Source organism: Lygodium microphyllum, chromosome 14 (assembly GCF_053477565.2).
Source record: "Lygodium microphyllum isolate KBCC chromosome 14, Lygodium_microphyllum_v1.1.10, whole genome shotgun sequence".
Classification (NCBI taxonomy): domain Eukaryota; kingdom Viridiplantae; phylum Streptophyta; class Polypodiopsida; order Schizaeales; family Lygodiaceae; genus Lygodium; species Lygodium microphyllum.
In genome coordinates this window covers 123,388,302-123,532,480 of record NC_141148.1, presented here as the reverse complement: position 1 = coordinate 123,532,480, position 144,179 = coordinate 123,388,302, and positions in this window count along the sequence as shown.

Here is a 144,179-nt window from a genome sequence, read left to right as displayed (position 1 = left end):
AGGTCATGCAGAATGGATGCAGGATGCAAGGAAAATGGAAAAACTAGGATTTGTGGAGACTGATGATGATATTGCACATCCTATTGTGCAGATTGGAAAAATTCCTTTGTCTATGCAGGATGGGAAAAAGAAATACCTGTCGGATGTATTTCATGTCCCGAATATCACCAAGAACCTGGTTTTGATTGGTCAAATGGTTGAGCAAGGCTTGCAGGTCAGATTTAATTCTCATGGATGCTTTGTTGAGGATATGAAAAATGAAGGTTGCTTGATAGCAAAAGGAAAGAAGAAGGGAAGAATGTTTACGTTGGATGCAGACATGCCTGAATTGAGTACAACAATGTTTGCACATGGGACCGGTGTAGTTGTAGATATTGATATCTGGCATAAACACATTGGTCATGTTAATGTACATCGACTTAAATCAATGCAAGCCCAAAATATTATTGCAGGATTGCCTAAATTCAAGGTTGCAGAAATGCATAAGGTATGTGAAGCCTGTCAGTTTGAAAAATAGGCAAGGAAACCATTTCCTAGACATGTTCAAGAGAGTAAGAAGCCATCGGAATTAATCCAGTCTGATGTGTGGACTACTAAAGTTGCATCTCTTGGAGGCTATCATTATTTTGTCACTTTTATTGATGACTATAGCAGAAAAGTTTGGGTGTATTTTATGAAAAAGAAAAGTGAAGTTTTTGGGCATTTTAAAACTCTTAAAGCTATGGTTGAAAAAGAAATAGGCCTGCAAATAAAATTCCTAAGGTCAGATGGAGGGGGAGAGTACCTCTCAAAAGAGTTTGCAAGGTTCTTGCAGGAGCATGACATAAAGCAACAATATTCATGTAGTCATACCCCACAACAAAATGGAATTGCAGAAAGAAAAAACATGCATATTGGAGAGGTATATCATGCCATGCTCAATGAAAAAGACCTGCCAGATTTTTACTGGGTTGAGGCAGTTGCTACAGCAGTCTACATAATGAACATGACTCCCACTACAGCAATACATGGCATGACTCCAGAGGAGAGGTATACTAGTAGGAAACCAGATATTTGTCATTTGAATTTTTTTGGTTGCATTGCCTATGTTCATGTGCCAGATGAGTTGAGATCCAAGTTGGATCCAAAAGCTGAGAAGTGCATCTTTATTGATTATTCTCTGCAGCGAAAAGGGTATAGATGCTGTAACCCTTCTACTCGTATATCTTCGAAACATATCATCCTATCCTTCCAAACCACCAACTTTAGTCTTTTCACCTCTTCAATGTCTTGACATTCCTTACACTCATGGTCTGGACTATCGCACCATATGCAATGACGAACATGATCATTTCTAGAAGAATTCATAGGAGTAGAAGAGGATGGGGCAAAAATTGGAGCTGGATTAAGTGGTTGTTGTTCTCTTCTCGTCATCTTAATTTGAAGATTATTCAAGTTCTTTGAAATTTCTTCCACCATGTCTTCAATAGTCTATTTGATAGATGGTCTAATAATCGCAGCAAGAATAGGCATAGGCATAGGCATAGACAGAGGATTTTAAGTAGGACAAGGAGTGGATGGAGCATTAGGAGAAGTAGGAGATGTTGAGGTAGGAGAAGACATTGCTAGAGGTGTTTGTATATCGTTTTGCAAGCAAGCCTTCCATCTTTGCCTCTTCGTCAATGTGGAATCTGCATCAATAGCATCCTCCCAATTAGTCTTCAATCCCATAGGCTATGTACGGTCTTCAAGAAGCTCTCTCAACTCATCTTGAAGTTTAGGATCAATTGCGCCTGTAAGAATAACTCCACTTTCTCCAAGTTTAGCTATTTTCTCAAGTGCATCCAACTAGTTGTAATGTTCTTCCAATTCATGCAATAACTCGGAAGCAATAAGTCCTTTGTTGGACTGATAGACCCACTCTTTGAACATCTTCCAAGTAGCAATACCATAATCCTCTAGAAAATATTCATCTTTGAGCACCTTCTTGAAGACATTCCAGCTTGAAACTTGCACAAATAAATCAGTGACTCTTACTTGCAAAGTAGGCGTGACAAGCCGTAAGAAATAATTACTCATGTTGGTAGGAACTCCAAAGAAGTGCATTTGTCTTTCAAATGTTTTAAGATAAGTTGAAACATTCCAACCATCAAGTAATTTGCATTCACTTACCACATCCTCAATTTCTTTCATTGCACCATGCATATGCTCTTGCCCTTGATGTAGCATTCATTGTTGATCCAATTGTTGTTGATGTAGTTGCTGCTATTGTTGCATAGATAACTACATCTACTGATTTTGCATCATAATAGCCAAAGAAAGAGTTTGCAATCATTCTTCATCTCATCAGTTGAAAAGCAAGAAGAACTTGATGATGAAGTGGATGAAGTATTCAAAGAGTCTCCCATCTCGACAATCAGAGCAACACTTTCACGTCGAGTTCACTAGATGTCGCACGAAATTTGTGCAGGGGATTCTTGAGGTCCCTCACCACAGGGACTCTTTGCGAGATGGAAGCAAAGGATGAAGAAGAACACTCAACGTATGACAAATTCATGGAGCAAAAATAATGCTTGGGTTTCTTCTTCGATCGATTACAAATATTGGCATTAAAATAAGTGGGAATTCAAGGCATTCAATCTTCACAATACATCATAACACATATTCTCAAACAAAGAATTCCTAAGCTCATAAAGGATAGATTAGAAGAAGTATAAAGAATCACTTTACAAGAGATCTTTAAAGTTGTCACATGAGAGCATATTATGCCATGGATGTGCATGAAAAGAGAAGCATATTATGTCATGAATGTGCAACCAACCATGCAATGCTCCAACACAAAAAATTATGAATTAATTGAAGAAATTGTGCCTAACCTAACTACATGTGCTCGTGCACCATGCAAATGCAAACACAAAAGATACACACAATGAAAAATAAACTCATGATGAAGGTCACTAAAGAGTTCAAAATCCTACCAAAAAAAATCCACCCTCAAGTTCACAATGGTAGATGCATAATGTCATGACAACGAGGTAGTTGCAAGGGACCATCAGCACTCCACTACGGCCAATCGCTTGCAGCCAAAGCTCCTCCATCTTTTCTACCTCCTTCAAGTCCATTCATGCTCCTACACTGTCTCTCTTTCTTGTGATGTGGTCCCATAATAAGTTGCCCACATTCTTGAAGATATGCATGGGATCCAACAAGTGGTTGATTTCTAAATGGGTCCAATAAGGCAACTCATAGAAAACTGAGAACCATTGCATTCCATTTGGATGTGATTCCGTGTGGACCATCATCATGGAAAGTGAAAAGCATGAAACGATTCTTATGATGCATAAACTCTATGAAATTATTGTTGTCAACTGCATAAATTAGCAAGAAAAAGGTTGCTTACTTAGTATGAATTTTGTTCGCAAAGAAAAGAGAAGATTAGTTGAGATTAACCTAACCTATGCTTGACCTCAAAACGATAAGTTAGGGTTAAAAAAATCAGTTTACGCACAGTCAACGAATCATGTGGAAGTAATCTCCAAACTATCTTCTAGAGTTAACCAAATTGACATAAACCTAAAACACCTAAGTCGCGGAGTACTTGTTTGGAATAAGTTAAATTCCAAGAAACGCCTATACCTTAAATACTTGCCCACATTCACTGAATGTAGGGACAGTGAAAATGTAATTGGAAAGTGAGCTAGGGTTTGTCCCTAAGAATCTTACAAGATGAAACTTGGAAACCCTAGGTCTAACGACGTCAGCCTAGTAACCTGAAACAGATTGTTTCGTAACTCCATTGTCTCATAGTTCGATGTGACACTCATGCAGCAAGTGTGGAGTCATATGTGTTGAGATATCGAGCTCCACTCATGATATGCCAGGGTGACCGTTATGCATTTATGTCACCGACTTGTTAGCTGTAGATGCGGTTGGTACACCGCCCATGAATAATAGCTAGATGACAGCTATCCTTATCTACTCTAGTTCGTGGCTCAGTTAGTATGCCACCTTAGTTAGTTGAGTTTGGTTTGAGACCCATATATAGGGTTCTTCTATTTCTCTGTACTAGATTTTTTTTGGCTTACACAACTAAGAAGAGCTGTTGGATGTATTTCATGTCCCCGAATATCACCAAGAACCTAGTTTCTGTTGATCAAATGGTTGAGTAGGGCTTGCAGGTCAGATTTAATTCTCATGGATGCTTTGCTGAGGATATGAAAAATAAAGGTCACTTGATAGCAAAAGGAAAGAAGAAGGGCAGAATGTTTACGTTGGATGCAGACATGCCTGAATTGAGTGCAACAATGTTTGCATATGGGACTAATGTAGTTACGGATATTGATATCTGGTATAAACGCATTGGTCATGTTAATGTACAACGACTTAAATCAATGCAAGCCAAAAATATTGTTGCAGGATTGCCTAAATTCAAGGTTGCAGAAATGCATAAGGTATGCGAAGCCTGTCAATTTGGAAAACAGGCAAGGAAACCATTTCTTAGACATGTTCAGGAGAGTAAGAAGCCATTGGAATTAATCCACTCTGATGTGTGGACTACTAAAGCTGCATCTATTGGAGGCTGTCATTATTTTGTCACTTTTATTGATAACTATAGCAGAAAAGTTTGGGTGTATTTTATGAAAAGAAAAGTGAAGTGTTTGGGCATTTCAAAACTCTTAAAGCTATGGTTGAAAAAGAAATAGGCTTGCAAATAAAATGCCTAAGGTCAGACGGAGGGGGAGAGTACCTCTCAAATGAGTGTGCAAGGTTCCTACACGAGCATGGCATAAAGCAGCAATATTCATGCAGTCATATCCCACAACAAAATGGAATTGCAGAAAGGAAAAACAGGTATTTTGGAGAGGTATCTCGTGCCATGCTCAACGAAAAAGACTTGCCAGATTTTTATAGGGCAGAAGCAGTTGCTACAGCAGTCTACATAATAAACAGGACTCCCACTGCAGCAATACATGGGATGACTCCAGAGGAGAGGTATACTGGTAGGAAACTAGATATTTCTCATTTGAAAATTTTTGGTTGCATTGCCTATGTTCATGTGCCATATGAGTTGAGATCCAAGTTGGATCCAAAAGCTCAGAAGTGCATCTTTATTGATTATTCTCTGCAGTGAAAAGGGTATAGATGCTATAACCCTTCTACTCGTAAGTTTACAGTGAGCAGAGATGTTGTTTTTTATGAGATGAGTAGCTAGTATAAACCAGTAAATGCACACAAAATGGTAATGCTGCACAGAATTCACGACAGCAGTCACAAAATATTAGTGGACCTAGAGTGTCCTCTAGCAGTGATTCACATTCTTCGCCATGGATAGGCTGATTGAGATCAGGAGAATCTCCTCAAAACAATGCAGATAGTGCTATGCAGGTTTCACAAAAAGGAAAAGAGAAGATAGATCAGCCCATGTTTGATGTGAATGTAGGTCACTCTTATGTGGATGGTGAATCCAGTGGCTCAGAACAGAGCATTGATGATGAGTTGGATATTCCTTCTATTGTTACATCTGGAGTAAGGAAGATGAGGGATGTTTTGAGAGCACCTAGGAGTGAATCTACTTTGCGCAAGTCTATCAGAGCTAGGTATCCTATGGATAGGCTGAAATATGATGGATTTACAGCCATTCACTATGCCTATATGTTCAAAGTGATACAAGAACCAAAACCCACTTCTTTTGAGCAAGCCATGGAAAAAGAAAAATGGGAGAAAGCCATGGATGAAGAAATGGATGCCTTGGAAGCAAATGCTACATGGGAATTGGTACCTTTGCCTAAAGATAAGAATGCAATTGGTTGTAAGTGGGTTTATAAGGTGAAACACAATGCAGATGGTTCTGTGAATAGATATAAGGCAAGATTAGTAGTCAAGGGATATGCACAAGCATATGGCATTGATTATGAAGAAACATTCAGTCTGGTTGCAAGGATGGCAACCATAAGAGCAATCATTGCTATGGTTGCATCAAAGGGATGGTCTTCACATCAGATGGATGTAAAGAATGCCTTCTTGCATGGTGATTTGCAAGAAGAGGTCTATATGGAGCAGCCACCAGGTTATGTGCATGCTGTTCATCTTGATTTTGTTTGCAGGTTGAAGAAAGCCTTGTATGGCTTGAAGCACGCACCTAGAGCATGGTCTGACAAGATAGGACACTATCTTGTCACTATTGGATTTCATATTTCCAAGGTAGATTTCTCACTTTATGTGAGAAAAACAGAGAAAGGTATTATGCTACTTGTCATTTATGTTGATGATTTGATTATGACAGGTGATAGTGATGAAGATATCCTTCATGTGAAAATGCTATTGAAGCAGAAGTTTGAGATGAAGGATTTGGGAGAGCTACGTTATTTCTTGGGCATTGAGGTGATTAGATCGCAAAGTGGGATACGGCTCTTGCAGAGGCAGTGTGGATTGGACATGCTGTCCAAATATGGGATGACATGCTGTAAGCCTATTTCAGTTCCTTTGGAGCAGAATGTGAAGCTGAGCGTAGATGCAGATGAGCTTCTGGAAGACCCTACTATGTACACATGCATAGTAGAAAGTTTGATTTATATGACTATTACCAGGCCAAATTTGAGCTATGCTATTGGATTGGTAAGTTAGTTTATGCAGGCTCCAAGGAAACCGCATTTGGATGCGGCTAGACGCATACTCAGGTATGTGAAGTCCACATTGCAATATGGACTATTTTATGAGACTGGGGTTCAGATATAGTTGCATGGATACACCGATGCTGATTGGGCTGGTAGTATTTCTGATAGATGATCTACCAGTGGATATGTGTTCTCTTTTGGGAGTGGTGCAGTCACTTGGAGTAGCAAGAAACAGCCTACAGTTGCCTTGTCGAGCACAGATGCTGAGTACAGGGGTGCAGCAATGGCTCCATGTGAGGTAGCTTGGTTGCATAAGCTACTTTATGATATGCATCAACCTACAGATGGGCCAGTTGTCATTTATTGTGACAACATGAGCAGTATACACCTGGAAAATAACCCAATCTATCATGCTAGAACAAAGCACATTGAGGTGCATTATCATTATGTGCGAGAGAGAGTTTTACTAGGTCTTATTGATCTAGTTTATGTCGGCACAGAGAATCAGGTAGCTAACATATTCACGAAGGCATTGGGCGCAGAGAAGCTGTGCAAGTTCAGAGACTTGCTTAGTGTGCAGGAATTGAGATTGAGCTCGAGGGGGAGTGTTGACATATCGAGCTCCACTAGTGATATGCCAGGGTGACTGTTGTGCATTTATGTCACCAACTTGTTAGCTGCAGATGTGGTTGGTACACCACCCATGAATAATAGCTAGATGACAGCTATCCTTATCTACTCTAGTTCGTGGCTCAATTAGTATGCCACCTTAGTTAGTTGAGTTTGGTTTTAGACCCATATATAGGGTTCTTCTATTTCTCTATACTAGAGTTTTTTTGGCTTACACAACTAAGAAGAGGAAAACTGTTTTCAGCCTCCACCTGTGTGTGTATTCCCCCATTGTGCAAGTAAGAAAGCTACAAGTGAGACTCCTTCCTTCTCTTCCACAATCGTGACAATATGATCTTGTGATTGGATCACAAGAGAATGGCCAAATTCTTGCAATGAGGTTGGCGGATCCTTACGCAAGTTATCTTGCAAGAGGATGAATACTTTAGTATCCTTCTTGAGTAAGGAAGATTAATTGGAAACTAAAGACCAGCCAATAAATTGAAGTAACCAATGAACGTAAGGTTTGACCAAGTTGGGTTAATAGGGTACGCCCTGACCAAGGATATAGGGGATCTTGCTAAGTGCAAGTCATCCCGGATCGAGTGCTGGTTGCATTCGAAAGGAAGGATTCATTCCTTAGCAGTTTGCCAACAAAAATGATCAATGGAAATGTTTGTGCTTGCTACAAATTTTAGAGCACTGTTTGGCTTTGTTTGATCAATGAATTAAAAGATAAATGGATATCTATACTTCAAGTTGAAGTCCTGAAGGGAGAGGCAGCTTCAGTTACCCCCGACTGCGTACCTGACCCTAACCAAGGGGGTAGTTAACCGCGCCGGGCAAGTGGACCAAACCCCCCGTGAGAGGTCTCTCTGTTGAGCACTTCTTCGAGCAGAAGGACGCTTGGGTGCTAGAGGGGCCTCTAGCCGTAAATCCCTCGCATTCCGAGCCTTGCACAAGAGGCTAATATGACCCGGGATTTTATCTACCCTATAGGGCCTTTTCCTTGGGCTTTGTAAGTCTTTCCCTCCCAAAATAACTAAGACCTTAAAGGTCTTATTACCCCCTCCTCGTGGTTAAACCCTTAACTGTTCCTTGCCTTTCCAAAATACCCTTGGGACTTCGTTTTTTTTTTCCCTACTCGAAAAAGAGAAGAAGAGTATTGACGCGTAAGGGAGCGATGGTGGAATTCCGAAAAAGAGTGTAAAGCTACTTCCACGTTCGAAGGACTACAATTGCGATGCCTCCTAAGAAAGTCCAAGGAGTAGCTGCGGGAGGGTCATCTCCCGTGAGGTAACTTGTACCAGGCAAACTGCTAAGGAAGAATTCTTTTTGGGAGGAAAGAAAACCTCAGTCAAATTTAGAGTCATGAATTTAGGTATCCATGAGTGTCTACTCGGGATGGATTGGCTTAAGCCTAATGACGCCCACATCCACTGTGGAAAGGGTCAAGTTTCCTTTCGAAACTCTGAAAGGGAGTTTGTTACAACTCAAGGTGAGGCAGGAGTGCCAAGAATCCAGTTCGCCAAAGTATCGCGGATCATAAAAGGAGTCAAAAAAGGATTACCCATTTACCTGATCAAACTCAACAAGTTAGATCAAAAGCAAGAGTCTCATGAAGGACCTTCTTGGCTAAAGGAATACGCTGACGTATTCCCTGAGGAATTGATTGAACTTCCACCTCCAAGAGAAGTTGATCATGAAATAAGGCTAGTGCCTGGAGCTGCGCCAATTGCAAAGAGACCTTATAGAATGTCCATACCGGAAGCTATTGAGTTGAAGGAACAACTCAAGCAACTGTTAGATCAGGGTTACATCCGGCCTAGCAACTCACCATGGGGAGCTCCAGTACTATTCCAGAAAAAGAAAGATGGGACACTTCGACTATGTATTGATTACCGAGGGTTGAATCAATCAACAGTCAAGAACAAGTATCCTATTCCTAGAATAGATGAGCTTCTGGATCGCCTTCAAGGTGCAAAGATCTTCTCCAAAATTGATCTCAGGTCAGGTTACTACCAAATAAGGATCAAGGAAGAAGACATTCCAAAAACGGCCTTCAATACAAGATATGGGCACTTCGAGTTCTTGGTTATGTCATTCGGGCTTACAAATGCACCTGCCACCTTCAATAGATTAATGCAGGATATTTTTAGACCATATCTTGATGATTTCGTGCTTGTCTTCTTCGATGACACTTTAGTCTATTCTAAACAGGAAGAAGATCATGAACCTCAACTACGGATTGTCCTTGAGACAATGAGGTCTCATAAGCTGTATGTAAAAATGAAGAAGTGTGCATTCTTCAAGCGTCAGATTGAATATCTAGGATTACGGTGCAAGGAGCGACGGTGGAGTTCTAAGGAGAAGTTGTAAAGCTGCTTCCACGTTCGACGGACCACACTTGCGATGCCTCCTAAGAAAGTCCAAGGCGTAGCCGCGGGAGGGTCATCTCCCGGTATCCATGTGGATATCTCACCTCAAAGCCAGGTTGTCTTCTTGATGTTAATTCGGGTTTTAGTCAATCATGCAAAGAAAAATTATTAAGGAAATATATATATTTGTTCAAATTAATTCTAACGAAGGAGTTAGCTTATGAATGACAATGTATTCAAATTAGCTTTCCTCAAATTGCATCAAGTATTATAAAATAATAGGCAATACTATCCATTTACTATAGTATTATAGTCCTAAAATGAAGAAATTATATCTTGCTCTATTAGTCTTATTCTTTTCGCAACGGATCATGGCAAAATGGCTAAATTCATGAAAAGTTTCTTTCGATGCTCAAATTACTAGAGAGTTATCTTTGCTAGTTGCAAGGCAACTGTTGTTAATTGGCATGAGTTTATCTTTAAAGAAAACGGAAGTTAAATGTTAGAAATTAACAAGTATAAAAATTAGACATACGAAATCATTTGGAAAAAAAATGTAATGGGGAATTGCTGGATGATACTTTATTAACACTTTTCCCCTGCAAATTGAGGACTTGGAACAAATAAAGTGTGTATTCACCAATTCCTTAGCTAGGTATTTGTCCCAAGGAGTATCGTCACTCTTTGTATCATCATGACATTATGCTATATGCCAAATTAAACTGTATTGATTGAGAAAGTAATCAAAGATAGTAAAACCGTGACAAGACGAGTAAGATTACCTTCCTAATGCTGACCAAACCAATCTTTCCAAAAGATAACCGGACCAATCTAAACATAGAAACATTTATACCCTAAAACACTGGACTACTTACCTTACCGCAAGGACAATAAACTCATAAAGATAAGAAATTAGGGTCGTCCCTAAGGTTCTCAAATGAAGAAACCCTAGGCCTGACATACGTCAAATTAAGGAGTCTAAACAGATTATTCCATCGTCTAACTTGCGCAACATATATGAAATCATTTTGTGATTGATTCACAAAAAGAAAAGGGAAAAACCCTTTTCAAAGACGGCAGATCCTTACGCAAGTTATCTTGCAAAAAGACGTAGTTTTTGGATATCCTTCAAAATAAGAAAAGTTGTAAAATAGGAACTAGCATATCTAAGGTACCTTAGGGTAAACCAAACTAGGTATACCCTACATTCGAATGTAAGGGATCTTGCCAAGTTACAAGACATCTTAAGAACGACTGCTGATACACTCAAAAAGGAAAGAACACTTCTTTAGCAGTTTGCCATACAACTGGGTTGGTTAATGGAAATGTTTGTGCTTGCTAGAGATTTTAGAGCTCTGTTTGATTTATGAATTACAAATTAAATAAGTATCTATACTTCAGGTTAAAAGGCTGAAGGGAGAGGCAGCTTCAGTTACCCCCGACTGCCTGCCTGACCCTAACCAAGGGGGTTGTTTGACCGTGCTGGGAACGTGGACCGAACCCGCCGCAAGAGGTCTCTCCGTTGAGTTCTACTTGGAGCAGGAGGACGCTTGGGTGCCGGGGGGGGCTCTGGCCGTAAATCCCTCACCTTCCGGGTCATGCACAAGGGGCTAACGCGACTCGGGATTGAATCCCGAAGCCCGTATACTAGTTGAGGGGCGGAAGCTTGGAATAGTGATCCCTGGAGATTACTTGTTAGCCTCTGGGCAGATTATGGATAAGCCTACGGGCGGAACTTCTTGTAATTCAAAGATAAAATGATGAGATGTTGAAAGAACTTGCTTGATATTGTTTTTTTATATGTCACGTGATATGATTACGTGAAGGAACCAGTGCTTAAACAAGATTAATTAAAGAAGCTGATTGTTATATGTCAAATTAATGTGTTAGATAATTACATAACTAAAACAAACCGAGGAAAGTGCGGAGGATGGGCTATGGGCCTGTCCTACGGTTGGGTGGTCCCGGTTAGCCGGGAACTTTTCTCAAAAAAAAATCTCGAGGAGCAGCGGAATGATCATCATCATCAAAAAGAATAACGAGAACGATGACCTAGAGTTACGTCTTACCCGATTTACGTTGTTTTAGGGGAACGGAATGGGACTATGCCTTATGGCAGAGAGGTTGAGCTTTGCATCCCTCTCGTTTCCCATTCTCCTTGAACCAAGTGCAGAGTGAATCTGCTTCGGACCTGGCGTTTCTGCGTAAAGCAGTTCGCTCGGGTCTGACGCTAGTTGCTGTTTAGCTAGTGACACATTAGGAAAACCCTAAATCCGGTCGATCCTAAGTGGGAACGGCTAGGATACTTCCGCTACGTGGCAGACGTGGGAAGAACTAGATCGCAAAACCCGTAACATTCCATGGGAATGTCGGTTGGAGCTTTCTAAACATCCTTTCCGATGGACTGCTAAGACGTGTCCTGGATGATACTAGAGGACACGTTACAGTTGGTATCAGAGCCGACCAACAACGGAATTGTTTTTATGGAATCTCAATAAAATGAAGTAAAGAAATTGTTGCTGTCCAAACATTTCCTCATCTTCAATACTGTCTTGCAGAACTATGAAGCGTGGAACAAGTTTTTGGTGTTCCGGGTCATGTTTATGACTGCAATGCATTCTCCGCATTATAGACAAAGAGTTGGGATGATGAACATCCTGAAGCATATTTATAATCCATCACCTTTATATATAGAACGAAGATGGACTGGGTCTTCAGGAATCTACTACATAGCTGCCCACCAGTTCGCTTATCTACAGACCAACCTAAAGAGGATCAAGTGGTTGGAAGACTTGAAAGTCGTGAAGCTGTTCATTTTTGTGGAAGCTCACGTAAATTTGACTTTACATATTCAAGGTCGGAGGGTTGAAATGAACTCATATGTATATGAGGAAGTAACCCGTGTAATCCCAGCCGACAGGATTAAGGTGTTGGGCCGCCATGAGAAGTATGGATTCCAACGAAAAGGATATCCTGAACTTCCAATGAATTATCGATTCCTAAAGATCCATGACCCAAAACCCTACTATTACACAGTTCCTGTAGACAAATGCAATACAACGTTGTTCTCCTCAAACTGAATGTAATGATTGAATTATCATCACACGAGACGTTGTATAAGGAGACGCCCATGTAAATATAAATAAGGACTTCTTTTATCAATATGTAGCTATGCATTAGAGTGGTTAAAAAGTAGCTTCATGATTTACGAGATAGCTGAACTAAAGATAAGCTAACGTCAATTATCATATAATAACGTTAAGAAAAACTTTTATCCAGGCACAACCCCAGGTTCAGGTTCCAAATTTGCCCCCTACATCAAGTAGTGCCGTGATCCAGGAGAAGAAGTTCCTCCTCAAGCAGATAAAGCCACCCGAGTTTGACGGGAGGGGCAGATTCGTCCAGTCTGATGCTGAAATTTAGATTGAATCTATGGAGGACTACTTTGAAGCAGCTGGTACTACACCTACCAATCAGGCCATGCTCGCCAAGTTAAAACTCACCGGCGAAGCTAGATTATGGTGGAAACAATGGTGCAGGGATCAAAGGACTTCAGAGGGGTCCGTTACCTGGGAGAAGTTAAAGAAAGCCATGCAGGGGAGATATTTGCCACCTGCATATCGTACACAGAAAATGAATGAGTTCTATGAGCTAAAACAGCTAGGACTCACCCTTGACGCATACTACTCTAAATTTGTCTCACTCTTAAAGTATGCGCCACAAATGGACATGACGCAGCAGGTGTCCAAATTTTGCGCAGGCTTAAATCCACCCGTAAATACCCGTCTCGAATCTATGCGTCCGTCAGATCTTCAGGATGCACTCATTCGAGCGGTGCCTATAATTCAGGAAGTGCAAGTTAGACCAAGGGGTAACAAAAATTGGTCCTATAGCGACCCGAACAGAGGAACATTCAGACCCCAAGTGAAGAGAGTTCAAGGTCACAATCAGGGACAAAAGGAAGAAAGCAAGGACAAATAACGTCAACAACTTTGTTCCTACTCAAAGTAATGGCCGAAACCTCCGATGTTTCCACTGCAACGAACTCGGTCACTTCAAAAGGCAATGTCCCAAGCTCAGCGAGGGACATCGTCAAGATGCAGGCCGCGGTCAAGGAGCCGCCACCCGTGGAAGAGGAAGAACTGCCTGCATTACCAATAGGCAAAGATGCGAAGCAGAAGAAGAGGAAGATCGGACTATGGAAGCAGAATTTGAAAGAGCGACAGTCCATGCCGCTTTACACAAGAAGGGGCCGAATCGCCAGTTCTCAGTGATTCAAACACCGTCGGCCTATCAAGGTAAAGGTTTCAAAACCTTGATTGATTGTGGCAATACACATTCCTTTATCTCACCAGCATGTGCAAAAAGATTAGGAATAGCCACAGTAGAAGCACCTACCCTACTTGTGGAATTGGCAAACAGTCGTGAGGTAACTTGTACCAGGCAAACTGCTAAGGAAGAATTCTTTTTGGGAGGAAAGAAAACCTCGGTCAAATTTAGAGTCATGAATTTAGGTATCCATGAGTGTCTACTCGGGATGGATTGGCTTAAGCCTAATGACGCCCACATCCACTGTGGAAAGGGTCAAGTTTCCTTTCGAAACTCTGAAAGGGAGTTTGTTACAACTCAAGGTGAGGCAGGAGTGCCAAGAATCCAGTTAGCCAAAGTATCGCGGATCATAAAAGGAGTCAGAAAAGGATTACCCATTTACCTGATCAAACTCAACAAGTTAGATCAAAAGCAAGAGTCTCATGAAGGACCTTCTTGGCTAAAGGAATACGCTGACGTATTCCCTGAGGAATTGATTGAACTTCCGCCTCCAAGAGAAGTTGATCATGAAATAAGGCTAGTGCCTGGAGCTGCGCCAATTGCAAAGAGACCTTATAGAATGTCCATACCGGAAGCTATTGAGTTGAAGGAACAACTCAAGCAACTGTTAGATCAGGGTTACATCCGGCCTAGCAGCTCACCATGGGGAGCTCCAGTACTATTCCAGAAAAAGAAAGATGGGACACTTCGACTATGTATTGATTACCGAGGGTTGAATCAATCAACAGTCAAGAACAAGTATCCTATTCCTAGAATAGATGAGCTTCTGGATCGCCTTCAAGGTGCAAAGATCTTCTCCAAAATTGATCTCAGGTCAGGTTACTACCAAATAAGGATCAAGGAAGAAGACATTCCAAAAACGGCCTTCAATACAAGATATGGGCACTTCGAGTTCTTGGTTATGTCATTCGGGCTTACAAATGCACCTGCCACCTTCAATAGATTAATGCAGGATATTTTTAGACCATATCTTGATGATTTCGTGCTTGTCTTCTTCGATGACACTTTAGTCTATTCTAAACAGGAAGAAGATCATGAACCTCAACTACCGATTGTCCTTGAGACAATGAGGTCTCATAAGCTGTATGCAAAAATGAAGAAGTGTGCATTCTTCAAGCGTCAGATTGAATATCTAGGATTCATAGCATCATCAGAGGGAATATCAGTAGACCCAGCCAAAGTCAGGGATGTGCTTGAATGGCCAATACCAGTATCCGTCAAAGAAATACGTAGCTTTTTTGGCTTGACAGGATGGTATAGGGTCTTTATCAAGAACTATACTTTGACTGCAGCACCTCTTACAGACTTACTAAAGAAGCAGACTTCTATTACATGGTCAACTCCCGAACAAAATAGTTTCGACAAATTGAAGCAAAGTTTGGTATTAGCACCTATCCTAAAACTTCGAGACCTCAATAAGGAGTTCGAGGTAGTAACTGATGCCAGCATTCTTGCCTTGGGGTGTGTACTTATGCAGGAAGGTCATCCAGTAGCATACTCTTCAAGGAAATTGAAGAGTCATGAAAAGAATTATGCCACGCATGATCTGGAATTATTAGCTGTCATCCATGCTCTAAAGCTTTGGAGACACTACCTGTTGGGTAACAAGTTTACTCTGGTAACCGATCATAAGAGTCTCAAATGGATTTTTACCCAGAACGAGCTCAACATGAGGCAACGTTGGTGGACTGAAGTATTGGAGGAGTATGACTTTGAAATCAAGTACCGACCAGGGAAAGAGAATGTAGTTGCCAATGCACTCAGTCGCAAGGCATTCCTAAATTCCCTAATCTTGCAGAATCCATCAACGGCCAGATCTCTGGCTACAAAGGTATCTATGCCAAGCAACCCTATACTGGAACTAGCTAGAGAGGAAGCAAGCCATGATTTGGCCTACCAAACAATGATAAAAGAAATATCTACCAAGGAGCAGAATCTGAAGTTACAAGCCAAGTATCAGGAGTTTTTCATTGATAATGGACTCGTCTACTATAGAACAAGGCTGTGTATACCAACAAGCCAGTCACTTAAGCAGAAGATATTATGGGAAGCTCATAATTCCCCTTTCGCAGGACATCCTGGCTATGCAAAAACTCTTAATACAGTTAGGAAGAGCTACCACTGGGAGAGGCTCAAAGGTGATGTTCTCAAGTATGTCACTGAATGTTTGTCTTGTCAACATATCAAGGCCGAACATGTCATGATGCCAGGGAAACTGCAACCGCTTGACATTCCTCAAATGAAATGGGAATTCATCAGTATGGATTTTGTTGTGGGCCTACCCCAAGTCCAAGGAGGATACAATTCCATTATGGTTGTGGTTGACATGCTTACCAAGGTTGCACACCTGATTCCAGTAAAGACAAACTATAAAGCCTCCGACATTGCAAGATTGTTTATCAAGGAGATATTCAAGCTACATGGGTTACCTAAAAGAATCATTAGTGATCGAGATTCTCTCTTCACATCCCACTTCTGGAGAGCTATCTTTGAAGCTATTGGGACTCAACTCTGTTTTAGCACCGCCTACCATCCCCAAACGGATGGACAAACAGAGCGAGTGAATCAAATCATTGAGGATATGCTTAGGGCATACTGCTGTCGAGAGCCGAAGAGGTGGATTCAATACTTGCCATTAGTTGAATTTGCCTACAATGCTTCTTACCAGCAGAGCATTCAAATGACCCCTTTCCAGGCATTATATGGTCACGATTGTCAAAGTCCCCTAAACTTTTTTGATCCAACCCTAAGAGTTGAAGCTTCAAGACAAATGTTGGAGGACATGGATGATCAAATAAGGTCAATAAGACAAGACATACAAGCAGCCAAGGATAGACAAAAGGCATATGCAGATTTGAAACGTCAAGAAAGAGTCTTCCAAGAAGGAGACATGGTCTTCATTCGAGTACGCCCTAAAAAGAGTTCTCTATCCCTAGGAGAATGCAAGAAGCTAAGTCCAAGGTATTGTGGGCCATATAAAATCCTCAAATGCCTAGGACCCAATGCTTATAAATTGCAACTCCCTGAGAACCTAAAGGTTCATAATGTATTCCATATCAGTCTATTAAAAAAATATATACCCAATCCTAATCATGTACTTAATGACCAACAAATTGTAATGCCTAGCCAAGGAGTCCTTGAACTAAAGCCAGAAAGGATCTTAGATGTTAGGGAAAGACAGTTAAGATCTACAACCTTGAAAGAATGCCTTGTCCAGTGGAAAGATTATCCCCAAGAGGATGCCACTTGGGTAGATGAAGGCACTCTCAACCATCAATATCCCCAGTTTATCTCGAGATGAGGACATCTCGATTCCTCCAAGGGGGAGACAATGTAAAAGTCCACATGAAAAAATTTGATTGGGCTTTTGAAAATTTTTTATTTTATTTCCCCCCCTTATCCCTCCAGCCGACTGACGAGCTGGAGGGGGGAGGGGAATAGAAGGAGTTACGAAGCTCCTTGGTGGAGCTTGTGGAGGGAGGGAGGGCATGCGTGTTGACACGCAGAAGGAGAAGATCCCCCTCCCTCCACTATTTAAACGAGGGGAGGGGAGGGGCCGCAGGACAGAGAGAAGGCTGGGGAAGAGACCGTGAGGAGAATCGACGCCTTGCCGAAGTTCGTATCGCTGTGAAGAGAGAGGGGACGGGACGCTGTTGATTGGCCGCCAGGGCAGCAGATACGAGCCGCCTCCAAATCCCCCCGTCAGGTCGGACGACCATAACCACCCCCCCCAAAGCTTCTGGAAGCTTGGAAGCTTCCAAAGGGGGGGGGCCCTCTTTAAACCCCCTTCCTATACCCTACTACCCCCTTTGTTTTTTTTTTTTCCCGGGGTTAAAATCCCTTAAGCCCCTTTCATTTTCCCCTCCCCCGTGCTAAAACCCTTTTCCCTGGATTTCAAAAATTTTCACCCCCTCCTTGTACGTTATGAAGCCCTTTTAACCCCCATATCTAAAACCCTTTTCCATGGGTATTAGAACCCCCTCCGCCGGGATTTAAAAATCCCTTAAATCCCCTTTCACCCTCGTACTAAAGCCCTTTTCTTTCACTTGGAGTCACTTTCCCCCCACGAGCACAAAGGCCTTAAGGGTCTTATTACTTCTTTACCTGTGTATAATCCCTAAAAGACCTATCCCCTTGGCTTTGGAATCACCCTTCCTGTGGCCTCTTAAAACCACTTCTCCCGTGATTACCCCTTAAGCCTTTACCTTGGCATCAAAAACCTTTCACCCTCCCCCATGTGTAAGCCCCCATAAGCCCTTTTTCTCCAAGTTTGACCTAAGGGTCCTTAGACCCTTACTTATAATCTTTACGGCTATTATTTTTCCTTAAAGGTCTCCTACACCTTGTGTCTTCTCCACACCTTGTTATTTCCGTTCGTGCGAGCTTACAAAGACCATTAAGCCTTCCCCATGGCTTCAATGGGTCTTAGTTGTAAAAGTTTCTAAAAATACCCTTTTCAATTCCCGAATTCAAGGAGGGAAACCTTCCAAAAACTACTTTGACGAACGGTGCAAGGAGCGACGGTGGAGTTCTAAGGAGAAGTTGTAAAGCTGCTTCCACGTTCGACGGACCACACTTGCGATGCCTCCTAAGAAAGTCCAAGGCGTAGCCGTGGGAGGGTCATCTCCCGGTATCCATGTGGATATCTCACCTCAAAGCCAGGTTGTCTTCTTGATGTTAATTCGGGTTTTAGTCAATCATGCAAAGAAAAATTATTAAGGAAATATATATATTTGTTCAAATTAATTCTAACGAAGGAGTTAACTTATGAATGACAATGTATTCAAATTAGCTTTCCTCAAATTGCATCAAGCATTATAAAATAATAGGCAATACTATCCATTTACTATAGTATTATAGTCCTAAAATGAAGAAATTATATCTTGCTCCATTAGTCTTATTCTTTTCGCAACGGATCATGGCAAAATGGCTAAATTCATGAAAAGTTTCTTTCGATGCTCAAATTACTAGAGAGTTATCTTTGCCCCCCACACTAGCCATATGTGGCCATCACCGCGAGACTGCCCACCCACCCTCCCTTGTTAGTAAGAATACAAAGGAAATCATAATAATACAAAGCAATGACCACGTAATGAAATATTAAGAGCTAGATATATTACCAAGTGTAGGAAATAACAAGCATCTCTCCAGATAAGTTGATTCATAAGTTAATAGCTAATCCAGATAATCCTCATCATCATCTCTGAGATTGACTGTCAATAGAATCTCATCTTTATTGCTCGATTTCCATCTCCTCTTCTTATGTGATGGTCCTTGTGCTCCATGGGGAACACTTGCTGTTGTACTAGAGGAGACTTGTAATGAACGGGGATCAAGGGAACATGGAATGGGAACATATCAATCATACTAATGGTATATAAGGTGTAAGAGAGTATCAAAGAAATTATCAAGAGGCATCAAAGAAATTATCAAGAAACTCTCTTTTCACCTTCTCAAGCTTCCATGGCTTCTTCTTCTTCTTCTTCTTCCTCTTCTTCTTCCTTTTTTCCTCTTTCTCTCTCTTCTTCTTGCATTTCTCTCTCCTCTCCCTCTTTTCCTGCAATCCTTCTCTCTCTCCTTCCCCTTAGTTAGGACAATTAGGTCTCTTTCATTACAAGTGGTATCAGAGCTTTGTCCTTGATCCTTCTCTTTTCCCATAGACTTAGGACTCTCATAGTTTCCCACAGTTAGAAAACTCCAGTTACATCTCTCTCAGAGGTACACAAGAGTACTCAAGCAGGCTATTAGCCCTCTTGAAGACTATGGTAGCCTTTCTTGGAGCTTTCCCAAGAACCATGGAAACATCTGGAGGCGGGCAGACAAATTTGACAGGTCATCACTAATTTTCATGCAAGTTTCTTGAGGGTTTTGGGCAAAAAGGAGGGTGGCACAGTTAGAGAAGGCCAAAAGCTCAGTTACTTTTCAAGAAGACCTTCTCTCTCCTCCTTTCACAAGCTGCCTACAAGCACCCATGGAGGAAACCAGCCCCAAATCTTGCTTCTCCCCCTTCATCTTCTGAAGCTCAAGAGCCACTAATCAAGCAGGGCTGAGCTAGGTGGTCATCCCCAACCTTCCAAGAGCAGCCCCGAAATTTGCGGCACAAAAAAGGGGCTGCTTCCTGGCCTGCTGGACAGCTCCCTAGTCCTCCTCTCCTACCTGGATCTCACTCTTGGCTCTTGGCAAGTCTCTTTGGCCACATTGAAGGCTTCCTCCTCATCTCTTGGACTCCCCTTTCCACTTCAAGAGACCCTGATCTAGTGCAGTCCATGGCAGCCATGGAACCTTGGCATCAAGCTCAAAAATCTTGAAGATTTTGGTCTTTTCTTCGTCCCCGGGATTCCCTCTTCAAGACTAGCTCAAGATTTCAGCCATCAAGAAGCACGGGAAGAAGATTAGAAGCAAGATTTGAAGACATGCACTTGTGGGCAGCCATGGCTATGCGAGTAGAGCTTCAATTTCAACAAGAGCTCTTCATGGGAAGGTCCTGAGCCATCCTTCCCCAAGCTTGACTTCACCCTTTCTTGACGGAGCACAACCATTTTGGAGCTATGGAGCATGGGGGATCAATTGGAGCTCTCATGAAGGACTGAAGTGGCATTAGTGGCTACCTTCTTCTCCAAAAGACTCAAGGTAACCGATTCTTGTCTCTCATTCTCTCCGTTTAAGCCTCTTGTTGAATCCTATCCACTTGTTTGAGAGAATGTATGAGTCCAAAGAGATAATAGGAGTCCCAGAAATTGTATGCATGCTGAATATTAATCCCAGTCATTTCCCTTTGATCTTATGGCATTGAAATGGATTTTACTCATGCTGAAGCTTCATTGACATTATATTTTTTCTTACCCATAACCCGTTTGGCTTCTTGTGAATTGGATGAGCCAATAATTGATTTTTTAAAATCCATTGTATAAGGGTGAGTAGGCAGTGAGTCACTACCGGTAAGCTCTCTATCCCTATTCCCCATTCCAATTCCATGCACTTCATGAAAAGCCCAAAAATTTTGATTCTTGAAATGCATCTCATGCTGGGTGTTTAATTAATAAATGTCTGCCATGTATATTCTGGGTGAGGAAAAGCCCGATGCCAGGAGAGGTGGCACAACAAAAGAGGGGTGACCCCCCCTTGCCATCAAAGACCCTGAAGGGGTGCACAACCCGGCTCGGCGGGAACTTTGCCCACCTCTTGGTGATCCAAAGCCCAATAATTATTGCAAGTGTGTAGGTAAATTTGATGGAATAGCCCGAGCCCTGATCGTTTGAGTCTACAGCCCTCTACATGCAATGGAAATGTCATGTATCACTTGGAAATATATGGTGGATGCAATGCAAGAAGGGCAGGGTATGCAGTTATGGAAATGGTCTCAGCAATGAACTACGGATGCAAAAGATGTATGGCTATATGTGGCATTGGGAGCCACCATTGAGGCCCTGGATGTTTGGGATAAGACCCTCACCATTGGGATAAGGTATGCTCCTTGAGGGATTCTTTGCAAGGTATTGCAGACAGTTAATCCTACACAATCAGCCTGCAAAAGTTGATTACAACAAAGCCTTATGGTGTGAATGAGCATGAGATTTATATCTTGTTTTGAAGAGGGCATCCTCTCCTTTGATCTGAACTAAAAACCTCCCCATTACGCCTTATGAATCGGGAGATACACTCAGTTTGTGCTCAGAGGTACTATTGTGTGGGATAGGCAGCAGTCCTACACAATCAGCCCACAAAAGTTGATTACAGCAAAGCCTTCTTGTGTTACTGAGTGCAGGCTCTATAGCTTCTTTCGAAGAAGGCATCCTCCCCTTCGATCTGAACTAAAAATCTCCCTATTCCGCCCTACGGTTTGGGAGATACACTCACTTTTGTGCCCAGAGGTACTATGGAATAGACAGCAGTCTTACACAGTCAGCCCACAAAAAGTGATCACAGCAAAGCCCTGATCATTTACTGTGAGAGATATTTTTACATAGCCTGGTAGAGGCATCGAGGGCTTTCATTTGAATAAAAAATTTTGGTGATTGGAGCTTTCTAGCTCAAGATATCATCATTTTTGTAACAAGGGGTCTGGTGAGCTGCACTTGGGATGGTAGGCCACAAGGGTAAAGCAAAGGCCCAGGAGGACTTTCAGCATGAAATAAGGGACTCCCATGCCTCAATGAGCGATCCTAGCTCAGCCCAAGAGGATTGTGAAGACATGTTTGAAGAGGGTGTCCCCGAGATAGACCGCTTATCTCTGCTCAACCAAACCTTATGCCAACATGAGACCCATCATGCTGAATGACATTGAGAGATGGAGCAATGCCACAGGGAGATGGAAACCCGCCAAGATCTGCCATTCTGAGATGATGGCCAAGATGGACTTACTCATAGAGTGCATGGGTGCCCTCATCCCCGCCATTGCCCCCCCTCGGATCGACTCAAGGAGTATGTCCCTCCCCGTGAGGCTAACCGCCCTCCCCCCTTGGAGACCGGGCATAGCCCACAAGGTCTCGGTGGTACCCATGGCATTCCCCATAGCACTTACGAGATGGGTGAGCCTTGCACTCGACATGATGAGCCTCTCGTTTCCTCCCCCATTATGAATCCTTCAAGCCCATCCTTGGCACCCCAACTCCCCCGTAACAAAAGCTATTTTCACACTCAAGGGAGTGGCTCCAATGCAAATCTTGGGCAGCATGGAATGCACAGAGTACATGGGCAGCATGCACATGGCAATGGGTAGCATGCATATGGCAATGGGCAGCATGCATATGGTAATGGGCAGCATGGACATTTTGGACAGCAAGGTCCTAATGGCCAATTTGGTCCTCATGTAAGGCAAGGGCAACATGGCTCCCATGGAAATTTTGGACAGCCGGGGATTGGATAGCAAGGCATGTATGGGCAGTATGTAGTACATGGCATTCATGGGCAGCAAGGCCCAAATGATCTGCGTGATAAGATTGTGTTTACTAAATTCAATGGGCAATCCTCATCCCCAGGTGAACTAGAGGAATGGACCTCTAAATTGGAAGCCTATTTTCTCATCTATCCCCATACTGATAAGGCAAAGATTATTTTTTCCTCCCTTCATTTAGAAGGTTTTGCCCACACATGGTGGAGATTCGTTCAAAGAGAAAATCAGTAGTTTCGTGATTGGGAAGAGTTGAAGATGCCTATGATCCAAGTTTTTGTCTCCCTGGTGGAAAAAGAATGATTGGCTAGGCAATGGTATCAGTTTGATCAGCGAAATCTCACCGTGAGGGAATACATCAACCAATTTATGAACCTATCCATGTATGTTGAGGCAGTCAAATGATGAGGCCAAATTGCATAAATACATTTATGGGCTAGATGCACATCTCTCAGCTGATGTAATGGCTCAAAAGCCAACCACCCTGTTTGCAGCTATAGAATTGGCTGAACGTTATGGTTGGAAATACCGTCGCAATGAGGCTATGCAGCCCATTGTAGGACAACAAAGATACCCTATCAGGAAACCCCCATATGCTAATAATTATCGCAGCAACAATGCAGGGAATGGTAGCCCCAAAATCCCTACTTACCCCACTTTTAATGCTAAAAGGAAATATGGCAGTTTTTGGACAGCACCACCCTCCAAAAGTGGCCCAAAGTACGCTGAAAATAAGACAAGGAATGGCTTCAGTCCTAACGGTCAAAAATTCATTCCTCTTGAAGTTGTCAAGGATAGAAAAGCCAAAGTCTCGTGCTTTAAATGCGAGGATAAGTACAGGACTGATCATGCATCCAAATGCCCCTTTAAGAATGCCATTGTCAAGTTTAACAGCATGTATGTGCTAGAAGATAGTGACAAGTTAGAAGAGGACTTGCATGACAACACTCCCATGATGACACTTGCTGAAAACAAATGAATATGAAGAGGATCTTGATATCGATGAGTTTTATGATTCACCGGACAGGTTCCCTTTTGACCCTGGTGGCTACCCCATTGATGACATGCTTGGGAATGACCCTTGGCACCCCTCATTCACCACTATATCAGCTTGCTCGATCTTCATGGATGCATGGACTCTAGGAGCCCGAACACCCTACGAGTACATGGTAACATTGATGGCAACAGTGTATACATCCTCATAGATAGTGGCAGCACGCACAGTTTTGTGAGTAAATCGACTCTTGGCCATTTGACATGTGATGCCAGGAGGCATATTCCATGGTGGATTCCGTGAGGTTTTGCGATGGATTCCATAAAATTTTATTACCGAGGCTCATACACAAAGTGGATTCTTTATGCGAAAAGTGAATGGGGACGCCTATCCTTTTCGGGTGTTTTGTTAATTTAATGTATAAGTGGGTGATTCCATAGCGTGTGATTTCGCAAAACACATATTTAAATTAATAAACGTTTGGATTAGTGATCCCTGTGGATTGCTGGATGTTGAGAGAGAGAGAGAGTACGAGAGAGATACACAAGACATGCTCCCAAAGAATGATTTATATTGATGTAGAGTTAGTATATATAGGTGAGACCCAAGTCAAGTGAGAGATGATATATATAGTTGTAACATCCCTACTCAAACAAAGGTCTCTAGCTGCGAGTGAAAAAAAAACCCTTGGGGAGAACAAGGGAAAAAACCCGAGCCCCTACACATACCTACGATACAAAAATGATTTACTATAAAGTTTTCTTGAATACAATGATACATGCCTCAATAAGTGAGACAAGAACTTGGAACAATACCAAGTGCATGTCTTAATGAACTAAAGCGATCTTCACTAAGAGCTTTTGTGAAGATGTTTGCAACCATTTGATCATTGGGACAATGCTCCACCATAATGGAACCTTTCTTGACTTCATGTCGAACATAATGATAATGAATAGCAATATGCTTTGATTTACTATGTTGTATATAGTCTTTGGTAAGACTAATAGCACTTTGGTTATCGCATCAAAGTGGTGTACTAGATGATGAAGGATGTCCCAAATCTGCAAGTTGTGGAAGCCAAACTAGCTCGCGAGCTGCCAATGATACAGCAACATATTCGGCCTCAGTTGTAGAAATTGCAACACATCGTTGTTTCTTGCTCGACCAAGAAACTAAACATCCATTTACAAAGAAACAATTCCCACTTGTAGATCGCATGGATAAGTGTGAACTTTCCCAATCAACATCTGTATATCCAATAAGGTCAAGAGAAGTTGAAGAAGATAAAGAAGAATCCTCTCGATGACGATAAATAAGACCAAATTCCTTAATACCCTTGAGGTACTTAAGAATACGTTTTGTTGCACTCCAATGAATAGTGGAAGGGGAAGAAAGATACTGTCCCAAAAAATTAGCTACAAATAAAATATCTAGTCTTGTGTTTAAACCAATAAGTTGAAGACAACCGACAAGATTAGCAAAAGGTTGATGAATGGCTGATTCTTCATTGTGTGTTGTAGATGTATCCTTGGTAGAGCTCGAAAGAATGGGAGTGTTGCCAGAATGCGCATTTGTCAACCCAAACTTCTTAACAATATCATTAATAAGCTTTGTCTGGCGAAGAAGAAGAATGCCTTGTTGTCGGTGTCGTTGAACTTGAATACCCAAACAAGAATGTATCTCACCAAGATCCACCATTTCAAATGCAGTCGATAAAAGCTTCTTCATAGCATCTAAGAAAGCAATATTATTTGACACAAGAATAGTATCATCAACATATAGAGCAAGAATAATAAAACATTTGTCCTTTCTTTTGATGTAAATATTTGGGTCAGCAAAACATGCAACAAAACCTTTAGATGTGAGGAACTTATCAATCTTAATATACCAAGCACGAGAGGCTTGCTTCAATCCATATAATGCACGATGAAGCTGGCATACAAGATGCTTATTTCCTGCAATCATAAAACCTTCAGGTTGCTCCATATAGATTTCTTCTTCAAGATCTCCATTGAGAAAAGCCGTTTTAACATCCATTTGGTGAATTTCTGGATCAAATAGTGTTGCAAAAGCCAAAATCATACGAATAGTTGTGGAGTGCACAACGGGAGAAAATGTTTCTTGATAATCTACTCCTGCAATCTTTGAGTAACCTTTTGCAACAAGTCGTGCTTTGAACTTATCAAACGAGCCATCAGCTTTGGTCTTGGTTTTATCAACCCATTTACATTTGATAGGAACACGATTTGGGGGGAGTTCAGTAAGAATCCATGTACCTTTGGAGATTAAAGAATCGTACTCAGCTTGCATAGCTTCTTGCCATTGATCCCTTTGAGACGAATTGTTAGCTTCCATATACGATATTGGATCAGACATAGCATCATCAAAGACATCATATTCAATAGAATAGAATCCATGCTCTATCTCAATAGAAAGATCGACATAGATCTCCAAATTTTCATCAATCTTCTTTGGAGGTGAAGGAGGTTTATGATCATCAGAATTAGTAGACTCACAAAGCAAGTAAGGAAATGCACTAAGCAAAGACTGTGTATCATCTGAAACATCTGACGACCATGTGCCACCCATAGTCTTCTCATCAAATATAGCATCACGACTAATTATAACCTTTTGAGTAGAAGGATCATAAAATTTGTAACCTTTGGAATGATCTGAATAACCAATAAAAATAATCTTCAAACCTGGAGGATCCAACTTATGTCGAGTGTCCTTGGGCACATGAATATAAGCAATGCAGCCAAATGTACGAAAGTAAGAGACTAAAGGTGTCTTCCCTGTCTAGATTGCTATAGGAATTTTACCAACAGGTGCAGTAATTGGAAGATGATTTTGAATAAAAACGGCTGTTAGAAGTGCTTCAGTCCAAAACTTTCGAGACAAACCAGAGTGTATAAGCATGCAACGCATAGCATTAAGAATAGTGCAATTTTTGCGCTCAGCAACACCATTTTGTTGAGGAGAATAAGGAACTGTAAACTCATGATGAATACCTTGATCCTTACAGAAGTCATCAAATAGATTGGATACATATTCACCGCCATTGTCACTGCGAAGCGTCTTTATAGAGAATCCAGTTTGAAGCTCAACACTTATCTTGTATTGTTTAAATATAGATAAAGCCTCAGACTTATGTCAAAGAAGATAGACATGTGTGTACCGTGAGAAAACATCAATGAAAGTTATAAAATATCGATATTGAGACTTTGAGGCCGGAAAAGGACCTCAAATATCGATATGAACCAAATCCAAGAGAGCACAGGAATGTGATGAAGTAGAAGTGTGGAAAGGCAAACAATGGTGTTTTCCAAGTGCACAGTACTCACATATTCCCATACGTGGATGAGATTTAAGATCCATACCTTGCACAAGACCATGACGATGAAGATCAAGAATTTTTGCAAAATCGGAGTGTGCAAATCGTTGATGGCATAATTTGCAATCTGCATCTCCAGGAGCAGTAACAACATTTGCAACTGTATCGTTCAATGATAGCTCAAATAGATTACCATGTCGAGGAGCCACTGCTATAGTATGTTCGTCTTTCTCTATACGACATTGATTATGATCAAAGCCAACAAACAAAGGAAGATCAACTAGAGGAGCAACAGAAAGAAGATTTCTTTGCAAATCTGGAACATGAAGAACTCCTCTTAATATTCTAGTGGATGAAACAGTCCCCAGATATAAATCACCCACTCCTTTGACTTGACAAGTTGTATCATCCGCAAGGTAAAAAAACTTCTTGACAGTAAGAGAATGATAATTGTGAAGCCACTTCGATTGGTATGTCATGTTTCAAGTGGCACCTGAATCAACGATGAATAGAGAACCATCATGAACATGAAGTACATTTTCTGGAGGGATATCATGATGGACGAAATTGAGCTCCTGATGAGTATGATCATCATCAGTTGTAGTTTGTTGAACAATATAAGCTCGAGAACGTTCTTCATCATATCTGCATTTATAACAATGACGAGATGGATGATGTGTATGTACACAATAATCACGAGGAAAACTTTTGGACGAGCGAGGTTGCTTTGTAGTAACTCCATGCTCCTCATCATATTGACGTGCCCAGCCAATCAGAAGCCACATGATCTTTCTTATCGCAATAAGAACAATGTTTGTTAGGATAAGCAAGACGAGAAGATTTACTACCTTGATTAGGGCGTCCATCCTGCTGAAACGTGAAGTGGGACGCTTGCGAGCAACAAAAGCAGCATCAAAATCCTTTTGTTCGCGAGTGACCAAAACAGCATCCGATTTTTTCAAATGATGCTCATGACGTTGAGAATATTCAATAAGAGATATATATGCTTTGTCAAAGTGGATATCATCCTTGTTAGACAAAATAGTGATGATATTGTCATGTAAAGGATCTTTGATGGTATGAAGAAGTTGAGTAACAATCTGATTTTTAGCAATAAGAGCACCGGCAGCACCAAGCTGATTGATAATGTCTTTAAAAGCCTCGATATGAGAGTTGTTGACATATCGAGCTCCACTCGTGATACGCCAGGGTGACCGTTGTGTATTTATGTCACCGACTTGTCAGTTGCAGATGCGGTTGGTACACCGCCCCTGAATAATAGCTACATGATAGCTATCCTTATCTACTGTAGTTCGTGGCTCAGTTAGTATGCCACCTTAGTTAGTTGAGTTTGGTTTGAGACCCATATCTAGGGTTCTTCTATTTCTTTGTACTTGAGTTCTTTTGGCTTACACAACTAAGAAGAGGAAAATTGTTTTCAGCCTCCACCCTTGTGTGTATTCCCCCATTGTGCAAGCAAGAAAGCTTCAAGTGAGACTCCTTCCTTCTCTCCCACAATCTTGACATGGTATCAGAGCCTTGTTCGTGGTAAGGAGCTCAAGAAAGCAAGCCAAGCTCGCGGTGGTCTGGTAAGAGGAGCAGTGTTGCTTTCATTTTTTGTTTTGGGAGAAGATCTCTGCAGGTAGCACAGTCGGAAATTGCAGGAGTGCATTGTCTCAGGTTGAGACGCCCTTCGCGGTGAAGCAAGAGGGCAGTATATGCGACCCTGTTTTTTTTATTTGAGGCCATTTCGGGGCCTATTTTGAAGGCAGAAGTTTTCTGCACGCACTCAAGAAAAGTCCCTGTTTTATGCTGTGCGACCACTATTCTACAGGTCGGTGAAAAGTTACCACAGAGATTGCATCATATGCTTGTGTGCAGAGACATTGGGAGTTACAGAATCATCCCTGTTGCTTGTTGATGCAAAATCGTCACTAGGAAGTGACTGTGTGGTCAAATACCACTTTCGCCAGTTTTGCAGATTTGCCGTTGTGAGGGTGAAGCTGTGTTTTTTGCAGTGACAGAATTCTTTGCAGTATTCTGTAATGGCATCTGATTCTCTCTCACAGATTGTCACTGAAAAGCTTGACAAGAACAACTTCCAAGCATGGAAGTTTAGAATGACGAATTTCCTTATGGGAAAAGGATATTGGGAATTTGTTGCAGGAAATGAAGAAGAACCAGCTCTTCCTGATGTTCCCAATCAACAACAAATGCAGGCATTCAAAACATGGCATGAGAGAGCCAGGAAAGTTATGTATTGGCTATCTATCAGTATTTCAGACTCTATGATTGTGCATATTCAGGATGCAAGTACGCCAAAGGAGGCATGGGATACTTTGTCAAAAATGTATAGCACAAATACGCAAGCTAGGAAAATGCAGCTCAAGCAAGAGTTGCATAATGTGCAAAGAGAAAGTATGAGCATCAACGACTACCACATGAAGGTGAAGAAGATTGCAGATGCACTTGCTTCCATTGGGTCGCCAGTGGAAGATGATGATTTAGTTTCCGTGACCTTGAATGGTCTAGGAAAGGATTCTGCACAGTTTCGGACATCCATTTCAGTTCGTGAAAGATTTCCTGATTTTGAGGAGTTGATTGCTCTTCTAATTTCTGAGGAACAGAGAAATGGTGGTGCATCTTCTTCAGGAGGAACTTCAAAAGAAGCTGTCTTCTACTCAAATGCTGGAAGAGGTAGAGGCAGAGGTAGAGGAGGCCGATTTGGAGGCCGTGGTAGAAATCAGAATATGCAGCAAACTCAAGAAAACCAGTCCTATGGAGGAGGACATGGTAACTCTAGAGGCAGGGGGAGCCAAAGAGGTCGTGGTGGATGGCAAAGAGGTCAAAATGCAAACAGTAATGTTGAATGCTACTACTGTGGTAAAATGGGTCATATGGCTAAAGACTGCTATAAAAAGCAGAATGACATCATGAATGGAAAACTGCAACAAGGGAATTATGCATCTTCTAGCAGACAGGGTGATGACAGAAATGAGCATTTGTTCATGGTGCAGCACATGAACAATTCTGTGACAAGTGTAGAAGAAAGCAATGATGTATGGTATGTTGACTCAGGTGCATCAAACCACATGACAGGTCATGCAGAATGGATGGAGGATGCAAGGAAAATGGAAAAACCAGGATTTGTGGAGACTGGTGATGATACTGCACATCCTATTGTGCAGATTGGAAAAATTCCCTTGTCTATGCAGGATGGGAAAAAGAAATACCTGTCCGATGTATTTCATGTCCCGAATATCACCAAGAATCTAGATTATGTCGGTCAAATGGTTGAGCAGGGCTTGCAGGTCAGATTTAATCCTCATGGATGCTTTGTTGAGGATATGAAAAATAAAGGTCGCTTGATAGCAAAAGGAAAGAAGAAGGGCAGAATGTTTACATTGGATGCAGACATGTCTGAATTGAGTGCAGCAATGTTTGCACATGGGACCGGTGTAGTTGCAGATATTGATATCTGGCATAAACGCATTGGTCATGTTAATGTACAGCGACTTAAATCAATGCAGGCCCAAAATATTGTTGTAGGATTGCCCAAATTCAAGGTTGGAGAAATGCATAAGGTATGTGAAGCTTGTCAGTTTGGAAAACAGGCAAGGAAACCATTTCCTAGACATGTTCAAGAGAGTGAGAAGCCATTGGAATTAATCCACTCTGATGTGTGGACTACTAAAGCTGCATCTCTTGGAGGCTGTCATTATTTTGTCACTTTTATTGATGACTATAGCAGAAAAGTTTGGGTGTATTTTATGAAAAAGAAAAGTGAAGTTTTTGGGCATTTCAAAACCCTTAAAGCTATGGCTGAAAAAGAAATAGGTCTGCAAATAAAATGCCTAAGGTCAGATGGAGGGGGAGAGTACCTCTCAAACGAGTTTGCAAAGTTCTTGCAGGAGCATGGCATAAAGCAGCAATATTCATGCAGTTATACCCCACAACAAAATGGAATTGCAGAAAGGAAAAACAGCCATATTGGAGAGGTATCTCGTGCCATGCTCAATGAAAAAGACTTGCCAGATTTTTATTGGGCTGAAGCAGTTGCTACAGCAGTCTACATAATGAACAGGACTCCCACTGCAGCAATACATGGAATGACTCCAGAGGAGAGGTATACTGGTAGGAAACCAGATATTTCTCATTTGAAAATTTTTGGTTGCATTGCCTATGTACATGTGCCAGATGAGCTGAGATCCAAGTTGGATCCAAAAGCTGAGAAGTGCATCTTTATTGGTTACTCTCTGCAGCAAAAAGGGTATAGATGCTATAACCCTTCTACTCGTAAGTTTACAGTGAGCAGAGATGTTGTTTCTGATGAGATGAGTAGCGGTATAAACCAGTAAATGTGATTGATGATGTAGATGCACAAAATGGTAATGCTGCACAGAATTCACAGCAGCACTCACAAAATATTAGTGGACTTGGAGCGTCCTCTAGCAGTGGTTCACATTCTTCGCCATGGACAGGCAGATTGAGATCAGGAGAATCTTCTCAAAGTAATGCAGATAGTGGTATGCAGGTATCACGAAAAGGAAAAGAGAAGGTTGATCAGCCCATGTTTGATGTGAATGCAGGTCACTCTTATGTGGATGGTGAATCCAGTGGCTCAGAACAGAGCATTGATGATGAGTTGGGTATTCCTTCTATTGTTACACCTGGAGTAAGGAAGACCAGGGATGTTTTGAGAGCACCTGGGAGTGAACCCACTTTGCGCAGGTCTACCAGAGTTAGGTATCCTGTGGATAGGCTGAAATATGATGGATTTACAGCCATTCACTATGCATATATGGTCAAGGTGATACAGGAACCAGAACCCACTTCTTTTGAGCAAGCTATGGGAAAAGAAAAATGGGAGAAAGCCATGGATGAAGAAATGGATGCCTTGGAAGCAAATGCTACATGGGAATTGGTACCTTTGCCTAAAGGTAAAAATGCAATTGGCTGTAAGTGGGTTTATAAGGTGAAGCACAATGCAGATGGTTCTGTGAACAGATACAAGGCAAGATTAGTAGTCAAGGGGTATGCACAAACATATGGCATTGACTATGAAGAAACATTCAGTCCGGTTGCAAGGATGGCAACCGTAAGAGCAGTCATTGCTATGGCTGCATCAAAGGGATGGTCTTTACATCAGATGGATGTAAAGAATGCCTTCTTACATGGTGATTTGCAAGAAGAGGTCTATATGGAGCAGCCACCAGGTTATGTGCATGCTGTTCATCCTGAGTTTGTTTGCAGGTTGAAGAAAGCCTTGTATGGCTTGAAGCAAGCACCTAGAGCATGGTCTGACAAGATAGGACAGTATATTGTCACTATTGGCTTTCAGATTTCCAAGGCAGATTTCTCACTTTATGTGAGAAAAACAGAGAAAGGTATTATGCTACTTGTCATTTATGTTGATGATTTGATTATGACAGGTGACAGTGATGAAGATATCCTTCATGTGAAAATGCTATTGAAGCAGAAGTTTGAGATGAAGGATTTGGGAAAGCTGCGTTATTTCTTGGGCATTGAGGTGATTAGATCACCAAGTGGGATACAGCTCTTGCAGAGGCAGTATGGATTGGACATGCTGTCCAAATATGGGATGACAGGCTGTAAGCCTATTTCAGTTCCTTTGGAGCAGAATGTGAAGCTGAGCGCAGATGCAGGTGAGCTTCTAGAAGACCCTACTATGTACAGACGCATAGTAGGAAGCTTTATTTATATGACTATTACCAGGCCAGATTTGAGCTATGCTGTTGGATTGGTAAGTCAGTTTATGCAGGCTCCAAGGAAACCACATTTGGATGCGGCTAGATGCATACTCAGGTATGTGAAGTCCACATTGCAGTATGGACTATTTTATGAGACTGGGGTTCAGATACAGTTGCATGGATACACTGATGCTGATTGGGCTGGTAGTATTTCTGATAGACGATCTACCAGTGGATATGTGTTCTCTTTTGGGAGTGCTGCAGTCACTTGGAGCAGCAAGAAACAGCCTACAGTTGCCTTGTCGAGCACAGAGGCTGAGTACAGGGGTGCAGCAATGGCTGCATGTGAGGTAGCTTGGTTGCATAAGCTACTTTATGATATGCATCAGTCTACAGATGGGCCATTTGTCATTTATTGTGACAACATGAGTAGTATACACTTGGCAAATAACCTAGTCTATCATGCTAGAACAAAGCACATTGAGGTGCATTATCACTATGTGCGAGAGAGGGTTTTACTAGGTCTTATTGATCTAGTTTATGTCAGCACAGAGGATCAGGTAGCTGACATATTCACGAAGGCATTGGGCGCAGAGAAGCTGCGCAAGTTCAGAGACCTGCTTGGTGTGCAGGAATTGGGATTGAGCTCGAGGGGGAGTGTTGACATATCGAGCTCCACTCGTGATACGCCAGGGTGACCGTTGTGTATTTATGTCACCGACTTGTCAGTTGCAGATGCGGTTGGTACACCGCCCCTGAATAATAGCTACATGATAGCTATCCTTATCTACTCTAGTTCGTGGCTCAGTTAGTATGCCACCTTAGTTAGTTGAGTTTGGTTTGAGACCCATATCTAGGGTTCTTCTATTTCTTTGTACTTGAGTTCTTTTGGCTTACACAACTAAGAAGAGGAAAACTGTTTTCAGCCTCCACCCTTGTGTGTATTTCCCCATTGTGCAAGCAAGAAAGCTTCAAGTGAGACTCCTTCTGTTTTCAGCCTCCACCCTTGTGTGTATTCCCCCATTGTGCAAGCAAGAAAGCTTCAAGTGAGACTCCTTCCTTCTCTCCCACAATCTTGACAAGAGTGCATAGAAGTACCAACCTTATATTGAAGATTCTTCAAACAAGTTTGAAGATATAAAATTTCGGTGACCGATTTCTTCTCAAACGTTGAGATAAGATACTCCCAAACAGCATGAGAGGTTTCCAGATGAAAGACATCCAACATAAGTGAGTCAGGAAGTGCAGACAATATATAACGACGAGCTGCTTTGTCACGAAGAATCCAATCAGTATGATCAATTTTCCATTGTTCAAATAATGGACCATCAGTAATCACAAAATTGTTATTCATCATATCAATAGATTGAACTGGGCAAGACAGATCGCCCAAATCAATATCAAATAATTTGTCACCTTCAAGAATTAGCATCATCTTTGCTTTCCACCCAGGAAAGCCTTGTCCTTGGAAGAAGGGAACCGAATGTTGGCCAGACGGATATCCGTTAACAATTACGCAATTGGCCATGCCTATATGTCGAGAGAAAACAAATAAGATGAGATTGCAGAATCTGCAAACCATGATCAAGACGAGTGTAGTTGAGACGCATGACAATCAAAATAGGGAGATGCACGTAAGAACGACAAAAAGTATTGAGTGACTAAAAAGAAAGCCCGAAATAGAGAGACGTAACATGCAAGATGAGATGATGCATATAAGAAAAGTACTATTTCGGTCGAGCAAAGAACGTGAACGATAATAAAACATCGCTAAAAATAGCAAGATGTTTGCTTGTCATAATCAACGTCATTAACAAAGACGAACTGTAATTGGGGATTAATGAATTGTAATAAGAATTACAATTTTAAATAAAGAATCATAGATTCGAGCAGAATTGTTGTCTTGAATCCTGAACTGTCATAACTTTTGATCCAGAACTTCAATTAACAAGCAGTTTTGACAGGGTTGTTTTTAAAGACAAAATTAACTAATACTTCTAATTTGAACAAGTTCATGTATCAAATCATCACTTGTGCAAAGAATTCAATCAAGTATAAATAATGAAACAACTTATCTTCCTTGTTGTTGCTACGCATCCATAGCTCTGATACCATGTTGAGAGAGAGAGAGAGTACGAGAGAGATACACAAGACATGCTCCCAAAGAATGATTCATATTGATGTAGAGTTAGTATATATAGGTGAGACCTAAGTCACGTGAGAGATGATATATATAGTTGTAACAGTGGATAGCCTTCGGGCGGATTGTGGATAAGCCTACGGGCTGGACTCTTTGTATTTCAAAGATAAATATGATAACCTGTTAATAAGGAACTTGTCGGATATTGTTTTTCTATGTCAAGTGATAAAATTACGTGAAGGAACCAGTGCCTAACGGGTTAATTAAAGAAGCTGGTTGTTACATGTCCAACTAATGTATTAGGTAATTAAATAACTAAAACAACCCAAGGAAAGTACAAAGAATGGGCCATAGATCTATCCTACGGATGGGTGGTCCCAGTTGGCCGGGAACTTTTCTCAAATCACGATGGACAGCTGGAAGATCGTCAAAGAATACGATCAAGAAGAGCGTTGACCTAGAGTTATATTTGAACCCAATTTACGATGTTTTAGGGGAACGGAATGGGACTATGCCTTATGGCAGAGAGGTTGAGCTTTGCATCCCTCTCATTTTCCATTCTCCTTGAACCAAGTGTAGCGTGAATCAGCTTCGGACCTAGCGTTTCTGCGTAAAGTAGTTCGCTTGGGTCTAACGCTAGTTGCTGCTAGGAAATGACCAATCAAGAAAATCCTAATTTAGGTCGATCCTAAGTGTGAACGGCCGAAATACTTCTGCCACGTGGCAGATGCAAAAAGCCCTAGATCGCAAACCCCATAACATTCCATGGGAGTGCCAGGCAGAGCTTTCTAGACATCCTTTCTGATGGACTGCTAAGACGTGTCTTGGAAATACAAGTGGACACGTTACAGTTGGTATCAGAGCCAACCAACAACGGAATTGTTTTATAAAATCTTAATAAGTTGAAGTAAAACAAATGTTGCTGTCCAAACATTTCCTTACCTTCAATGTTGTCTTACAGAATTACAAAACGTGGAACAAGTTCTTGGTATTTCGAGTCATGTTTATGACTACAACGCATTCTATGCATTATAGACCAAGGGTTGAGATGATGAACATCCTGGAGCAAATCTATAATCCATCACCATTATACATGGGACGAAGATGGACGGGTGCCTCAGGAATCTACTATATAGCCGCCCACCGGTTTGCTTACCTACAAACAACCTAAAGAGGATCAAGTGGTTGGAAGACTTGAAAGTCGTGAAGCTGTTCATTTTTGTGGAAGCTCATGTAAACTCAACTTTACATATTCAAGGTCGGAGGGTTGAGATGAACTCATATGTATATGAGGAAGTAACCCGTGTAATCCCCGCCGACAGGATTAAAGTGTTAGGCCGCCAAGAGAAGAATGGATTCCAATGGAAAGGATATCCTGAACTTCCAATGATTTACTGATTCCTGAAGATCCATGACCCGAAACCATACTACTATACAGTTCCTGTAGATAAATGTAATACAACGTTGTTCTCCCCAAACTAAATGTAACAGTTGGCTTATCATCGCAAGAAATGTTGTATTCCGCAAGGGCTATGCCCATATAAATATGAATAAGACTTCCTTTTATCAATGTCTGATTGTGCATGAGAATTGATAAAAAGTTAAGTAGCTACATTGCTTACATGATAGCAGAATTGAAGATGTAATATAAATCAATAACGATTATTGTATAATAACGTTAAGAAACCTTTATCCAGGCACAACCCCAAGTACAGGTTCCTAGTTCGCCTCCTACATCAAGTACTGCTATAATCCAGGAGAAGAAGTTTCTTCTCAAGCAGATCAAGCCACCCGAGTTTGACGGGAGAGGCAGGTCCGTTCAAGCTGATGCTAAAATTTGGATTGAATCCATGGAGAATTACATCGAAGCAGCCGGAACTGCACCCGCCAATCAGGCTATGCTCTCTAAGCTAAAGCTCACCAGTGAAGCCAGGCTTTGGTGGAAGCAATGGTGCAGGGATCAAGGGATCGTGGAGGGATCAGTTACCTGGGAGAAGCTGAAGAAAGCCGTGTAGGGAAGATACTTGCCACTTGCATATTGCACGCAGAAAATGAATGAGTTCTACGAGCTAAAATAGCTGGGGCTGACGCTTGACGCATACTACGCTAAATTCGTTTCACTTTTAAAGTATGCACCACAGATGGACATGACACAGCAGGTGTCCAAATTTTGTGCGGGTTTAAATCCACTAGTAAATACTCGTCTCGAATCTATGCGTCCATCAGATCTTTAGGATGCAGTCATTCGAGTTGCGCCTATAATTCAGGAGGTGCAGGTTAGACCAAGGGGTAACAAAACTTGGTCTTATAATGACCCGAACAGAGGAGCATTTAGACCTCAAATGAAGAGAGTTTAAGGTCATAATCAGGGACAAAGAAAGAAAGCAAGGACTAACAATGTCAACAACTTTGTTCCTACTCAAAGCAATGGCCAAAACCTCCATTGTTTCCACTGCAACGAACCCAGTCACTTCAAGAGGCAATGTCCCAAGCTTGGTGGAGGACATCGCCAAGCGCCTTTCCAAGGAACGGGCCATGGTCAAGGTGCCGCTACCCGAGACAGAGGAAGAACTGCCTGCGTTTCCAATAGGCAAATGTGCAAAGAAGAAGAAGAGGAAGATCCGACCATGGAAGCAGAGTTCGAAAGGGTGACAGTCCATGCCGCTCTACACAAGAAAGGCCCGAATCGCCAGTTCTCGGTGATTCAGACACCATGGGACTATCAAGGTAAAAGTTTCAAGACCTTGATTGATTGTGGCAGCACGCATTCCTTTATCTCACAAGCATGTGCAAAAAGATTAGGCATAGCCATAGTAGAAGCACCTACCCTGCTTGTGGAATTGGCAAATGGTCGTGAGGTTACTTGTACCACGCAAACTGCTAAGGTGGAATTCTTTCTGGGAGGAAAGAAGACTTCAGTCAAATTCAGAGTCATGAATTTAGGTATTCATGAGTGTCTACTCGGAATGGATTGGCTTAAGCCTAATGACGCTCACATTCATTATAGAAAGGGTTAAGTTTTCTTTCGAAACTCTGAAAAGGAATTAGTCACAACTCAAGGTGAGGCTGGAGTGCCAAGAATCCAATTGGCCAAAGTATCTCGGATCATAAAAGGAGTCAGAAAAGGATTACCTATCTACTTAATTAAGCTCAACAAGTTAGATCAAAAGCAAGAGTCTAGTGAAGGACCTCCTTGGCTAAAGGAATACGCGGACGTATTCCCTGAAGAGTTGACAGAGCTCCTACCTCAAAGAGAAGTGGATCATGAGATTAGGTTAGTACTAGGAGCTGCGCCAATTGCAAAGAGACCTTATAGAATGTCCATACCAGAAGCAATTGAGCTAAAGGAACAACTCAAGTAACTACTAGATCAAGGCTACATCTGTCCTAGCAGTTCACTGTGGGGAGCTCCAGTACTATTCCAGAAAAAGAAAGATGAGACACTTAGACTATGTATTGATTACCGAGGATTGAATCAATCAACGGTCAAGAACAAGTACCCTATTCCTAGAATAGATGAGCTTCTTGATCGTCTTCAGGGTGCAAAGATCTTCTCCAAGATTGATCTCAAGTCAAGTTACTATCAGATAAGGATCAAAGAAGAAGATATCCCAAAGACAGCTTTCAATACAAGATATGGGCACTTTGAGTTCCTAGTTATGTCATTCGGACTTACGAATGCACCTGCCACCTTCAACAGGTTAATGCAGGATATCTTTAGGCCATATCTTGATGATTTCGTGCTTGTCTTCTTCGATGACACTTTAATCTATTCTAAACATGAAGAAGATCATGAACCCCAACTTCAGATTGTCCTTGAGACAATGAGGTCGCATAAGCTATATGCTAAGATGAAGAACTGTGCATTCTTCAAACGTCAGATTGAATATCTGGGATTCATAGTATCAGCAGAAGGAATCTCAGTGGACCCAGCCAAGGTCAGAGATGTGCTAGAATGGCCAATACCAACATCTGTCAAAGAAATATGCAGCTTTCTTGGATTGACAGGATGGTATAGGGTCTTCATAAAAAACTATGCTTTGATTGCAGCACCTTTGACGGACTTATTAGAGAAGAAAACTTCCATTGCATGGTCAACTCCCGAACAAAATAGCTTCGACAGATTAAAGCAATTTTTGTATCAGCACCTATCTTAAGACTTCCCGACCTCAATAAGGAATTCGAGGTAGTAACTGATGCTAGCATACTTGCCTTGGGATGTGTACTTATGCAGGAAGGTCATCCAGTAGTATACTCTTCAAGGAAACTAAAAAGTCATGAAAAGAATTATGCTACGCATGATCTGGAATTGCTAGCTGTCATCCATGCTCTAAAGCTTTGGAGACACTACCTGTTGGGTAACAAATTTACACTAGTAACTGACCATAAGAGTCTCAAATGGATCTTTACCCAGAATGAGCTCAACATGAGGCAACGTCGGTGGATTGAAGTGTTGGAGGAATATGACTTTGAAATCAAGTACCGACTAGTAAAAGATAATGTAGTTTCCGATGCACTCAGTCGCAAGGCATTCCTTAATTCTCTACTCTTGCAGAATCCATCAATAGCCAGATCTCTAGCTACAAAAGTATCTATGCCAAACAATCCAATACTTGAGTTAGCTAGAGAGGATGCATGCCATGATCCAGCCTACCAAACAATGCTAAGGGAGATCTCTATTAAGGAACAAAATCAAAATCTGCAGGCTAAGTATCATGAATTTTCTATCAATAGTGGACTTATCTACTATAGAACAAGGCTGTGTATACCAGCAAGCCAGTCACTTAAGCTGAAGATATTGTGGGAAGCTCATGATTCCCCTTTCAGAGGACATCCTGGCTATGCCAAAACTCTCAATGCAATTAGGAAGAGCTACCATTGGGAGAGGCTCAAAGGTGACGTTCTCAAATATGTCACCGAGTGTTTGTCTTGTCAATGTATCAAAGCCGAACATGTCAAGATGACAGGGAAACTACAACCGCTAGACATTCCCCAAATGAAATGGGAATTTATTAGTATGGATTTTGTTGTAGGCCTACCCCAAGTCCAGTGAGGATACAACTCAATCATGGTTGTGGTTGACATGCTTACTAAGGTTGCACACCTTATTTGAGTAAAGACAAACTATAAAGCCTCAGACATTGTAAGATTGTTTATCAAGGAGATATTCAAGCTACATGGTTTATCCAGAAGAATCATTACCCCTTTCCAAGCATTGTATGGTCATGACTGTTGAAGTCCCCTAAACTTTTCAGATCCAACCTTAAGGTTTGAAGCTTCAAGGCAGATTTTGGAAGAGATGGATGATCAAATAAAGTCAATAAGACAGGACATCCAAGCGGCCAAGGATAGACAGAAGGCATACGTGGATTTGAAGCGTCAAGATAGAGTCTTCGAAGAAGGAGACATGGTCTTCATTCGTGTATGCCCTAAAAAGAGTTCCCTATCCTTAGGACATTGCAAGAAGCTAAGTCCAAGGTATTGTGGACCGTACAAGATCCTCAAGTGCCTAGGACCTAATGCCTAGAAACTGCAACTCCCTGTGAGAGTGGAATTTTGATGCCGAGAAGTGCTTAAAAATAGCTAAAATTAAAAATATCAAGGGAAAAATATTCAACGTCGAAGGCGGCAGCTCCAGCTAGGACGATTTTAAGCACCAAGTGAAATACGATTCTTAAAAGGCGCTCGAGCGACACTTGTGGATTTTTTATAATTTTGTAGATTGTCATGCGGGTTATCAGGAGTTTCCAATCAATGCGAGATGTAAAGCCGAACGCCCAAGATTTTTCAGAGCTTGATTTGAAGCCCGAACAGCGAAATGGCCACAAAATGGTCAAGATATGAAAATGTGGACATTGGAGAAGACTAAAAGGGGTGCCCTTTGGGACATTTTAACCCCCCCCTCAAATTTTTGATCAAGAAGTATGAAAAAACGTGGAGAGAGAATGGAGGAAGAGGGCGCCATCTTCACGCCATTTTTTTGCGTCTCCATGGATAGAGATGGAGATGACAGGCTGTGAGTACCCCATACAACTGATCTTGGGGCTAATCTTCTCCTTCTTGGCCGATCTTATCACGTATCTTCACCTGTACAATGGTGGCCTTAATGAAGACAGCCAATTCTAGTCTTCCTCTCTCCTCTCTCTCATGATTGGGGGGTTGCATACAACCCATGGAACAGATCTTGGGCCTTGATTCCCCCCTGTGGGCCGAGCATATCGCCGTCCTTCGCTCATCCAATGGTGGCCTGAATGAAGAGAGCCAATTCTAGTCTTTCTCTCACCTTCCTCTCTCTCCCTTAAGGGGCTGTTCTTGTGTGGAAGAAGACAATGAAGAATGGTGGAGGAAAGCTTATCCGGATGAGACCGGATTGCTTCCGGATGGATGAAGACATGAAGAATGCTGTTCTTAAAGATGCTGAGCATTAAATGCATGCTAGAAATCAGTCCCGTAATCAAGACCAAGAAACCGAGACCTAAAAATAAGCGGTAATGCTATTTTTATGAAGAAAAATGATCTTTTTATGCTATTTGCTTTATGAAGCTTTGTTCATATGGAATGAAAGTTCATTATGATATTTTTTGCCATGATTTTCAACTGTTTGCAACCTGAAAATAAAAAAATATAAGGCTAAATGGCCGGAATTTGAGTTAAAATGCATGAAAATACGCGTTTTAAGGGTAAAATTGGGTTTTTTGCTATATAAATGAGAAATATGATATGTCACACGAACTAAATTTGAGTTTTTGCTGTCAAGAATCCTAAGGGCCACAGCCCACAATCAATCTTAATTTTTAGTCATTTTTTATTGAAGAAAATAGAGAAAAAATACCAAAAATTGTAAAAAAATGGGAGAAAATTACGAAACGATAAAAAGAAAATTTCAGAAAATTACATAAGTGTTTGTGCAATGTATAATGAAGGTAGAACACGAGGTTGGCCTCGGTTTACCCTCATTTCTATGTTTTTTTCCGTCTTTATTGCTTTCTCTATAAAGAAATACACATAAAATGACTCTTTCACCTATCAACGAATGCAAAACATTAAACGGTAGGGTGAGAGGGGAGGTTGAGCTTCAAAATATAAATTAAAATCTAATTTATGTATTGCATCATGCCTTTAGGACGTTGTTTTAAAATAAAGGAAAAGGCAGCATGAGCGTAAGGCTCGGTGTCTCTCCTCGTTTCAATACATAAACGTTAGCATGGAAATCATGGAAAGAATTGGTTTCACACGATGCACAATGCTGATTTTCTTCTGCTTGTGCACTAAACGATTCACATTATGCACTTTGCACGGTTCATGGTATCAAAGGAAAGTCTCATGGACTGCATAGTAATTGGTTTCTTAGGAATTTGACCCGCGATTGAGAGTATGAGGTTATCCCTTGCTGTAGGATAGAGGGTCGGTTTCCTAAGGGACTGTTAAGTGAGGACACATGGTATATCTCCTGGAAATACGAGAAATATGAAAGAGAGGAGTTTGTGTTTGTATGTGTTATATGTCTAGCAGTGCATCAAAGAGCCAATCCTTGCGATGTAGGAGAGTTGTAGTGGGGCCGGTGGAGTGCCTCCATATGCGTATGTGATCATGGCATTGTCAATGTGTATGGGTTCTCCCTTTGAGGAGTTTAAGGGAAACGTTGGACTATAAACTATAAACGCATGAATTAAGCTTTAGGGCAATTTGTCCTTCAGCATTAGATTGACGCTCTTGGTTCGCGAGGCCGTGAGGGTGTTTGTGTGTCATGAGCATGAGGTCTGGGCTAGTGCCATAGCCAGTGCCGGCCCATTTTAGGTCCCATCAGTGGTGCGTTTGCCGAGAGCTACGTATAAGTGGCGGTTTTCGAATCTAGGTTTCTAAGGGACCCTAAATTACCCATAAAATGGGGTTTGTTCAAGGATGGAAAAACTTGGCTTTCCCTATATAAAACTTACTAATGGACTTAGTTAGTTATGTAGAGCATAAGTCCTCTGCAGAAGATAATTTATGTGATGAAAAGAGTAGCCCATTAGTGGTTATCCCATCCTCTAATACGATGGCATGGGCCAAGGTTCGCCTTGGTGTGGTCTCTACCCAAGAGAAATCATGTTTAACCATCCATCAACCTAGAGGGTATGAAACAAGCATGTTGGAAACTAGGGTAGTTATGGCATTAACAAGTCATCATGCTAAAGCCATGATGCCATGGGAAAGTGCTAATATACAATGGAATATGCTTGTGGTTGAAACATCCCGTGTAATGGGCCACCATGACGACATAGTAGGCATCACAAGGATGTTAGAAGCCCTAGCTGTCAAGGGAAAACCGTTGCTTAAAAGGCACGGTTCCCAAGTCTTAAGAAGTGGTAATGATAAATCTGCTTTAGATAAGGACCAAAAGCTCTTATATAAACCTGTTATGGGCTTTCCTTTTAAAGGGAAAGGTACGAAAGATCCTCTAAGAGGGGATCAAAATGACATGTTGAAACTTATAGGACTCCCTAGACCACTCAGTGAGTTGGCAGAAAGGGATGTCAGTGAGGATATTAACCTCCCTACACCGAAAAGGGTAGGGATGGAAGAGGTTAAAGATCCTAAGAGGCTGGACCTAGATCATGATGAATATGAAGATTTTAATGACCCAGTGTTGATCCCAAAAGGGAGGACTAACTGTCCTCCTCTTTATAGGGATCTCCCAATGTTTTATGGGTTGCCAAATGAGGATCCAATTATTCATTTAAGAGAATATGGCCTAACTTGCATTGCAAGTGGGTTCGACGATATATATCGGATGCTCGTATTTCCAAGTATCCTAAAGGGAGAGGCAAGGAAATGGTATTGGAGCCTCCCAAGAGGGTCGATCAAATCATTTGAGGAGTCTTGTGATAGATTTCTAGATGAGTATAAAAAGCAACTCCCTATGATTCAGGTCTTAGGGCAGCTTATACAGTTTAGACAAGAGTCTTATCTTTCTTTTAAAGAGTATGCTAGAGCCTTTGATAGTACTCTTAGGCTTTGGCCAAGAAGAGCTAGTGCATTACTAGATGTGCTATGTGATCTCTTTCTGAATGGCTTAGAGATTAATACGCAAATCCAAGTGGGACTGCGAAATCCTAAGTCGTTAAGGGAAGCAAAAATGCATGCCATTGATTATGAGGGTCATATTCCTCTTGCCCTCACCCTCTCTTTCTATCTCTCTTTCCCTATTAGATTTAATGATTTTTCTCTCTTTTTCTCTCTCCTCTCTCTCTCTCTCATTTTTTCTTCTCTCTCCTCTCCCTCTCTCATTTACCTTTCTCTCTTTCTCTCCCTCTATCATTTCCTGTCCCTTCTTCACCTTGACCCTCTCTTTTTCTCTTTCTCTATTATTTTTAATAATTTTTTCTCTTTTTCTCTCTCCTCTCCCTCTCTCATTTTTTATCTCTTCCTCTCCCTCTTTCATTTCCTCTCCCTCACCCTCACCCTCACCCATACCCTCTCTTGCTCTATTTGCCTATTATGTTTAACATCTTATCTCTTTTTCTCGCTCCTCTCATTCTCTCTTTTTTTCTCTCTCCTCTCCCTATCTCATTTCCTTTTGCTCTCTTCCTCTCCTTCTCTCATTTCTTCTCCCTCCCTCTCCCTCTCTCATTTCCCTATTATGTTTTCGTCTCTCCCCCCTCTCCCTCTCCCTCTCTCATTGCCTCTCCCTCTCCCTCTCTCATTTTCTCTCTCTTCCTCCCCCTCCCTCTCTCAATTCCTCTCCCCCTCCCTCTCCCTCTCTTTAATTTCCCTCTCTTTTTCCCTCTCCCTCTCCCTCATTTCTTCTCCCTTTCTCATTACATACAAATTATACAAAAAATAAATAAATAAGAGAGAGAATACATTCTCCCTCGCTCATTCCCTCTCTCATTCCCTCTCTTTCTCATTTCCTCCCCCTCCCTCTCCCATTTCCTCCCTCTCCCTCTCTTTAATTTCACTCTCTTTCTCCCTCTTCCTTGTTGAGATATCGAGCTCCACTCATGATACGCCAGGGTGACCGTTGTGCATTTATGTCACCGACGTGTCACTTGCAGATGCGGTTGTTACACCGCCCATGAATAATAGCTACATGATAGCTATCCTTATCTATTCTAGTTTGTGGCTCAGTTAGTATGCCACCTTAGTTAGTTGAGTTTGGTTTGAGACCCATATATAGGGTTCTTCTATTTCTTTGTACTTGAGTTCTTTTGGCTTACACAACTAAGAAGAGGAAAAACTGTTTTCAGCCTCCACCCTTGTGTGTATTCCCCCATTGTGCAAGCAAGAAAGCTACAAGTGTGACTCGTTCCTTCTCTCCCACAATCTTGACATGGTATCAGAGCCTTGTTCGTGGTAAGGAGCTCAAGAAAGCAAGCCAAGCTCGCGGTGTTCTGGTAAGAGGAGCAGTGTTGCTTTCATTTTCTATTTTGGGAGCAGATCTCTGCAGGTAGCACAACCGGAAAGTGCAGTAGAACAGTGGTCGCACTCAGGAAAATGCCCTGTTTTATGCTGTGCGACCACTGTTCTACAGGTCGGTGAAAAGTTATTGTAGAAATTGCAGCGTATGCTTGTGCGCAGAGACATTGGGAGTTTCAGAATCATCCTTGGTTCCTGTTTATGCAAAATCGTCACTAGGAAGTGACTGTGTGGTCAAATACCACTTTCGCCAGTTTTGCAGATTTGCCCTTGTGAGGGTGAAGCTGAGTTTTTGTAGTGACAGAATTTTTCGCAGTGTTCTATAATGGCGTCTGATTCTCTTTCACAGATTGTAACTAAAAAGCTTGACAAGAACAACTTCCAGGCATGGAAGTTTAGAATGAAGAATTTCCTTATGGGAAAAGGATATTGGGAATTTGTTGCAGGAAATGAAGAAGATCCAGTTCTTCCTGATGTTCCCAATCAACAGCAAATGCATGCATTCAAAGCATGGCATGAGAGAGCCAGGAAAGTTATGTATTGGCTGTCTATCAGCATTTCAGACTCTATGATTGTGCATATTCAGGATGCAAGTACGTCAAAGGAGGCATGGGATACTCTATCAAAAATGTATAGTACAAATACTCAAGCCAGGAAAATGCAGCTCAAGCAAGAGTTGCATAATGTGCAAAGAGAAAATATGAGCATCAATGACTACCACATGAAGGTGAAGAAGATTGCAGATGCACTTGCTTCCATTGGGTCGCCAGTGGAAGATGATGATTTAGTTTCTGGACCTTGAATGGTCTAGGAAAGGATTATGCGCAGTTTTGGACATCCATTTCCGTCCGTGAAAGATTTCCTGATTTTGAGGAGTTGATTGCTCTTCTAATTTCTGAGGAGCAGAGAAATGGTGGTGCATCTTCTTCAGGAGGAACTTCAAAAGAAGCTGTCTTCTACTCAAATGCTGGAAGAGGTAGAGGCAGAGGTAGAGGAGGCCGATCTGGAGGCCGTGGTAGAAATCAGAATATGCAGCAAACTCAAGAAAACCAGTCCTATGGAGGAGGACGTGGTAACTCTAGAGGCAGGGGGAGTCAAAGAGGTCGTGGTGGATGGCAAAGAGGTCAAAATGCAAACAGTAATGTTGAATGCTACTACTGTGGTAAAATGGGTCATATGGCTAAAGACTGCTATAAAAAGCAGAATGACATCATGAATGGAAAACTACAACAAGGGAATTATGCATCTTCTAGTAGACAGGGTGATGACAGAAATGAGCATTTGTTCATGGTGCAGCACATGAACAATTCTGTGACAAGTGTAGAAGAAAGAAATGATGTATGGTATGTTGACTCAGGTGCATCAAACCACATGACAGGTCATGCAGAATGGATGGAGGATGCAAGGAAAATGGAAAAACCAGGATTTGTGGATACTGGTGATGATACTGCACATCCGATTATGCAGATTGGAAAAATTCCTTTGTCTATGCAGGATGGGAAAAAGAAATACCTGTCCGATGTATTTCATGTCCCGAATATCACCAAGAATCTGGTTTTTGTTGGTCAAATGGTTGAACAGGGCTTGCAGGTCAGATTTAATCCTCATGGATGCTTTGTTGAGGATATGAAAAATAAAGGTCGCTTGATAGCAAAAGGAAAGAAGAAGGGCAGAATGTTTACATTGGATGCAGACATGTCTGAATTGAGTGCAGCAATGTTTGCACATGGGACCGGTGTAGTTGCAGATATTGATATCTGGCATAAACGCATTGGTCATGTTAATGTACACCGACTTAAATCAATGCAGGCCCAAAATATTGTTGCAGGATTGCCCAAATTCAAGGTTGCAGAAGGTATGTGAAGCCTATCAGTTTGGAAAACAGGCAAGGAAACCATTTCCTAGACATGTTCAAGAGAGTAAGAAGCCATTGGAATTAATCCACTCTGATGTGTGGACTACTAAAGCTGCATCTCTTGGAGGCTGTCATTATTTTGTCACTTTTATTGATGACTATAGCAGAAAAGTTTGGGTGTATTTTATGAAAAAGAAAAGTGAAGTTTTTGGGCATTTCAAAACTCTTAAAGCTATGGTTGAAAAAGAAACAGGCCTGCAAATAAAATGCCTAAGGTCAGATGGAGGGGGAGAGTACCTCTCAAATGAGTTTGCAAGGTTCTTGCAGGAGCATGGCATAAAGCAACAATATTCATACAGTCATACCCCACAGCAAAATGGAATTGCAGAAAGAAAAAACAGACATATTGGAGAGGTGTCTCGTGCCATGCTCAATGAAAAAGACCTGCCAGATTTTTATTGGGCTGAAGCGGTTGCTACAGCAGTCTACATAATGAACAGGACTCCCACTGCAGCAATACATGGGATGACTCCAGAGGAGAGGTATACTGGTAGGAAACCAGATATTTCTCATTTGAAAATTTTTGGTTGCATTGCCTATGTACATGTGCTAGATGAGTTGAGATCCAAGTTGGATCCAAAAGCTGAGAAGTGCATCTTTATTGGTTACTCTCTGCAGCAAAAAGGGTATAGATGCTATAACCCTTCTACTCGTAAGTTTACAGTGAGCAGAGATGTTGTTTTTGATGAGATGAGTAGCTGGTATAAACCAGTAAATGTGATTGATAATGTAGATGCACATAATGGTAATGTTGCACAGAATTCTCAGCAGCAGTCACAAGATATTAGTGGACCTGGAGCATCCTCTAGCAGTGGTTCACATTCTTCGCCATGGACAGGCAGATTGAGATCAGGAGAATCTTTTGAAGGCAGCGCAAATAGTGGTATGCAGGTATCACGAAAAGGAAAACAGAAGGTAGATCAGCCCATGTTTGATGTGAATGCAGGTCACTCTTATGTGGATGGTGAATCCAGTGGCTCAGAACAGAGCATTGATGATGAGTTGGGTATTCCTTCTATTGTTACACCTGGAGTAAGGAAGACCAGGGATGTTTTGAGAGCACCAGGGAGTGAACCTACTTTGCGCAGGTCTACGAGAGCTAGGTATCCTGTGGATAGGCTGAAATATGATGGATTTACAGCCATTCACTATGCATATATGGTCAAGGTGATACAGGAACCAGAACTCACTTCTTTTGAGCAAGCCATGGGAAAAGAAAAATGGGAGAAAGCCATGGATGAAGAAATGGATGCCTTGGAAGCAAATGCTACATGGGAATTGGTACCTTTGCCTAAAGCTAAGAATGCAATTGGCTGTAAGTGGGTTTATAAGGTGAAGCACAATGCAGATGGTTCTGTGAACAGATACAAGGCAAGATTAGTAGTCAAGGGGTATGCACAAACATATGGCATTGACTATGAAGAAACATTCAGTCCGGTTGCAAGGATGGCAACCGTAAGAGCAGTCATTGCTATGGCTACATCAAAGGGATGGTCTTTACATCAGATGGATGTAAAGAATGCCTTCTTGCATGGTGATTTGCAAGAAGAGATCTATATGGAGCAGCCACCAGGTTATGTGCATGCTGTTCATCCTAAGTTTGTTTGCAGGTTGAAGAAAGCCTTGTATGGCTTGAAGCAAGCACCTAGAGCATGGTCTGACAAAATAGGGCAGTATCTTGTCACTATTGGCTTTCAGATTTCCAAGGCAGATTTCTCACTTTATGTGAGAAAAACAGAGAAAGGTATTATGCTGCTTGTCATTTATGTTGATGATTTGATTATGACAGGTGACAGTGATGAAGATATCCTTCATGTGAAAATGCTATTGAAGCAAAAGTTTGAGATGAAGGATTTGGGAGAGCTGCATTATTTCTTGGGCATTGAGGTGATTAGATCACCAAGTGGGATACAACTCTTACAGAGGCAGTATGGATTGGACATGCTGTCCAAATATGGGATGACAGGCTGTAAGCCTATTTCAATTCCTTTGGAGCAGAATGTGAAGCTGAGCGCAGATGCAGGTGAGCTTTTGGAAGACCCTACTATGTACAGACGCATAGTAGGAAGCTTGATTTATATGACTATTACCAGGCCAGATTTGAGCTATGCTGTTGGATTGGTAAGTCAGTTTATGCAGGCTCCAAGGAAACCGCATTTGGATGCGGCTAGACGCATACTCAGGTATGTGAAGTCCACATTGCAGTATGGACTATTTTATGAGACTGGGGTTCAGATACAGTTGCATGGATACACTGATGCTGATTGGGCTGGTAGTATTTCTGATAGACGATCTACCAGTGGATATGTGATCTCTTTTGGGAGTGCTGCAGTCACTTGGAGCAGCAAGAAACAGCCTACAGTTGCCTTGTCGAGCACAGAGGCTGAGTACAGGGGTGCAGCAATGGCTGCATGTGAGGTAGCTTGGTTGCATAAGCTACTTTATGATATGCATCAGTCTACAGATGGGCCAGTTGTCATTTATTGTGACAACATGAGTAGTATAAACTTGGCAAATAACCCAGTCTATCATGCTAGAATAAAGCACATTGAGGTGCATTATCACTATGTGCGAGAGAGGATTTTACTAGGTCTTATTGATCTAGTTTATGTCAGCACAGAGGATCAGGTAGCTGACATATTCACGAAGGCATTGGACGCAGAGAAGCTGCGCAAGAGACCTGCTTGGTGTGCAGGAATTGGGATTGAGATCGAGGGGGAGTGTTGAGATATCGAGCTCCACTCGTGATACGCCAGGGTGACCGTTGTGCATTTATGTCACCGACGTGTCAGTTGCAGATGCGGTTGGTACACCGCCCATGAATAATAGCTACATGATAGCTATCCTTATCTATTCTAGTTCGTGGCTCAGTTAGTATGCCACCTTAGTTAGTTGAGTTTGGTTTGAGACCCATATATAGGGTTCTTCTATTTCTTTGTACTTGAGTTCTTTTGGCTTACACAACTAAGAAGAGGAAAAACTGTTTTCAGCCTCCACCCTTGTGTGTATTCCCCCATTGTGCAAGCAAGAAAGCTACAAGTGTGACTCCTTCCTTCTCTCCCACAATCTTGACATTCCTCTCCCTCATTTCTTCTCCCTCTCACATTATATACAAATTATACAAAAATTAAATAAATAAGAGAGAGAATACACTCTCCCTCTCCCTCGTTCTCTCATTTTATCTCCCTCCCTCTTCCATTTCCTCACTCTCACTCTCCCTTCCCCTCTCCCTCCCTCCCCCATTTCCTCCCTCTCCTTCTCTTTCTCTCTCGTTTCCTCTCCCTCTCTCAATATATATACACAAATTATAAAAGCAAAAGGGAGAGGGAGAGAGAGAATGCACTCTCCCTCCCTCTCCCTCTCTCATTTCCTCCCCATCCCTCTCCCTCTCCCTCTCCCTCTCTTTCTCTTTCTCTCCCTCTCTCGTTTCCTCCCCCCTCCCTCTCCCCTCTTTCTCTTTCTCTTTCTCTTTCTCTCCCTCTCTCTCATTCTCTCATTTCATCCCCCTCTCTCTTTCATTTCCTCCCTCTTCCTCCCTCTCCCTCTCCCTCCCTCCCCCTCCCTCTCCCTCTCCCTCTCTTTCTCTCTCATTTCCTCTCCCTCTCTCAATATATATACACAAATTATAAAAGCAAAAGGGAGAGGGAGAGAGAGAATGCACTCTCCCTCCCTCTTCCTCTCTCATTTCCTCCCTCTCCCTGTCCCTGTCCCTCCCTTTCTCTTTGTCTTTGTCTTTCTCTCCCTCTCTCTTTCTCTTTCTCTCTCTCCCTCTCCCTCTCCCTCTCCCTCTCTTTCTCTCTCATTTCCTCTCCTAAACAAGCAAAAGAGAAAGAGAATTAAACCCTAAACAAGCAAAAGGAGAGAATGGACTCACCGATGAGATATGGTGAGGGTTTGGCGGCTCCTCTTCGCGATGAAGGCTCCTCCTCTCCTTCACAAACAATGGTGGTGGCGACGGCTGCGGCGGTGGTGGCAAGCCTTCTTCCTCTCCCTCTCTCACGACGGGCGCTCTCTCTCTCGCTCTTCCTCTCAAAACGATCGACAAAAATGCGCGAAATGAATCCGCACTCGGTTTCGGCCTGTTTTTTTTCCCTGTGGGGCGTCGCTATTTGTATCGCTATCTGCGTCGCATTTTTGCGATGCAGATAGTGACGCAAATAGCAATGCCGCTACTTGCCGTCACTATAGGTTTAAATCCTTGTAGTGTATGCATAGGGGCGAGGGACTAGCTACCCTACGTCGGAGTGTTCCCCATCCCATGGTATTCCAAAAGACCTCGCCACTTTTTTTCCTTTGTGTGTGATTTGATATGTAGAGAGTAGGAGGGGATAGCAAAAAACATGCCTAGAAAACCATCCATTCACCTCCAAGTTCAATCTCTCTTTCGCTTTACCGGACCTGGAAATACATGCCTGCCATGTGTTCCCAAAGCATCGAACACACCCAAGGTGCACCTTTAGCAAAACCTCTGCTACTACTACTGCTACTACTACTACTACAGCCACCATCCCACCTTTCATATATTTCTCAATAGTCTCAAAACACGAGAGTACAGCAGATACGACATCAATTTCTCTCTTCATCTTCCTTTCTTCTCCTCCCTCTCTCATTTCCTATATTTCTTTCTCTCTCTCTGTTTCTTTGTTGCCCCTCTCTTTGTTGCTCTCCACCCCCTTATGTTTTCTCACTCATTCTCCTCTCTAGCTCCCTCCCTCTCTCTCTCTCTCTCTCTCTCTCTTTTCCCATTTCTTTGTTATCTTTCATGTCTATTCTCTCTCTCTCTCTCTCTCTCTCTCTCTCTCTCTCTCTCTCTCTCTCCCTTTTCATTTCTTCTTCTCCCTCTCTCGTTTCCTATCATTCTCCCTCAATGCACATCATTGTAAAAAAAACAAACAAGAAAATAAGAAATTAAAGAACAAGAACAAACCCTCTCTTTGTTTTTCTCTAACCCCTCGTATTTTCTCATTCATTCTCCTCTCTCTCTCTCTCTCTCTCTATATATATATATATATATATATATATATATATATATATATATATATATATATATATATATCGCTCTTTCTTTATTATGTTTCATGTTTATTCCCTCTCTCTCTCTCTCTCTCTCTCTCTCTCTCTCTCGTTCTTTCTTCCTTTTTTTTTTCTTCTTCTCCCTATCTCATTTCTCATCTTTCTCCCTCAATACACCTCTTTCTCAACAAAAACAAAAAACAAAAGAAAAGGAAAAAGAACAAGAATAAACCAAGAGGAAGCAATGCACTCACCGCAAAGGCTTGAGGATGGATTCTTTCTCTCCTCTTTGCGATGGTGGGTCCTCTTCACCCTTCGTGTATTTCCTCCTCTTCTTCGCGAATGGTGGCGACGGTGGTGAGAAGCTCTCCTTCTCTCTCTTTCTCTCCCTCTCCCTCCCAAACGCATGATCTATTTCGCTCTTTGTGGCAAAATGCCGCGCTCTGGTTTGGGCCCTTTTTTTTGTTTGAGTACCATCACTTTTTGTGTCATTATTTGTTTCGCATTTGCGATACAAATAGTGACGCCATTAATTTGCATCGGAACTGCCCATTGCTATTCCCTTATATCCTTGTAGTGTCAATCACATATCTCTAACTAATCATTCTTGTGGAATGGTGTCGAGAGGATATGATTATGCATATATTCAAAATATAAATAGGGATTTTTCAATCAGGTCCTTGATTTATATGATAAATCCTTACATATACTGGTAAGTGATCCCCCTAAGAAACTAAAATTCAAGTATGCACATTGAAGGATTCTCTAGAATCATTCAAGTTGCATTTAGAAAAATTTGGACTACAAAAAGGGCCTTTTACGAGATTTGACTCACTCTCTCTCTCTCTCTCTCTCTCTCTCCTAAAAAATGGGGCCATTGTGAAATTTTTGCAAACAAACTCCAAATTTGTTAGATCTTGGATATTTAGAATGTACTCTTCAAGTACTTTTGTTGATCTATAGTACACATGAGATTTTCAATATTTTAAAATATTCAAAATTGATGTACTCAAAGAGTGAGTCAACCCTTCTAAAAGGCCCATTTTCTACTCTAAATTTTTACTAACGCAATTTTTTATTAAGCTTATTTGCAAAACAATTAGTGGCTTAAGACATCCATTGCCTGATACAATTTAGTATACTAATTTATATGTAGATGATTAATTGTTGAGAAATCCATAAATAGGTTGAATACATTTAAACTATTGTTCGCTTTAGTTTTATACCATTTTATTATTTACTAGATGGATAAGAAATGATTATCTCACTTGGGTGAGGTTACACTCGACAAAGCCAAAGACCAATGCACCTCACTTTGAGCCTCCATCACTAATTTTAGCTACACTTCTTGTATTGGTATGCTAATTTTTTCTTAAAATTTATAACATCAACTATTAGGTTCATATAATTTAATGAAATAATGATCTTGACCTTCCACCACGCTATTGTGGCACTGTGTATCCACTACTTAAAAAATCAAATCATTAATATCTATGATAGGATTTTATATGTATGATAGGAAGAGTGTGTTGGTAGTGTTTCTTTTTGTTGATTCTGTAATATGCAAGTAAATTTGTACATAGTTTACATGTTTCAATAAGAGTGCAAGTGTTTACTACATACCAAAATATAAAAATGACAAAGATTAAGTGTTAAGAGTGAAGTTAGTGGCTTGAAGAGTGGTCTATTTGTGTAAATGACACTTATAGGAGCCTGACAAGAAATATGATAAAAGTGTTTGTGGAAACCTTAGAAATTTAATGTGAAAAGGATTAAGGATAATTTAAATTTCCAAAAGCAAGAGTTCTAAGGTAAAAAGCATGGACTAATAAAGAAAAGGAGGAGCCTAGCAACTATGGCTGCCTACCATGAAAACGACCTGGTTTTCCTCACCATGCTGAGTGGCCTCTTCACGAAAAACATTAGTTGCTAGCATATTATCCTCAAGAAAACCATCCTTCTTTGTCAGTGGATCTGCCATTTCCTTTGTTTTCAAATAAAACTCTTTTTGCAACAAATAATCATCACCCAACTCTTTTGACAGCATAAACTTACCTTTCATTCCTGTATGCTAAATAAATGAGTACGACATTCTTTTCACTAATCCGAATTATCTTCAACTCCTTTGACTAAAGTAAACCAGCCCCCTACAATACATTTGATTGAAATAATTCATCATTCATACCTTTTTTTTAAAATTAAAAAAACCTTGAATTCTTTTTGCTGAACTAAATTAGCTTTTGACCCTCTTAGCTGAAATACATCAGCCCTTTGCAACTCATTTGGCTAAAATAATTTAGCCATCTTTTCTTTTTGCTTAAATAAGCAAACAAACAACACTTTTGCTAAGAAAACTTAGCATCCAAATATTTTCTATGTATATAATTAGGAATATCATTGTACATATCCAGTGAATGGGCTTGCAAAAAACTAGAACCTCTCTACAACACTGTCTATACATGACAACCCATCATTATCCTTTAATAAGCCATGCCATCTCAATTCTTTCCCTTTCATATAAACATACTACTTATTGGAGGACAACAATTCTATCTTCTTCACTTCCGACTTCTTTCTCTCCATCTACAACTCATATGCTATTGCAACTACAACTGCATAAGTGATTGTAACAAACAAATCTTCTAAATGTTTCTTTATACCTCATTTCCCAAAGCTTGTTGCAATGGACATTCTTGTCTTGCTTGCACAAATCCTTCCATCTTTCTAGAAGCTCAAGTTTCCAAAGTTTTTATTATCATTTGAGAGTAGGAAGTCTTGCAAATCAAGCTCCCAACAACAAGGCACCATATTCTTTCACTAGGATTCAACCTTCATTTCCTCATTCACAATTCAAAGAGGAAGAAGAGGGAGATAAAATACTCACTATAGTAGCAATAGTTTAGTGCTAAAAGGAGAAGATATGTAATAGCATTAAATATTCTAGCATATGATTGTGGAAAATTCCACGATATATAATTGTTGTAGATTCCACATACCTTGACCAAGATCAAAGAGTGAAGCATTAATTGGCCTAGGATATAGGCCTACTTTATGAATCCATGTGATAAATCATTGATGCTATAAATTAACTAGACTAGCCAACTAAAATACATGGTTTGGCTTTCTAAATATGGCATCATTTTCCAATCCCATTAAAGACTTCATGAAATCTCATATATTAGATACTTGCTTTGAAAGAGACCATTGTTATTTGAGCAAGGAAATAGGGTAATTGCGAGTAATCATGTAGGTATGGTTCATTCATACTATTCGAATCTAATATCCAAATAAAGGCATGAGACCTCTAACATTGCATATTCTTATTATTGCATGCTAGGCAAACATTACTACATAAAGTACGAGTGTTATTTTGGAAGGGAGTAGATTAGACTTACCATCATGCATGTGATTATGACTATATAGAAAAGAAATTTTAGATGCCTAGTACAAAGTGGACAAGTGAATGAATTTGGCCTAGAAAATAGGCATCTATATCTACTTAAAGTTATGTTGATTAATGCCATAAAATCCAAAAGAACGTGGAGTGTATGTGGTCAAGGACTAGTAATTTGTGTATGTGTTACTACAAAGCCTAAAAATATACAACAAACCTTGCCTTCAAACAAAGAACTATTATCATTTGAAACAAGACATACCCAATTGCATTGATGTTTATTCATAGAGTGTACAAATAAAAAATAGGTTTTACAAAAGTTATACAATGTCCTTTTGTATGACAGCCATAGCTATAGACAAAGAAGCCTTGTAATGTGAAAAGAGGGGCACAACCTAGTACCCTTTTTGTCATCATGCGTGAGTGTGTGAATGTTAGTTTGTGCATGCATGTGTGTGTGTGTATGTGTGTGTTGTGACATCAAATGTTTGTCATTGAAATATAAGGCTAACATAATATGTGTGTGTACATACATGTGTTTGTGTGCATATGTGTGTGTGTGTGTGTAAGAAAGCCGGTATTTTCTAGCAATATAAGTTTGTAATTAAAACATGAGGCATAGTAGAAATGCATGTGTGTGCTCTCTCTCTCTCTCTCTCTCTCTCTCTCTCTCTCTCTCTCTCTCTCTCTCTCTCTCTCTCTCTCTCTCTCTCTCTCTCTCTCTCTCTCTCTCTCTCTCTCTCTCTCTCTCTCTCTCTCTCTCTCTCTCTCTCAAAATTGCTTGAATAGAGGCCACGATTGAAGGGTGTCTATGTGTGAACATGTGTATACATTGTATGTGTGTGCATGTGTGTGTATGTGAGTATGTATGCACATGTATGTTTAATACATGTGTCTATTTATGTGACCTTGTAAATGTGTACTATCCTCTAAGCTCTCTCTCCCTCTCATCATCTCATCAAGTTTATTTTTTATTCTTTCTTTTTCCTCCTATCTCTCACGTTTCTTCACATTATATGTGTGCATGTGTGTACACATGTGTATGTGTGCATGTATCATTCATGTGTTTTTATAGCCTTTGCGTATTTGTTTGTGATTTTAGAGTGTGTGTATATAGAATTTTCTTTTGTAACTAGATATAAAATGATATGATATTTTGATGGTTGAACATGTGCATGTACACACACACACACACACACACACACATGTGTGTGTGTGTGTGTGTGTGTGTGTGTGTGTGTGTGTGTGTGTGTAGAGAGAGAGAGAGAGAGAATAGATATAACCCCCTCTCACCCTTCAAGAAGAAACCTTCTTTATTTCTTGAATACTAAACTTCTTCTCCTCGTGCCACATAAGCTTGGGAGATTTTTGGTTGGTTCAGGATCTCCAAGCAAGGCTATGAATAATATATATTAATAATTCTATGTTTAGTTTAAAAGAAGCAAGAGAGAGAGTGTGTGTGTATTCAATTGAATGTGTGTGTGTGTGTGTGTGCAAGAGAGAGAGAAGTATACACAGATAGATAGAAATGACAAAAAATAAATATAGTCCTCCCTCACCCTTTAATGAGAAACCTTCTTTATTTCATGAATATTTAACTTTTTCTCTTGTGTAACATAGGCTTGGGAGCCTTTTGGTTGGTTTGGGATCCCAAAGGCGAAGCTCTAAATGATATATGTTAATAATTATAATATATATGTTATAATTATAATTAATACAACTAATACATGAAAGATAATCGAGCATAATAATGATTAGTTAAAGTACTAATATTAGAATTAAATTTATAGATTATAGTTATATATTCATATGTATAATACATATATAAATTAACTTATTTATCACTTAATGTATATATATACCTTATATATATTATATTAAAAAATTATTATTATCTTATTAATTATGATTAATATATATATACTACTAAATTAGTATATACTTATATCATATATATCATTATTATTAGTTATTATGATATATATTAAATAGAATATTACATATAATTACAAGTTTATGTAAATAAATTAATTATTATATTCCTAAGTATATATAATAATTATAAAAAAATAATCATATGCAATTATTATTTTGTGTATTAATAAATAATAAATTATTATAATTTATTTTAAGTAATTTACATAATATTTAATAGTTAATTATGAATACATAATCAATTGTATTGTTTTTTAATAAATATAACTAACACTTATATGATTGAATTAACATATAAATATATCATATGCATCGTGATAATTGTTGTTGTTATTGTTATTGTTGTTGTTGTATCTATTATTCATAGCTCACATAGAGTCTATGTAATAATGTTTATAATGACATTAGAGAGAGAGAGAGAGAGAGAGAGAGAGAGAGAGATTCTCATTCTTACTTTTTATCAAAGAGAGATGAAAAAAGAAATTTAGAAATAGGAAGAGAAAAAAAGAAGGTTTTGGGGATGATGAGAGGATGCCATGTGACGTTCCCAAGTCCTTCTCATAGCTATACTATATATGTGTGTATGTGTGTGTGTGTGTGTGTGTGTGTGTACACATACACATATATACATGTATGTATGTGTATACATATATGAATAATACTTATATATTAATATATGTGTATCTATGTATGTATATGTATATGTATGTTTAATATGTGTGTTTGTGTTCAATTAAGAGAGAGAGAGAGAGAGAGAGAGAGAGAGAGAGAGATGATATAAATAAATATAACCCGTCATCACCTTTCAGAAAATACATTCTTTACTATTTGAATACCAAACTTCTCCTCCTTGTGCCACATAAGCTTGGGAGCCTTCAAGCTAGTTTGAGTTTTGTAAGGCAAAGTTTTAAATAATATATATTAATAATTACAATATGTATGTTAGAATTATCATCAATACAAATAACATCTAAAATATAATCAAAATTACTTACAATAATAATATATTAATTAATATGATATATTAAATTTATATATTAATCAATTTTTAAAATATTAGATATATATATATATATATATAAAAGAAACTACTATATTAAATATTATATATATTAATAGTTATAGTTATAATAAATATATATAATAAATTAATCATAGGTATATATAATAATTAAGTATTAATAGATAAAAGAAATACTACTTTTAAATATGCATAGTATCTATAGGTCTATAATTTGAATAATAATATTTAATAGCTAATTATTAATATGTAACTAGTTACATTAAATTTTTAATAGTTATAATTAGCATTTATATTATTGAATTAACATATAATTATAGCACTATCATCATCATTACAAAACTATATGATCATCCGCATCATCATCATCATCATCATCATCATAATACTTATTAATTGTAGATTAAGTATAATTTATATAATAATATTCATTATAATGATAGAATAGTAGAGAGAGAGAGAGAGAGAGAGAGAGAGAGAGAGAGAGAGAGAGAGAGAGAGAGAGAGAGAGAGAGAGAGAGAGTCTCCTTATTTATTGAGAAGAGAGGGATAAAGGCTAGAAAGAAAATAGAGAAAATGAGAGAAAAAGAGAATGATTTGGGGACTGATGAGAGGATGCCACAAGACACCCCAAGACCTTCTTATAAATAAGGACATGATATGCATATGTGTGTATGTGTATGTGAAGAATGCACATATATTTATACGTGTATATATATGTGTCTGTGTATTCAATATATATGTGCCTATTTGTGTGGTCGCATCAATATTATTTTCTATCTTTTTTCTCATATCTCTTATATTTGTTCATCACATATGTATGCATGTTGTCTACGCATGGATATGTATGTGCATGCACATGTACATGTATATATTAATGTGTGGATGTATGTGTTAACATATGTGGATGAGTGCATTTTTCTAAGTACATACTCTATAAGTGTGTATTGATTCTTTCTCCTTTGCTCTGTGTGTGTGCGTGTGTGTGTGTGTGTGTGTCCTTTTCTAGTCTCACTCATTCTATATGTTTAGTTGTGTGAAAGTGTGTATGTGTTTTATACATGTGTGTCTATTTATGTGGTCTCATAAGTATGAGTACTCCCCTCTCAATATTTTTTTTATCCTCTCTTTTTTTCTCTCACTTGTCTCTTATTTCTTTTCTATCTTTTTTCATCTCATATGCACATGTATATGCATTGTATGTATTTTGTGTGTGGATATGTGTCTATATATGTACATATGTATATATTTGTAAGTGTGTATGTATTCTCTCTACTTTGCTCTCTCTCTCTCTCTCTCTCTCTCTCTCTCTCTCTCTCTCTCTCTCTCTCTCTCTCTCTCTTTCTCTCTCCATTTTTCTCTCTCATATACATTTACATGTGTATGAGCATGTATGTATATATGTATATATGTGTATATATATGCATACATGTATATATGTACTTGTAAATATGTATACACATGTACATGTGGATGTGTATATGTATTGTTCATGTGTTTTTATTATCTATGTATATTTGTATGTGGACTTAGAGTATGTATATATTGCAGAAACATATTCAATAACTAAAACTATTATCTCATCCCATATGTTTCTAGAGTATATACACATCACATGCGTAAGTTTAACCATTAAAATATCATATCATTTCATGCGTAATTTTATATATATATATATGGAAAGAGAAAATAGATATATTGCACAATTTCTCAAAGACTCATATTTTCCCTTTCCAGGTGGTTTAATTTAAAAAGAAGAGAGAGAGTGTGTGTATATATCTTCAATTGAGAGAGAGAGAGAGAGAAAGAGAGAGAGGGAGGGAGAGATGATAGAAAATAAATACAATCTTCACTCACCCTTCAAGAAAGATCCTTCTTTATTTATTGTGCAATAGAGTCTGGGATTGGAAGCCTTGGGCTCCTCAAGCCAGAGCTTTAAATAATATACAGAATAGATGGTTTTAAAATATGTACATATTGCATGCACATGTTCAACTATTAGAGTATCATATCATTTCATGTCTCATTAAAAAGAATATCATGTCTCTTTCTATCTAGGAAAAGAGGGAAGAGAACTAGAGAGACATGCAAAATTTCAAAGCGCTATCTTTTCCTTTTCATGATCATATTCTATGTTGAATTAAAAAAGAGAAAGAGAGAAAGTGTGTGTGTTCTATAAATATATATGACAGAAAATAAATATAACCCCCACTCACCCTCCAAGAAAAAGCTGTATTTATTTCTTGAATATCAAACTTCTCCTCTTTCTACCACATAGGCTTGGGAGCCTTTTGGTTAGTTGGACATCCCTAGAACAAACCTTTGTATTTTATAGACATATGTGTATGAATGTGTGTGTGTGTGTGTAAATCTATGCTCTTTATAGCAGTAATTCCACATATACGTCCTCTCTTCTTGATAACATTAGCTCCATATACAGGTCCTCTCTCTCTCTCTCTCTCTCTCTGTCCATATATATATATATATATATATATATATATATATATGATGCAACAAAGCTAGTGTCAATAGATGCAGCCTATTCCATAGCAACAATTACCCTTGCAACTTTGGCTTTGGGTGTGTTGCACTTTTCCTTGATCATATCAATATTTTGTCCATTGGGTGTGGGAGAGTGAGAGGGCACTCGGTAACCATGAGCACCATCAAACATTGTTTCCTCTTATAAACGAGCCATTTAGCAAACTTTTGATGCATGACTAAAAGTTTGTCGTAACTCATGCATCATACTCTAGTTACAGGACACAATGCCCAAGTTTGCACGTGCAGAGAGCAAGTAACAATTAGTGTGTTTCGAAACCCATCGTGGGAAAATCCTCTTACCATATCTAGTTCCATTCTACTCGAAACCCCCTTTGAAGTTATTAGGAAGTCCAAACACATTAGTAGAGGTAGTGAACTCTACGAAGGAGGGTAGCCTTCAAACTTGAAAATATGCGAGGAAAATCTACCCACACGTTACCTTTCTCTCAAGCCAACATGAGAAACCAGAAGGGCAAGCATCGAGAGTGCAAGGCCATGTGTCAACACCTACTAGGAGTCCTCGATAATGACACAAACGTTTCTATATTCACTCTGATCTCACAAACGGTGCCACATTGGACTTTGGAAACTTTTAAAATATACGAGAAATTTACTACCATTCGATGGAAAGATAAGACATTAGAATCGTTCTGATCTGCAAATATACGAGAAATTTACGAGCATTCGATGGAAAGATAAGATATTATAATCGTACTTCTCTGCAAGGGTAGAACGCCCTTGGAAGGGTGTTGCAGACTTCAAAGCTGACGCCTTCCCAATGCACCCACCTCAGCTCTCCTTCACAATTAATGCTCCCACCTCCACATTAAGCTACCATTACCATCCATGCTGACGACCAAGCTAAAGGTAATGTGTGCTCAGCTAATTAACTCTTGATCAGATCTTAAGGAGCCCTCGAACGCCACTTCGTCTTCTCGGCAGCAGCCCTTCATATAGAATTTGGCTTGATCTAGCGGGTCCTGCACCTGCTCGCCGAGGCACCTTCGTCATGCTGATCGGACTGCATGAAGGTCTAATTCCCGCTAGTTACCCATGAGTGGAACTGGGTCGAATTAACAGCAGAACTGTAATTATGCTAGAAGAAGGGTCTTTCCAAGCCGTTGATCACCAGCGCATCGCCCCCTCATCTTATCAATCTGATCCAGCCTGTAGCACCATTACAGCTCCAACAAAAGCACAGTCCAGTGAGCTCTGTCAGAAGTAGGAATCATAGCTCTTCCTCAGTACCCGAGAGAGAGAGAGAGAGAGAGAGAGAGAGAGAGAGAGAGAGAGCGCCGGATATTGGGATTTATCGTGTAGCTTGATTTACTGTAAACGTTACAACATCAGACGCATATCACATTGACAAAATAAACAGGATGGGTGAGATTGATTAATCTATGTCTATTAGCACAAACTACCTGATTGCTGCAGCAAATTGTCGCACCTTATTGATTTTTCAGATACTGCGATCAGCTGCGGACTGCGAGATCTTGCATCCTTCCAGGCCAATTTAACCAAACCGCATCGACAATTTAGAGACCTTCTGGTCGGAAGTTCCCTCGCAGGTGATCATCATCATCACGCACTGAGTATCATTGCCATGATTGCAGTAGTACTGTGCGGCTCATCAAAACATAAGCTCACCGTATTATAAATAAAGAGCATGTCTTGATGGAAAGCTCAAGTCTGTTGTGTACTAAACCGACGGCATAAGCTGAGATCGTGATAAGAGAAGGTGTCAATGATGATGATCCCTAGTACAATTGCTAATGACGATCACCTGGTCGAGGAAGCCTCAGACCGCAAAGTCTCTACGGATATGAACATCAGCCAAATCAGAGCCAGATCACTGGTCTTGTGAGTATGCAACGCCTATTATCTATATCCAATCTATAAATAGCCTTTTAATATGACATCTTTTATATGTGAAAAACGTGTCAAATTTCTACTTCAATATCCATTTCTTTTGAAACCACATGATATGCTTACATATCTATGATTGACTCCTCTCCTACCCGATCCACCCGTTGCAAGTTTATTCTTATTGTTTTTAAATTTTCATTAGGTCTGATACGCTTTTTAAAAAACAAATAGAAATATATTTACACATGTAGATATACATTCTTTTGGCCTAGTGTATCAATCAAACTATATGGTTATATCTTACATGCATCAATGGCAATGTCCTATAATTTCTCCTAAAGTGAACCAACATACTTTGACTCCAAAGAAATGTATAGCCCATATACTCATGCCATGCCTCTAAAAGGAGTAGTTTAATCCTAACATCGTGTGAATTAATGGGAATAAGAGAGTTAGACGCTCCAACAAAGAGGAAAGAATGATCCAAGTTCATGCAAAATTTTAATACTTCTCTCATTAGCTTCTATATCCTCAATCTTTACCAAGAAAGTATTAGAGAGATATCAAGTTCTATCCTCCTAGTTGAACTAGCTTTGAGAATGGTTTATAATAGGATGCCATACAAATTGCTTGATTGGCATTATTGGGCAAGCAAAGAATGAATGAATATTCTCTATTATAGCGGTACCTCGAAAGCTATTTTTGAATATACTATACCTAGAAATAGATTGGTCTTATCCTAAATAGTATTGGTATTGAAAGACACAATACTTAGTTCATCTATGAACTAGCTGATTACCTAGGATCCTCTAATTTGGTTCAATTTTGTTGAAGCACATGATGAAATTTCACCCCAAAATACCTCTCATATATTATAGTAAGGAAGTGCTAAGTATGCACTTATACTACACAAAAGCTAAAATCCTTATTACACTCTTTGAGAGGAGACAATTAGAGGGCCTCATCCACATACCAACACAAGAACATAATTCATATCGCTATCTTGTAAGAAACAAAACCGTGATAAAAAGAGCTAAGGTTGTTGCACACTTCAAGAGCATGATTTCACACATATAAGCATATTAAATAAACTAGTTCTCTTGTTGTGATGAGTTCAAAGAGACTCCTTGCATGATAGGATATCAACATAATATACTTAAATCCTACATAGGTATAGTCAATGTGTTACTTGTTAATGTAGATTGGAAACTACAATTTACTTTCGATGAAATAAATTTACCTTAAAATGTTATTTATTTCTAGGAAATTTCCTTAAAACAAGTCACATCAGTATACTATATTGTAGCCAAAACCTTTTTGAGAAAGGTTAGGAAATACCATATGCTTTGGCAATGTTAAATATCATTTGTACTATAATTCTTCTATAAGGAATGTATCTAAGGAATTAAGGCAAGTGTGAATCCTCGTTGATGATAGAACATATACTTTGATGAATTGAGCTCTAGGGCGCTATATATATATATATATATATATCACATGGATTCATGAGAAGGGATGTTATAAATACATTTTCTCCACAATTGTTTACACATAGAAGGGTGCCATACAAAGGGGTTATTCATAGATTGAATAGAAAGGAATGTATTTTATCTTGAAAAATTCATATACAAGGGTGTTTTTAAATAAGCCTTTAGAACACATGATGTAGGGGGTTTACATGTAGTCAACTACTCGAGGAATTCAATCTCGCTTGCTATAACTTTGTGTTTTAGTTAAAAATACCATGTGAATTAGGGGGTTTCACCTCCAAAAATATGTGCACCATATGTAATGAATATAAGATTTCTTATTTGACAAAATAGATACAAATTTATAAGAATACAATTACAAAAGGGATTTATTAATTACATTTAAATACCTCTAAGTTTCTTAAGATAAAGGGGTCATATTATTACCTTAGTGTATATAAGTAAAGGGTAGTTTTAAAGGCCTATTGAATATATGTGATATGGATGGTTTTTATAGGTGCATCCCTCAAGCGCAGGAATTTAGAGAAAGCTACACACTCAATTCCACGCACTTGCATTATATGATTTTGGTGAGGCTTTTAAAGAAATGTCAAATTGTATTCTACATTCCGTGGATTTCCCTTGACTTTTTCCTCATTCAAGAAATCTTACTTGGATTAATTGTGTACTAAAAGAAGGGATTTTCTTTATTCTATGTGAACAATAAAGAATGCCCTAGGTAAGTATATCATAATAAAAATTTTAATTATAAAGTGGGTGATTCCGTAAAATACATATTTAAATAAATGGACATTTATGAGTTTAGAGTGCACACTCATATTAAATTAAAGTTAGGACAGAGTTCCAACCTATTTATTTATTTTGTAGCTAAAGACTACCGAGTATTCACTTTTGTCGCTTTAATTTTATTATTTTCTTACAATTGTCCTCAATTGATGTGTAGAGCAGGCAACGTTGGCATAGGGAAGCCTTGAGAGATAGCATGTATTCAAGTTACGTAGAAGAAATTGTCATTTTTGATGGACGCACATCTTATCATTAAAGGCATGGCGCTAATATTTATTTATGCGCGCTTATTTATTGAAGCACTTGACATATATTTATTCTTTTGTATGCGCATGGATGCACGGTTTAAATATTCATTATTGGGCATTGCATTTGGACACAGCTTGACTCTTGGGCCGCCCAACCGGTTTATTCTTTATTTGGACAAAAGCAAACACAAAAGCTAAAGCATGATAATTGTAAAATTGGTCTATTTTTAAGCTTTGAGATGAATAAATTTATAAATACATGCCTTGTGAAGTGCTCACACAAGGCATGGGAGAAGATTGAACCCAATTGGTCTTTTTGTCTCATGTCGTGCAAGTCTATTCTCTTGATATTTGAGCTTAAAGTAGAGTTCTTTATTCTTGGGAACCTTCCAGTGCTCGCTACGTACGCATACAACATCTTATTTATGCAATAGTGGTATTAGAGTAAAATTGAGATCAAGGGCTTTCAATCGCTTACCATCTCACGTACAAGTGAAGCTCCTGGAACGAACGGGCTCTACAGTTAGTCGACTCGTGACGATTAGTGAATACTAGTGTGTTCCTGGTGGTAAAGAACCCCCTGCTGTGTTGTTGGATCGCGAAGAACCGGTCTCTGCTGCGGAGGACCACCCGAGAAGCTTCTTCATCAATACGTTTTTTTCTTTAGAGAAACAAATAAGAAAGATTCATTAAGTTTGAGATTACCAAGCTTAATAAGATTAAAAGAAATCTTAAGCTAAAAATTTCAATCGACTGCGGCAGCAACATGAACTCAAGGTCACCGACGTCATATAGGACATGCCGCTAACCTATCATAACTAATTTTTAAAAATCAAGTTTTTTTAAAAAGATTAAAATTTAAGCTTACTAAAGCGTAAAACTAAGCTTTACTAAAGTTTAAAGATTTCACTCTTTAATCTCCTTCTCAACAGCTGTTCACACTGAGATAATTCTGAACTCGTTTTCAACCTCACTACAAGCCTTTGTTCACACCCATGCTGTGACAGAGATAATTTCCAACAAGCAGATTGCTATACATAGTCTACACGTGCAAAGTATTCATTGAACAAGGATTTCATTGACTTTCGTATCCGCAAAAGAAGAAAGATCACAAAAAGCCATTTTAAAAAAAAAGAAACAAGCCTTGTAAATGCAACTTTGAGCATCGCTCATCTCGTTAAAAAGATTTCGAGTGTGTGAGGTTGTTTAAAATTTTGTAGGATGACTGATCAAAATATGGAAGATTTTATGGTCGAAGGTGACTTACTGGAACCAACAATGGAGCAAAAACTAGATCCAATTATGATGCAACTTCAAGAGGAACGAAGAGCACGTCAAACTTTGCAAGCTCAACTAGCTACTTTTCAACGATTTAGTGCCGATCAAGATGGACCGCAATCCAAAGATGTTGTACGATGCACAATTGATGCGACACTCGAAGCACAATATATCCAGAAAGAAGCCAAGATAAGTAAAAGAAATTTCAAATTCCGTACTTTTAATGGGTTACACGATGGAAAGACTATTCTCGCTTTTATCAGTGAATTTGATTATTATTTCCATGAAGAATAGTATGTCGAAAAAGACAAACTCAAGTGTGTTACTAATCACTTAGTGGACAGAGCATCGCTATGGTGGACTATTATTTGCAAAAGCATTGATTGTCCTACTACTTGGGAGACTTTTCAAAAGAAATTTTTACAGAATTTTATTCCACCTCAATTCCACGGAAAAGTAATAAAATAGTAGGATCCTCTGCAACAAAGAGATCACGAGTCTATTTCACAATATACGAAGTGTTTCTTGAATGCCATATTGCAACTTTGAATGGTCGAAGATGTACCTAAGACAATCCATAAGTGCAAGTTTATGTCTGGTTTGCTTGGTCACTTCTTTGCAGAAGTGAACATGTACTGGTGCGCAGATCGGTCGCAGATAGCTCACGTGGTGAATCCCGGAAGGTCCCCAAGAACAAAGTACTCTACCTTTTTGCACAAAAACCCATGTAAAAGCATGCACGACAAGCGGCAAGAGACAAATTGGGTTCAATCTCCCCCATGCCTTGTGTGAGCGCTTCACAAAGCATGTATTTTATGTATATTTCCAATCTTCATGCTCAATAATAGCCCAATTACAAAAATATGACAAGCTTTTAGCTTTTGAGTTTGCTTTCTACAAAAATAGGAAAATAAAGCTAATGGACGGTGCCCATAGTGTCTGGCACGCCCAATCTCAATGTCCAAATAGAAATAACATATCCGGGCGCATAAGCGCATACAAAATAATAATCGATAATCAATGTCTCAATAGACATAACAAAATATAGGCGTGGCGCCTATCAAAATCTAGTCCAAGAGTCGAAAATCCGCTAGACTCCAATGCTTTCCTCCGCCACTGCTGCTATCTCTACACATCAACTGAAGCATTCACAATCGTTAGTAAAATAATACAATTAAACCGACAAAAGTGAATACCTAGCAGTCTTCAGCTACATAAATAAATCAACTGGTTAGAAATAAATCCTAACCTTAATTTATTACGAGTGCGCACTCTAAACTCATAAACAGGCATCCCCATCAACTTCTCGCACAAAGAATCCTCTTTGTGTATGAGCCCCGGTCATCTAAGTTTACGGAATCCACCGTAAAACCTCACGAAATCCACCGTGGAATATGCCTCCTGGCATCATACCCCCGGGGTGGGATAGCAATTGACCTCAATTGCTATTAGCTCAATGTGGAGCTAACAGAGTGGGGAAAGCATTTAAGTCTCTAGCGTGCATCCATTGTGCTTCCTCTATAGGATGGTTCTTAAATTTCACTAGATATCTAGAATACCTTCGGCCAGTTCTAGTGGTCATGTAGTCAGTGTCTATGATGGCTTCTGGTTCAAGTATTTCAGTCTCTTCTTCTAGTAAAGGTGGGTTTTCATAGACATGATGGATAGGTAATTGGCCTCTAAATGGTCTTAATAGACTAATATGAAATGTATTATGAATTTTCCAATGAGATGGCAGTTCTAACTTGAAAGCATTGTCATTAATCTTATGAATGATTCTAAATGGTCCGTAGAATCTAGGAGCTAATTTGACAACTGGATGTCTATCTACACTTTGCAGTCTACGCTTTTCTATTCTAAGCCAAACATAATCATCAACTTTGAAATTCATGGCTTGTCTTTTCTTGTTGGCTTATTTGGTATATGATTGTTGGGCTTTAGCAATCATATCCTTTACCTCATCAAAAATAGTGTTATGCATAACAGCAATATCATCAGCACTCTGAATTCTATTAGACAAAGATGCAACAGGTGTAGATAATCTATATCCATAAATAACTTCAAAAGGTGCTTTCTTTGTAGATGTGTGTGGTGTATTATTGTAAGCAAACTGTAATAAATGCAAATGAATATCCCATGTCTGAGGTTTAGAGATAGTGTATGCACGTAAAAGATCTAAAATAGTGCTATTTGTGGCTTCTGTTTGTCCATTTGTTTCTGGATGAAATGCAGATGAGAAATCAATCTTTGTGCCTAGATTTGCAAACAGTGTAATCCAAAAATTATTACAAAATCTAGAATCTCTATCTGAAATAATCACTTTCGGCAATCCATGGTTAGTAAAAACAGTTTTCAAAAATAACTGTGCTGCTTGTGATGCTGTTAAAGTTTTCTTACATGCAATGAAATATGCTTGCTTACTAAATCTATCTACAATTGTTCAAATCATGACATGGTTAGATTTAGTATTTGGTAAACCAGTAATGAAATCCATAGATATATGTTCCCAAGGTTTAGATGGAATAGACAAAGGCATTCATAATCCATACTGTTTACCATGATGTCTCTTTATTCTTTGACAAATCAAACATTCAGAAACGAAATTAGATACATCTGCATCCATATGCGGCCAATAAAAATCTTCAGTTAACATGCGTAATGTTGAAATGATACCTCTATGACCTTGATATGGGGGACAATGAATTTCATTCAAAACAAAAGATCGGAATGGAATAGTAACACACAGTCTCTTTTCAAAGAACATGAATCCATGATTATATGACAATGAATCAACAGGAATGAAATTATTTTGAACTAATTTTTGCCAATCAGAATGAAAAGTAATATCCTGGTGATATGTGTCTTTCATAGCAATCAAAGAATCAAAAGATATGATAGAAATGTTATGAATTGCAGGTCTTCTACTCAATGCATCGGCAACTACATTTTCTTTTCCAGGTTGGTATTGAATGATAGGATGGAAACTTTGAATGAATGGAGCCCATTTGATATGACGGTCAGAAATTTGGGGTTGGCTAAGTAGATGTCTAATGCTTTGCTGGTCGGTCTTTATCATGAATTCGGAACCCATTAAATAATGCTTCCGTTGTTTTAATGCTTGTACAACTGCTAAGAGTTCCTTGTCATAAGTGGAATATTTAAGCTTAGAGGGTTTTAGCTTAGAACTAGAATATGCTATTGGATGGTTGTCTTGCATTAATACGGCTCCTATTCCTGATCCGCTAGCATCGGTCACAACTAGAAAGAATGGTCTGTTAAAGTCAGGCAATTGTAGAACAGGGGCATTGGTTAATGCACGTTTGAGTAAGTCAAAGGATTTCTGCTGATTTTTAGTCCATTAATAAACAATGCCTTTCTTAAGAAGTTTGGTCAATGGTAAAGCAAGTAATGAGAAATTACGTACAAACTTCCTATAGAAACTAGCAAGACCAAGGAATGAGCGTAATTCATGTACATTTTTAGGAACAGGCCAATGCAATATTGCATCAATTTTCTTAGGATCAACTTTAATTCTTTCTTTTGATACAATATGACCTAGATATTCTATTTCTGTCTTAAAGAATTCACTCTTGTCAGGATTTGCAAACAATTGATTTTCTTTCAGTAACTGAAAAACTAATTATAAATGCTCATAATGCTCTTTTTCACTTTGACTGAACACTAAAATATCATCAAAGAAAACGATCACACAATACTAATATTTTAGAAAAATACGGTTCATCATTCTGCTGAAAGTAGCAGGTGCATTAGTTAATCCGAATGGCATGACTAAGAATTCGTAATGGCCAAACTGTGTCCTGAATGCAGTCTTAAATATGTCGGATCTATCTAGCCTCACCTGATGATATCCAGACTTAAGGTCAATTTTACTAAATATAGAAGATCCTTGCAGTTTGTCCATAAGGTCATCAACTCTAGGTATAGGATACCTATTCTTTATAGTGATCTTATTTAATGCTCGGTAGTCAATACACATCCGATAAGTATTATTCTTTTTCTTGCCTAAGAGCACAGGTGCACCGAATGGGGAGCTGCTAGGTCGAATTAAGCCTCTATTTAGTAATTCTTCAACTTGACTCTGGATTTCTTTTTGCTCTATTTGATTGTGCCTATATGGGGCTTTGCAAGGTGGTTGTGTGCCAGGTATGAGGTCAATCTTATGGTCTTCTGGACGTGATGGAGGTAAACCTGGTGGTAGGTCTTCTGCAAAACAGTCCTTAAAATATGCGAGAAATTCCTTATGCCTAGGGTGCATATGATTTTCCTTTGCATGCAATTCATTCACCCAAATGAGATATGATTTAGTATTCTTGGGTAGTGCACATTTTGCTTGAGTATGCGAAAGCAGTGGAAAAATATGAGATGAATGCATACCAAATAATGTAATAGATTTTCCTTGAAAATTAATATTCATTGTGTGTGTGGAATAATCTATATTGGAATTATGTTGGTGTCTCCATGGCATTCCTAGAATAATGTCAATTGACTGTAATGGGACAACTAAGAAATTTCTTCTTTCAATATATGGACCAATTTGAATTTCTAAATCTTGAACTTCTTGTGTGCCGTTGTACCTAGTGCCTAAAAATGCAGCTTTTATGCAATAATGCGTAGGTACAATATGCAATTTTAATTCCTTTATCAATTTTACTGAAATAAAATCATGGGTACTACCGTCATCATGCAATATAGTTCTTTCTTTTCCATGCACCATACATTTCATAGTCAACAATGAATGTGAAGTAGGCATACCTGGTAAAGTGTCGGAAGTAGTAGTAATATCATCCTCTTCTTCAGTGAAATCTGGCATATCCTCATGCTCTTCTTCGTCCATAGCTCCAAGGTAGTTGATATGTGCTGATGGCTTCTTTGAATGACAATTTGCTGCGAGATGCCCTGGCTGGTGACACTTGTAGCATACTATTGGCTTAGCTTTGGTCACATTATTTGCAATGGCTGGGAGTCTGGGTATATTTGGATTTGCTTGTGGAATAGGCTTAGAATTTGAATTGACAGTGGATGGTAATGCAAGTGGTTTAGGCCAATTCTTACGGAAAGATGGTGATGAAAAACGACCTGGATTAAACCTTCTGAAATTGGAATTGAATTGTTTAGATCCATAATTACCGTTTGCTTGTAATGGCTGTGGTCGTCGATCTCTTCCGCGTAACTTATATTCAGTGTCGTGAGCTAAGGAGATGGCATCTTCAAGGGTAGCAAGCTTGAACATGTTCACTTCAGCGTAGTAATGTCCAAGAAGTCCAGACATATACTTCCGCTTATGTGTCGTCTCTGGTACGTCTTCAAGCATGCGTAGCTGTAGGAGTGCATTCCAAAAACGCTCTGTACACTGTGGAATAGGCTCACGATCTTGCTGTTGAAGTAAATCCCATTGCTTGATAGCCTTCTCATGAAATTGCGGTGGAAGGAAATTTTGCATGAACTTCTTCTTAAAATCTTCCCATGTAGCAGGACATTCTATGCTCTTGCGGACTACAGTCCACCAAAGTGATGCTCTGTCTATCAGATGATTAGTAACACACTTGATTTTATCTTTTTCGGGATAAGTTTCCTCATGGAAATAGTCATCAAACTGGCTAATGAATGATAAAACAGTCTTTCCTTCTCTTATGCCATTGAAAGTGCGAAACTTGAAACTTCGTTTACTTATCTTGGATTCCTTGCGAATGGTTTGTGCTTCAAGAGTGGCGTCGATGGTACGGCGAATCAAATCTTCAGCTTGAGGTTCTTCTTTATCGGTGGACGCTCTTTGTAGCTTTGTCAATTGCGCTTGCAAGGCTTGCCTAGCTCTTCGCTCTTCTTCCAATTGCAGCATGATAAGATCCAGCTTTTGTTCCATGGTAGGCTCGGGTAGATCGTCTTCAGCCATAGGATCATCCATATGTGGGGTAGTCATCCTCTAAAACTCAACAAACCTTTCTCACTCAAAATCAGTTAGCGAGATGAGCGTAGCTCAAATTTGGGGTACAAGGCTATGTATTTTTGGGTATTTTCTTCTTCAATTTTCAGAAATTCTGCAATATTTCTATCTCCGTTTGTTGAAAGTACTTCAAGGAACTTGTAGATAGGTAGAACAGCTTGCTGCGAACAACTTTCCAGTTCAGAGTTTTTGCATACGAACAAGTCTTCTATGAGTTTTAAGCACTAGTCAGTTCTGATTTAGTCTGACTTGCAGAGTTGCAGACTTAGCAGACTTGCAGAGTTGTTGACTTGCTGGACTTAGGCCGACTTGCAAAACTTGCAGAACTTGATTAGAGTCGACTTACGGAACTTGACTTCAGAAGTGCAAGACCTAGAGTTTGCGAACTTGTCAGATCTGTGTAACTTGCAGAGAGTTGTGTGACTTAGCTTAATTTGACTTGGTAATTAAGCTTAGTAGCTTAATGGTGGAATAGCAGGCCGCTGTTTTTTTTTTCGTGAGGAGGGGGGCCGTTTTTTTCCCCGCGCGGATTTTTCGGGCCTCTCTCTGACATGCCGAAAAGATTTTGGAGAAGCTTAAGCTTCTCTTAAGCTTTTTAAGCTTTATAATTAAGCTTTGATAAAGATAGTTTAAGAGTTTGCTCACTGGATAACCACGACTTATTAATGGAGATGTAGGAGTGGTCCTCCGCCTGCAGAGCCTGGTCCTTCGCGATCTGACAGTGGAAACAGGGGTTCTTGATCGCCAGAAGTCTGCCTGTATCGACGGTTCGCGACGAGATTGACTGTAGAGGCCGTTTGTTCCTGGAGCTCCGCCTTCGCCCGAGATTGGTAGCGATTGGAAGCTCTTGATCTCTGCTCCGCTCTGATACCACTGGTGCGCAGATCGGTCGCAGATAGCTCACGTGGTGAATCCGGGAAGGTCCCCAAGAACAAAAATACTCTACCTTTTTGCACAAAAACCCATGTAAAAGCATGCACGACAAGAGGCAAGAGACAAATTGGGTTCAATCTCCCCCATGCCTTGTGTGAGCGCTTCACAAAGCATGTATTTTATGTATATTTCCAATCTTCATGCTCAATAATAGCCCAATTACAAAAATATGACAAGCTTTTAGCTTTTGAGTTTGCTTTCTACAAAAATAGGAAAATAAAGCTAATGGACGGTGCCCATAGTGTCTGGCACGCCCAATCTCAATGTCCAAATAGAAATAACATATCCGGGCGCATAAGCGCATACAAAATAATAATCGATAATCAATGTCTCAATAGACATAACAAAATATAGGCGTGGCGCCTATCAAAATCTAGTCCAAGAGTCGAAAATCCGCTAGACTCCAATGCTTTCCTCCGCCACTGCTGCTATCTCTACACATCAACTGAAGCATTCACAATCGTTAGTAAAATAATACAATTAAACCGACAAAAGTGAATACCTAGCAGTCTTCAGCTACATAAATAAATCAACTGGTTAGAAATAAATCCTAACCTTAATTTATTACGAGTGCGCACTCTAAACTCATAAACGTTTATTAATTTAATATGCATTTTGCGGAATCACCCGCTATGGAATCACCCATGTACACACTAAATTAATGAAACGCCCGAAAAGGACAGGCGTCCCCATCAACTTCTCGCACAAAGAATCCTCTTTGTGTATGAGCCCCGGTCATCTAAGTTTACGGAATCCACCGTAAAACCTCACGGAATCCACCGTGGAATATGCCTCCTGGCATCATGTACTTCAAGCCAATGACTCTCGAGGATGCAATTTCTTTAGCCCATGATGCTGAAGACAAAATTCAAGGATGAGAGAAGCGACCACAACAATTCCCAAATAACAGTAACTTCGGTACAAAGCAATTAAATTCTAACTTTCGAAGTTTCAATCAAAACCACTTTATTCCACCTTCTTTCTGTAAATATTGGGCACGACCCCCTGCTATACTAACAAACACAAATCCAAATCCTAAGCCATCTTTCCAGCCAAAATTCCAACATTCCTAAACTCCCCGCTATTACCAATAATGTTTCCAAAGCCAAACCCATAGTCTGCTACAAGTGCCATCAACCTGGACATCTAGCGGTGAATTGTCAATTCAAAAAGCCAACTATTCACATCAACTACTTGGGAGCAACTGAAGATGAAGACCATGAAGAAATGCTAGATTTCACAGAAGACGATGACGATATCGGTACTACTTCAGATAGTTTACAAGGCCTGCCAAATTCTCATTCTTTATTAACGATGAAATGTCTTGTGCATGGTAGAAAAAATATTGTTTTACATTATGATGGGAGCACACATGATTTTATTTCTACAAAATTGGTTAAAGAATTGAATTTACATATTATTTCGACTCATTATCACATCAAGGCTACATTCTTAGGCACTAGATACAATGGAACACAAGAAGTGCATGACTTAGAAATTAAAATTGGTAATTATGTTGAGCACAGAAATTTTTTAGTTGTGCCTTTGCAATCTAGTGATATTATCTTATGAATGCATTGGCGTCATAAATATAATCCCGATATAGATTATTCCACGCATTCAATGAAGATTCATTTTAATGGGAAACAAATCACATTGCATGGTATGCACACCCTTGATAATTCTCAATTGCTTAGTCACACACAAGCTAAACGTGCATTTAGAAAAGATAGCAAATTCTATTTAATATGGTTGAATAAAATTGAAGCTAAGGAAAATTAGATGCATCCTAGGCATACACAATTTCTTTCACAATTTAAAGATTGTTTTGCTGTTGATGTACCAGTTGGCTTACCACCTACACGTCCTAAGGACCATAAAATAGACTCAATTCCTGGTTCTCAACCACCATGTAAAGCACCTTATCGACATAATCAAATTGAATAGAAAGAAATTCAAACCCAAGTTGAAGAAGTGTTAACCCGAGGACTCATTAGGCCCAGTAGTTCTCATTTTGGTGAACCTATCCTATTAGTTAAAAAGAAAAATAACACCTATAGGATGTGCATTGATTATCATATTCTACACTATCAAGCATAGATATTCGATCCCTAGGATAGACGACCGCATGGATAAACTGCAAGGGGCTACAATATTTAGCAAGATAGATCTTAAATCTGGATACCATCAAGTACGACTGGATACATCTAATATTTTCAAAACTTCATCTAGGACTCAATTTGGACATTATGAATTCCTTGTTATGCCTTTTGGTTTAACTAATTCACCAACCACATTCAGTCGTATGATGAATCGCATATTTTTGAAGCATCAGCATTGTGTCATTGTTTTCTTTGATGACATATTGGTTTTCAGTAAGAGTGAGAATGAGCATTATGAACATGTATCCTTAGTTTTGAAATTGTTGACAGAGAATCAATTATATGCTAATCCTGAAAAGGGTTAAATTTTCCAAACCCACATTGAAAACTTATGACATATTGTTTCATCTAACGGTATTAAAGTTGATCTAAAAAATATAGAAGCAATTTTGAATTGGTGGATACCTAAAAATATGCATGAACTATGTTCTTTCTTAGGTCTTGCTAGCTTTTACATAAAATTTGTGAGAAATTTTTCATTGCTTGCATTACCTTTGACAAAATTATTAAAGAAATATATAGTGCATCATTGGTCTGAAAATTAGCAAAAGTATTTTGATTTATTGAAACATGCATTAACACATGCCCCTGTATTGCAATTACCTGACTTTCATAGACCACTCCTCTTAGTAGTCACTAACGCTAGTGAATCTAGAATAGGAGCTGTCCTTATGCAAGATTCACATCCCATAGCTTACTCTAGTTGCAAACTTAAACTCTCTAAACTCAAGTATTGTACCTATGATAAGGAATTGCTAGTTGTAGTACAAGCTATACGAAAATGGAAACACTATTTAATGGGATCTGAATTCATGATCAAAACTGACCAACAAAGTATCAAACATCTCCTTGGTCTGCCACAAATCTCTAACCGTCATATTAAATGAACTATTTTTATTCAAAATTTCCACCCACTTATCCAATATCAACTCGGAAAAGAAAATGTTGTTGCCAATGCCTTGAGTAGAAGACCAACTATTCTTAATATCTCTGTGATATCTTTTGATTCCCTTATCCCTATGAAAGATACTTATGATCAACACCCCAGTTTTCAAGCTGAATGATTAGTTGCAAATAACTATATTCCAATAAATTCATTGTCTTATGCTGACCAATTTATGTTTTATGAGAAAAGGTTGTGTAAATGTTCCATTTAGATCATTTTTGTTGCACGGAATTCATTGTCCCCCATATCAAGGCCATAGAGGTATTATTTTCACTTTATGTACCTTGGTTGAAGATTTTTACTCGCCACAGATGGAATCTGATGTTTCTAACTTTGTATGTGAATGTTTCGACACCATGGTAAACAATATGGTTTGTTAATGCCTTTACAAATTCCAGAACGACCATGGGAACATATTTCAATGGATTTTATTATTGGTTTGCCTAACACCCAAGCTAATCATGATATGATTTGGACTATTGTAGATCCATTTCACAAACAAGCATATTTCATTCCATGTAAGAAAATGCTAACTACATCTCAAGCTGCTCAATTGTTTTTGAAAACTATTTTCACTAACCATGGTTTACCAAAAGTTATTATTTCTCATCATGATTCTAGATTCTGCAATAATTTTTTGACTACTTTGTTTGCGAATTTAGGTACAAAGATTGATTTTTCATCTACATTTCATCATGAAACAAATGGGCAAATAGAAGCTATTAACAGTACAATTTTGGATCTTTTGCGTGCATACACAATTTCAAAACCACAAACATGGGATACACACTTGCATTTACTTTAGTTTGTATACAATAACACATTGCATACGGCTAAACAGAAAGCACCATTTGAAATCATTTATGGATATAGATTGCCTACACATGTTACCTCACTTTCAAACAAAGTTAACGCTGCTAATGATATTGCCAATATGCATGCTACTATTTTTACTGAAGTCAAAGACATAATTGCGAAAGCCTAGCAATCATACACAAAACAAGCTAACAAGAAAAGAAAAGCTATGATTTTTAAAGTTGATGATTATGTTTGGTCACGCATTGAAAAGAGAAGATAACAAAGTGTTGAGAAACACCCTATTGTAAAGTTAGCTTCTAGATTTTATTGACCTTTCAAAATCGTTCATAAAATCAATAACAATGCATTTAAATAAGAATTACCCCAATACTGGAAAATCCACAATACTTTTCATATCAAATTATTACGACCTTTTAAGGGCCAATTACCTGTACACCCTGTCTATAAAATCCCTCGTTTGTTAGAAGAAGAAAATGAAATCCTTGAACCCGAAACTATTCTAGACACTGACTTCATGATCACTAGAACTGGCTATAGATATTCTAGATATTTGGTAAAGTTTAAAAATCATCCTGTTGAAGAGGCCCAATGGATGCACGCTCATGACCTAAGTGCTTACTCCTCACTACTTGCTCCACATTGACTAATAGCAATTGAGGACAATTGCTATCCCATTCCGGGGGCATGATGCTAGGAGGCATATTCCATGATGGATTCTGTGAGACCACAATGGATTCCGTAAAACTATATTTATTTGCTGGGGCTCGTACACAAGGTGGATTCCTTGTGCAAGAAGTTGACGAGGATGCTTGTCCTTTTCGGATTCACTTAATGTGCAAGTGGGTGATTCTATAGCAAGTGATTCCGCAAAATACATATTTAAATTAATGGGCCTTTATGATTTTAGAGTGCACACTCATATTAAATTAAGGTTAGGATAGAGTTCCAACCTATTTATTTATTTTCTAGCTGAAGATTGCTAGGTATTCACTTTTGTTGGTTTAATTTTATTATTTTCTAACAATTGTGAATGCTTTAGTTGATGTGTAGAGCACGCGGCATTGGCCTTGGGAAGCACAGGGCGATAGCATGTATTTATCCTCGACGGATAACTTTGCATTCACCTCCATAGGTGTAGCTATCTCCTTGCACTCGGTCATGCCAAATGCCTTCAAGATCTCTCATACATACTTCTTCTGAGAGATGAAGATCTTTCTTGGCTCTTGCCAGACTTCAATCCCCAAACAATAGTGTAGCAAGCCCAAGTCTGTCATTTCAAACTCAGAACTCAAAGCCTTTCGAGTTTGGTTGATCATATCTTCATAGTCACCTATAATAAGAAGGTCGTCCACATATAGGACAATCACTACAGACTTTTTACCATCCCTGTAAACATACAAGTTAGCATCTGAGGCACATCTTTTGAAGTTTAGGTTTAAAAAGAACCTATCTATCCGCTGGTACCATGCTCTGGGGGCTTGTTTCAGCCCATACAATGCCTTCTTCAGTTTACACACTTTGTTCTCAGAATGGGGGGCCTCAAACTCTGGTGGCTGAGCCACGTACACCTCCTCCTTGAGGTTACCATTTAAGAACGCTGACTTAACATCCATTTGGTACACTGGCCACTTCTTGTGGGCAGCCACTGCAAGTATCGTGCGAATAGTGGTCATTCTGGCAGTTGGGGCAAATGACTCTTGAAAATCAAACCCTTAAACTTGTGAAAATCCTTGGGCAACCAGTCTAGCTTTGTACTTTTCTAAGGTACCATCAACCTTGTACTTTACCTTCCAGATCCACTTGGTGCCAATAACCTTCCGCTTTGATGGTCGATCCACTAGCTCCCAAGTGTCATTCTTCATTATGCTGTCATACTCCACCTGCATAGCAGCCTTCAATGATGGATCTGCAAGTGCTTCTTCTAAGTCAGTTGGCTCCTTTACTTCTCTCATAATCTCAACCATCAAGGCCATATTGACTATGTGAGCAGAAGCCCTCCTTTTCTCCTCTATTCTCTGAGACCTCCTTGGTCCATCTGCCTTCTCCTCAACAGATGCAGGCATAGGATTATTGTGGTCATAGAGCTGCTTCACCCAGCGCGGCAATGGCTTTTTCGGTGGGGTGATGTCAGGTTGGTGAACTTTTTCCTCATCATCTGAAGATGATGCTTCCTCCTCCTTAAGGATAGGGATACCTCTCGGGACAGGTTCATAGTGGACTACTTCTTCGCTTGATGATAAAGTGGAAGAACTTACCTTCACCTCCTCCACTGTATGCGGCTCCTCCTTGAACACCACATCACGGCTCGCGATGATCTTCTTTGCCTCTTGGTCATATAATTTGTAAGCCTTCTGCTCATCACTATAACCCAAGAAGATACATTTTTTGCTTTTTGGTTGTAACTTGTTTCTCTTCTCATCTGGAACATGTGCATAACATTCACATCCAAAAATTCTGAAATGTGAGACAGATGGTTTCTTACCAGTGTAAGCCTCATGAGGTGTTTTTCCCTTGAGAGCCTTTGTATAGCTCCGATTTAGAATGTAGACTGCAGTATTAACAGCTTCAACCCAAAAATGGTTAGGCAATCCCTTGCCCTTTAGCATGCATCTTGCCATCTCCACAATGGTGAGATTCCTGTGTTCCACAACACCGTTCTGCTGAGGTGTGTGAGGCGTCGTCAATTGACGCTTGATCCCTTTGCTCTTGCAAAAGCCTTCAAACTCCTTTGAGTTGAACTCACCACCACCATCTATTCTAAATTTCTTCACACTTTTCCCTATTTCATTCTCAACAAGTATTAGCCATTCTTTAAACTTACCAAAAGCTTGAGCCTTATCACGAAGGAAGTACACCCACATCTTCCTACTGTAGTCGTCGACAATCAACATAAAATAAGAAGATCTCCCCAAGGCCTGTGTAGGCATCTTACCACACAAGTCAGCATGCACCAACTCTAGAGGAGCCTGTGCTCTATTCTTGCTTTCTTGTGGAAATGCCTTTCTCTGTTGCTTGCCCATCATACAAGCTTCACATGGTTCCTTCAATTCAGTTATTGTAGGTAGGTGAGCAACCATACGTTGCTTTTGCATCTCCTTCAATACTGCAAATCCGATGTGTCCAAACCTTTCATGCCAAAGCTTATTTGTGCCCACTCCAGCGGTGGCTGTAAGAGCACTTAGCTCATACAGATTGTTCCTTCTTTCTCCTTTGCCAAAAATTGTGCCAGCACTATCAATAATTTCTGCACCTGTCTTCTTGAACCTCACTTCATGACCAAGATCAGTTATGGCAGCAGCTGATAAGATATTTCTCCTGATTTCGGGAACATACAACACATTTGAAAGCTTTTTGACTTCACCATTTGCAGCAATAAAAGAAATAGTACATGTGCCCGCAGTAGGGCATTTAGCATCATTTCCAACCGTCACAGTGATGGATTCTTGTAGAGGCTGCATAGAACTGTATAGATATTTCTTGTTGGTCATGTGACGGGAGGCCCCACTATCCAACACCCATGAGTCAATGGTAGATTCTTCTTGCGCCGAGGAGCACACTTCCTCAATGGTCGCCATGAATAATTCCAACTCTGCTTCAGTCGTATTGGCTGTCTCTTTCCCATTACTTTTAAGGGTATCATTCTTTTCATCTGCCTTCTTGACACGACAATCTGCAATTGCATGTCCTTTCTTCTTGCAGTAGAAGCACTCTCCTTGAAACTTCTTCTTGCCGGCCTTCTTCTTTTTGTCACCATCATTTTTGGTGGAGGAAACACCTTTGCCTTTTGCATTGGCAAAGAATGCAGCATCTCCATTGTTGCTTCCTTCGCGGGCTTTCAGCCTCAACTCCTCCTCCATTAATAATGCACAAAACTCCTCAAAAGTCAAAGCTTGAGGTCTCACCTGAGTATTAAGGGCAGTTACTAGTCCATCAAAATTTTGTGGACAAATTCAAAGACACCTCCGAGCTAGCTCTTCACTAGTCTTTTGTATCCCAGCACCAGCCATCTGGTCGCGCAGATTCTTAATCCGAGTGATGAATGCTTCAACCTTCTCTCCTTCAGCAAACTTCTCCGCTGCTAGTTGATTCTCCAAGTTTTGAATCCTTGTTTGGTTTCGTGTTTCATACTGACTCCTTAGTACATTCCAAGCCTCTGACGCTTTGGTTGTATGCTGAATCAAAGTCAAAACACTGTCAAAACAGCTTGTAACTAAGGCACACAATGCATCTGCATCCCTTCATTTCCAAGCTCGTAGAAGATCTGCATTCGGAGGAATCATCACACAAGGATTTGATGGGTCGGGGGTAGGCTGTGGTTCTGCGTCAGTCCCCAGTATAGTCTCCAGAAGCTCATAAGAATCAAGGATGGTTGCAATTTTGAACTTCCACAAGGTGTAGTTTGTACCATCTAACTTGCCTTCGTTGAAGGTTGGTGGATGAATCCTCAGTGTTTGAATAGCCGGTACAGCAGCACCACCTCCTGCACCGCTTCCTGATGCACCAGAACTGCTTCCCGGAGTCGATATAGTTTCTCTTTGTTGTTGAAGCCTTTGCCTCTTGCACGCTCTCCGATCTCTAGAGCCCCCTGGGCTCTGATACCATGTAAAATATTACACGGCGCAGCGAACAGAATCTGAGAAAGAGATAGAGAGTACACAACAGATAAGAGGAGAATCAGTAAATTCTTTAACTTCAAACAACTGATACAAAGATGGTTCTGTCCACCTTGCGCTTCCACTGTGTGAAGCTTAGATGGTGATCTAGACAGAAGATAGGTGAAGAGCTTGAGGCTAGCTGGAACAACAACTTTGACTGGGTGAAATATGAGTGAGAGATGGCTGCGAAGGGGTTTAGCTTTTATAGCCCGCGAAGGTCGTTAGGTCCGATCAGCAGGCCAACCTACCATATGAGCCTCCACTAGTCGGCCAGGGAATATTCCAGGGAATATTCCCTTTACCATCGGGCCGAGGGCGCTACCCCCGGACCCTCGCCAGGGGGCCGCTGGTCCCCTTGGGACCCCCCAGCCATGGGCTGCTTCCGCGGCCCTCGGACCCCACAATAGGGGCCCCTTTTAACTCCCTTACCCCGCAACTCGATGCAATGCGCCTCAAGTTGCTACCAGCTTAACCACTCCGTCTAACCCAAAGATTAGTCCCACAATGGTCACCTTTTTGCCATCCGGTCACATAGACCTCATCTGATATACAAGTCAGGACTCAACCAATGTCCGGGCTCACATTTGGCTTCTCCTCATAATGGGGGCCTTACAACTTTGAGCACCATGGATCATTGGTAGCACCTAATGAGGGTGGGGCATTGATCATATCTAACATATCCCTTCCATTGAATCCATATGGTAGACTTACATTTTAAGGAGTGATCCCCTCAAGGAACTAATGTGCCTTAATGCACTTGCACATAATACTTTACCTAGGGGTATTTTTCCATATTGAAGAGAGGCTTAAAATTAAAGTGTGTATGGTCTTTATCATGATTGAGAAGCCATGAATCACTAATTGCAAGTCCATGTCATCGTGTATAACTTGTAAATAAGGGCCTTCCCTCTTTTTTTAGTATGCATAAAACTAATCGGATATAGTAAACAAGTGCTAATATACCGCTTTGTAGGGCGTCAATCACATACCTTTAACTTATCATTCTTGTGGAATGGTGTCGAGAGGGTATCATTATGCATATATTGAAAAGATAAATAGGGATTTTTCAATTAAGTCCTTGATTTATTTGATAGTAAATCCTTACATATACTCGTAAGTGATCCCCCTAAGAAACTAAAATTCAAGTATGCACATTGAAGGATTATCTAGAATCATTCAAGTTGCACTAGGAGAAATTTGGACTACAAAAAGGGCCTTTTAGGAGATTTGACTCACTCTCTCTCTCTCCTAAAAAATGGGGCCACTATGGAATTTTTGCAAACAAACTCCAAATTTGTTGGATCTTGGATATTTAGAATGTACTCTTCAAGTCCTTTTGTTGATCTATAGTACACTTTGAGATTTTCAATATTTTAAAACATTCCAAATTGTTGTACTCAGAGAGTGAGTCAACCCTTCTAAAAGGCCAATTTTCTAGTCTAAATTTTTACTGATGTAATTTTTTATTAAGCATACATGCAAAACAATTAGTGGCCTAAGACATCCGTTGCCTGATACAATTTAGTATGCTAATTTATATGTAGATGATTAATTGTTGAGAAATCCTTATAAATAATTTGAATACACTTTAAACTATTGTTTGCTTTAGTTTCATCCCATTTTATTATTTACTAGATGGATAAGAAATGATTATCTCACTTGGGTGAGGCTAAACTCAACAAAGCCAAAGACCTATACACCTCACTTTGAGCATCCATCACTAAATTTAGCTAGACTTGTTGTATTGGTATGCTTTTGAATGACTTCAAATTTTTCTTAAAATTCATAACATCAACTATTAGGTTTATATAATTTAATGAAATAATGATCTTGACCTTCCACCATGCTATTGTGGCACTATGTATCCACTAGTTAAGAAATCAAGGCATTAATATCTATGATAGGATTTTATATGTATGATAGGAAGAGTGTGTTGGTAGTGTTGCTTTTTGTTTGTTCTGTAATATGCAAGTGAATTTGTACCAATTTACATGTTTGAATAAGAGTGCAAGTGTTTACTATATACCAAAAGATCAAAATGACAAAGATTTAGTGTTAGGAGTGAAGTTAGTGACTTGAAGAGTGTTCTGTTTGTGTAAATGACAGTTATAGGATCCTAACAAGAAGTATCATAAAAGTGTTTGTGGAAACCTTAGAAATTTATTGTGAAAAGGATTAATGATAATTTAAATTTCCAAAAGCAAGAGTTGTAAGGTAAAAGGCATGAACTAATAAATAAAAGGAGGAGCCTAGTAACTGTGACTGCCTACCATGAAAATGACGTGAAAGGATCATGATGGGAGCATGCAATGCAGACTTAGAGGGCACAAACAACACATGAGCTATGTTCAGTGCATGAATAGTCATTTAGAATTCACGTTTCGCAATCATGGTTAAAAGAAACACATGAAACATTAATAATAAAGCTAAGAAAAAGCACTCTCATACATAAACTCAAATGCATGAAAAGCTCCAAGAAAAAATAAGGCCCACATTCAATGAATCTTGGCCATATAAATAATGCATGATTTAGTACAAATTTTTGAGGGGGGAAGGGGGGGAGGGGAGATGGAGACGAGAGGGAGTTTATGACTATTGTAGTAGGTATTACAAGGCTAAACTAAAGTGATCACAAGGGTTATTTTCATTGTGAATGGGAGAAAGGGGGAAAAGCTAATGGGATTCAATGTGTAATGCTACCATGATGAAGTTCTGGTGCGCGAATCGGATGCTGGATGCGTATATACCGAGCATTGGAAGGTCCCCAAGAATAAAAGAACTCTACTTTAGCTCAAAAAGCAAGAAAGAAGATTTGCATGACATGAAGAAAAGAGACCAATTGGCTACAATCTCCCCCATGCCTTGTGTGAGTGCTCCACAACGCATGTATTTATAAATTTATTCATCTCAAAGCTAAAAAATAGCCCAATTTTCAATTAGCATAATTTTGGCTTTTGTGCATGATTTTTCCTAAATAGAGAATAAAGCAGTTGGGTGGCCCAAGACTCGGGCTATGCCTAAATACAATGCCCATAATGAAATATTTAAACCGTGCACCCATGCACATACAAAATAATAAATATTTGTCAAGCGATTTAAAAATAAGTGCATCTAAATAAATATTAGCACCATGCCTTTAATGATAAGACGCACAAGTATTCACAATTGTTAGAAAATAATAAAATTAAACCGACAAAAGTGAATACCTAGCATTCTTCAGCTAAAAAATAAATAAATAGGTTGGAACTCTGTCCTAACCTTAATTTAATACCAGTGCGCACTCTAACTCATGAACGTCCATTAATTTAAGTATGTATTTTTCAGAATCATCCACGTGCACATTAAATTTACATGATCCCTAAAAAGGAAAGGCATCCTCGTTAACTTCTCACACAAGGAATCCACGTTGTGTATGAGCCCTGGCAAATAAATATAGTTTTAGGGAATCCATTGCAAAACCTCACGGAATCCACCGTGGAAAAAAAATAAACTCATGGAATCCACCGTGATCTCACGGAATCCACCACGCAATATGCATCTTGGTATCATCTGGTGCGTAAATTGGATATTGGATGCGTACGTAGCGAGTGCCGCAAGGTCCCCAAGAACAAAAGAGCTCTACTTTATCTCAAAAAGCAAGAAAGAAGATTTGCACGACACGAAGAAAAGAGACCAATTGGGTATAATCTCCCCCCATGCCTTGTGTGAGTGCTCCATAAGGCCTATATTTATAAATTTATTTATCTCAAAGCTAAAAAATATCCCAATTTCCAATTAGCATGCTTTTGGCTTTTGTGCATGCTTTTGCCCAAATAAAGAATAAAGCAGTTGGGTAGCCCAAGAGTCAAGTAGTATCCAAATATAATGTCCATAATGAAATATTTAAACCGTACGCCCATGTGTATACAAAATAATAAATATTTATTGAGTAATTTGATAAATAAGGGTGCCTAAATAAATATTAGTGCCACGCCTTTAATGATAAGACGCGCACCCATAAAAAATGTTAATTTCTTTTAAATAATCTAAATACACGCAACTGTCCAATGCTTCCCAACGCTACCGCTGCCTGCTCTACACATCAACTGAAGCATTCATAATTGTTAGAAAATAATAAAATTAAACCAACCAAAGTGAATACCTAGCAGTCTTTAGCTACAAAATAAATAAATAGGTTGAAACGCTGTCCTATTAATACGAGTGCACACTCTAACTCATAAGTTTCCATTAATTTAAATATGTATTTTGCGGAATCACCAGCCATGGAATCGCCCACGTGCACGTTAAATTAACATGGTACCCGAAAAGGATAGGCATCCCCGTCCAATTCTCGCACAAAAAATCCACTTTGTGTACGAGACCCAAAAAATAAATATATGTTTACCGAATCCACCGCAAAAACTCATGGAATCCACCATGAAAAATAAATAAACTCACAAAATCCACTGTGGTCTCACAAAATCCACCATGGAATATGCCTTCCGGCATCATCTGGTGCATAAATCGGATGTTGGATGCGTATGTAGTAAGCACCAGAAGGTCCCCAAGAACAAAAGAGCTCTACTTTAGCTCAAAAAGCAAGAAAGAAGATTTGCATGACATGAAGAAAAGAGACCAATTGGGTACAATCTCCCCCCATGCCTTGTATGAGCGCTGCACAAGGCATGTATTTATAAATTTAGTCATCTCAAAGCTCAAAAATAGCCCAATTTACAATTAGCGTGCTTTTGCCTTTTGTGCATGCTTTTGCCGAAATAAAGAATAAAGCGGTTGGATGGCCAAAGAGTCGGGTTGTGCCCAAATACAATGTCCATAATGAAATATTTAAACCGTGTGTCCATGCGAATACAAAATAATAAATATTTATCAAGTGATTTAATAAATAAGCGCACCTAAATAAATATTTGTGCCACGCCTTTAATGATTAGATGCACGATCATCAAAAATGATAATTTCTTCTAAGTAATCTGAATACATGCAACTGCCCAATGCTTCCTAATGCCACCACTACCTGCTCTACACATCAACTGAAGCATTCAAAGTTGTTAGAAAATAATAAAATGAAACCGACAAAAGTGAATACCTAGCGGTCTTTAGCTACAAAATAAATAAATAGGTTGGAACTCTACCCTAACCTTAATTTCATATGAGTGCGTACTCTAACTCATAAACTTTCATTAATTTAAATATGTATTTTGCAGAATCACCCACCATGGAATCACCCATGTGCACATTAAATTAACATGGCGCCCGAAAAAGACAGGCATCCCCATCAAATTCTCGCACAAGGAATCCACCTTGTGTACGAGCCCCATAAAATAAATATAGTTTTACGGATTCCACCGCAAAACCTCACGGAATCCACTGTGAAAAATAAATAAACTCACCGAATCCACTGTGGTCTCACGGAATCCACCATGCAATATGCCTCTTGGCATCATCTGGTGTATAAATTGGATACTGGATGCGTACGTAGCGAGCGGCGGAAGGTCCCCAAGAACAAAAGAGCTCTACTTTAGCTCAAAAAGCAAGAAAGCATATTTGTACAACATGAAGAAAAGAGACCAATTGGGAACAATCTCCCCCCATGCCTTGTCTGAGCGTTCCACAAGCATGCTTCTGGCTTTTGTGCATGCTTTTGCCCAAATAAAGAATAAAGTGGTTCAGTGGCCTAAGAGTCAGGCAGTGCCCAAATATAATATCCATAATGAAATATTTAAATCGTACATCCATGCACATATAAAATAATAAATATTTATCGAGTGCTTTAATAAATAAATGTGCCTAAATAAATATTAGCACCACACCTTTGATGATAAGGTGTGTGCCTATCAAAAATGATAATTTCTTTTAAGGAATCTAAATATATGCAACAACCCAATGCTTCCCAACGCTACCGCTACATGCTCTACACATCAACTAACGCATTCACAATTGTTAGAAAGTAATAAAATTAAATCGACAAAAGTGAATACCTAGCAGTCTTCATCTAAAAAATAAATAAATAGGTTGACACTCTGTCCTAACCTTATTTTAATACGAGTGCGCACTCTAACTCATAAATTTTCATTAATTTAAATACGTATTTTATAGAATCACCCACCATGGAATCACCCACGTACACATTAAATTAACATGGTGCCCAAAAAGGACAGGTGTCCCCGTCAAACTCTCGCACAAGGAATCTACTTTGTGTACGAGCCCCCGCAAATAAATATAGTTTTACGAAATCCATTGCAAAACCTCACAGAATCCATCATGGAAAATAAATAAACTCATGGAATCCACCATGGTCTTATGGAATCCAGTATGGAATATGCCTCCTGGTATCATCCGGTGCGTAAATCGAATGCTGGATGTGTACGTAGTGAGCATGGAAAGGTCCCCTAGAACAAAAGAGCTCTACTTTAGCTCAAAAATCAAGAAAGAAGATTTGCACGACATGAAGAAAAGAGACCAATTGGGTACAATCTTTCCCCACGCCTTGTGTGAGTGCTTTAGAAGGCATGTATTTATAAATTTATTCATCTCAAAGCCCAAAAATAGCCCAATTTACAATTAGCATGCTTTTGGCTTTTGTGCATGCTTTTTCCCAAATAAAGAATAAAGTGGTTGGGTGGCTCAAGAGTCGGGTTGTACCCAAATACAATGTCAGAGCATCTAGTCTGCTCCTATAACTGGACCACCCTCGTCTCTCTTTGGGAAGGTAGTGTGTAGTTGAGTCGAGTAAATATTTATCGAGTGCTTTAATAAATAAGTTCATCTAAATAAATATTAGCACCACACCTTTAATGATAAAATGCACTCCCATAAAAAATGATAATTTTTTCTAAGTAATCTGAATACACGCAACCACCTGCTGCTTCCCAATGCCACTGCTGCCTGCTCTACACATCAACTGAAGCATTTACAATTGTTAGAAAATAATAAAATTAAACCGACAAAAGTGAATATCTATCATTCTTCAACTACAACATAAATAAATAGGTTGGAACTCTGTCCTAACCTTAATTTAATACGAGTGCACACTCTAACTCATAAACGTCCATTAATTTAAATATGTATTTTGTGGAATCACCCGCCATGGAATGACTCATGTACACATTCAATTAACACGACGCCCAAAAAGGACATGCGTCCCCATTAAATTCTCGCACAAGGAATCGACCTTATGTATGAACCTCGACAAATAAATATAGTCTTACGAAATCCATCGCAAAACCTCACAGAATCCACCATGGAAAATAAATAAACTCACGGAATCCACCGTGGTCTCACGGAATTCACCATGGAATATGCGACCAACGTGGAAACTAAATAAACTCATGGAATCTAGCGTGGTCTCACGAAATCCATAGTGGAATATGCCTCCCGACATCATATGCCTCCTGAAATATGCCTCGTGGTATCATAGCGGCATATTCCATGGTGGATTCCGTGAGACCACGCTGGATTCCGTGAGTTTATTTATTTTCAATGGTGGATTCCATGAGGTTTTGTGGTGGATTTCCTAAAACTATATTTATTGATGGGGCTCGTATACAAGGTGGATTTCTTGTGCGAGAAGTTGACGAGGACACCTGTCCTTTTCGGGCACCATGTTAATTTAATGTGCACGCGAGTAATTCTGCAAAATACATATTTAAATTAATGAAAGTTTATGAGCTAGAGTGCCCCCTCGTATTAAATTGAGGTTAGGACAGAGTTACAACCTATTTATTTATTTGGTAATTGAAGACTTCTAGGTATTCACTTTTGTCTGTTTAAATTTATTATGTTCTAACAATTGTGAATGCTTCAATTGATGTGTAGAGTAGGCAGCGGTGGCATTGGGAAGCATTGGGTGGTTGTGTGTATTTAGATTACTTAGAAGAAATTATCATTTTTTATGGGCGTGTGTCTTATCATTAAAGCCATGGCACTAATATTTATTTAGGTGCGCCTATTTATTGAAGCACTCGACAAATATTTTGTATACGCTTTGGCGCACGGTTTAAATATTTCATTATGGGCATTGTATTTGGGCACAACCCACTCTGGGGCCACCCAACCACTTTATTCTTTATTTGGGCAAAAGCATACACAAAAGCCAAAAGCATGCTAATTGTAAATTGGGCTATTTTTTAGTTTTGAGATGAATAAATTTATAAATACATGCCTTGTGGAGGGCTCATACAAGGCATGGGGAGATTGTACCCAATTGGTCTCTTTTCTTCATGTTGTGCAAATCTTCTTTCTTGCTTTTTGAGATAAAGTAGAGCTCTTTTGTTGTTGGGGACCTTTCGGTCCTCGCCACATACGCATCCAACATCCGATTTGCGCACCAAGTTTTGAGTATATATGAGCTAGATTCAATAGTGTGGGAAAGAAAGCAATGAGTATGATGATTCATTTTTTTGCACTAAATCAACTGTTGTATAGTGGAATGAAGTTGATTTTATTTCATCATAAAAGATTTAGTTGATTTAGTGCATAAAATTGGTGGAGTGCATTATTGGTTTCCAGTATCACTTTGTTCAAGTTCTCGTAATCCAGACAATCCTTTAGCAGATACATAAAAGCATACTTCTCCTCAATCCAATCTAAGTGTGTAACACAAGTAAAGTAATGTCACCCCCTCTAGCTTTGCAATTGGCAATCAAATCCTTAGCATACCCCCTTTTTTTTAATTTATGGAAAACACCTTTCAAAATCTCGAACAACCATAAGAAGATATTTCTGCTTGATATCTTCTTTGCACTCTTTTCTACCATCTACATCCACTTTTTTCATCTTTGTTTGCTATAATATTTTCTTGTGCTCGTAAAGTATCAGATAAGACATAAGTATCTTGAAAACGCTCTTCTAACATATAATCTACATCCACAAACTCTGCATCATCAAATTCTTCTACATCCTATATATAAACAATCTCAATCAAAGTATGATTCACATTCTTTATCAAAGCAATCTACCCTTGCTCTTCTTGCTTCTCTTTCCACTCTTCATATTCTTCTCTTGACTCTTTCTACTCCTACTTTTTCTCTTCTCATTCTTCTCTTCACTATTCCTCATGAGGCTTAGCAACCTCTTCATGAAAAACATCAATGGCTAGCATATTCTCCTCAAGAAAACCGTCCTTCTTTCTCACTAGATCAACCATTTCCTCTGTTGTCAAATAAAACTTTTTTTGCTGCAAATAATCATCACTCAACTCTTTTGACTGCATAACCTTAGCTATCTTCCATGTTTGTTGAAAGAAATTAGTAGACCATTCTTTTCACTAATCTGAATAAATCTTCAACTCCTTTGACTAAAGTAAACTAGCCCCCTATAATACATTTGTTTAAAATAATTTAGCATTCTTCCCTTTTTATTGTATTAAGAGAAACCTTAATTCCTTTTGCTAAACTAAATTATCTTTTGACCCTTTTGGCTGAAATACATCAGCCCTCTACAACTCATTTGGTTGAAATAATTTACTCATCTTTTATTTTTTCTTAAATAAACCAATTGAAAACTCTTTTTGCTAAGAAAACTTAGCATCCAAATCTTTTTTATGTATAGAATTAGCAATATCATCATAGATATCTAGGGATAACACTTGCAAAAAACTAGAACCTCTCTATAACACATTCTGTAAACCATAGTTTCTCAATTCTTTCTCTTTCCTATAAACACACTAATTGTTAGAGGACCACAGTTTTGTCATCTTCACTTCTAGCTTCCTTTTCTCCATCTATGAACCATATGCTCCTACAGCTACAACTGCATAAGCTACTGGAATAAACAAATCTTCTAAATGTTTCCTTGTACTTCATTTTCCAACGTTTGTAGCAATGGGCATTCCTATCTTGCTTGTCATCTCGTTTTCGAGTTGTGTGAGAGTGTTTTCCTCTATCATCGCTCGTGAAGCAACATTTGAGTCCATCGCATGAACTTTCTTAGTACATTCAAAGCAAGAGAATCTATGGGATTTGTGCTAGTATGGTCTTTATCTTTCAAAAAGGTCTATGATATCATGAGCAATAATGTATATATATCAATTATAGATCTTTTTCCTACAAAAACATTGTAGGGTTAATTAATAGAAACCTAGGAAGAATGGGTTGTACTTTTGTTGAGTGAGATATTTTTAACTTCTAGGGTGCTCAATGTCTAATTGGTTATTTCACTATACCAAATGCTTCGCATGGCTTGTTTATTGCATAGGATCTACATGCCATGTCCCACATAAGTCAAATGTCACATTGATATATATTTTTTTTCCTATATCCTTTTGGGGTGCATGGCATCAACTTGCTCAATACATTTAGAGTATGAGTATTTATTGACTTTGTGCCAATATGGCCTCTCTATGAATGAAGTCTTAGACATCATGAGAATAAAGTTTATATATTCATGGCATACCCTTTTCCCAAGAAAGCATAGCATTCTTAATTAATAGTAGTCTAGGAAGAAGTGGAAGAAGAAATTTTACTTTTATAGAGTGTGCAAATGGTTATGATCCTAGATATTGACTCACTATGTCTCTACCCTAGGGAGTCCACCTTATTAAACATGTAAACTACCACATTCAAGCCATCAATATATCATAATATGCTAGGGATATGTTAATAGTGAGCTATGAGTGATGAAGACCTCTAAGAACTCCTATGGATTGAGAAATTATAAATGAAAATGACGTTTTTAACTCATTGTATTGATATGTTATTAGTTAGAAAAAGGATCTTTTTGTCATCATAAAAAAGGATATTATAAATTATGTATATTGTGATTTTTTACTAGTGTTAACTGCACTTGGTAATCAAATGCTTACTGTGTATTTATTTTTAAACAATGCAAGAATTATATTATGTAAAACAAATGAATCATAACTTATTAAATTTTTTTACACATTGGAGTTGTAAGAAGAATAGAGATTGTACACACACAAATAGAGAGAGAGAGAGAGAGAGAGAGAGAGAGAGAGAGAGAGAGAGAGAGAGAGAGAGAGAGAGAGAGAGAGAGAGAGAGAGAGAGAGAGAGAATGCTATATTTGTGGTACCTCTATTAGCTCTCTTGAGAGAAGCAGCTTGTTGCCTTATGACTAATGTATAATATCCCTATAATATCAATACAATGAGCCTTATTTATGCTTTAAAAAAGAGACTTTTGAGTAACAAACCCACCATCCTTTATTGAGAAGCATCTTCCACTTGACAAAAGAAGGAGAGAATGTGTAAGGTATAATACATGTGAGTTAATGGCCAATGCACCTTTAAGAGAGGGACAAAAGAAGGAGAGAATGCATAAGATATAATATATGTGAGTTACTATCACCCAATGACCATAAACTCTTTGCAATGTGTAAATGTTTTGGAGGCAGACTCTTGGTGAGAAAGTCTCCAATATTATCATTAGTATAAACTTTGATGAGCCCACCTTTTTTATCCTCCTCAATCACCTAATAAATGAAGTGATACCACATTTTTATATGGTTTTTTCTTGCATGAAACACATAATTATTTGCCAACATGATGGCACTCTGACTACCACTGTGCAACAATTGCATGTTTTCACTGAACCCCAAGTCTCCCACTTAGACAAGTAAGCTATATGGCTCCAATGGTAGATAATGGCACATATTTTGGCAAGTGAGACATCCATTAAATTTCATCACCGTATAAGGTAAAAACATATCGTATGGTTGACTTTCTATTGTCAATATTTCTTGCGTAATTTGAAACATTGTATCCAAGTACATAACTACTACTTCTCCCAAAGCATATGCACATATCACTTATACCACTCAAGAACCTCAAGATGCCTTTCAATGCTTCTCAATGAGTCTTCCTAGGATTGTATGTATACGTGCTCACTATTTCCACTACAAAGGCAAATGTCCAAGTGAGTGGCAATCCTAGCATATAGACTACCCACACACTATGAATATGGAACATTATCCATTTCAATCCTCCTCTCATTAGATTTGGGACAATCATTAGCAAAGTAAGTTTCACATATGGAGGTAGTGGGTTACTAGTTACCTTCCCCTCCTCCGTATTGAAGTATTACAACATTTAACACTATATTATGGAGTTTAGAAATTTTCAAATACTTTGGGATTTTATAGGCTGGTCAATATTTGGTAACATGGTCCAATTGTTATCCCCTTCCTTTAAGGTGAGACTTATTCTAGATACTATATAGATGATAGTACCAAATTCCACCTCGAAAAAAGGGATTAAGACTTAGCCACATGGTCAAATCTTTATTTCTAATTTGAGAATGAAACTTTGGAGATTCTCAAGCTCTCTAATATAGTGTTACTTTGCTGACATAATCCTTTTAGGACAGATAGAACATTCTGTTTATCATATCCCTGGCTATACAAATGCCAAGAATGTGATTGCATATCCCAAAAGATTCATTTGAAAGGTTTCCATTAACCTTTTTCTTTCTTGGGAATTAAGACGCTAATTAGAGAAATGCCATTTTACATGTAGCCCCCTAACCAATTATCCAATTTACACGTCTAATTGCTAGGCATGGCTTAGAAGATTGAGAGCATCAATCAAATTAAACTTGTTTTTCCTAGCTATCACCATATCATTAACATAACAAATAAATACTATTAAGATGCCATCTTTAGCTTTTCTAGTATATAAGAAATTGTCTGTCTCACTTCTTTTATATCGATGAGACTATATAAAGGTAATTTATTTTTTACCACTCTCGTGGGACTTGCTTTAGTCCATAGAGACTTCTTTTTAGCTTGTAGACACTTTTCTTTGCCATGTTCTACAAAAACCTCAAACTATTCATTTGGATCTCATCATGAAGGTCACCATGCAGAAATTTTATCTTGACATCCAATTGTACACGGTCCATTTCAACCTTAGTCACCAAGGCAAGCATAGTACAAAGAGTAGTTAATTTCACTACAAAAGAATTGATTTTAGCAAAGTCCACACCTTTCTCTTACATAGAACATTTGCTTGTTAAACTTGCCTTGTACTTTGGTTTAGCATCAACTATAGTCTTCAACTTATAGATCCACATAGATGGCAAAGCATGGCCACCCTTTGGCAAAGGAATCGACTCCAAAGTTTGATTCTTTGTAATGGAATCCATTTTAAACTACAAGGGAATGGGGCAATAGCAATGGCCATGTGCGACACAAAAAAGCAGTGTCACTAAAAGCTTTATTATTTGCGTGGCTATTAGCATCGCTATGTCTATTAGTGACACGAATAATGATACTAATATAGTGATGTTACAAATAACAATACACATAGCGATGCAAATAGCAACGCTAATAGCGACGCTAGTTTGAGAAAAAAGTTTCGAAAACCTGAGCATAACATTTGCCAAGAAAACATTTGTGAGAAAGAATGAAAGAGAGAGTGAGAGAGCTTAAAGCTTTGAGAGGGAGAGGGAGAGGAAGGGGGAGAGAGAGAGAGCGGAAGCTCATCACCACCATCGCCACCGCTATTAGAAGATAGGCATAGGAACCCACTATAAGCAAGGGAGTATGAGGGCAGATGGGTGTGAATAGCCTTAGGGGCAGGGGAAACCCTGACCCTAGCTTGGAAGAGGCTATATAAATAGCCTATGGGTCACTATCAAGTGTGAGATAGAGTGTACCCAAGTTGTACCTTGAGCAACTTATTAAACAAGAATTTGTTCTTGTACTTTGAGCCTCTTTCTCCCTCTTGTGCATGCATTCAAATGCTACAACTCTATTTTCTAACATGGTATCAAAGCCTCCTCTAATCCCCTTAGCTTCCTATACCCTAAGCCTCACTAAGTGCATAAGATAGTCCATCATCTTCATCTGTTACCTCTTGCCTCCATAGCCAAACCAGACCGACCTCTGATAGAGGACTTGGGGAGGACAAAGGAGGCCATTTCAGCTCATGGTTCCTTTTGAGGAACTTTTCAACAACTCACGGCGATTCAGCCTGGCACAACAAAGACTGACATTAGTGGATGTGGTGGATGACATTGCAGAAATCGCAGATCTGGCGCAATTTTTGCAGCGACCTGATTCAAGCTCAAGTTCATCTGGTACAGGGTGCAATAATGCCGATTACCTTAGGGCTATTGTAGTCCCTACAGAGGACTATACTCATCTAAGAGGGTTTGTACTCATTTATCTCCTACAACCTGCAATGATCAAAACCCTAACTGTGGGTCTCTAGCAGGCATAGCCAGGAGCTTCAAGCTTCATCCATTTTCAATTTTTTTCAATGTTTGGTCATCAACAGTGATTTTAGGCACTGAGTCAACTCTTAAAGAGTTTATTATTAATCTGGGAATCTCATTTCAGAAGTTCCTCTACTCAAAGAGTCAACATCAAGCTCATTAAGACCGACGTTTACCATCTCTAGCAACATGAGCTACAGATGAGTGCTTGTAAGCACTAAGGCACTTTTTTTAAATCATCATTTCTGCTAATACCTACACAATTTGAATGCTTTTATCAGGAAATGAAAACAACTAAGTGCTCTACTTAAAATTGTAAGGCTATGTGTACAATTATAAACACATAGACCATCATACACTAGAAGTGTATTACATATCTTAAGTGACTTTGTTTCAAGTACAATGGTCAATGAAATCAAAAGGATATGTGTCATTGTAGTACTCTCCTCGGAATCATGAACAACAAGCATTGAGATCATAGACCAACCTTGTCCAACACAAGCTTCATCCACTAAGCCATACCACAAGGACGAGCTTGAAGTCCAGTCTAGGTTTACTTCATTAAAACCCTAAAAGACTATTAAACCTCGGAAGAAGATTGCACATAAGAAAGGACACCACAGTCATACCTTGAAATATTACATCTGTATGATTTTCAGCCTTTCTCTTCATTGCAACTTTGATTTCAAATTGTCTGATTTTCTTCCACATTCAGTGGAAAATTTGTAAGGGACTAGACACTACCCTTGTCCTAACAAGTGGTAAGACCTTCCCAATGGCCACAACATATGCTGATGTCTTTCCTCAAATTTGAAAGTTTGATGGCAAAGATTTCCACCCATGGCATGTACTTATAAAGTACAAAATGATGGAGAGAGGGTATTGGCCTCTCATTCAAGGCACGAGAGTTGTAAGCTCTGCAAATCTGGTTGATATAGAGAATGACCAACATGCCCAAGCAATTATAATGTCACAATTAGATGAGTCCCTGATTCATCATGTTGATCAACTAAACATTGCTAAAGAAAATGGGATGAGCTTGAAAAGCTCTATGGAGCCACTGGTAAAAATACTAAAATCTTCCTTAAAATTGAATTCTTTAGCTTGGAATATAGATCAAGAGAAGATTTGGGAAAGTTCATCTCTCACATGAAGGGACTTATGGCACAGCTTGCCTCTGTACAAGCTCCAATACATGAAGAAGATGCTATTGCTATTATCCTAAAAGCTGTAAAATAGGTGTTTCCTACTCTTGTAACCACTCTCACCAACATTCCAGATCCTACATTGGCAAGTACCATTCAATCCTGTTTGGATGAAGAAAAGAGGAGCCACAAAAAAATTAGCAACAGTGAGGCATCTTCAACTTCCCGTGATCAAGTATTGGTACATACAACTCTCACTAGATGTTCTTTTTGTAAGAAAAAAGCACATCTTTTAAACAACTATTGGAAGAAGTATATTGAGAAAATGAAATGTAACAAATGCAAGAAGATAGGGCATATCACTAGTAAATACCCCAACACTCCTGATATACCCAAAGAATTGGTGGCCAACTATGCCTCCAATCCATCTGAAGATTGACTGTTTTGACTCTTTAAATTATCTACCTAAAACACTCTTGTAAGCCTAATTTATAAAGGCATCCCAAGAAGGGGGGGACATCTTACATGCCTTGTAATCTAGTGCAACCCTAGCATTGAGGGGGGGTGTTAGAAGATAGGCATAGGAACCCACTATAAGTAAGGGAGTATGAGGGTATATGGGTGTGAATAGCCTTAGGTGCAGGGGAAACCCTAACCCTGGCTTGGCAGAGGCTATATAAATAGCCAATGGGTCACTATCAAGTGTGAGATAGAGTCTACCCAAGTTGTACCTTGAGCAACTTATTAAACAAGAATTTGTTCTTGTACTTTGAGCCTCTTTCTCCCTCTTGTGCACACATTCCAATGCTGCAACTCTATTTTCTAATAATCAATGCCACTAAACACGAAGAAGAAAGAGAAGCATGCAATGGAGAAGGGAGGGAAGGTGCAGAGAGAAGGTACAAAGGGTTTCATATTCAAGCCTTTTGAGGTAGGTACATTACCTCTTCTTGCTTTATTTTTGTGTTCTCTTCTTTTCATTTTTTATTTTTCTTTGCAAAGAGAGGGAGGGAGGGAGGGAGGGAGAGAGAAGAAGGAAGGGAGAGGAAGAGAGAAAGAGGGAGAGAAAGTGGAGAATGGAGACAAAGAGAAAGAGGAAGAGAGAAATGAGAGATGAAGGGAGGGAGAGAGGAGGATAAGTGAGAGAAACAACAAGAGAGAGAAAACAAAGAAATGAAAATAGAGAGAGAAAGAGAGGGGGAGAGAAATAGAGAGAGGGAGAGGGAAGGAAGAGAGGAGGAGGAGGTAGAAAAGAAGGGTGAGGTAAAGAGAGGAAGATGAGTGAAAATAAATCATTTGAGCATGGGAAATCATTTGACTTGACAGGTTATACAGATGCTGATTGGGCTAGTTGTGTGTATGTGTTGACAGGAGATCAACCAGTGGTTATGCTTTCGGTTTGGGCAACAACATGATTAGCTAGAGTATTAAGAAATAGCCCACCATTGCTTTATCTAGTATATAGAGACATAATACAGGGGTGCAGCCTTAGCAACATGCAAAGAAGTTTGGCTTGTCAAACTACTAGATAATCCTCTTCTCTCTCCACTTTTGCGATCTCTTTTTGCCGTTTTTATATTATCTACAAAGATATACTCAAATTCCTTCTCTCTCCTCATTCAAGAAGTCTTTTTCAACCAAATTTTATATTCAAAAAGAGTAAGTTACGGGAGTGTGGTGCTTCATTTTCAATGCAAAATGATTAGTACATATGAGGTAATTGATTTTTTAATCAAGAACAAGGAAAATGAAAATTTGGAAGTTCCTTTTAAGATATTTTGGAGATTTTTTATATTCTATCTTTTGGTCAAAAAACAAACCAACTGGTCAAATTTCGTGTTTTTTGGAAATGTTTTTGGAGGTAAAATAGAAATGTCTAAAATATGAAAATTCTTGGACATCCCTACCCTCTGAGCTATTTTCCCCCATATCTATACTCTCTCATGGCTCTATTGTGACCTCTTCTCGGTGTTTATGCAACCTTCATTAACAAAGTGAAATACTTACACCCTCCTTTCCCTTGGCACCTTTGTGTGCCTCTCCATGCATCTTCACTCTACCTCCTATGACAACCAAGTAGTCTCACTGTTTCTATTAATAGTAAAATGAATACAGGAAAGAAGGAGTTGCATATTGAGGTAGAGATTGAATACGCCCCATTATTCAAAAGAACCCAGTGTACTAGTGTTAGCCCTCAAGTTTTGCAAAGTCACATGCAAATGGGATTGAAACATGTGGATTTATGGGTTGATGGAGAAATCTATCCAATTAACCCCTTAAACAATAGGCCTCCAACATTCTCAGGAATCACAAATTTGCTGAAGTATGTGTGCGAGGTGAAAATGGGTAACCTCGCTTACACTAGGTGGCTCAATGATCATGCGTTCAAAGTATTTACAACTTGCCAAGCAACCCTAAAAAATTGCCATGATGTGATTACTGCACATCAACTTCATATACAACAACTCATAAGACACGTGGTATAGCTTAATAACACTATAATTCAACAAAATAATAAAATTATTTCAATGCAAGTCACTATCCATGACATTGGTATCTAATATGAGGAGGCAAAGGCACAATTGGAGGACTTGAGAAATATCAACAACAAGCTAAGATAGGAGCGCAAACAAAAGAAGAAGCCAATCAATGAGTTAATTGTGAATAGCGACTAGTGGAAGCGATGTATCAAAGCATGTAAGGTAGCTCAAAAAGAGAACCTAGGTGAGGGTAAGATTGGATCGTGTATTAGTAGATTGTTGAAGGGAAGTACATTGGAAAATGCTTTGAGCAATCCTAACTTTAAGGTTGTGAAGCAAAAGGTTGAAGGGAAGTACATTGGAAAATGCTTTGAGCAATCCTAACTTTAAGGTTGTGAAGGAAAAGGTGATTGAGTGCACATTAAAAGATGTGTCAAATGAGTTCTCAACTGTGGATTCACAATCTATTTGTGACAAGGCCGGTATTAGCACAACAACTTACTCAAAAATATTCAAAGGTTTGAAGGCTGGGTTTGGTCATGTGCTGAAGAGAAATAGAATTGTGCCTCTCCCTAAAACTTCAAAGTTAATAAAGGCTAGATAGCAACTTAATACAAAGGTTTTGAAGATGATAGCAGATCCCATGCATGTTCAATGAGTGGAAACACTAAGGTTGGGACCAAAAATGCATATGAGGTGAAGTTCACCAAACTCAACAATTACTATTTAGATTTGTACAAGGTGCAGTCACCAATGGTGATGCACTACAATATGTCTATTGAGGAATGTAACGGTAAATTGCAGTTTGTTATAAAATTAGATGAAAGCGAGGACATCAGAGAAGTAAAGTTGAAAGAGTTAGTGTAACTTTGATGAATAGAGCTTTACAATTCCACAAGAACAACCCAAGGAACTTTAGTGTTTAATTAGAGCACCATGTGTGGTATCTCGCTACAATTGAAATTCCTAAGGAAAAATTTGAGGTGCTGTAGGTGTTCTTTATGCACACAAGTATTCCAATCATCATCTATTGTCAAGAACATGGTGATATGCTCTTAGTTGAAGGGTATGGTTAATACTTGGTTGGATGGCATCTTGCAGAAGACTTGAAAACTTTAAAATGCATGTATGGAATCTCCAATGGTGCAAATACAAAGAACCCATGCCTATATTTCTTAATGGAGAGGGTGGAAGGAAAGGATAGAAAGAAGAACTGGCAAAGGGTGACATGTGTTGCACTAACGCGCTATAGAGAGGATCCCACTTGGAAGCCCATCTTCAACATTCCATTGGATCGTATTCACATTTGTTCATTGCATGCTTTTGTCAGAATCATGGAGAAACTTGTATATGAATACATTTGCTTTGCTTCTAGGATACAATCAGAAAAAGAAGCCATTGCAACATGTAAGAATGTGGAGCAAGTGCTATCAGAAATTGGGCTACACAAGCATCAAGTGACGATTGAAAAAGATGAGAAGAGATCAAGAAAATCTGGTAATTTGCCAAAAAAACCTTCCTTTGGAGAAGCAAAGGCTATGAATTTTCTCTCAACACCCATCAATGAGGAAGGGAATGTCATGGTTCATAGGTTGCAGGACTATGATGGGTGGAAAAAGTTACATTTTGCAGTTCCTGATCGAAGTAATGGAGGAAAAACAAGGTTGACCAAAGCTAAGGTTTAGATAAGTCTTAACATATTGACTCCCTTACATCACAAGATGGTGTTTAGCAATGAAGATAAGCAAAAATTTATCAATGACGTACATAGCTTCTATGAAAACATGGTGGAAGCATGGGGCAAAAGCTCTACACACATAACATGGTGCATACTAAGTTAATATTTTAAAATTGTATGAATTGTGTAAACTATTGGGCATAGTTTTACTCATGTGTGATATGTGTCTTTGTAGCATATCCTTAAGGCACATGGGCCATACTTTACAAAAAAGGGAAGCGTTTGAATTTGGTCCACACAAGGGATGGAAATTTCACATTGGATAGTGCATGGTGCATACCAAAGAAAATATGATCATGGTGGAGGGATGAATGGTAGCAATCCAATGATCCAATTGCTATCTTGGTGGTGTAGGATTATATTAGAAGATGAAGTTAAACTCTCACAAAAGAGAGCAAATGAAAGTGCTGATGAATTGGTTCCAGACATGATGGAATCACCTTGTGTCACTAAAAGAGTGCGTTATGAAGCCTCAAGTTCCAAAGAAACCATGCCAAGTGGCTAGAAACAATGCTTCGACAAGGAAAAACAAATGGGTTCGATGAGAGTTAAGCTAGTAAGATGAACAATGTTTTCAGTGTGAATGCAATTCATAGTTTAAGAGATAAAGAGAGAGTGTGCATCTATGTGAATGAGGCTTATAGTTTAGGGTTATATAAAAGAGGGTTTCACATTCTATATTATTCATTAAGTTCTCAAATCTCTTGTGCAGGAAAGATGGCGAGGTCTAAGGTAGTTGCAAATAAGATTTTTCTCAAAGCCCCATATCATGTTCAATCCCTTAGAGCATCTACTAGCTCAAATGAACCCCCTTCTCAACCTAATCCACCTTCCTCAAGCCGTCCTCACAAGGGTCCTCCTCAGCATCCCCACAAGAAATGCAAGTGGAAGCCAGGTACAGTGGCCTTGAGAGAAATTAGGAGGTATCAATGCTCTTTTGATCTCATCATTCCGAAGGTGAGATTCTTGAGACTTATTCGCAAGATTGTGTAAGACCTCTATCGCACAAAAAGTAGGAGGTGGTTTTTGGCACAAGGTCAGGATAGACGTGATCACTTCACAAAAGAATGTATTCATGATCTATAGTGTGTTGCAATGGCCTTTTTACTTGACTTGATGACTGATGCTCAACGTTGTGCAATACATGTAAAGCACATCACTGCAACTCCCAAGGACTTCCAACTTATAAGAAATCTTCAAGCAATGAAGGATGCATTCGTTCCAATGGAATGAACACAGTTGTAATGTTATCTTTTTTGGCATAGTGTTATCCTTATGCATTGGACATATGACTATGTCCTAGTGCAAAATTATTATATGCATCCTTAAAATATGAATTAAATTTTTAATCTTGTCCTTTTCTCTTAACTTTGACTGTGCATCTTCGCTGTATTTTCAATTCTTACTTACAGTTTTTATTAGCACTATCAATTTCAATAGGAAAAGCATGCAAAAATTTGCCATTTCTTGTTGCAGACTTTACTCCTGATGCCTCTGTATAGTTTGGGCTCTTGGCCACCTAGTGAGTGAGGTGTAAAGTTACGTTCCATTTTGATAAAAGGTTATGGATTTATGATCACACAATGGACAATGCGTATGAAGCTATATTAACCCAGTTTTGGGGTTTAAATTGGGTTAAAAGTTCATTCTTCTTCTCATTTTCACATCTTACTTTCTTTCCTTTCTCTATTCTCACACTCCCAATCTCTTCTCTTCTCCACCTTACCCTCCTCGAGCTTGCATGGCATGCACTAAGCAAGCATGTCACCGTTTCGGCCCCGGGAAGACCTCACGCCAAGGTTCGCCACCTAGAGCACAAGGTGTAGCCTTGTAATGAAAGAGACCTAACTGTCCTAACTAAGGGGAAGGAGAGAGAGAAGGACTACAGGAAAAGAGGGAGAGGAGAGAGAAAGGAAAGAAGAAGAGGGAGAAAGAGGGAAAAAGGAAGAAGAAGAGGAAGAAGAAGAAGCCATGGAAGCTTGAGAAGGTGAAAAGAGTGTCTCTTGATAATTTCTGTGATGCCTCAAAATACCCTCTTATACCTTATATACTGTTAGTGTGATTGGTATGTTCCCATGCTATGTTCCCGTGATCCCTGTTCATTACAAATCATCCCGTCTCATAAAGTTTTTGTCCTAAAAAACAAGGGATGTAGTCATGGACTGTAAGGGTGTGCTATAGGAAATCAGCCATAACTTTGTGTGAGAAACTACGAATGGGACAGTTGAGGTGTCGTTACGGAGCCCATGAGATGTACTTTCAGCCCATGTGGGTGGGGCAGGGCTGCAATTAGGTCAGGACCAAAACTATTACATAATAGAGGGCTGTCCAGGAGTTACTAGTGTGTTGTCCCAGATGTTACGGCTAGAGAAAAATAGCCATAACTTCCACTACGGAACTTGGATCAGGGCAAGTAAGGTGTTGGCACAGAGCCCTCAAGGTTTACTTTCAGTCCATGTATGGAGGATGGGGCTGAAAATGGACCAGGACCAAAACTGCTACAAAACAGGTGGCTGTCCAGATGTAGACTGCATCCCAAAATAGGTGTCATGGTTAAGTTCCAACGAATACGGCCTCCTTGAGGTGTGGAAATTCATCCAAAATAGATGTTGGGTGCCAAGAGACTTCCTCTATTAGTAGGCCTTGCCATTTGATCAGGTATTCATGTTTGGAACGGGTGCGAAGTTGCTTTTCACATTGCCCAATGACTGCTTCAGGAATATACTGGATAAGGCCCTCCTCATCTATGGGTGGTAGCTCCTCTACATGATCTTTAGGAGTGCCAATGAAAGGTTTCAATTGGCTCACATGGAAGACATCATGGATCTTAGTAGTGGGAGGGAGTTGGAGACGGTAAGCCAAGTCCCTAACCTTCTTAATGATTTTGTAGGGCCCATAGTAATGGTGTGCCAACTTGTTGCAAGAACCATCCTTTAGTGTATCATAATGAGACTTGGGGACCTTGAGGAGTACCAATTCACCCTCTTAGGGGTCTTTTTTTTGCATCAGCATGGAGCTTCATGTGCTCTTGAGCCCTTTTGAGGTTTACCTTGCATTGTTGAAGTAAAGCTTGCATGCGGTCCAATTCTTCTTTTCCAAGGGGGTTGAGCTTTTCATTGAAGATCACGGTAGGAAGAGGCATCCGATAACCATACAATGCTTCGAAGGGAGAGACTTCAATGCTCGAATGAGTGGAGTTGTTGTAAGAAAATTCAGCCAAGTGCAGCCATACTTCCCAAGAATTTTGCATGTCATAACAAAAATGCCGCAAATAGGTTTCAAGCCACTTATTGACTCTCTCGGTTTGCCCATCCATTTGGGGATGATAGGCTGTAGAGGGAGTTAATTTGGTCCCCATGGAGCTGAAAATTGTTTGCCGAAATTGACTCATAAATTTGGTGTCCTGGTCATGTACTATGACGTGAGGTAAGCCATGCAACTTAAAAACATGCTCCATAAATTGAGTGGCAACTTGAGATGCTGTAAACTGGGATTTTCTAGGGATGAAATGGGTTGCTTTAGTGAGTCCGTCAACTACCACATATATGCTATCCCAACCCTTCTTGGTTGTAGGTAAACTAGTGATGAAATCCATGGTAATGTGGATCCATTTTCCTTCCGGGATAGGTAAGGGCTGCAACAATCCACCTGGTTTAAGAGTGCTATATTTATTTTGTTGACAAGGCACACATCTAGACACAAAGTCTTTAACATCCCGCCATAGGCTTTTCCAATGGAAGCTTTTTGAAACTCGGTCATATGTTTTGAAGAACCCTAAGTGGCCAGCAATCGGTGAAGAATGCATCTCTTCAAGGATCCTTTGGGTGAAAGCAGAGGCATGGGGAATCACAATATGGCCATGGATCCAAATGAGGCCGTTGTGGAGCTGATATTGGGAGTTGTCATCCATGACACCTTGCTGTAATTTCTGGAAAAGAGGGCTGAATTCAGCATCAAGCATGTATGCCTCTTGGAGCTTTTCAATCCAATCATGGTGGAGTTCAGTGATGGATGAAACCTTGCATGCCCACATGCGAGAGAGTGCATCAGCCACTACATTGTCCTTACCACGGGTGTGGGTAATCTCAAAGTCATAGTTTTGTAGGGTAGCCACCCATCTACGTTATTTGGGAGTGAGGTTGGGCTGAGTCAAGAAGTATTTGAGCACACGGTGGTCACTTTTCACCTGAAATCTGCTGCCATACAAGTAGTGATGCCACTTTTTGATAGCATGAATGAGTGCCAACATCTCCTGATCATAGACATGCAACTCTCTCTCTTTATCATCCAATTTTTGGCTTTCAAATGCTATTATCCCGTGTTCTTGCAATAAAACTGCACCAATACCCCGTCCACTAGCATCACACTAGATGGTAAAATCCTTTGAAAAGTCAGGGCATACGAGGATGGGGGCTGAAGTGACCAAGTCTTTCAGCTCTGCTGAAAACTACAGTCAGCCAATTCATCCCATAAGAAAGCCTCTTTTTTCAGCCTGTCTATTAATGGGGCTGCAATTGTGGCATAATGGCGAATAAATCTTCGATAAAAAGAGGAGAGGCCAAGAAAACCACACAAGGAGGTAGTGGTAGTGGGGGTGGGCCACTCCTGGACACATTGCACTTTTTTGAGATCAGCTTGGATGCCTTTTTCACTAACAATGTGTCCCAAGTACTCAACCCTGTTTGCATGAAGACACACTTGCTTTGTTTGGCAAATAGTCGGTGCTCTCTTAGTACATTAAAAATTTGCCTGACATGCTTCAGATGTTCATGAAGTGACTTGCTGTAAATGAGTATATCATCAAAGAATACCAACACAAACTGGAAAAGCCATGGCTGCAATATTTTGTTCATTAAGCTTTGAAATGTGGCAGGTGCATCAGTGAGCCCAAATGGAATGACAAGGAAATGGTATAAGCCATGGTCAGTCCGAAAGGCTGTTTTGACTTCATCACCCACCCTCATTCTGATTTGGTGGTAACCGGATCGCAAATCAATCTTGGTGAAGTAGCATGCTCCCTTGAGTTCATCAAGAAAGTCATCAATTCGAGGGATGGGGTATCTATTTTTGACAGTGATCTTATTAAGATCATGGTAGTCAATGCACAACCGGAAGGATCTGTCCTGTTTCTTAACCAATAGAACTGGGGGGGAGGCATAAGGGGAAGAGCTAGGCTCTATGAATCGCATTTTAGTGAGCTCCTTGACTTACTTTTCTACTTCCTCTCTCTCACATTTAGAGAGTCGATATGGGGGTTTATTGATGGGCTTGGCATGGGGCTCCAAGTCAATCGGGTGATCCACCGATCTCTGAGGGGGAAGGGTAGTGGGGGGACTAAAATAGGTCCTCATATTCAGCCAAAAGCGCTTTTAGTGCTGCATTTTGCTTCCCCAAGGTGTGTTGGTCATCATTATCCTTATGCAAGTGCAAGACAAAGATTTGGGAGCGTTTTTTGAATTATTTTTTGAGTTGTCTTGCTGTTATAAGCTGAAAATATGCAATTTCTTTGATTCCCTCAAAGTGTACAAGCTGCCCATGCATCACAAATTCCATATACAGTTGAGAGAAGTCCATAGAGATTTTTCCCAACTTTTGAAGCCAATCACATCCCAAAACAACATCCATGGGGCCCATATCAAGGGTAATTAAGTCCACCTTTGCTGTGTAATTTTCGGCCAGCATAAGAGACACTTATGTGCATACATGGGAGCTCACTTCCTCATTTCCATTGGCCACTTGAACCCGAAGAGGTTGCTGTAATTTAGTGGGAACACATGTTGGTGCACAGATTGGACGCCGTATGCGCGCGTAGTGAGCATCAGAAGGTCCCCAAGAAAAAAGAACTCTACTTTTTGCACAAAAAACAATGAAGAAGCTTGCACGACATGAACAAGAGACCAATTGGGTGCAATCTCCCCCCATGCCTTGTGTGAGCTCTCCACAAAGCATGTATTTTTTTATATTATTCATCTTCAAGCTAAAAAAAGCCCAATTTACAATTAGCACGCTTTAGCTTTTGTGTTTGGTTTTGTGCCACTAAAGAATTAAAGCTATTGGACGCCCAAGGAGTCAAGGGGTACCCAAATACAATGTCCAATACAAATATTTAAATCGTGCACCCATATGCATACAAAAATAATAAATAAATATCAAGTGCTTTGATAAATAAGCGTGTCAAAATATGGACGCCATGCCTAAGATATGCGCCCATAAAAAATTGATGATAATTTGAATACACGCTATCCTCCAATGCTTCCCAATGCCACCGCTGCTTGCTCTACACATCAACTGAAGCATTCACAATTGTTAGAAAAATAATACAATTAAACCGACAAAAGTGAATACCTAGCAGTCTTCAGCTACAAAAATAAGTTGGTTAGAAATCAATCCTAACCTTAATTTATTACGAGTGCGCACTCTAAACTCATAAATGTTTATTAATTTAAATATGTATTTTGCGAAATCACACGCTATGGAATCACCCACTTATACATTAAATTAACAAAACACCCGAAAAGGATATGCGTCCCCATCCATTTTTCACATAAAGAATCCACTTTTTGTATGAGCCTCGGTAATAAAATTTTACGGAATCCACCGCAAAACCTCACGGAATCCACCATGGAATATGCCTCCTGGCATCACATGTAAAATGGCCAAGAGTCGATTTACTCACAAAACTGTGCGTACTGCCACTATCTATGAGGATGTATACACTCTTGCCATCAATGTTACCATGTACTCGTAGGGTGTTCGGGCTCCTAGAGCCGGTCCATGCATCCATGGAGATCGAGCAAGCTGATATAGTGGTGAATGAGGGGTGCCAAGGGTCATTCCCAAGCATGTCATCAATGGGGTAGCCACCAGGGTCAAAAGGGAACCCGTCCGGTGAATCATAAAACTGATCGGTATCAAGATCCTCTTCATATTCATTTGTTTTCAGCAAGTGTCATCATGGGAGTGTTGTCATGCAAGTCCTCTTCTAACTTGTCACTATCTTTTAGCACATACATGCTGTTAAACTTGACAATGGTATTCTTAAAGGGGCATTTGGATGCATGATCAGTCATGTACTTATCCTCGCATTTAAAGCACGAGCCTTTGGCTTTTCTATCCTTGAGAACTTCAGGAGGAATGAATTTTTGACCGTTAGGACTGAAGCCATTCCTTGTCTTATTTTTAGCGTACTTTGGGTCACTGTTGGAGGGTGGTGCTGTCCAAAAACTGCCATATTTCCTTTTAGCATTAAAAGTGGGGTAAGTAGGGATTTTGGGGCTACCATTCCCTACATTGTTGCTGCGATAATTATTAGCATATGGGGATTTCCTAATAGGGTATCTTTGTTGTCCTGCAATGGGCTGCATGGCCTCATTGCAACGGTATTTCTGACCATAGCGTTCAACCAATTCTATGGCTGCAAACAGGGTGGCTGGCTTTTGAGCCATTACATCAGCTGAGAGATGTGCATCTAGCCCATAAATGTATTTATGCAATTTGGCCTCATCATTGACTGCTTCAACATACATGGATAGGTTCATAAATTGGTTGGTGTATTCCATCACGGTGAGATTTCGCTGATCAAACTGATACCATTGCCTAGCCAATCATTCTTTTTCCACCAAGGCGACAAAAACTTGGATCATAGGCATCTTCAACTCTTCCCAATCACGAAACTGCTGATTTTCTCTTTGAACGAATCTCCACCATGTGTGGGCAAAACCTTCTAAATGAAGGGAGGAAAAAATAATCTTTGCCTTATCAGTATGGGGATAGATGAGAAAATAGGCTTCCAATTTAGAGGTCCATTCCTCTAGTTCACCTGGGGATGAGGATTGCCCATTGAATTTAGTAAACACAATCTTGTCACGCAGATCATCTCGGCCTTGCTGCCCATGAATGCCATGTACTACATGCTGCCCATACATGCCTTGCTGTCCAATCCCTGGCTGTCCAAAATTTCCATGGGAGCCATGCTGCCCTTGCCTTACATGAGGACGAAATTGGCCATTAGGACCTTGCTGTCCAAAATGTCCATGCTGCCCATTACCATATGCATGCTGCCCATTGCCATATGCATGCTGCCCATTGCCATATGCATGCTACCCATTGCCATGTGCATGCTGCCCATGTACTCTGTGCATTCCATGCTGCCCAAGATTTGCTTTGGAGCCATTCCCCTGAGTGTGAAAATAGCTTTCATTACGGGGGAGTTGGGGTGCCAAGGATGGGATTGAAGGATTCATAATGGGGGAGGGAAAGAGAGGCTCATCATGTCGAGTGCAAGGCTCACCCATCTCGTAAGCGCTATGGGGAATGCCATGGGTAACACCGAGACCTTGTGGGCTATGCCCGGTCTCCAAGGGGGGAGGGCGGTTAGCCTCACGAGGAGGGACATACTCCTTGAGTCGATCCGAGGGGGGGGCAATGGCGGGGATGAGGGCACCCATGCACTCTATGAGTAAGTCCATCTTGGCCATCATCTCGGAATGGCGGTGATCTTGGCGGGTTTCCATCTCCCTGTGGCGTTGCTCCATCTCTCGATGTCGTTCAGCATGATGGGTCTCATGTTGGCATAAGGTTTGGTTGAGCAGAGATAAGCGGTCTATCTCGGGGACACCCTCTTCAAACATGTCTTCACAATCCTCTTGGCCTGAGCTAGGATCATTCATTGAGGCATGGGAGTCCCTTATTTCACGCTGAAAGTCCTCTTGGGCCTTTGCTTTACCCTTGTGGCCTGCCATCCCAAGTGCAGTCCACCAGACCCCTTGTTACAGAAATGACGATATCTTGAGCTAGAAAGCTCCAATTGCCAAAATTTTTGATTCAAATGAAAGCCCTCAATCCCTCTACTAGGCTATGTAAAAATATCTCTCACAATAAATGATCAGGGATTTGCTGTAATCACTTTTTGTGGGCTGACTGTGTAAGACTGCTGTCTATCCCACAGTACCTCTGGGCACAAAAATGAGTGTATCTCCCAAACCGTAGGGCTGAATAGGGAGGTTTTTAGTTCAGATCAAAGGGCTTCTTCGAAAGAAGCTATAGAGCCTGCACTCAGTAACACAAGAAGGCTTTGTTGTAATCAACTTTTGTGGGCTGATTGTGTAGGACTGCTGCCTATCCCACACCACAATACCTCTGAGCACAAACTGAGTGTATCTCCCGAACCATAAGGCGTAATGGGGAGGTTTTTAGTTCAGATCAAGGAGAGGATGCCCTCTTCAAAACAAGATATAGAGCCCATGCTCATTCACACCAGAAGGTTTTGTTGTAATCAAATTTTGCGGGCTGATTGTGTAGGATTAACTGTCTGCAATACCTTGCAAAGACTCCCTCAAGGAGCATACCTTATCCCAATGGTGAGGGTCTTATCCCAAACATCCAGGGCCTCAATGGTGGCTCCCAATGCCACATATAGCCATACATCCTTTGCATCCGTAGTTCATTGCTGAGACCATTTCCATAACTGCATACCCTGCCCTTCTTGCATTGCATCCACCATATATTTCCAAGTGATACATGACATTTCCAATGCATGTAGAGGGCTGTAGACTCAAATGATCAGGGCTCGGGCTATTCCATCAAATTTACTTGCACACTTGCAATAATTCTTGGGCTTCAGATCACCGGGAGGTGGGCAAAGTTCCCCCCCGGGCCGGGTTGTGCACCCCTTCAGGGTCTTTGATGGCAAGGGGGGGTCACCCCTCTTTTGTCGTGCCACCTCTCCTGGCATCGGGCTTTTCCTCACCCAGAATATACATGGTAGACATTTATTAATTAAACACCCAGCATGAGATGCATTTCAGGAATCAAAATTTTGGGCTTTTCATGAAGTGCATGGAATTGGAATGGGGAATAGGGATAGAGAGCTTACCGGCAGTGACTCACTGCCTACTCACCCTTATACAATGGATTTTTAAAAATCAATTATTGGCTCATCCAATTCACAAGAAGCCAAACGGGTTATGGGTAAGCAAAAATATAATGTCAATGAAGCTTCAGCATGAGTAAAATCCATTCCAATGCCATAAGATCAAAGGGAAATGACTGGGATTGATATTCAGCATGCATACAATGTCTGGGACTCCTATTATCTACTTGGACTCATACATTCTCTCAAACAAGTGGATAGGATTCAACAAGAGGCTTAAACGGAGAGAATGAGAGCCAAGAATCGGTTACCTTGAGTCTTTTGGAGAAGAAGGTAGCCACTAATGCCACTTCAGTCCTTCATGAGAGCTCCAATTGATCCCCCATGCTCCATAGCTCCAATGTCAAGAAAGGGTGAAGTCAAGCTTGGGGAAGGATGGCTCAGGACCTTCCCATGAATTGCTCTTGTTGAAATTGAAGCTCTACTTGCATAGCCATGGCTGCCCACAAGTGCATGTCTTCAAATCTTGCTTCTAATCTTCTTCCCATGCTTCTTGATGGCTGAAATCTTAAGCTAGGCTTGAAGAGGGAATCCCGGGGACCAAGAAGGTTCCATGGCTGCCATGGACTGCACCAGATCAGGGTTTCTTGAAGTGGAAATGGGAGTCCAAGAGCTGAGGAGGAAGCCTTCAATGTGGCCAAAGAGACTTGCCAAGAGCCAAGAGTGAGATCCAGGTAGGAGAGGAGAACTAGGGAGCTGTCCAGCAGGCCAGGAAGCAGCCCCTTTTTTGCGCCGTAAATTTCGGGGCTACTCCTGGAAGGTTGGGGATGACCACCCAGCTCAGCCCTGCTTGATCAGTGGCTCTTGAGCTTCAGAAGATGAAGGGGCAAGGCTGATGCTTCATGGAAGAAGGGGGAGAAGCAAGATTTGGGGCTGGTTTCCTCCATGGGAGCTTGTAGGCAACTTGTGGAAGGAGGAGAGAGAAGGTCTTCTTGAAAAGTAACTGAGCTTTTGGCCTTCTCTAGCTGTGCTACCCTCCTTTTTGCCCAAAACCCTCAAGAAACTTGCATGAAAATTAGTGATGACCTGTCAAATTTGTCTGCCCGCCTCCAGATGTGTCCATGGTTCTTGGGAAAGCTCCAAGAAAGGCTGCCATAGTCTTCAAGAGGGCTGACAGCCTGCTTGAGTACTCTTGTGTACCTCTGAGAGAGATGTAATTGGAGTTTTCTAACTGTGGGAAACTGTGAGAGTCCTAAATTTATGGGAAAAGAGAAGGATCAAGGACAAAGCTCCGATACCACTTGTAATGAAAGAGACCTTACTGTCCTAACTAAGGGGAAGGAGAGAGAGAAGGACTGTAGTAAAAGAGGGAGAGGAGAGAGAAAGGCAAGAAGAAGAGAGAGAAAGAGGAAAAAAGGAAGAAGAAGAGGAAGAAGAAGAAGGAGAAGCCATGGAAGCTTGAGAAGATGAAAAGAGAGTTTCTTGATAATTTCTATGATGTCTCAAAATACCCTCTTACACCTTATATACCGTTAGTGTGATTGGTATGTTCCCATGCCATGTTCCCTTGATCCCCGTTCATTACAAGTCTCCTCTAGTACAGCAGCAACTGCTCCCCATGGAGCACAAGGACCATCACATAAGAAGAGGAGATGGAAATCGAGCAATATCGCCCTTCGGGAGATAAGGAGAATCCAACACAGATACGAGCTTCTCATCCCGAAAATTTCTTTTCATAAGGTTGTTCGCAAAGTCATGCAAGAATTGGAGCTGAAAGGGATGGGAAGATTTTGGGCGCAAGTGCGGAATGGCCCACCAGTAGGAAGGTGGACTCTTGTAACTATGGAGGCTCCACAAATAGGTGTAGAGGGGTTTCTCATCAACTTGCTCAATGATACACAGTTTGTGGCCATCCATGCAAAGCGTATCACAATCACAGATAAAGACATCAACTTTATCATTTGGCTTCGACACAGCAAGGAGACTCCTCCATAGGTTATGAGATTTATGATGCAAGGTTTGTAATGAGTGTTATAGCACCATAGCATTTTGGAAGGCCAAAAAATTTTGTATACTCTATCACATTTGAATATTTATTTATATATACATAATATCTCATGCAATGTGTACTGAATTCAAATAATTGAGCAAAGTTGTTTTGTTTTGTTTCTTGAAACACACGACTCTTAATTTTTGTTTAACGTATGAAGGTGTCGAAAGTAGTAATACATACGAATAAAAGTTATATTATTGCTTATGCACAATTGCAAGTGTAGTACTATGCATTGAATGATGTTAATGTATGCGAATGCATCATTCACCTACCACACATTATCATCACACTTACACAATCGCAAGTGTAGTACTATGTGTTGAATTGTGTTAATGTATGTGAATGCGTCATTCATGTACTACACATTATCGTCACACTTACATAAACCAGACATTTACTCAATAATTCTTTATTTATAGGGACAAAGTAAAATATCTTATATTCATCAAGAAAAATACGTGCGATGGCTGATAGTGATGGTAGATACAAAAAGTCGATAGCCAACAAGAACTCTCAATTGTTCCTTGGCTTTTTCATCGGTGGAGAGGAGGGGCCAGCTTTCGATGAAAATTATAAGTTCCTTCTTTGCCTCAAATATGATGCGCTTCCCCTTCAGCTCTTTCTCTAGGAGAAGCGAATCTAACACTTTAGCAAGGTCACCTAATGTAACAAGCACACACATTTTTCTCCACCACGCCTTTGGTCAAACAAGTAAAGAAGCTTTGATCGCTTGACTAGCACCACTTTCTCCAAGCTAGATGTCACAGGTATCGCTCAAAAAGGTGCAACCTAAGCTCGAATTTTCATGATTATTTCTTGCTCTCCTAGTGAGAACTTCTTATAGAAGACCACCAAGTCTAAACAAGGTTGGCAATGTACTCCTTCAGAGCTAAATCCTTCCGCCGATCTGCATGCCAAGATCCTCCTTGCCTTGATACAAACTCATCTATATATAGTATGTTCTAGACATCACATGGATATCTTGCAAATTCATCCTACCATGTAGAAGACGTGCACAAGAGAAACTTATATTCATGCACATGGTTTGCACCATCAAAAGTAAGATCTGTTGAATAAGACAATACATACGTTTTCATTTGGAACAAGGCCATTATAAAGGTGAGTAGGTTCTAAAAAGACATGACATCATGGTAAAAAGTGTATATTTTTAGTTCATTTATGCATTTAATTCATAGAATGTATACCAAGTGCAATCTACTATAAATAACTAATATCTAGCTTGAAATAAGCAATCCAAGGGAAAGCAAGTATGAGCATGGGAGTCCCTCAAATTTCAAGTGACATGGGTGATATTATCTAATGTGGTAGATACCATATATAGATGCATGCATCTTCCCTATAAAAAGCCCAAGATCACTTAATATAAGAAACTGATCCTATCTTCTGTACTCAAAGTCAATTACAAGAACACATTGAATACATATTTCAAATAGTTTTAGTATCCCCAAATGAAAAATATGCCCTTTAAAATCAAGATTCTCGATATAGAGAAAAATTTCCTCCTTAAATTTTAAGTATCCCATTTGTAAAAGATTGTGTGTAAGTGCATTGAGGCATATCAAGTCCTTGGAGGGATCACCCATTAAAATGTAAGTCTATCATGTGGATTCAATGGAAGGAATCTTTGAAATAGAAAATTTAGACCTTTTTTACATACAAAAAGGTAGCATTTGATGTGTATATTCAAAGGTTGAATAGAAGAAGGGTGTATCTTAATCATGATAAGTTTCTAAATAATGGATTTTTAAACTAGGTATTGAATGCACATGATAGTAAGGGTTTACATATAATGAGCCTCTTGATATCAAGCTATTAGAAAGGACCTACTTATGTGTCATGTGGATCCAATATAAGTAAAACCATAATATTTAATTTTAGCATGTTACTTTATCTCTTTTAAAAGCATGTGAATAGACAAGAAAAGTAGAGGATAGGAAAGTCATTCAAAGTAGCATAATGAGATTAAATTGAGAAATTCAACTAAGAACATGTATGAAATTTGTCTTTAGATTGCAATATAAGTGACTATCTTAGTTGTTGGCATCAAGTTTCTTTACCACTCTAAACATACTAAGTTGCAATATTTGAAATTGGAGATTCTTTTAATTTGAGAGTAGTATGTTTAATATTCTAGAAGAGAGAAAATTCCTTCGAATTATATAGTCACATGCACCATATGTCAATTAAACAATGCATTTTTTCCATCTTGCATGATCAACATTTGTATAAGTTTTATTCACATGCGTAGTTGTTATTATCAAACTTATCATTGACAATCTAAGTGATGTTGTCGAACCTTCCTCCATATTACCGACACCATTCACTACAATATCCAAGGTGGTCCTGTTATCAATTTTTGACTCCGTGCTTACCAAGATTTCTTTCATTGATAAAAGGATTGCATAGCATTCAAAGAATACATGTACATTAAATAGCTACCAACACAATATTGAGCAAGCAGTACTCGTGTTAGCCCCCCACACAATATCCCACCTTGATGTAACATCATTGGTGCATGAATAAGCATCATTAGAGGCTTCAGTAAGCTCCGCACATGGGAGTACAAGCTATTTCAAGCTCACTACAACATACATTCTACTGTTCACAATCCTTGTGGACTTCCAAATCCAACGTAGAGTGAGGATATTGCTAAATTCAATGCCAAATAACTCAGTATCACTATGAGCTACTCATTACAAGTGGTTTGTTGTATTTGTCTTCATTGTCCAAGAAAAGAGGTGCATTTTCTCTTACAATTCACATTAATCCATATTATGAGTTTGTTGCTAGTTATTACTATTGTAATCAGCACTCAATAGTGCCAAAGGTTCTCTAGAAGATATGCAATACAACTCCCACTCAATAGCCAACAATGAAGGTATCAACCATTGCTCTATTGATGTCCATGTAGACACTTTGGAAACTAGCTGCAACCATACGACTTCATGTTGAGTTCCAGAATTGTTTGCTGGTCATAGAACTCACCTCTCATAGCTCCATTACAAGCTAATGAATCCCCGTTAAATGCCTCAATAGGCCCTAAGTATTAGCAACATCAAATTCATAGCTAATTCAAGCCTTCTACATGGATCTTTCTCACACAAGTGTATAGCTAGACTACAACTAAAAAGAGAAGTTGGTGGAGCTTGATTCTTAACATTCCCAATGGTCACAGTGATGGATTCTTACAGAAGCTTCATAGAACTACATAGACCTTTCTTATTGGGCATGTAATGGGAGGTGCCACTATCCAATACCCATGAGTCAATGGTAGATATTCCTTGCATCAAGAAACATACTTCCTCAATGGTCGCTATGAATAACTCCAACTCCACTTCAACTGTATCAATTATCTCCTTCCCTTCAGTCTTCATGGTGCTATTCTTTTCATTTGTCTTATTGACATGACAATTTGCAATTGCATTTCCTTTATTCTTGCAATAGAAAAACTCTCCTTGAAAATTGTCTTACTACTCTTCTTCTTGTCACCATTGGTAGAGAAACCACCCTTGCCTTTCACATTGGTAGCGAATGCAACATCTCTACTAATGCTACCTTCTTAGGCTTTAAGCTAAACTCCTCCATTATGACACATAAAATTCATCAAACATTGACTGTTTAAGGAAATTACCAATCCATCAAAATGTGGTGGACAAATCCGAAGACACCTTTAAGCTCACTCCTCACTAGCATTTTGTATCCAAGCACTAGCCTTCTAGTCATGCAAATTCTTGATCCAAGTGATGAATGCTTCAACTATATTTCCTTCCAAAAACTTATTTGCTACTAGTTGATTCTCCAAGTTTTAAATCCTTATTTGATTTTATGTTTTGTATAGACTCCTTAGTACATTCCAAGCCTCTGATGCCTTAGTTGTATGCTAAATCAAGGTCAAATCACTGTAAGAATAGCTTGAAACTAAGGCACACAATACCTCTATATTCTTTCATTTTCAAGCTTTTAGAATATCTGCATTTGGAGGAATCATAACACTTGAATTTGATGGGTCAAAGGTGGGTTATGATTTTGGATCAATCCCCCAATTTCGAAATCTCACAAACTATAGTTCATACCATCTAACTTGCCTTAGTTAAGGGTTCATAGAAGAATTCTCAATATTTGATTTATCGATATAGCACCATCACCACTTGATGTGTAAGGTGTCCACCTGTTATCTTCAGGACACGTCTTAGCAGTCCATCGGAAAGGATGTCTAGAAAGCTCCACCCGGCACTCCCATGGAATGTTACGGGGTTTGCGATCTAGGGCTTTCCGCGTCTGCCACGTAATAACGGAAGTATTCCGGCCGCTCCCACTTAGGACTGACCTAAATTAGAGATTTCCCTATTGGTCATTTCCTAACGGCAACTAGCGTTGAACCCGAGCGAACTAATTTACACAAAAATGCCAGGTCCGAAGCGGATTCATGCTGCACTTAGTTCAAGGAGAATGGGAAACGAGAGGGATGCAAAGCTCAACCTCTCTGCCATAAGACATAGTTCCATTCCGTTCCCCTAAAACAACATAAATCGGGACCATTAATAACTTAGACTCCAAGTCAACGCTCTCGTTGTTCGCGTCCTTTGAACGATCTTCCTGTTGTCCATCGTGATTTGAGAAAAGTTCCCGGGCAACCAGGACCACCCATCCGTAGGACGGACCTATGGCCACATCCATCGCACTTTCCTCAGGTTGTTTTAGTTAATTAATTACCTGAAACATTTAGTTGGACATGTATCAATCATCTTCCTTAATTAGCCCGTTAGGCACTGGTTCCTTCATGTAATCATAGCACTTGACATAGAAAAGCAATGTCAAACAAGTTTCTTTTTAATAGGTTATCATGTTTATCTTTGAAATACATAAAGTCCAACCCATAGTCTTATCCACAATCCGCCTGAAGGCTATCCAGCAATCCACTGGGATCACTAATCCAAGATTCCGCTCGTAGACTAGTATGCGGGCCTTGAGATCCAATCCCGAGTCACGTTAGCCTCTTGTACAGGGCCCAAAAGGCGAGGGATTTACAGCCAGAGCCCCCCTTGGCACCCAAGCGTCCTCCTGCTCCAAGTAGCGCTCAACGGAGAGACCTCTCGCGGCAGGTCCGGTCCACCTTCCCCGCGTGGTTAACAACCCCCTTGGTTAGGGTTAGGCAGGCAGTCGGGGGTAATTGAAGCTGCCTCTCCCTTTCGGCCTTCAACCTGAAGCATTTAGATATCCATTTATCCTTTAATTCTTTGAGCAAACAAAGCAAAACAGTGCTCTTAAAACTATTACAAGCACAAACAATTCCATTGGTCATTATTTTTGGCCAACTGCTAAGGAGTGAATCCTTCATTCCGAATGCATCCAACACTCGATCCGGGATCAATTGCGACTTGGCAAGATCCCCAAGGGTTTGTTTGTTAACCCTATATCCTAGGTTGGGGTCATACCCTATTAACCCGACTTAGTCAAAACCTTAAGTTCATATATTATTCCAATTTATTGATTGGTCTTTTACTTCCAAGAAATTATATTTACCCAAGAAAGATACTATATTAGGATGATTATTCATCCTCTTGCAAGATAACTTGCGTAAGAATCTGCCAACCTCATTCCGAGGATTTGGCCATTCCCATGCGATTCTGCAACTTGTTGCACAAGTGTCGTATCAAACTATGGGACTATTCTATCCATCAATGATGACTTCTAATCACGGTATCATGATTGGATATAACAATCCGTTCCTGTTTGCATTAGGCTGACATAGTCGGTCCTAGGGTTCCGAGTTCCATCTTTTTAGTGAGAGATTCTTAGAGAAAAAAAAACCTTAGATCTTTTCTTGCAAGTATGTCCTATTGTCCCTACATTCCGTCAATGTGGGCAAGTATTTAGGGTACAGGAGTTTTAGTTTTGGCAATACGTGCGACTAGGTAAATGTCTTCACCGTGCTAACCCTAGTCAGGTCCTTGGGATATGTTGCATCGAATTAACCCTTTTCTAAACGAGTACTGCACGGTTTTAGGTGTTTGGGTTTATGCCAATTTAACATGTCTATTCTTGAAGATAATTACGCTATCATTTCTATAACCACATGACTCATTGTCTATACGTAAGTTGATTTTCAAACCCTAACTTTTTAATTTAAGATCAAGCATAGGCTAGGTTATAGCCTAATTGCGATTAATCATTCTATAACATGCGAACAAGATTCATGCTAAAACATGCAGCCTTTTTCTACTTTCATTTTTGAATGAATTTTTTGTATGCAAAACTTACACACTCTTTTGTTGATTTAAGCTTCTTTAGGCCACTTGCCTAGAGTTAAATCTTCTTCATGCAACCCTAGAAATTTCCTACGGTTGCTAATAACTTTCTTTAAGAATCATTTCAAAAAAAGATATTCAGTAATGCAATATGCGGTTTATTCCTTTCATACTTAATCGGAGTGTACTTTCATAATTTCATTTTGTAAATATGGACATTAATCTAATTTCAATTCATTGCAATGCACAAAAACTACTTGCTAGAAATGCATATCAATCTTTTGCTCACTTTATTTTGTTCGTTTTATTAAAAATACTAATGTCTAAACTCTTCTGTCGTGAGCTAATTCTTTTAAATTAACCAAAGTATTTAAGACGAAAAATGCATCCTGTCTCCAAAAATCATCCACGCACGATTGAAGTCTAATGATGTAAAATAAAAATTAGGAAGAAAAACTTGGACTTGTGGTGAGATGTCCACGTGGATGTTAGGAGACGATCCTCCTGCAGCGGTGCCTTGTGCTTTCTTAGGAGCCATCGTGAATGAGGCCTTTCCGTCGTGGATGCAGATTTATGAACTTGGCCGTCTCCTTCGCACGCGTAACTCCCCTTTGTGACAGCTTGCACCATCTTTCAGAAACGGTTTTTAGAAGGTTTCCTCCTTGAAGTAGGGATTTCACGATTATGACCTTACAACTGTCAAGAATGACGTTGTGGAAATTCTAAGGGCTTAAACTCCAGGTTTTAAAAAAACCTGCTTTGTAGGGTTGATGGGAAAAGGGTTTTGAAACCCGGAAGTGAGGATTTCATGAAAAAGGGGGTGCTTAAACCTCCAGAGGGGTTTTAAATGGTTTTAGTGGATCGAAAAAGGAAAGAAGGAGAATGTATAACTCGCTAGTGAGGGTTTAAATCATGGAGTAATTGGGCTTTTAACCCACTTGAAAGGGTATTAAGAATGGGCACGAGAAGGGGGCTTTGAATTTCCGGGGGGGGGGGGGGGGGAAGGGGAGGAAAATAACTCTTGGTGGAAAGGAAAAAGGGGGAAACAAGGGAGAAGGAAGGGTGTATAAGACCTTGAGGAGGGGATTTTATGAGGGGGAGAAAGGGTGTAAAAGACCCTTAGGGGGGAATTTATGGGGGGGAAAAAAGGGCTTAAGGATGCCACATGAAGGGGGGCTTCTTAGGAGGCTTTTAGAAGCCTCCTAAGAAGCTTCTAGAGCTTTTGAAGAATGTGGGAGCCTACATGGATAAGGAGATGGAGGCGAAGGTGAGATGGCGGCAGGGCGATCCCAGTGCCGGCGCTATTGCGACTCTCTCCTCCCCTTCAACGGTGACGTACAGCCTTGTCCTCCCTTTATGACAGTGACTGCAGTAAGACGGCCTTCTCTCCTCCTTTTCTCATGACCACCCTTTCCTCCTTCACGGATGCATAGTAGGGTCTCCACTCTTCCCTCACCACTATGGCAGCAACAGTGCATCCGCCTCCTCCTCGACAGTCGTGTCCCATGGTTTTTATAGCTAAGGGAAGGATTCTTCCCGCCCTCATGCGGCCATAATGCATGGCCTCCTACCTTCAGCAAGCTCCAGCAAAAGGAGCTTGCTCACCCCATGCTATTCCCTTCTCCTCCAACACGACAGTCGGCTAGAGGAGAGAGGGATTATTATTTAAAAAATTTGTCATTAATCATTTCAAATATTATCCCCATGACCTCTTCCCAAGAGGGGGTTCATGCGACATATGCGGTTTCGTAGTCCTAGTTTTTACCGAAGGAGATAATGATACATCATATCTAAGTTCGTACCATCCGGGACCCAATGCCGGCATTGTCTTTTTCCGAGAATTCACATGGCATCAATATATATTTTCGGTAGAAATATTACATTCTCTCCCCCTTGGACGATTCGAGATGTCCTCATCTCGAGATAAACTGGGGATATTGATGGTTGAGAGTGCTTTCATTAATCCAAATGGCATCCTCCTCGGGATAATCTTTCCACTGGATGAGGCATTCTCTCAAGGTTCTGGATCTCAGTTGTCTCTCCCTAACATCTAAGATCCTATTAGGCCTTAGTTCAAGGACTCATTGACTAGGCATTACAACTTGTTGGTCATCAAGTACATGGTTAGGATTAGGTACATACTTCTTCAATAGGTTGATATGGAATACATTATGAACCTTTAGGTTCTCAGGGAGTTGCACTCTATAAGCATTAGGTCCTAGGCACTTGAGGATCTTGTACAGTCCACAATACCTTGGACTTAGCTTCTTGCAATCTCCTAAGGATAGGGAACTCTTCTTTGGGCGTACGCGAATGAAGACCATGTCTCCTTCTTCGAAGACTCTATCTTGACGCTTCAAATCCGTGTATGCCTTCTGTCTATCCTTGGCACCTTGGATGTCCTGTCTTATCGACCTTATTTGGTCATCCATCTCTTCCAACATCTGCCTTGAAGCTTCAACCCTCAAGGTTGGATCTGAGAAGTTTAGGGAACTTTGACAGTCATGACCATACAATGCTTGGAAAGGGGTCATCTGAATGCTTTGTTGGTAAGAAGCATTGTAGACAAATTCTACCAAAGGCAAGTATTGAATCCACCTTTTTGGCTCACGACAATAGTGTTCCCTAAGCATATCCTCAATGATTTGATTGACTCGCTCCGTTTGGCCATCCGTTTGGAGATGGTAAGCTATGCTAAAACAGAGTTGAGTCCCAATGGCTTCGTAGATAACTCTCTAGAAGTGTGATGTGAAGAGAGAATCATGATCACTAACGATTCTTCTTGGTAGTCCATGTAGCTTGAATATCTCCTTGATAAACAATCTTGCAATGTTTGAGGCTTTATAGTTTGTCTTTATTGGAATAAGGTGTGCAGCCTTAGTCAACATGTCAACCACAACCATGATGGATTTGTATCCTCCATAAACTTTGGGTAGGCCAATAACAAAGTCCATACTGATGAATTCCCATTTCATTTGGGAAATGTCAAGTGGTTGTAACTTCCCTGGCATCTTGACATGTTCAGCTTTGATATGTTGACAAGACAAACACTCAGCGACATATTTGAGAATGTCACCTTTAAGCCTCTCCCAATTGTACCTCTTCCTAACTCCATTGAGGGTCTTGGCATAGCTAGGATGTCCTGAGAAAGGGGAATCATGAGCTTCCCACAATATCTTCTGCTTAAGTGACCGGCTTGCCGGTATACATAGTCTCGTTCTATAGTAGACAAGTCCAGTATTGATACAGAATTCATGATACTTAACCTGTAGCTTTTGGTCCTGATCCTTGATAGAGATCTCCCTTAGCATCGTTTGATAGGCTGGATCATGGCATGCTTTCTCTCTAGCTAACTCAAGTATTGCATTGTTTGGCATAGATACCTTTGTAGCTAGAGATCTAGCTGTTGATGGGTTTTGCAAGATTAATGAGTTAAGGAATGCCTTTCGACTGAGTGCATCGGCAACTACATTCTCTTTTCTTGGTCAGTACTTGATTTCAAAGTCATACTCCTCCAGCACTTCAATCCACCGATGTTGCCTCATGTTGAGCTCGTTCTGGGTAAAGATCCACTTGAGACTCTTATGATCAATCACTAGAGTAAACTTGTTACCCAATAGGTAGTGTCACCAAAGCTTTAGAGCATGGATGAGAGCTAACAATTCGAGATCATGCGTAGCATAATTCTTCTCATGACTCTTCAATTTCCTTAAAGAGTATGTTACGAGATTACTTTCCTACATAAGCACACATCCTAAGGCAACTGTGCTAGCATCAGTTACTACCTCGAACTCCTTATTGAGGTCTGGAAGTTTTAGGATAGGTGCTGATACCAAACTTTGCTTCAGTCTATCAAAGCTGGTTTGTTCAAGAGTTGACCATGCAATGGATGTTTGCTTCTTCAGTAAGTTCGTCAGAGGCCTGCAATCAAAGCATAGTTTTTTATGAAGACGCTATACAATCTTGTCAATCCAAGAAAGCTGTGTATTTCTTTGATAGTTGTTGGTATTGGCCATTCTATCACATCTTTGACCTTGGATGGGTCCACTGAGTTTCCTTCTGCTGATACGATGAATCCTAGATATTCAATCTGACATTTGAAGAATGCATACTTCTTCATCTTAACATAAAGCTTATGTGACCTCATTGTCTCAAGGACAATCCAAAGTTGGGGTTCGTGATCTTCTTCCTGTTTAGAATAGACTAGAGTGTCGTTGAAGAAGACGAGCATGAAGTCATCAAGATATGGCCTAAAAATATCCTGCATTAACTTGTTGAAGGTGGCAGGTGCATTTGTAAGCCCAAATGACATAACTAGGAACTCAAAGTGTCCATATCTTGTATTGAAGGCCATCTTGGGGATATCTTCTTCCTTGATCATTATCTGATAGTAACCCGACCTGAGATCAATCTTGGAGAAGATCTTTGCACCCTGAAGACGATCAAGAAGCTCATCTATTCTAGGAATAGGGTACTTGTTCTTGACAGTTGATTGATTCAACCCTTTCTAATCAATACATAGTCGAAGCGTTCCATCTTTCTTTTTCTGGAACAGTACTGGAGCTCCCCATGGTGAACTACTAGGACGGATGTAGCCCTGATCTAGTAGTTGCTTGAGTTGTTCCTTCAGCTCAATTGCTTCCGGTATAGACATCCTATAAGGTCTCTTTGCAATTGGCGCAGCTCCTGGTACTAGCTTGATCTCATGATCCGCTTCTCTTTGAGGCGGGAGTTCTGTCAACTCTTCAGGAAATACATCTACGTATTCCTTTAGCCATGAAGGTCCTTCATTAGACTCGTGCTTCTGATCTAACTTGTTGAGCTTAATCAAGTAGACATGTAGTCCTTTCATGACTCCCTTTATAATCCGAGATGCCTTGGCCAATTGAATTTTTGGATTTTCAGCCTCTCCTTGAGTTGTGACTAATTCCCTTTCAGAGTTTCGAAAGGAAACTCTGCCCTTTCCATAATGAATGTGGGCGTCATTAGGTTTAAGCCAATCCATTCCGAGTAGGCACTCATGGATATCTAGGCTCATGACTCTGAATTTGACCGAAGTCGTCTTTCCTCCCAGAAAGAATTCCACCTTAGCAATTTTCATGGTACAAGTAACCTCATGACCATTTGCCAATTCCACAAGCAAGATAGGTGCTTCTACTGTGGCTATTCCTAATCTTTTTGCACAAGTTGGTGAGATAAAGGAATGTGTACTGTCACAATCAATCAAGGTCTTGAAACTTTTACCTTGATAGTCGGACGGTGTCTGAATCACCGAGAACTGGAGATTCAGACCTTTCTTGTGAAGAGTGGCATGGACTGTCGCCCTTTCAAACTCTGCTTCCAAGGTCGGATCTTCTTTTTCTTCGCACATTTGCGTAGTGGCAACACAGGCAGTTCTTCTTCTACGTCGAGTAGTGGCTCCCTAACCATGGCCAATTCCTTGGAAAGGTGCTTGGCAATGTCCTTCTCCAAGCTTGGGACATTGCCTCTTAAAATGACCGGGTTCGTTGCAGTGGAAACAATGGAGGTTTCAGCCATTGCTTTGAGTAGGGACAAAGTTGTTGACATTGTTAGTTCTTGCTTTCTTTCTTTATCCCTGATTTTGACCTTGAACTCTCTTCATTTGAGGCCTGAATGCTCCTCTGTTCTGGTCATTATAAGACCAAGTTTTGTTACCTCTTAGTCTAGCCTGTACCTCTTGAATTATAGGGGCAGCTCGAATGAGTGCGTCATGTAGATCTGATGGCCGCACAGATTCGAGACGAGTATTCACTGTTGGATTTAATCCAGCATAAAATTTTGACACTTGCTGTGTCATGTCCATCTGTGGCACATACTTAAGAAGTGAGATAAAATTAGAATAGTGTGAGTCAAGAGTGAGTTCCAGTTGTTTTAGCTCGTAGAACTCATTCATTTTCTACGTGTGATATGCATATGGTAAGTATCTTCCCTGCACGGCTTTCTTCAGCTTCTCCCTGGTAATGGATCCTTCCACGATCCCTTGATCTCTGCACCATTGCTTCCACCAAAGCCTGGCTTCACCGGTGAGCTTCAGCTTGGTGAGCATAGCTTGATTGGCGCGTGCAGTACTGGCTGCTTTAAAGTAATCCTCCATGGATTCAATCCAAATTTCAACATCTTCTTGGACGGACCTGCCTCTCTTGTCAAATTCGGGCAGCTTAATCTGCTTGAGAAGAAACTTCTTCTCCTGGATTACAATAGAACTTGATGTAGGAGGCGAACTGGGATTCTGTACCTAGGGTTGTGCATGGATAAAGATTTCTTAACGTTATTACTCGTTAAACACTGTGAATTATATTCAGTTTTCATTTCAGCTATCAACCAAGTAATCTAACCACTTAACTTCTTATCAATTCTCATGCACAAACAGACATTGATAAAAAGAAGTCTTATTGTATTTATATGGGCATAGCCCTTTCAGAATACAACATTTCCTGCGATGATAAGCCAATTGTTTACATTTAGTTTGGGGAGAATAATGTTGTATTACATTTATCTACAGGAACTGAATAATAGTATGGTTTCAGGTCATGGATCTTCAGGAATAGGTAAATCATTGGAGGTTCAGGGTATCCTTGCCTTTGGAACCCATTCTTCTCATGGTGCCCCAACACTTTGATCCTGTTGGCAGGGATTACACGGGTCACTTCCTCATATACATATGAGTTCAGCTCAACCCTCCGACATATTCGACGTGAGTCTCCACAAAAATGAATACCTTCACAACTTTCAGGTCTTCCAACAACTTGATCCTCTTTAGGTTGGTTTGAAGGTATGGAAACCGGTGGGTAGCTATATAGTAGATTCCTGAGCTACCCATTCATCTTCGTTCCATGCACAAAGGCGATGGGTTATAGATACGTTCTAGGATGTTCATCTTCTCAACCCTTTGTCGATAATCTGGGGAATGCATCGCACTCATAAACATGACTTAGAATACTGAGAACCTGTTCCATGCTTCATAGTTCTGCAAGATAGTATTGAAAGTAAGGAAATGTTTGGAACAACAACATTTGCTTTACTTCATCTTATTAAGATTTTATAAAAACAACTCCTTCGTTGGTTCACTCTAATACAAACTGTAACGTGTCCACATGTTATCTTCAGGACAGGTCTTAGCAGTCCATCGAAAAGGATGTCTAGAAAGCTCCACCCAGCACTCCCATGGAATGTTATGAGGTTTGCGATCTAGGGCTTTCCACGTCTGCCACGTAATGGAAGTATTCCGGCCGCTCCCACTTAGGACCAACCTGAATTAGGGATTTTCCTATTGGTCATTTCCTAACGGCAACTAGCGTCGAACCCGAGTGAACTACTTTACGCAGAAAACGCCAGGTCTGAAGCGGATTCACACTGCACTTGGTTCAAGGAGAATGGAAAACGAGAGGGATGCAAAGCTCAACCTCTCTACCATAACGCATAGTCCCATTCCATTCCCCTAAAACAACGTAAATTGGGATCATTTATAACTTAGACTCTAAGTCAACGCTCTTGCTGTTCACGTCCTTTGAACGATCTTCCTACTGTCCATCGTGATTTGAGAAACATTCCTGGCCAACCGGGACCACCCATCCATAGAATGGACCTATGGCCACATCCACCGCACTTTACTCAGGTTGTTTTAGTTAATTAATTACCTAACACATTTAGTTAGACATGTATCAATCTGCTTCTTTAATTAGCCCGTTAGGCACTGGTTCCTTCACGTAATCATAGCACTTGACATAGAAAAGCAATGTCAAACAAGTTTCTTTTTAATAGGTTATCATATTTATCTTTGAAATACATAAAGTCTAGCCCGTAGGCTTATCCACAATCTACCCGAAGGCTATCCAGCAATCCACATGGATCACTAATCCAAGATTCCGCCCGTAGACTAGTATACGGGCCTCGAGATCCAATCCTGAGTCACGTTAGCCTCTTGTGTAGGGCGCGGAAGGTGAGGGATTTACAGCCAGAGTCCCCCCGATACCCAAGCATCCTCCTGCTCCAAGTAGCGCTCAACGGAGAGACCTCTTGCGGCGGGTTCGGTCCACCTTCCCAGTGCAATTAACAACCCCCTTGGTTAGGGTCAGGCAGGCAGTCGGGGGTAACTAAAGCTGCCTCTCCCTTTAGGCCTTCAACCTAAAGCATTTAGATATCCATTTATCCTTTAATTCTTTGAGTAAACAAAGCACAAACCTGCTCTTAAAACTATTACAAGCACAAATAATTTGTAACGTGTCCACTAGTATAATCCAGGACATGTCTTAGCAGTCCATCAGAAAGGATGTCTAGAAAGCTCCGCCCGACACTCCCATGGAATGTTACTGGATTTGCGATCTAGGGCTTTCCGCGTCCGCCATGTAGCAGAAGTATTCCGGCCATTCCCACTTAGGATCGACCTGAATTAGGGTTCTCCTGATTGGTCATTTCCTAATAGCAACTAGCGTCGGACCCAAGCGAACTACTTTACGCATAAACGCTAGGTCCGAAGCGGATTCACGCTGCACTTGGTTCAAGGAGAATGGGAAACGAGAGGGATGCAAAGCTCAACCTCTCTGCCATAAGGCATAGTCCCATTCTGTTCCCCTAAAACAGCGTAAATCGGGATAAGGCATAACTCTAGGTCAACGCTTTTGTTGTTTGTGTCCTTTGACGATCATCCCGCTGTTCTTCGTGATTTGAGAAAAGTTCTCGGACAACCGGGACTACCCAACCGTAGGACGGACCCATGGCCCATCCTCCACACTTTCCTCAGGTTGTTTTAGTTATGTAACTATCTAATACAATAGTTGGACATGTAACAACCAACTTCTTTAATTAACCCATTAAGCACTAGTTCTTTCACGTAATCTTATCACTTGACATAGAAAAACAATATCAGACAAGTTCTTTATTAATAGGTCATCATATTTAACTTTGAAATACAAGAGTTCCGCCCGTAGGCTTATCCACAATCCGCCCGAAGGCTATCCAGCAATCCACAAGGATCACTTTTCCAAGTTTCTGCCTGATAACTAGTATGCGGGCCTCGAGATTCAATCTCGAGTCACATTAGCCTCTTGTGCAAGACCCGAAAGGCGAGGGATTTATGGCCAGAGCCCCCCTGGCACCCAAGCGTCCTCCTGCTCCAAGTAGCGCTCAACGAAGAGACCTATCGCGGTGGGTTCAGTCCACGTTCCCAGTGCGGTCAACAACCCCCTTGGTTAGGGTCAGGTAGGCAGTCTGGGGTAACTGAAGTTACCTCTCACCTTCCAGCCTTTAACCTGAAGTATAGATACTTATTTATTTTGTAATTCATTGGTCAAACAAGTTAAACAGTGCTCTAAAATCTCTAGCAAGCACAAACATTTCCATTGATCGATTTTGTTGTTGGCAAATTGCTAAGGAAGGAATGCTTCCTTTCGAATGCATCCAGCACTCGATCCGGGGTGTCTTGCAACTTGGCAAGATCCCTTATATTGTGGGTTAAGGCGTACCTTATTAGCCCAACTTGGTCAAACTCTAAAGTTCATTGGGTACTTCAATTTTTGCTTTAATCTCCAATTAATCTTCTTTACCCAAGGAGGATATCAAAGTACACATCCTCTTGCAAGATAACTTTGCATAAGGATCCGCCATCCTCATTGCGAGAATTTGGCCTTCCTTCTTGTGATCCAATCACAAGACCATATGACTTCGTACTTGCTGTGCAAGTGCCGCATCGTACTATGCGATAATGGAATCACGAATCAATCTGTTTTGGGTTCTTTAAGCTGATGTTGTTAGACCTAGGGTTTCCTAGCTTCATTCTTGTAAGAATCTCAGGGACAAACCCTAGTTCCTTTTTCAGTTACAATTTACTGACCCTACATTCAAGGAATGTGGACAAGTATTTAAGGTATAGATGTTTCTTGGAATTTTAACTCATTCCCAAAGAATATTTCGCAGCATTTTAATTTGGTTTACTCTAGAAGGTAATTTCGAGATTACTTCCATATGATTTGTTATCTACGTGTCAATTGACTTTTCAATCTTATATTTCATCAATTTGAGGTTAGGTTAAATCCAACTAATCTTCCCTTTTCTTTGCGAACAAACTCATGCTAAATAAGCAACCTTTTTCTTGCTAAGTTATGCAGTTAACAATGATAATTTCATAGAGTTTATGCATCGTAAGAGTCCTTTCATGATTTGCATTTTCCATGCATAAAGCTATTTGAAAAAAAAAATTTACACTTATGCTTTATCTATTTTGCATGTTCCATTAAACTAAATTCCTTCGTCGTGAACAACTAGGACAAAATATAACCTATCCCTAACATTTCATCTTGCATGATTGAATTACAACGATATAAAAGTAAGAAGAAAAAACCTGGGTTTGGGGTGAGATATCCACATGGATACTGGGAGATGACCCTCCCGCAGCTACTCCTTGGACTTTCTTAGGAGGCATCACAATTGTAGTCCTTCGAACATGGAAGCAGCTTTACACTCTTTTTCGGAATTCTACCGTCGCTCCCTTGCGCGTCAATACTCTTCTTCTGTTTTTCGAGTAGGGAAAAAAAAACCAAGTCCCAAGGGTATTTTGGAAAGGCAAGGAACAGTTAAGGGTTTAACCACGAGGAGGGGGTAATAAGACCTTTAAGGTCTTAATTCTTTTGGGAGGGAAAGGCTTACAAAGCCCAAGGAAAAGGCCCTATAGGGTTTTACACACGGGGGGGGGGGGGGGGGGGAGTAACAAGCCCAAAAGAAAGGGGCTTAAGGGTTAAATACGGGGGAGGAAAGGTTTAAATTACGGGGTTCCAATACCCATGGGATGAGGGGGCTTAAAACACGGCAGGGGTGTGTGTGTGTGGTTCCAAAGGCATAAGAAGGGGGCGTTGGGAGATTTTTGGACACGGGAGTGAAAGGTATAGGAAGGGGGATCTTGGAGGGATTTTAGGACATGGGGGGTGAAAAGGCCTTAGGGGTTTTAAAACCCAGGGGGAAAGATGAAGGGGAACACAAGGGGTGAAAGACCCTTAAGAAGATAAAACCAGTGGGGGGAGGGGGGGAATAAATGGGTCTTAAGGGTCTTAAAAACCCGGGGGGGGGGAGGGGGGGGGGATAAAAGGGGACACGAGGGGGGCAAAAGGGGGATTAATTAGCCCCCTTAAGAAGCTTATTTTAAGAAGCTTCTATACTTCAACGTGGAAAGGGGGGGAAGGGGGGCGTTTCAACGCCGCGTTGGCAACGGGCAGGTGGCACTGCAAGCTGAGGCGGCGGCACTCAGCAAGCTCCAGCAAGGAGCTTGCTCACCCCATGCTATTCCCTTCTCCTCCAACACGACAGTCGGCTGGAGGAGAGAGGGATTATTATTTAAAAAATTTATCATTAATCATTTCAAATATTATCCTCATGACCTCTTCCCAAGAGGGGATTCATGCGACATATGCGGTTTCGTAGTCCTGGTTTGGTAGAAATATTACATGATGTGCTAGCATCGCTACCTGATGTAGCAAATGACATTTCTCTTGCTCACTATTAAAGCCCTTACCTCTTGTATACTCTTCACTCCTCAAAGTGCCTTGGGCTTTGGTACCATGTAGAAACTATATGACACATTAGATTAAATCTAAGCAAGGAGTAAACAAGACCTAGAAAATATGAGAATAATAGAAATCACTTGAATTTTAAATAAACATATACAGAAGATGGTTCTATCCACCTATACGAGTCCACTATGAATTTTAGATGGTGATCCAAATAGATGACAAGCAAAGAGCTTAAGAGTAGCTTGAAGAACTCTAATTGGATGAAAGATAGATTAATAATGGCTTTGGAGCGGTCTTCCTTTTATAGCCTACAAAGGTAGTCTAGTCATATTGTTCTGACCATTTTATGAACCTTCCCTAGTTGGCTAGGGGAATATTCTCTTTACCATCCACCTGACAAGTCAATTGTGCCTCAAGTATGTACTACCATAACCACTCTATGTAACCCAAAGGCTAGATCCACGAAGGCCACCTTTTTGCTATTCAATCACATAAATCTAATATGACATACAAGTTAGACCCAACCAATGTCCTCATGCTCACATATGGCTTCTACTCATCATGGGACCCTTACAACTTAGAGCAACATGGATCATTGGTCACACCTTACAAGGGTGGGGCATTGAGTATATCTAAAACTCAAGGTGATGGCTTGAGCAATAATTTGACAAGACTATAGCTTGTCCACTCTATGTATCCCAAGAAACTTCATTATAGCCAAAAAAGCTATGTGTTACAATGCTCTGTACTAGAATCAAGAACACCCAAAACTAGTTTAGACTTCTAGGTTTAGCACATTTCAAAGATCTCTCTCAATTCCCTTTCAAGTTCTAATTTACAATGATCCCAATGGTTTTCTTTTCACCTACAACACTAGATCTTCTTGATATGCAACATGTATCCCCATTTAGTACTCTGAGTAAGCCTTTCTTGGCTAAAGACACCATGGATATTCTACTTTTACTTCATCCCTATTAGGTATAGCAATAGCTTGATTATCAAATTTTCTAGGATCCTGTAAGTCATACAAATCTCTCTTTTAAAATAGGAAATTTAGTTCAAACTTGATATTCATGCTTTAGATTCTTTTATTTCCTATTTAGCCTTCCAAATTCAAGTGTTTTGTTTGTTCTCCAAGGATCCTAATGTTCATTGTCTCAATGGCCCTTATCAGATTTCCCAAACCTATCAAGATTTGTCCCAATTTAGTGGACTCCATCTCGTTCTATAGTAGACAAGTCCACTATTGATAGAGAATTCTTGATACTTAGCCTGTAGCTTCGGGTCTTGATCCTTGATAGCGATATCCCTTAGCATCTTCTGATAGGTTGAATCATGGCATGCTTCTTCTCTAGCTAGCTCAAGTATTGGATTTTTTGGCATGGATACCTTTGTGGCTAGAGATCTAGCTGTTGATGGATTTTGCAAGATTAGAGATTTAAGGAATGCCTTGCGACTAAGTGCATCGGCAACTACATTCTCCTTTCCAGACCGGTATTTGATTTCAAAATCATACTCCTCCAGCACTTCAATCCATCGACGTTGCCTCATGTTGAGCTCTTTCTAAGTAAAGATCCACTTGAGTCTTTTATGATCCATCACTAGGGTAAACTTGTTATCCAACAAGTAGTGTCTCCAAAGCTTTAGAGCATGGATGACAGCTAACAGCTCTAGATCATGGGTAGCATATGGTTTTCCATGAGCTATCATTATGAGTAGGCTTTTCTCTGGCTATCTCTCTTCCCCAAGGACTCAAAAGTGCTATATCAAATATGAACGTAGCTAGATCAGCCTCTTACATGGTGTGATTTGCAACTAATCATATAGGGGGAGCACGTTTTGCTCTTCATGATCAGCTCCTTTTTTCTTATGCATTTTTAGCCATCAATTTGAAAATTTTCCTCACTCTTTTGATCTTACCCATGTGCACCCTCTTTGGCCTCCAGTTAGCCCATTTAACTTTCAACCCTATTCACAAATAAAGTTTTTAGTCGTGATCTCTCTCTTTTAACTTTGCTACACATTCAACAAAAATTATCAATGACACAAACTTGAGTTCAAGTCATATATATTGAGTCTATTTGCATCATGTCTTGGATACAAGAATAATGGGAATGGAAGAATGGAAAAACAAAAGGTTAGCACAACATTGACTAAGAACATTGAAATCCTATGAAACAGTAATCCTCCTGAGTTTTCCTTGAGTGGACGCGCAGTGGTATGATATCCAATCCCTTCAAACTTGCAAATCCTCTGGCATGTTCGGAATTCTCAGTTTTCTACAGGTTTTGTGCCCTCATCATCCACCTCCATGTCATTCTCTTCTTCCTCTTTCACACTTTCATGAGAGTAGTGTCCAAAATCGCATGATGGGGGGATTTGCTTGAACTGCTGCGCCAAACACACACTGTATACACAAGAGGAAGCTCACTCAAGAAAACAAGAAGAGAGATGGAGGCCAAAACGTTTTCTTGCTGATTTCTTCTTCTTCTTCCACACATTATACAATGTACACAAAGTATAGATAAGATACAAAATAAAGGAAAGTGGCCTTCTAAGTTCAACAGTGCATAATCAACTGGCGTTATATATTTGCTAGCTGTAGAAAGGTGTAACAAACAAAATATAATAAGTGATAAGTCAGTGGCCATGTGAGTATCATAATGACCATCAACGTGCTAAGTGTAGACGTACGGACTCATCTAGCTAGGCGGTCCATCATCAATGCCTGCACGTGTTAAGCTTGCCGTCTCAACACTCCCGCTCAAGCTCAACTCTATCTCTGCAATTCCAAGTAAGCTTCAGAACTTTCAGAGCTTCTTTGCACCCAATGCCTTTTGAAAATGTCAGCTATCTGATCCTATGTGCTGACATATACCAAGTCAATCTCTCCTACAAGTACCTTCTCTCTCACAAAGTGGTAGTCCACCTCAATGTGTTTTGTCCTAGCATGGAACACTGGATTCCTACCTAACTGTATGCTGCTTGTGTTGTCACAATGAATGGCAATTGGACCATCTCCCTGCACATCCAAATCACCTAATAACTTTTGTAGCCATACCACCTCACATGCTACCTTAGCAATATTTCTATACTCAGCCTCTGTACTGGATAAAGCAACTGTAGGTTACTTTTTGCTACTCCACGTAACTGTTGCACTACCAAGGCAAAACATGAATCCACTAGTAGATCTTATGTCTGACATGCTACCAACCCAATTTGGATCTGTGTATCCAAAGACCTGTATGTCCTTACCTGCCTCATAAAAAATTTCATAATGGAAAGTGGACTCCACATGCCTCAATATACGTCTACCTACATCCAAATGAGGCTTTCTAGGCATCTGCATAAATTGACTAACAAGACCAACAATATAGCTCAAGTCTGGCCTTGTGATAATCATGTAAATCAAACTCCCTACTATCCTCCTGAACATAGTAGGGTCTTCTATCTCATCCCCAACGTTGGCACTCAACTTCACATTTTTCTCCAATGGTAATAAAAGAGGCTTACATGCTGTCATACCATACTTGGAGAACATATCCAAGCCATAATGCCTTTGGGATATCCATATACCATCATCACATCTGATCACCTCAATAGCAAGAAAGTATCTCAGCTCACCCAAATCTTTCATCTCAAACTTCTTCTTCAAGAAGTCCTTAACTTCAGCAATCCCATTGTCACTGTCACCTATAATAATCAAGTCATCCACATAGATGACTATGATGACCAAACCTACATCTCCCTTTCTCACATAAAGTGAGTGATCAGTATTAGAAATACAAAAACTAATATTGACAAGATACTCTCCAATCTTGTCAGACCATGCTCTAGGTGCTTGCTTCAGCCCATAGAGTGCCTTCTTTAACCTGCACACATATGTGGGATGCTCTAAATCCTTATAACGTGCTAGCTGCTCCATCTACACTTCTTCTTGTAATTCACCATGCAAGAAGGCATTCTTAACATCCATTTGCTACAAACTCCAACCTTTGGCTACTGCCAAGGCAATCACACATCTAACAGTTGCCATCCTAGAAACTGGACTAAATGTCTCTTCATAATCCATGCCATGTGTTTGAGCATAGCCATTTGCAACCAGTCTAGCCTTATACCTACTAACTAAACCATCTACATTATTCTTGACTTTGTAAACCCACTTATAGCCAATAGCTTTATTACCCTTAGGGAAGGGTACCAAATCCCAAGTCTTATTGGCTTGTAATGTATCCATATCCTCATCCATTGTTGCATCCCAATGAGCATGACCAATAGCATCCTCAAAACAAGTGGGCTCAACATCCTCAACTAGTTTCACCATATAAGCATAATGGTGAGCTGCATAACCTTCAAAACCAAATATTTTAATAGGATATCTGACCCTGCCAGATTTGTGTATCACCAGATCACTCAATGGAGCCTTTGCATTACTATGAGCTCTTTGTACACGTGGTGTCCTAAGTGAAGGAATACCAAGCTCATCATCCAAACTCTCCGAACCACTAGAATCTCCATCAAATCCCAAATGAGTGGTAGATGTATCATTACCATCCAGCACTTTCTTCTTTCCTTTGTCCTTCCCTGCAACACTTATAGATCCACCTAAAGATGTGGGGCTACTCCTTAGTCTCCAAAACCAACGGCTCACTATAGGTATAGTACTAGATGATGTTTTTGGTCCATTAAGACTCCGTGATTCTTGTTTTTCTTTCTGCATATAGCTATCCTTATCATTATCATCATCTAATACATCACCAGCAGGTGCATACCAGCAGCCCATCTCATCAAAGATAACATCCCTGCTCACTCTCAGCTCACCTGTGGTGACAGGGTTATAACTGTGATACCCTTTCTGCTCTAAAGAGTACCCAATAAAAATACATTTTTTAGTCTTTGGATCAAGCTTCTTCCGTAGCTCATCTGGCACATGAACATATGCAACACATCCAAATACCTTCAAGTGCGATACATCGGGATTCTTGCAGTAAAGCATTCTTCAGGAGTCATCCCATGAACTCCAGCTATGGGAGTTTTGTTCATAATGTAGACAACAATATGGATAGCCTCAGACCAAAAATATTTGGGCATATTCTTTTCAACCAATAATGCCCGTGCGACTTCTGCAATATGCCTATTTTTTATTTCTGCGACCCCATTTTGTTGTGGGATATACCTGTAAGTAAATTGCCTCTTTATCCCATGAGTCCTCAAGAAGCCACTAAACTCATTAGAGAGTTACTCTCCCCCTCCATTTGATCTCAAGCACTTCACTTTTAAGCTTATTTCTATTTCAACAGTTGCCTTAAAAGATTTGAAGTGCTCAAACACATCACTTTTTTCTTTCATGAAGTATACCCATAACTTCCTTGAACACTCATCAATAAATGTGACAAAGTATTTGCTGCCACCAAGAGATACATTCTGTGTAGGCCCCCAAACATCTGTATGCACTACGTCAAGTATTTTTCTACTCATCTGTCATGCGAGAAGGGTTGTCTTGCCTGCTTACCAAACTTGCATGCTTCACAGACTTTATGCAATTTTGCAACTCTAAAAGAAGTTAAACCTATAACCAATCCTCTGGACTGCATTAATTTGCATGTTCAATATGTTTATGCCATATTTCAATATCTAAAACTACTCATTTTCCTTTAGTATACATAGCAGCATCCATTGCAAGAATTCTAGCATCTAAAGTGAACATTGGACAAACTCTACTTCCTTTTGCGACGAACCTGCACTTATCATTTAAGTCTTCTACAAAACAACCTTTTTCATTGAATCGAACCCGCAAACCCTGCTCTACCATTTGGCGAAGAGACACTAGATTCTTTGTGATTGATGGCACATGTAATATATCAGTCAGACTCTTTGTCTGGCCATCATACAAGGACAAGGAAACCTTTCCAATGTGTGAAATTGGATGGCATGAATCATCACCCGTCTACACATAACTTGGATTTTGTAAGTCTTGCATCTCTCCAAACCATTCAACATGACTGGTCATATGATTAGATGCACCTAAATCGACATACCATACATCATCATGCGTCCCCTTTCTTGTAACTGCATTCATCATGCTGCATAAAAAATTGACGCTCATTTTCGTCTTCATTCTGTCATGAAGACGATGCATAGTTTCCTTGCTGCAATTTACCACTATGAATATCATCCTTCTTAACATAGCAATGTGCTGCAATATGGCCTATTTTGCCACAATAATGGAAAACAATAGAAGAATTACCAAAACCTCTATTATGTATCCACCTCTTTCTCTAAAGCTCCCCCTGCTTCTAAAGTTTCCTCGGCCTCCTGAAACCTACATTTCACCAAATTTCTGATTAAACCTGTTTTGTTGGTTATCGCCAGCACGTCCCATACCATGGCCTCTTGAAGAGGATCTACCACGTTCCCTTCTTGAACTTGAGTAAAATGCTTGAACCTGTTCACCATTTTTTTCCAGATGAGTCACCTTGCATATTGATCTCTTCGGTAATCATGAGAGAGATCAGCTCATCAAAATATGGAAATGGATTTCGCATGTATACTGAAGTAACAAATGATTTCCACGCCTTCTCATTATTAAGGCCACTCAAAGTGGATGAAACCAAATCATCATCATTAGGCATTGTATCAATTGCTGCTAAAGCATCTGCAATGCTTCTCACCTTCAAAACATACTCATTGAGAGACATTTTCCCTTTCTTCAAGGCATTCATCAACTCTTGCTTGAGTTGAATCTTTCGTGCCTTTGTATTTACTGAAAACATGTTCTCAAAAATTGTCCAAGATACATGCGAAGTTTCTGCATTCTTGATATGTCCCAACATCGTATTATCAATGATTGCAGATAACCAGTACATTATATTTTTGTCTTTCGCATTCCGTTCATTCCCTGCTTTTAATTCATCTACAGTCGGAGGGATACCCAGCTCTGGCTCCTTTTCTTCACCTGAAACAAACTCATAAAGATCCTTTCCAATGAGGAAGTTCATCACACAGAACTTCCATGAAGGGTAGTTGTTCTTGTCGAGTTTCTCAATAATGGGATCTCCACTATTCTCTGCCATGATCACAAACAAGGATACAACATAGTAAGCTAGTCTTCTGCAATCTTTCACAACATGTGCACAATAATACACCAAGCAATATTTTTCATTGATTGCTTAATAGTACATGTAATCTTCAACCTGTTTGCAAATAAACCTTATGTTTGCTTCCTGAAAATGCCTCAAAAATTATAGATTTGAAATTTTTAACCTATGCACCCACTTTCGATCAATACAATCAAAATCACAGTGTACCTTGAAACTGTTGTCCGCAACCTTGCGGCTCTAAAACGGGGCCTAAAATGGCCTCAAATGCCCAAAATAACTATGGAAAAGCCCTAAAGAGATCATCTACAAAACATATAGTGCTCTGATTGCATACCAAATCTCACAACAATCTGAGATTTTCGCTCTACCTTGCTTTCGGTGCCTCCAGAGGCACTATCCAAGAGAGAGAGTGGAAGAATGGGAGAGCTTCTTACTCGTTTCTTGCTTGCTCAAACCTTGCTTCTTCTCCTTCACTTTAGCCTTCAAAATCAGCCTCTTTTAGTGGCGTGGCTCTGATACCATGTCAAGAATCGCATAGTAATGAGGGGATTTACTTGAGCTCTTATGCCAAACACACTGTGTATATACAAGAGGAAGCTCACTGAAGAAAACAATTAGAGAGATGGATGCCAAAACGTTTTCTTGTTGATTTCTTCTTCTTTGTCCGTACCTATACAATGTACAAAAAGTATAGATAAGATACAACATAAAGGAAAGTGGCCTTCTAAGTCAAACAGTGCATAACCGACTACACTAATCGACTGGCATTATATCTTTGCCAGCTATAGGTAGGTGTACCAAAATAAATATAATAAGTGATAAGTCAGTGGCCATGTGAGTATCATAATGACCACCACTGTGCTAATTGTAGACGTGCGGACTCATCTAGCCAAGCAGTCCATCATCAATGTCTGCATGCATTGAGCTTGCCATCTCAACAAGTAGTACATGTCTCCATTTTCTATATCTCATATGCATCAAACTCTTGTCTCTTTAATAGTTTGATCCAAATCCTAGGATGGATATCCTCACTATTGCACCATCAAACTCATTAAGAGAATAGGTCACATTGTCATGCACACGTCTCACTACATACTGACCAAATTCTTGCTTAAAGACCTTTCAAATAACATTACGTTGATTGTATAAATTTTTTTCATAAATTAGCACCCAATCACCCTCCTATACCACCCTTGGCCTCAATCTCTGCTTCTTCTCAAACCTTTTCTTGTTCTAAAGCCTTTCTACTACCTTGAGACTTATGCCTTAATGTCCTCCGGTCTCCACTCCAATTGTCTAATGAGTAGAGCAAGCAATTTCTCTCTACTCAACCCTTCTTGTGAAGGCAACACTGTCCATGTAGTAGCCACCTTCTCCATCAAGATAACAAGCTTCTAATTATGCAACAACTCAACAAGCATAAAACTTGTCACTCCAGTATCTGCCATCTTGATAGCCCATAATGTGTATGGTAATATTCACCTTTACACGACTTGTCTAATGCTATAATGAAAGACCAATGTCCCCTCCCAATCTTTCCATTATCTTCAGGATTGTAAACTGAAGTTAATGCTAGTTTTATACCCATTTGTGAGAAGAACTCATGAGTCTCATTTGCATGCACTTTTCAACGATCATCAATGATCTTGCCAATACATTTTTATCGATAAAGGATCTCTTCCAAGAGAAATCTACATACACCTTGTGTAGTCTTAGTACTTAGAGATATTGTCTCCACTTGATTTGTCAAAGCCTTACACATAAGCATGAGGTATCACATCCGCCAAAGTGTTGTAGGCATAGTGAAAAAAAAATCTACAAGTTATTTGTAATGAAGAGACAAAGGATAGGTTGGATGCAACCCATCTAAATGTTTTACAATTGAGTACATTTGTCAAATACTATATGATTTCAAAAATTGTGCAATATCCTTGTACATGTTCTACCAGTGATATATTTCCTTGATCTACTCAAAGGTGCCCCTAACATCTCCATGGCTAGTCTAGAGGCTCTCATCAAACTCCTACATTACTCACACATGAGTACCTCGATCATTGATGACTTGTAGTGGAGCCCTGTTCTTCTTCTTTGCATGCTTCCAAAGATATCCATCCTGTAACAAGAGTCTATATGTCTTTCTTTTAATCCTTTACTCCTATTTTAACCAGTCACCTTTCTTGGATAGCGTGTTGAGATATTGCCCTATTTTTAGCTATTCACATGCATATAAGTCCTCCAAAAACACCTCCATGGTTGAAACATGACACCTATAATGTTTTCTTTCTACTATCTAAGCTTTGTCAATTATTGAATGCACTTTATTTGCTACTACTGAAGCTATTATTAAAATAGCACTCCTGTCAATCTACCTATTATAGTTGTATTTAATGTTGTCTCTACATTTAGGGCAGTTTAACTTGCATCTATGATAGCTATACTTGCAATTATAATAACTGCCACTCTAGTTTCTACATTAAAATATATATTTTCAATTGTAAAACCACTCTTCTCTTCATCTTCCATCATCCTCTCTTCATCCTCAAAACATGGTCTTGATAATATGTTAGTAACTAGATTTCTACTCCCTAAAATGTGGTACAAATCAAGATTTTGTGACTTTATGTAACCAATCCACCACCATAGCATGTAAATGTTCAGAGTTGTACAATTAGTAGTCATCCCCAACAAGGGTAAGGAATCTATTTGTATAATTATAGTTGCATCAATAAAGTACTCTCAATTATACACTATTATTGTTACAACTATATATATCATCTCTCACTTGACTTGGGTCTCACCTATATATACTAACTATACATCAATATGAATCATTCTTTGGGAGCCAATACTCCCATTCTTTCGAGCTCTACTAAGGGTACATCTACAACATGCAATGAAGAATCAGCCATTCATCAACCTTTTGCTAATCTTGTTGGTTGTCTTCAATTTATTGGTTTAAACACAAGACCACATATTTTATTTGCAGCTAACTTTTTGGGACAACATTTTTCTTCCCCTTCCACTATTCATTGGAGTGCTGCAAATAAAATCCATAGGTAGAAAACTTTATAGTAAATCATTTTTGTATCATAGGTATGTGTAGGGGCTTGGGTTTTTCCCTTGTTCACCCCAAGGGTTTTTTCACTCGCAGCAGCCAGAGACCTTTGTTTGAGTAGGGATGTTACAACTATATATATCATCTCTCACTTAACTTGGGTCTCACCTATATATACTAACTATACATCAATATGAATCATTCTTTGGGAGCATGTCTTGTGTATCTCTCTCATACTCTCTCTATCTCTCAACAACTTGTACCAGGCAAACTGCTAAGGTGGAATTCTTTCTAGGAGGAAAGATGACTTCGATCAAATTCAGAGTCATGAATTTAGATATCCATGAGTGTCTACTCCGAATGGATTGGATTAAGTCTAATGATGCCCACATTCATTGTGGGAAGGGCCAAATTTCCTTTCGAAACTTTGAAGGGGAATTGGTCACAACTCAAGGAGAAGCAGGGAAGCCAAAAATTCAATTGACCAAGGCATCTCGGATTATTAAGGGAGTCAGAAAAGGACTACATATCTACTTGATTAAGCTCAACAAGTTAGATTAGAAGCATGAGTCTAGTGAAGGACCTTAATGGCTAAAGGAATATGCGGACGTATTTCCTGAAGAATTGACAGAACTCCCGGATCAAAGAGAAGTGGATCATGAGATCAAGCTAGTACTAGGAGTTGCACCAATTGCAAAGAGACCTTATAGAATGTCCATACCGGAAGCAATTGAGCTAAAGGAACAACTCAAGCAAGTGCTAGATCAGGGTTACATCCGTCCTAGTAATTCACCATGGGGAGCTCTAATATTGTTCTAGAAAAAGAAAGATGGAACACTTCGACTACGTATTGATTACGGAGGATTAAATCAATCAACTATCAAGAACAAGTACCATATTCCTAGAATAGATGAGCTTCTTGATTGTCTCCAGGGTGCGAAGATCTTTTCCAAGATTGACCTCAGATCTGATTACTATCAGATAAGGATCGAGGACGAAGATATTCCAAAGACGGCCTTGAACACAAGATATGGGCACTTTGAATTCCTAGTTATGTCATTCGGGCTTACGAATGCGCCTGTCACCTTCAACAAGTTAATGCAGGATATCTTTAGGCCATATCTTGATGACTTCGTGCTCGTCTTCTTCGACGACACTTTAGTCTATTCCAAATAGGAGGAAGATCATGAGACCCAACTTTGGATTGTCCTTGAGACAATGAGGTCACATAAGCTGTATGCTAAGATGAAGAAATGTGCATTCTTCAAGCGTCAGATTGAATATCTGGGACTCATCGTATCAGCGAAAGGAATCTCAATGGACCTAGCCAAGGTCAGGGACGTGCTAGAATGGCCATTACCAACAACTATCAAAGAAATACACAATTTTCTTGGATTGACAGGATGGTATAGGGTCTTCATAAAAAACTATGCTTTGATTGCCGCACCTCTAACGGACTTACTGAAAAAGTAAACTTCCATTGCATGGTCAACTCTCGAACAAACTAGCTTTGATATATTGAAGCAAAGTTTGGTATCAGCATCTATCCTAAAACTTTCAGACCTCAATAAGGAGTTCGAGGTAGTAACTGATGCTAGTGCACTTGCCTTGGGATGTGTGCTCATGCAGGAAGGTCACCTAGTAGCCTACTCTTCAAGGAAACTGAAGAGTCATGAAAAGAATTATGCTACCCATGATCTAGAATTGTTAACTATCATCCATGCTCTAAAGCTTTGGAGACACTACCTGTTGGGTAACAAGTTTACTCTAGTGATTGATCATAAGAGTCTTAAGTGGATCCTTACCCAGAACGAGCTCAACATGAGGCAACGTCAGTGGATTGAAGTGCTGGAGGAGTATGACTTTGAAATCAAGTACCGACCAGGAAAAGAGAATGTAGTTTCCGATGCACTCAGTTGCAAGGCATTCCTTAACTCTCTAATCTTGCAAAATCCATCAACAGCTAGATCTCTAGCCACAAAAGTATCCATGCCAAACAACCCAATACTTGAGTAGCTAGAGAGGAAGCATGCCATGATCCAGTCTATCAAAAGATGCTAAGGGAAATCTCTATCAAGGATCAGGATCAAAAGCTGTAGGCTAAGTATCATGAATTCTCTATCAATAGTGGACTTGTCTACTATAGAACGAGGTTATGTATACTGGCAAGCCAGTCACTTAAGCAGAAGATATTGTGGGAAGCTCATGATTTCCCTTTCTCAGGACATCCTGGCTATGCCAAGACTCTCAATGCAGTTAGGAAGAGCTACCATTGGGAGAGGCTTAAAGGTGACGTTCTCAAATATGTCACCGAGTGTTTGTCTTGTCAACGTATCAAAGTTGAATATGTCAAAATGCCAGGGAAGTTGCAACCACTTTACATTCCCCAAATGAAATGGGAATTCGTTAGTATGGACTTTGTTGTTGGCCTACCCCA